The 132517-nt window shown below is 46.5% G+C and overlaps 4 protein-coding genes across 11 annotated transcripts; 3 read left to right on the forward strand and 1 right to left on the reverse strand.

Moving 5' to 3' along the window:
• The first annotated feature begins 14406 nt into the window (after positions 1-14406).
• CNBP (CCHC-type zinc finger nucleic acid binding protein) lies at positions 14407-25645 on the forward strand. Of its 4 annotated transcripts, none has more exons than XM_086697303.1 (5): positions 14407-14569; positions 22873-23010; positions 23109-23199; positions 23380-23583; positions 24648-25645. In XM_086697303.1, exons 2-5 carry the CDS (start codon positions 22887-22889, stop codon positions 24763-24765), a joined length of 537 nt encoding a protein of 178 aa, XP_086553429.1. In that variant the 5' UTR covers positions 14407-14569; positions 22873-22886; the 3' UTR covers positions 24766-25645. The 4 variants fall into 4 exon arrangements, with proteins under 4 accessions (XP_086553429.1, XP_086553430.1, XP_025778250.1 ...); XM_086697304.1 differs by having other exon boundaries at positions 22873-22989; XM_025922465.2 differs by having other exon boundaries at positions 14409-14569; positions 23109-23201; positions 23385-23583.
• A 15986-nt stretch (positions 25646-41631) lies between these two features.
• Positions 41632-66860, forward strand: ISY1 (ISY1 spliceosome associated protein). The gene is made up of 11 exons (XM_025922647.2): positions 41632-41883; positions 43970-43992; positions 44598-44649; positions 46110-46175; positions 47206-47248; positions 51862-51974; positions 57456-57573; positions 61411-61533; positions 62328-62449; positions 65697-65783; positions 66170-66860. Exons 1-11 carry the CDS (start codon positions 41881-41883, stop codon positions 66275-66277), a joined length of 858 nt encoding a protein of 285 aa, XP_025778432.1. The 5' UTR covers positions 41632-41880; the 3' UTR covers positions 66278-66860.
• A 5247-nt stretch (positions 66861-72107) lies between these two features.
• Positions 72108-105183, forward strand: RAB43 (RAB43, member RAS oncogene family). The gene is made up of 3 exons (XM_025922663.2): positions 72108-72454; positions 97604-97787; positions 101272-105183. The coding sequence occupies exons 1-3, from the start codon at positions 72251-72253 to the stop codon at positions 101520-101522; spliced, it is 639 nt and encodes a 212-aa protein (XP_025778448.1). The 5' UTR covers positions 72108-72250; the 3' UTR covers positions 101523-105183.
• Positions 105184-115692: 10509 nt separating this feature from the next.
• GP9 (glycoprotein IX platelet) lies at positions 115693-117436 on the reverse strand. Of its 5 annotated transcripts, none has more exons than XM_025922270.2 (4): positions 117284-117381; positions 116708-116832; positions 116417-116442; positions 115693-116309 (listed from the first exon to the last, which is right to left on the reverse strand). In XM_025922270.2, exon 4 carries the CDS (start codon positions 116296-116298, stop codon positions 115765-115767), a length of 534 nt encoding a protein of 177 aa, XP_025778055.1. In that variant the 5' UTR covers positions 116299-116309; positions 116417-116442; positions 116708-116832; positions 117284-117381; the 3' UTR covers positions 115693-115764. The 5 variants fall into 5 exon arrangements, with proteins under 5 accessions (XP_025778055.1, XP_025778045.1, XP_025778049.1 ...); XM_025922260.2 differs by having other exon boundaries at positions 116417-116545; positions 117284-117380; XM_025922264.2 differs by having other exon boundaries at positions 116417-116545; positions 116708-116870; positions 117284-117377.
• Between the last annotated feature and the right edge of the window lie 15081 nt (positions 117437-132517).

A 132517-nucleotide genomic window follows, 5' to 3' on the forward strand; every position in this document is an offset into this window, starting at 1 on the left:
GGTCATGATCCCAGGGTTGTGGGATCAAGCCCGGTGTCCATCTCTGCGCTGAGTGTGGAGCCTGCATACTTCTCTCTCTTCCTCTGCCCCTGTCCCCTGCTTGTGCTCTCTCTGTCGCTCAAAAATGAAAAAAAAAAAATAAAAAGGAAATAGTCCAGCTTCATTCTTTTACTTGTAGCTGTCCAATTCTTCCAGCACTGTTTATTGAAGAGATTGTTTTCTCCTCATTGTATATTCTTGCCTTCTTTGTCACAGATTAAATGACCATATAATCGTAGGTTTATTTCTGGGCTCTCTATTCTGTTCTATTGTTCTATGCATCTATTTTTTTGTGCCAGTATCATACTATTTTGATTACAGTTTTGCAGTATGTCTTGAAATCTGGAATTGTGATACCTCCAGCTTTGTTCTTCTTTCTCAAGATTGCTTTGGCTATTCAGGGTCTTTGTGGTTCTGTACGACTTTTAGTATTATTTGTTCTGGTTCTGTGAAAAATCCTGTTGGTATTTTGGTAGGGATTACATTGAATCTGTAAATTGCTTTGGGTAGTATGGACATTGTAACAATATTAATTCTTCTTTTCTTAAAAAATGTTATTTATTTTTGAGAGAGAGAGCAAGCAAGCAGGGAAGGGGAGAGAGAGAAGGAGACAGAATCCTAAGCAGGCTCCATGCTGTCAGCACAGAGTTCGATGTGCGGCTGGAACTCATGAACCATAAAATCATGAGCCAGGATCAAGAGTCGGACATTTAGCCAACCAAGCCAACCAGGCACCCCAACAATATTAATTCTTCTAATCCATGAGCATGGGATATCTTTTTATATGTTTTGTGTCATCTTCAATTTTTTCATTGATGTTTTATAGTTTTTAGCATACCAGTCACTCATCACTTTGGTTGAGTTTATTCCTAGATTCCTAGATAAATCTAGATTCCTAGATTTATTCTTTTTTTTTAAAATATTTATTCTTTTTGGTGCAATTGTAAATGGTGTTGTTTTCTTTTTTTTAATGTTTATTTCTTTTTGAGAGAGAGAGAGGGGGCAAGATGGAGCGTGAGTCGGGGAGGGGCAGAGAGAGAGGGAGACACAGAACGGGAAGCAGGCTCCAGGCTCCGAGCTGTCAGCACAGAGCCCGAAGCAGGGCTTAAACTTAAAAGCTGTGAGATCATGACCTGAGCTGAATTTGGACCGCTTGGCTGTCTGAGCCACCCAGGTGCCCCGGTATTGTTTTCTTAATTTCTTTTTTTTTTTTTAAGATTTTATTTTATTATTATTATTTTAAAAAAAAACACTTGCATCTTATTTATTTTAAAATGTTTTTATTTATTTTTGAGAGAGAGAGAGTGCAAGCAAGGGAGGGGCAGAGGGTAGGGGAGACAAGAGGATCTGAAGCTGGTTTTGTGCTGACAGCAGAGAGCCTAATGCAGGTCTCAAACTCACAAACCATGAGATCATGACCTGAGCCGAAGTCGGACACTTAACTGACTGAGCCACCTAGGCACCCTTTCAAGATTTTATTTTTAAGCAATCTCTACACCCAATGTGGGGCTCGAACCCACAACCCTTGGATCAAGGGTCGCACACTTCACTGACTGAGCCAGCCAGGTGCCCCGTTTTCTGAATTTCCAAGAGGAAACTTTTGGAAACAACATAGATGTCCATTGAGGGATGAATGGATCAAGAAAATGTATATATATACAATGGAATATTATCCAGCCATTAAAAAAGAAGGAAATCCTGCATTTTGTGACAACACGGATAGACTTTGAGGGCATTATGCTAAGTGAGATAAGTCAGACAAAGAATACAAATACTATATGATTTCACTTATATGTAGACTCTAAACAAACAAACATACATACATACATACATACACACACACAAACCAAAAGAATAAAAGCTCATAGATACAGAGAACAGGTTGGTGGTTGCTAGAGGCAGGGGGAGGGTGGTGGGTGAATTAGGCGAAGGGGTTGAAAGGTATAAACTTCCGGTAATAAATAAGTCCTGGGGATATAATGTACAGCGTGGTGACTGCAGTGAATCATACTGTATTTTATATTTGAAAGTTGCTAAGAGAGTAAATCTTAAAAGTTTTCAAAATGAGAAAAAAAAAATTGTAACTATGTACAGTGATGAGTGTTAACTAGATTTATTGTGGGATCATTTCACAATATATACAAGTGTCAAATCATTATATTGTTACACCTGAAACTAATATAATATTTTTTGTCAATTATATCTTGATTAAAAATGCCCAAGTCTGCAACTTACTCTCAGCTGCTTCAGCAATAAAATACGTGTATGTGTGTGTGTATGTGAACAAAAGAGGAAACTTGATTACACAAGTGAGAAAACAGCGTAACTTGTCTATTGCGTTATCATAATAAAATGATAATGTTCTAGATGGTTACTTGGACCTACACTCTCCTTATTAAGAAAGGTTAAATACAGTCCTAGAGGAGTTAAAGCCTGGTAAGTGCCAAAGTGAGACTTTCCCCTTGAGACAGAGGGATTACAAGAACTTGAAATGAGACTTTATTACCATATCATGTAACTTTAGCTGATGCCCTGCCATATACCACCTGGAAGCATTGCATGAGTCAGGAGGCTAATGCCTCCTATTTACATATATAGATGTTACCTAGAGAAGTTATGCTTGAATCTAGGAGGTTTCTGTAAGAACTGATAAGATAACAAAGGTGAAAATACCATGGGTAGTGTGGCACATAATAACATCTCAATGACACCAGCTGAATGTTTATGTGCAAACCATAAACTGCTATGTAAATTAACTTATTATTAACCTAGCATGTTGGTTGATAAGATGATAGTCCCAATAGAGCAGGGCAGGTCAATCTTGAAGAGAAAAGGAAGTGGCCCTGATTGACTCAGGAAATCCCGAGGAAACTAGAGGTGTATTTGAAGTGTCAAAAAGGAGGAAAACAGGAAGCCCAGGAGGGATCACGTGAAGCACCCCCATTAGTTTAGTCCTGAACTGTCTTTAATTTTTTTTTATGTTTATTTATTTATTTATTTATTTATTTTTAATTTATTTTTGGGACAGAGAGAGACAGAGCATGAACGGGGGAGGGGCAGAGAGAGAGGGAGACACAGAATCAGAAACAGGCTCCAGGCTCCGAGCCATCAGCCCAGAGCCCGACGCGGGGCTCGAACTCACGGACCGCGAGATCGTGACCTGGCTGAAGTCGGACGCTTAACCGACTGCGCCACCCAGGCGCCCCTATGTTTATTTATTTTTGAGAGAGAGGGAGAGACAGAGCGTGAGCAGAAGAGGGGCTGAGAGAGAGGGAGACACAGAATCCGAAGCACGCTCCAGGCTCCGAGCTGTCAGTACGGAGCCCGACATGGGGCTTGAACCCACAAACCGCAAGACATGACCTGAGCTGAAGTCGGACGCTCAGCCCACTGAGCCACCCAGGCGCCCCATGAGCTGTCTTTAAATTCTGTACCACCCAAGGCAAATTTCATTTTGGATAAATCTTCAGCATCCGTAAGTTTTAGAGTCAGTTTTAGTCCCCTGAGAACTTTTATTGCATCAAATGGGGAAACCAACATCTAAATAAAGGGAAAAAATTACTTCCAATCATTCTTCAAATACAATTGAAATATTATCATTGCCTATTCACATGTCCAAGACACTGTTTATGTGTTTTAAATCAGCGTACAAAAGGAATTTCATGCCTTAGATGTATCAGAAACTAATCCTAATAATATTTTACCTTGGTAAAACACTTTGGAATTAGTGAAGCATTTTCATATATTATACATTATTTAATCCTCACCACTGCCCTTTGAAAATATCCAAAGCCTCTTAACATTTCTTTGTATAGCTTAAGTATAAATTTCATGCTCCTAGAAATCCTGGTACTTGCCTTTATGTTTTGTTTTGTTTTGTTTTATTTCCCCTGTGGTTTGAGGGGAAATTATAAGAAACTTTGTGTATCAGTTTCTTCACAGGCAATCCATGAACAATTGCAATGTTCTTATAAATAAACTAGTCAAGATAATTTTGACCGGTAAATGTTTTATAAGGTAATTTATTGAAATGAGAGCTAAATTTGGAATTGTTAACTCAGCTATGCAGACTGTTTCACTGTAAGCGCCACACCCCAGCCTGGACTCTGCAGATGGGAAAGACAACTCACTGAGCTCAGAAGGACAGGACTGGCCGTGCCAGCTAGTACAATCCACAGCTTTATGGCCAGGATTGTAGAAGCGTGGCTTCCCCTTCAGTCAAAGGAGAAAGGACAGTAACTGAGCAGAAGAGAAAGTTAGAAAAGTCTCACTGTTACCTGAATTGCATTGGTTTTGGTTTGTCCGAAAGCTATTTCCCCTTTCAAAGTCACTTTGTGAGCGTTGGCCATACCAGAATGATCAGCATTCTGTGTGGCTGGCTGAAGGGTGAGTCAGGATTCTAAATTCCAGCTGCAGTGCTGGGAAAAATGGAAACACCAGTGGAGTACATCATGAGGTCAGCAATTTCCGAGGGCTATCAAAATGCTGAAAAACAAGATTTTGGGATGCAATAAATCGCATCTGAATGCCCTGCCCCAAAATGAGGCAAAGGGTTTGCTAAAAGCAAATCTAAGGACTCTTACGTGGCATTTGCTCTCAGGCAGGCAGAAGTTTTGATATGCTCTGCCTAGCATCCAACATGCCACCATTAAAGCATATTGATGGCATTTAACATATGCAAAGGAGGTGCTGCAGAGCATGGGGGCTGCAGCAGTATTCCCACACTCCTTTTTTTCCTTCGGAACTCTCGATGGGTAGCCCTGAGTGACAGTTCCTCAATGAAATCACTTTCTGTCTTCATCAATGATCTAAGTCCAAGTTCCAGGAATTCTTCATCAGTTCCTAAACTTTACATCACGTTGAGAAACAACGATCAGCAAAATGTCAACACATACAATTTCATATAACTGACAAAGGATCGGTATCCAGAACATATAAAGAATGCTTTCAGGGGCACCTGGATGGCTCAGTTGGTGAAGCGTCCGACTTTTGGTTTTGTCTCAGGTCATGATCTCAGGGTTTGTGAGTTTGAGCCCCACATCGGGCTCTGTGCTGACAGCATGGAGCCTGCTTAGGATTCTCTGTCTCCCTTTCTCTCTCTCTCTGCCCCTCCTCTGTTCACTACCTATTTCTCTCTTTCTCAAAATAAGTAAATAAACATTAAGAAAAAGAAAGAAAAAAGAACGCTTTCAAATCAGTAAGAAAAAGGCAAATGACAAAACAGACAAAATGAGTGAAATCAACCCTTCTTAAAAGAGGAAACTTGAAGAGTCTACAAATATGTGAAGAGATGTTCAGCTTCATTGGTAATGTGGGAAATGTTAATTGAAAAAAATGAAATACCGAACGAAAACGTGTTCACACACAAACCTACACAGGAATGTTCATAGCAGCTTTATTTGTAATAGCCCAAATTTAGAAATAGCACAGGAGTCCTTCCATGGGTGTTGGTTAAACTATGGTTCATTCATATTGTGGAATGTTACTCAGTAATAAAGGAACAAGCTATTTGATGCACACAGCTACTCCCATGAATCTCCAGGGAATTATGCTGAATGAAACAAAAGCCAATTCTGAAAAGTTACATACTGTACAATTCCATTTATGTAACTTTAAAAAAAATTGTATGTATAACATTTTCTAAAAGTTTGTTTATTTATTTATTTATTTATTTATTTATTTATTTATTTATTTATTTATAATCTCTACACCCAGCATGGGGCTTGAACCCATGACCCTGAGATCAAGAGTCATGTGCTACTCCAAGTGAACCAGCCAGGTGCCCCTATACATAACATTTTTGAAAGGACATTTTAGAAATGGAGGACAGGGATTAGGGAGGAGTGGAAGGGTGGGAGGGAAGTGGGTGTGGCTATAAAGGGGTCTTCTGTATCTTGAGTGCAGAGGTAGTTACATGGACCTACATTAAGATTCGATTGCATAGAATTACACACATGCACATACACACACATAGACACACAGAGTATAACTAAAATGGGGGAAATTTGAACAAAACCAGTGGGCTGTATCAATTTCTTTCTTGCTTTATTCTTTTTTTTTTTTTTTTTTTTTTTTTTTTTTGAGAGAAAAAGAGAGCTCAAGTGAGCAAGGGCAGAGAGAGAGGGAGGGAGAAAGGGAGAAAGAGAGAAGTGGGGGTTGAGCTCACTCAATGCAGGGCTCAAACTCAAGAACTGTGAGATCATGACCTGAGCGGAAGTCAGATGCTTAACAGACTGAGCCACCCAGGCACCCTGGGTTATATCAGTTTCAACATTCTGGTTGTGACATTATACTATGTATTTTTGTTAGATGTTATCATTGGGGGAAATTGAGTAAAGAGGATATACAGGATCTCTCTGTATTACTTCTTTCAACTACATGTGAATCTACAATTATCTCAGTAAAAACAAACAAAACAGAGACAACATGTCTCATCCATCAGGCTAGCAAAAAATTAAATAATTTCACAGTGTGAAGTGCTGGCAAAGATTTGAGAAACATGGCACCCTCACTCATTGCTGCTGGGAGTATAATTTGGTGTGACCACTTTGGAGAGCAATATGGCAGGCAGCCAGTGAAATTTAAAATACACACCCTTCCTTGTCCAACTGTTCTCCTTATGGGTTTCTATGCCCTGTAGACACTCTCCACATATGCCTGAGGAGACTTGTATACAAGGGCACTTTTTACAATGTTGTTTATAATAGCAAAAGAGTGGAAGTAATATAAATATCTTCCAATATGGGCACGAATACTAGTATATTTATAATACATAGCAGTAAAAATGATGAACCAGATAAGATTATATATATATAATATACGCTGTAAGTCAGAAACACAACATCAAATTTAAAAAGCAAGATACAGGGGCGCCTGGGTGGCTCAGTCAGTTGAGCGTCCGACTTCAGCTCAGGTCATGATCTCGCGGTCCGTGAGTTCGAGCCCCGCGTCGGGCTCTGGGCTGATGGCTCAGACCCTGGAGCCTGCTTCTGATTCTGTGTCTCCCTCTCTCTCTGCCCCTTCCCCGTTCATGCTCTGTCTCTCTCTGTCTCAAAAATAAATAAACGTGGGGCGCCTGGGTGGCGCAGTCGGTTACGCGTCCGACTTCAGCCAGGTCACGATCTCACAGTCCGTGAGTTCGAGCCCCGTGTCGGGCTCTGGGCTGATGGCTCAGAGCCTGGAGCCTGTTTCCGATTCTGTGTCTCCCTCTCTCTCTGCCCCTCCCCGTTCATGCTCTGTCTCTCTCTGTCCCAAAAATAAATAAACGTTGAAAAAAAAAATTAAAAAAAAATAATAATAAATAAATAAACGTTAAACAAAATTTTTTAAAAAAATAAAATAAAATAAATAAAAAGCAAGATACAGATTGATATTTATTTATTCAGCAAATATTTGAGTGCCTGCCACATATAAGGAGCTGTCCTAGGACCTGGAAGTACAGCAGAAAACAGACAAAGCCAAAGTTCTTGCCTTGTGGATTTTATGTTCTTGTAAAGGAACGCAAACAAATAAGCAAATATATATGGTAGTATTTATGTAAAATTTTTAGTTATTCATGTGTATGTACACACACATATGTATATATACATATATAGTAATTATATATACACACATATGTAATACACTTACTATAGACTATATAATTACTGTATACATATATAATTGTTATATACTATATAGATTTATTATATACTATATGCATAGTAATTTTATTATATATTATAAGAAATAGACCTGAAGGATATACCCCTATTTGTAGTATGGGGAGGAAGGAAAAGAAGTGGGACTCAGGGTAAGAAGGGATAAAGGGAGCATTAGTATCTGTAATATTTTAATTGCCTTAAAAGCCATTTTTTTGCCAAGTATAATTTCACATGTTCTGTTTTGTAGTTACAATTCATAATTGAAAGATGTTTTCCTAGTATAAAAATTTAGAGTCTAAAGTCAGTGTTTCTTGGGGCACCTGGGTGGTTCAGTCGGTTAAGCATCCAACTTCGGCTTAAGTCATGATCTCATGGTTCATGAGTTCGAGCCCCATATCAGGCTCTGTGCTGACAGCTCGGAGCCTGGAGCCTGCTTCAGATTCTGTGTCTCCCTCTCTCTCTGCCCTCCCCCTGCTCACGCTCTGTCTCTATCTGTCTCTAAAAACAAACATTGAAAAACATTTTTTTAAGTCAAAAATCTTTTTATTTAAATCCAAGTTAGTTAACATATAGTATAATAATGATTTCAGGGATAAAATTCAGTGATACATCACTTACATATAACACCCAGTGCTCATCCCTAATGCCCATTGCCCATTGAGCCCATTCCCCCCACCCAGTATCCTACCAGCAACCCTCAGTTTGTTTTCTGTATTTGAGTCACTTATGGTTTGTTCTCCCTCTTTGTTTTTTTCTTATTTTTGCTTCCCTTCCCCTATGTTCATCTGTTTTGTTTCTTATATTCCACATATGAGTGAAATCATGTGGTATTTGTCTTTCTCTGACTTATTTCTCTTAACATAATACGCTGTTCCATCCACATTGTTGCAAATGGCAAGATTTCATTCTTTTTGATCTCTGAGTAGTATTCTATCATCTATCTATCTATCTATCTATCTATCTATCTATCTATCTATCTATCTTGCATCTACTTTATCCATTCATCCGTCGATAGACATTTGGGCTCTTTCCATACTTTGACTATTGTTGATAGTGCTGCTATAAACATTGGGGTGCATGTGCCCCTTCAAATCAGCATTTTGGTATCCTTTGGATAAATACCTAATAGTGCAATTGCTGGGTCATCAGGTAGTTCTATTTTTAATTTTTTGAGGAACATCCATACTGTTTTCCAGAGTGGCTGCACCAGTTTGCATTCCCACCAGCAGTGCAAGAGGGTTCCTCTTTCTCTGCATCCCTGCCAACATCTGTTGTTGCCTGAGTTGTTAATGTTAGCCATTCTGACAGGTGTGAGGTGGTATCTCATTGTGGTTTTGATTTGCATTTCCCTGATGATGAGTGATGTTGAGCATCTTTTCATGTGTCTGTTAGCCATCTGGATGTCTTCTTTGGAAACATGTCTATTTATGTCTTCTGCCTATTTCTTCACTGGATTATTTGTGTTTCGGGTGTTGAGTTTGATAAGTTCTTTATAGATTTTGGATACTGATCCTTTATCTGATATGTCATTTGCAAATATATTCTCACATTCCATAGGTTGCCTTTTAGTTTTGCTGATTGTTTCCTTTACAGTGCAGAAGTTTTTTATCTTGATGAAGTCCCAATTGTTCATTTTTCTTTTGTTTGCATTGCCTCTAGAGATATGTCAAGTAAGAAGTTAGTGCCGCCGAGATCAAAGAGGTTGTTGCCTATTTTCTTCTCGAGGATTTTGATGGCTTCCTGTCTTATGCTTAGGTCTTTCATCCATTTTGAGTTTATTTTTGTGTATGATCTAAGAAAGTGGTCCAGTTTTCCCAACACCATTTGCTGAAGAGACTGTCTTTTTTTCCATTGGATATTCTTTCCTGCTTTGTCAAAGATAAGTTGGCCATACATTTGTGGGGCCATTTCTAGGTTCTCTATTCTGTTCCATTGATCTATGTGTCTGTTTTTGTGCCAGAATCTGTCTGGCACAATCATACTGTCTTGATGATTATGGCTTTGTAATACAGCTTGAAGTCCAGGATTATGATGCCTCCAGTTTTGGTTTTCTTTTTCAACATTGCTTTGGCTACTTGGGGTCTTTTCTGATTTCATACAAATTTTAGAATTTTTGTTCTAGCTCTGTGAACAATGCTGGTATTATTTTGATAGGGATTGCATTGAATATGTAGATTACTTTGGGTAGTATTGACATTTTAACAATATTTGTTCTTTCAATCTAGGAGCATAGAAAATATTTCCATTTTTTTGTGTCTTTTTCAATTTCTTTTATAAACTTTCTACAGTTCTCAGTATACAGAGTTTTCACCTCTTTCCTTAGGTTTATTCCTAGGTATTTTATAGGTTTTGGTGCAATTGTAAATGGGATTGATTCCTTGATTTCCCTTTCTGCTGCTTCATTATTGGTATATAGAAATGCAGCTGATTTCTGTACATTGATTTCATATCCTGTGACTTTGCTGAATTAATATATCAGTTCTAGCAGGTTTTTTTGGTGGAGTCTTTTGGGTTTTCCACATAGTACCTCATGCCATCTGCAAAGAGTGAAAGTTTGACTTCCTCCTTGCTGATTTGGATGCCTAAAGTTAATGTTTCTTATATTGAAGTCTGAGTACATTTCTCAAGATTTAGAAATTGATTGTTTATTCATCCTTGTCAAACTCATAAACGACTACTTCATAAATGAGAATGGCCATTTGTGTTAATTTCCAAAGAAAAAGGCAAGAGACACATGGTACAAGTGTACAGTATTAGATTTGGGCTCTCCTTTTCTTACTAACTGCAGTTACTTGAATTAACCAGGTCACAAGCATAGCTAACAGCTCCTTTGGGCTCTCAGTCACTCAGTTGGAAGAGTTTGCGAGACTCGTAATCCCAGGGTAATGAGTTCGGAACCCCGTTAAGGGTAGAGATTACTTAAATAAATAAACTTAAAAAAAAAAAAATGCCCTAACAGCTCCTTCCTTATGAGATGTGGGTGGCACCCTGGTTTGTTCATGTCAAAAACATCAGTTCTTTTGGGAACTTGTGGGAACCCTGAGTAACTCTATAGCCTTTTTCTCATTTAAATGAGGGGATTAAATGAAATATTCTGAGATTAGGCTAAATACTCTTCTAGATGTTAGATTCTAATTCACCCAAATATATAGTGCTTCTTTTTCAATTTAATCTTGAAAAGTCAGTTACATTATTTTTGTAGATTATGAGAGCCAAATGATCAAATTTATAATGCTCTCTCAAAAAACAACAGAAGACATTTTGTAAAGTTCTACGTGGAAAACATGCAAACACCGTTATTTTGCTATTCACTGCGTATTTCAAGATTTAACTAAATAATGAAAAGATGAAATTACTTTTTTTAAATGAATGCAACTGCTTTTCTTTTACGAAAAAAAATGGGTGGTTTCACTTTGAACCTTTAAAAATTATTTGTAAATAAAGTTCTCTTGCCAGTTATTTTGCAGAAGTAGAGAGAAGTTCAATTCAAGGTCATAGAGGAGGAAGCCAAATGATGGACTGCTCACTAAATTATTAGTTGGTGTTTCATATTTCCCTTACCAACAGTTAATATTCTCTATACTGTCACTTTAAGGAGTCAATGGAAAATTGTAGGATTAGGTTTCAATCACTACTGGGAGGCTGGAAGCTTTGTGCTTAGGCACTTAGGTTGCCTTGGTTTGAAGCCTGCACTATCATTTATTCACTCTTTGACCTTTAGCAGAATACTTCAATTCTCTGAAATTTTATTTCCTCCTGGGGATAATAAAAGTACTTATCTCATAGAGGTTTTGTGTAAACTTAAAAAGAGATTATAAACAATGACTGGCATATAATAAGCACTCAATAACAATAACAAAAATAATAGATAACACTTTAATAGTAATTATGCCAGGCCCTTCTAAAGAACTTTATATACACTATTACCTATTATTAGTATAACTGATTTCAATTTCAGGATTTAGCTTAATAAACTGTGTTTTAGTTGCAGGAGCAGACAGGAGAGGTAAAAACGATATATGCTCTTTAACCTTAGTTGCATACTTTCCAGGTCAAGTCACAGACTATTTCCCTGCAGGCAGAGAAAACAAGACATTGAAGGTTTAGAACAATATATACGATATCCTCTCCATTTAACAGCAGAATTTAAGGCATGTACTATTGCAGTTGGGCATTTTAGCGGAAATTAAAAGTTGGCAGGTGCTGCTGCTCAACTCGTACTCATTTTAAGGAATCCTGAATCATGCTGAATCATAGCATTTTAGCTGGTCCTCCCTCAGGATACTTAATACTTTCTTATGGCTTTTTTCATCTTGCAAGATCTTCAAGGGCAAGGTTTGTCTGAACTAGTCACCTTTGTAACACATTGCTGAGCATAGTAGTGTTGGTAAGACTGACTACTGGAAGGGAGGAGGGAGAGAAAATACATTTCCAGGGGAAGGAAATGTAATAGGAGACTCTTTCTTCATATATGGTTGGCAGTTTATCTTCTGAGTGGGCTGCCTTTTTCCTTTCTTATTTTCAAACATCTCTAGTGAAATAGGTGTACCCAAGGGTAACCAGACAACACAAACTACTGTAGTTAAATTTCATCATAGACCTCTGGAGAGAGAATGTCTCATGATCAGTCTGGCTTTGTTAATAATAATAGTAACTACAGAAAGCTGGATGTCGGGTGGAGAAGAGCCATTACCTGTTACTACTCCTAGAGCCTAGCAACAAAGACCATATTATGCTTCCATTCCTTCCACTTAAGTCTTTTGAAACCTACAGAAGATCATATGTTCACTATCTGTTTCACACCCACCCTCATTTTTCTTTTAACATTAGGAACATTCTGTCCCTGGGTCTATAATAAATATCAAACATTTTATGTAGCATTGTGGTTGGGATGATAAACAAAAATCAAGTCAAAAATATGAATTTATGGTTACTATGACAATTTAACTAACCTTCCTGGCATGATGCGGATGCACCCAGGGTGGACTTCCTCCATATAGCCTCTTGCATTGTACTGACTCACTGCTGGGGCTTAGGAAATCACTACTTAAGTGTCTGCAATTACCACACTAGTACTTACCTCAAGATATTATAAAGATTAATCAGGGGAAATCTATAAAGCTGTGTTAAGCTTCTTGGTAATAAAACCACAGAAGCACAAAACACTGTTTTATTATGGTAACTGGTATTAAACCTCAATACAGAAACTGCTGGGCAATTCAATCTTATTGGAAATGGGACCACCTCCTACTGAATTTTGAAATATTTTTACTTTAATCGTCTTGGTTAAAAACAGCTTAAAAATCATTGGTCCTTGAGATAGTTCATTCACTCTTTGATAATTGCTACCCTTTATTGAGCACTATGTTGCGTACAATCTGCTAAATGCGCTACAATGATCGAGTCAGCACCTAGTGATTTGAAACCAGGTTTAATGCCTGATTCTCAACACCTGTGCTCTTCACTGCTTTGCCTCCTCATAAACATGATTTCAGAAGCCATACAGCCTGGGGACCGGGAGGATTCAGTGAGATGAAACTAAGGGCAAAGAACAGTTCCAGTCTTTGTAGCTACCCACGTGTACCCACTAATGCTACACACAAGGACCATTCATCAGTTTTAACATCTCGATAGATCTGTACAGTTAATTTCAAAGAAGATGGTCATTAAAGGAAAGAAAATTTCTGGGCTATACCAGCCAACAACATGGGCTGCACACCAACCTTGAGAAGCATATTAAGCTCAGTAGGAGACTATAGTCGCTTCAGGGCTTTTAGAGCTCGAGAGGCTGGGGACGCTTGTTTTTTTCCTGTTTGTAACAGAAGCCCTTCCAAAATGGTACACAAAATTCTCTAACATTTTAGTTCATATTCAGCAATTTAAATTGTTTGCATCCTGGAAAAGTATCTGACTACATAGCCAATCTTTTTTTGGAGAAGATACCAAATCTCAACTGAAGGCCATTCCTGAACATGATAGCCCAGGCCAGATGGCTCTCCTGGCACAACGTGTTACCCCTTAAGTCGCAGGGAATGTCACTCATCAGTGTGCTGAACAGTCACTAGGTGTGTTGTGAGGCAAAGAGGTCTCGGTGCCATCCCTTCGCCATCTTCACACCCTCACCAGGTACTTTTCTGGGAGAAAGGGATGTCTGGGGGTTGGTGGTGGCGGTAGATGTTAGAGGTGAACATAGCAAGGCGTTCCAGGCTCTGCCGAGGCTCACACAAAAACCAGAACAAACCTCAGGGCCCGTGACCTTCAGCCACAGAAACTTCCGTCACTTAGCAACCAGGGCTCTTCCCAAACTGAGACGTGTGTATTAGGAAATGGGTCCTGGCTCCCAAAGCCAGAACGATCCAAAGGCCCAGCGGCAGACGCTTTTTTCTGAGCCCCAAAAGGGACCGGAATTTTCCCCGACCCCACGTTAATCACAGCCATTTCACTCAGACCCGCCCTCTGGCATCCCTCGTCGCCGGCTGCCGCGAAAGATCACCAAGGCCGGGACGGGGTCGAAAGGGGCCTGGAACCTAGCGGGAAGAGCCCGAGAACAGTCGGGGGCCGAGGTTCCAGGCGGGAAAGGCCGCGCGCGGGGCACGGCGGGAAAGGCCGCGGCGCGCCGAGGTAGAAGCCCGCCCCGCCCCGCGCCGCGCTCAAGCTGGGCGGCCCTCCTCTGGGCGACTCTGATTGGACCGCGGAGCTCCGCGCGCTGGTTGGCCGCGTGGGCGAGGCGGAGGAGAGCCGTGCGCAGCGGCGTGTGTGGGGCCGTGTGCAGACCCGCGTGTGGCGCAGGCAAGGATCCTGAAAATAAACAGCCGCTACCTTGCGAGCCGACTTCTCCGGGCCTGCGTCCGAGTCTCCGCCGCTGCGGGCCAGCTCAGACGCCGAAGGTGAGGGCCTGGAGTGGGGTCTGGGCTTGGGGGAGCCACGGTGCGGGCCCTGGCCGAGGCGGACGGAGAGGGTAGGGAGCGGTGAGGCGTAGATGGCGGCCGCACTCTGGCCTGCTCTGCTGCTGCGTCAGGCGGGAAACTCGGCTGCCACCGCTGCTTCAGGTTCAGGTTTCCGGCCTGCCGCAGTCGGACGACCCTTCCGCCCTTCCTTCCGTCTTGGGAAGCCGGGCCGCTGCGCGTCGGGGCCTCTTCTGCGGCCAAGGCCGCACCCCAGGCCGCAGCCTTAAAGCAGAGGAGGCCCAGGCCCGTGCGCCCTTGGGACTGAGGCCCTGAGACTTGAAGGGTCGTGGAATGCGGGAAGGAGGGTCGATTTGGCGGGAACTTACTGGAAGGTGGTTGTGGTGGGGAAAAGACCCTAGTGCAGATGGGGAGCGGGGGGGTTGGGTATTTATGTAGGCCATGTGCTGGGGTAGTGGGCCTGGCGGGCCATGTGCCAAGTGTTCTGATGGGCTTAGAAAAGGGTCATTGAAGACGCGCTTGCGGTTAGAGTGAGGGGATACCCTGCCAGAAGGTCTGAGAATGTTTGAAATTCTTACTCTCTATACTTGATAGCTTCCCGATCCTTGAATTTTTATCGTCGTTCAAAGGCTAAATTACTTGTCTTACATGGCAATTCGAAAAGAGGCAGCTAGGTTTCGCTTTCCATGAATCAACGAAACACACATCATTTCTTGGATTCATTAAACGAATATAATTTAATCTAAAAACGAGACGTGAAAGTTAATGAGCCAGCCCCCATCTAGATATTCCAAATGTGAAAACCTATTTTAGAACGACATAATTGCCCACACTTGGGTTTGGGTGTTGATTTTATTATGGGTAAGCATTATGCTTGTTGCCACATGTTAACCACATGGCCCCAGTCACAGGGCACTTCCAAAGGAAGTGACTGCATCTGGTATTGGGGAGCTTACTTAGAAAAAGAAAATATTGCTCAGTAGTCATTTGTGACTTGGGATAGTGTGTTTCAGTCATTCAGAAAGACAAAGTGTAAGAAGAATCTGGGTTGCTTTTTTCTTTTAAGGTAAACAGGGATTAATTTACAGCCTCCTCATACAAGTTTTTTTTTAAAAAGGCTTTCCTTCTTTCCTGTCGTTTGACTCAGTTTTTGAGAGAAACATAACCAGTTAATTTCTGCATGGAAGAGTTACCTTAAGATAGCAACTTTGTTACTCTGTTGCTCAAGCGCTGATTGCATATAAGGTTTTGAGGGTTTTTAAAAGATGCAGGAGATGAAATTCCCACCTCTTAGGCTTTTTTTCCCCCTCTGCAAAGCAGTCATTTTCAAATACTTCCTTAAAAATTGCTCTGATCATGGCTTAATCACACCTGCAAATGCCACGTACTTAGGTGTGTACTCTGTTTAGGTTGTTGAGCCTGATTCTTGTCTACAAGGAGCTCTCTTGCACTGGAATATAAAAGGAATCATTTATTAGAGTCCCAAGGGCTGAATTAAGGACTTGAAAGTTTCTCCAAATTGCAACTCTTGGCAGTGTGTTTTTTTTTTTTTTTAAAGCTATCCGTATGTTTGTGTACTTATCTGCATATGTCACATTAGAAAACTTGGATGAGTCTTAGCAACCCAAAGGTCCACATTTTCATGTTTGATAATGAGAGGTAATGATTTCAAACAAATGTGGAGTCTCTAAAATATGTTGAGCCAAATCAATGGAAGATCAAAGGGCATTTATTACACTAGCATTTGAACAACTGGAACAGGCAGAGTGATGTCTTCTTTACGGTATTATAAGTGGGTTTTGTGAATGGTTATATGTTTGGATTATTTTTACTGTTCTTTTTAAATCTAATAAAAATACCTGGTACCTACATCCTACATGGGAAGTTACCAAATTGGTGCTTGAAAGCAATGGAACCACAGTTTGACTAATTGGAACGATTGGTCTGTTGGCTAAGCACTTGACCACAAGAGAGATTTTGCTTTTTTTTTTTTTTTTTTTTTTTTTTTTTTTTTTTTTGCAGGAGTGAGAGTTTTAAAAAATTGTTGGCTTCTTTCCTCTTCCTAGCCTCCTGACAGTAAGTGGAGAGCCAGAAGACTGATGCCAAGGCATCCTGGCCTGCTATGTGGAGAATGCTCTTTCCTTACTGTCTCACTTAATAGAACTCCTATTCTGGCAGTGTCAGATGCTGCTGCAGTAAGGGCATGCTATTGAGAATTCCAGTAAACTGTGCACCATTTTTATGTTGTAAAAAACTGCTGGAATAATAAAGTGAGAGCTTGTGGCAACCAAAATGCAAGTTGTAAGTAGAATCTATTAATCAGTAGTATGAGAATGTAATACAGTGATCACCTGGACTGGCTCCATAATTACAAATGAGGGTATTAACTAGGGAAATCAGGTGGTCAGTCTTTGGATCTGTAGTGACACTTTAAGTTCTACAAAGAGGTTTGAGAAAATCTGTCTTGGCTTAAAATTCAGGAAAGCTGTGTGATGGTATGCTGTGAATAAATTTGTGTATGGTTGTGTATGGCTGTGTATTTTTAAAAAGCTATCAGTTCTAGTTTCGATTTATCTAAAGAGATAAGAATACAGAATACAAATACTTTTTGTATTAAAACTGACATGTTTTATGTGGTCTCAGTTCTTGAGCTTCCCTATCAGTAAAATGGGAACAAGAATGCATAACTTGCATAACTTGTAAGGATTGTAGATACTATGTTTGTTAACCTTTGAGCCGCAGTAGATATCTAGCTATTAAAACTTCCAAACCCTTTGTGGGTAATCAGAGCAGAAACCAGGATGAGAACCCAGAATCACTCCCACTGTTGCACTCTGGTCTCCATTATTCTGGCCGGAATGCAGGTAACTATACACAATGTAACTTCCTTCCATTCTGAGTTTTTTATTTGTCTTAAAACAGCCTGAAATGTTGCAGTACCATGTTGGAACACTGAACCACTTTATTAGAGTGTAGTGGTGAATGGGTATATTCAGGGGGACAAAAGCTCCCCTATGGTCTGGATGCAGTTAGGGTTACATGGATGAGTCAGGGATAATCCTACACTTGAGGGAAATAACTAGAGATGCCGAAAATGTGAATATATATAGGTATATTAGGAAAGCCATATAAAACAGGATAGCTAGGTCCCCATCATACCTTGTCACCCCCCCCACACACACACTTAGCTATCACTACCTATTTTAAATGTATTTATAGAGACAGGGTCTTTTATTCATTGCAACTCACATTGTTAGTCTTGAATTGTGTATTAAGATTTAAGTTATTGGGGCGCCTGGGTGGCGCAGTCGGTTAAGCGTCCGACTTCAGCCAGGTCACGATCTCGCGGTCCGTGAGTTCGAGCCCCGCGTCAGGCTCTGGGCTGATGGCTCAGAGCCTGGAGCCTGTTTCCGATTCTGTGTCTCCCTCTCTCTCTGTCCCTCCCCCGTTCATGCTCTGTCTCTCTCTGTCCCAAAAATAAATAAACGTTGAAAAAAAAAAAAAAAAAAAATTTAAAAAAAAAAAAGATTTAAGTTATTTACTGGTTTTGTTCTTATTATCAAAAATGTGGGACAATTACATTGATGAAGACAAGTTAGTATTACAGTGTTTTGGTACCAATTGTGAGATTTAAGCCTAGATGAGTGTAAAATAGACCTCTTAGTTACATATGGTCTTTCAGTGAATTTTCAGTCTTTTCAGGCGCTATCTTGACTGCATTATCCCTCCTGCTGCCTGGCATGACCTGTGCTCCTACACATCTTTAAGTGTGGTTTGTGTCATGAAAATTAGATATACAAAAATGAAAGTGTAAACACAACATTTCTGTTGTTGGGAATGTGAAGTCATTTGGCATTCACCCATTTTTCTTAGCTCTTCTCCATTCCATTGAGGAAGTAGACTTTATGAGATGGAAAACTTCATTATAAGCACAGTTTGCCCTATGCTAAGTCTGCTCTGTAGGCATTGCACTGAGTTTTAATCCACCTGTAAGCAATCTAACTTAATTGGAGGAAGAGTGGAAAGGAAGGAATAACTATGTAAACAGAGGACTTAAACCCTTAAAAGTGTTTTAAAATTGAACATCTGTTAAGCACAGGGCACCTGGTAACACTTCTCATCACTGATCAGTTTTCCCATCTTTTCCTAATACATCAAATTTCTGAGGTAACACAACAGGTGGTTAAACTGGGTTAAGTTGTTAACCCAGGCTTACCTATGGTCCCCAAATCTTTTTACTATGTGAAGATAACATAGGTGTAGAGATACCTAGCAATGAGTTTTAGCAGCAAAAGGAGGAAAATACATGCGCTCTTTCTGCCTGGCAACAGTGAAAATAAGCATTTTGTCTTTTATCTTAAATTTGTAGATACGTTCTGTAGCATTCCATAAAATATTACTGAGGTCTAGTTGATTGAATTCTTGTAGTAATAGGATTTTGTTAGGTAATCTGAAATAAGCATTCTTGAATTTAGAGTTCATCCTTAATGAGTACATAATTTAAAAATACATTGTTACTCTAATGGTGCAATAATTCCCATGATAGCAAGAATTTAGGTGTTTTATTGTTAGTACTTGGTTAGATTGGGTTGGGTCTGTACAAGAAACAGTTTGTTTCATTCAGCAAATGACTATTAGTTGCCCCCCCCCCCCCCAGCTGTTAAAATACTGAATACAACTGCTACTAAAAGAATAATTGTATGGGGTGCTGTGATGATTGAAAGGTGAAGTACTTGGTCTCTGCCCTCAAGGTAAGAGGCAATATGGTAGTGTCATCAGACAGATCCTAACAAAGTACCCTGGGTTTAACTAGGAAGGAGAGTTCCAAGCTGGGAGATGTGGTCAGATTCTTTTATAAGAGTTGGCATTTGAGCTGGCCCTTGAAGGTTGGAAAAGGTTGTGACAGGTGGAGGGAGCGGAGGCAGAACAGTGCTGCAAAATTGCAGCCAAGAGCAGTCATAGGCTGTGAGAATCACAGAGCCATAATTTTCAATTTTCTTACCTTACTGGCACTCCTTTTCATAGGGAATAGCATACAATTCTCTAAAGAACTTTTAACTCAATACATTTGCATATAAGATGGATATTAGGATGGGGACCTGCTCCTAGGATAAGTGGCGGGTCTCTAAAATGTAGTGGGAGTGGGTTGGTTTAATGTTAATGGAGAGACAAGTATATCACAGGGGACTTAGTGAAAATACAAAACAGCTAATTGACTGCAATTGGCTTGGCTGAAGGGAGAAGAGGCAGATTGCACACACAGTACCTAAGCCCACTGAGAAGACCTTTAAAAAAGCCTGTGGCCTACTGATGATGGTCTTTGGGATATTAATGAAGTTAATGTTTCTTTTACCTTTTAAGATGTAGTATTAAGCCTTAATTTATTTACTCCAGTGAACAAAATTATGTGAGACTGAAATTTGTTGATGGCAAAACAAATATTTAAAATTAGTTACATGTATAAAGTTGCATATCTGTTTTGTGGAATAGTTTAATTTCTGTCTAAATGAAGAAATACCTTTTTCCCTAAGTAATTTGTGGTTCATATAGCAATGATCACATTTTAACCAACTTTCAATTAGGAATTAGGGTAGGAGGAAGTAGAGCTTAGTGTTTAATCTTTTATTTTTTTAAATTTTTTTTTTTTTCAACGTTTATTTATTTTGGGGACAGAGAGAGACAGAGCATGAATGGGGGAGGGGTAGAGAGAGAGGGAGACATAGAATCGGAAACAGGCTCCAGGCTCTGAGCCATCAGCCCAGAGCCTGACGCGGGGCTCGAACTCACAGACTGCGAGATCGTGACCTGGCTGAAGCCGGACGCTTAACCGACTGCGCCACCCAGGCGCCCCAAATCTTTTAATGTTACTTTAACTAATTGTCTTCTTTCCAGAAGTACTTTTCCTATCATTTCTTTTTCCTTTAGGATCTGGGTACCATGAAAAGAGAGATAAGGCAAAACGGAGAAACAGTTCATGAAAAATCTACGTGTAAATTAAATCTTGAGTCGTTTTTTTAAACTGATATTTCTATACCAAAAGTAAACCTGAAATTTTTTACCTGTTGACTTTATTCCACTGATAAACACATGATGATTCATTATAATGCATTTCCTTTGTACTTTATTATGAAATAAACAAGGCCCTTTTAAAGTAGCAGTCTAAAGGGGAGATTACCTGGAACGATCATTTTTTTTTAATTAGCATTGGAAATATATAGCATGTTGAATGTATAGGATTGTCATTTTCTGTAAAAACAGTCTCCTTTAAATATTAAATGATAACCTATTAAGGACTTTTCATATTGCCTAACTTACGTTGTAAAAGAACATGATCATTTCTGTGCAAAGAATTCATCGACAGCAGTAGTTAAATGTGCTCAAATTGGTCTGGCTGTAAACTGGAGAAGATCCAAAATGAAATGGGGATGGAGAGGAGGATGAGGTACCCTAAGCAGCTCTTTTCTGTGATCTTTTTATCTTATTTTGTTCTCTCTGGAAGCCAGGACCTCACATAATATTGAAGGCTAATACCAGTATAAGAAAGCAAATGTAATCTCAGATTTTCCAGTGGCTGTTTTCTTCTGGCTAGAAATGTACATTATGCATCTGAAACCACTAATGCTTAAGTATCCCATGCAGCTCCACACCTGCCCTTCCCTTTTTCGTTAATGTGTTCATATGGCAAGTGGCAAGAATTGATAGAAAGATCCCTTTTGAAAACTTATCCTGAATCTGATTGCAGAGACTTGGGATAAGTATTGAATTCTTTTGAATATTTGACAATGGAAACTTTTGAAACTGAACTTCAGCTTAATTTTTAGTTACTATCTCTATAACTTGTGATGAACCAGTTAAAGAATGGGTGGAGGCTTTACTGTTTTGCTGTCATTTGATATTCGGTGCTGTGGTTGGTTTGGGTAATTCCACTGTCCAGTCAGTCTTGTTCCCTTGAAGCAATATGTTTTGCTAGACCATGGTCCTTAACGGTTGGCTTTGAGAGGGTGGTTAAAAAAAAACTTTTTATACCATGGCTTGACACTGGAAATAAGGGTAAAAATGTTCAGATGTGGAAATGTAAAGGTTATTACATTGTTTTGAGCTGGGTTTTTTTAAACTACTTTCTGAGGAGTTTGTCCTGAAACATTCCATTCTTTTCCATTCTATTCCAGGAATAGCCCTTGCTTATTTTTAGATTGTTACATAAGAAGTATAAAATCCATTTGCTTTAGTGGGAGTTTTTCCCTTTTTTGTAAAAAAGTAGTACCCAATAAAGGAATCTATTGTGAAATTCCAAGTAGCGTTTTTTTTGTTGTTTTTTTTTTTTTTTAACGTTTATTTATTTTTTTGGGACAGGGAGAGACAGAGCATGAACGGGGGAGGGGCAGAGAGAGAGGGAGACACAGAATCAGAAACAGGGTCCAGGCTCTGAGCCATCAGCCCAGAGCCCGACGCGGGGCTCGAACTCACGGACCGCGAGATTGTGACCTGGCTGAAGTCGGACGCTTAACCGACTGTGCCACCCAGGCGCCCCAAGTAGCGTTGTTTTAAATGTAAAACTGGGAAAACTTGGAGAGAATAGAAAAGAGAAAAAAGTGGTCCCAGTGCTTTAGGTGCTATTAGCACTTTGGTGTGCCTTTTTGTTGTTTTCCTAATATTTTTTAACATACTGTACCTTGTAGAGATAAAATTTATGTCCTGCGTTTCTTCTAACATACCTGCTCTAAAGAGTCAGCAGGCAAGTGTTGCAGCACAACTGGGTGTTAGATACTAAAGTTACAGAGAGAAATTGTTTTTCTTTACCCCTCACTTTCAATCCATACTACAGCTCCATTGGTTTGAGCTTTTCTGATTTTATGACTATTAAATAACTTCCAGTTGCCCAAAATAAAGTTTACTGGCTTGTAACCATGAAAATGTGTCCGTTAAGTTGGACCTCGCATGAGGTAGATGTTATTTCTAATAATGGATATTCATTGATATTAACTCTATAAATTCCATCGCCCCCATCAATAACTGAATTAACATTTGTATTAATATATGCATAATCCTAATGGTTTTAAAGATCAAGAATTATATCAAAATATGTTTACATTTTTTTTCACTTTTAATATATTTCATAATAGGTGTATAATGCCTAAGTGTATAGTTGTGTGGCTGTTTTTCCTAACCAATGTATATTCTGGCTTCTTCCTCCCCAGGATAATTATCCAAAAATACACTAAAAGGGCAATAAAAGTTAAAGTAATTCCAAGTGGTTTAACATTGTCGTTTTTAATGTTTTGAAGATCTAACTGCAGCCATGAGCAGCAATGAGTGTTTCAAGTGTGGACGATCTGGTCATTGGGCCCGGGAATGCCCTACTGGTGGAGGCCGTGGTCGTGGAATGAGAAGCCGTGGCAGAGGTGGTTTTACCTCGGATAGAGGTATTTTTGTCGAATAAAAAATTTTGAAGTACTTCAGTGATTCTTAGTATCAAGACTGGTCTAATTAGTCAAATTCTTTTTGTTTCTGCCCAAAATAGGTTTCCAGTTTGTTTCCTCATCTCTTCCAGACATCTGTTATCGCTGTGGTGAGTCTGGTCATCTTGCCAAGGATTGTGATCTTCAAGAGGATGGTAAGTATTTAACACTTCCTTTTCATACCCTTCTAGAACTTGGAGCGGTGAGGATGTACTACTACTGCACGTAGCATTGGAAAGGACTTGCTGCTTTTGAGATTTTGTATTGTATGGCTTAGAACAGCAGCGTTATGTAAAGGTTTTATAGTCTTGGTCTGCTTCTTTTCCTTATTGTTGAAGCCTGCTATAACTGCGGTAGAGGTGGCCACATTGCCAAGGACTGCAAGGAGCCCAAGAGAGAGCGAGAGCAGTGCTGCTACAACTGTGGCAAACCAGGCCATCTGGCTCGTGACTGTGACCATGCTGATGAGCAGAAGTGCTATTCTTGTGGAGAATTTGGACACATTCAAAAAGACTGCACCAAAGTGAAGTGCTATAGGTAAGTTGTTAGGGTGTTACTGAAGGAAAGCTCATTGTAGAGATTATTTTAGAAGTGAGCTATAAATGGAAGGACCTTGCGGACCAGTACATTCAGTGAAAGTTGGTTGTGACCAGATGATAATGGTTTTAAGCATATATAACCAGCAGCCTATCTGTACATCAGTCACTATTCTACCATGATAATTTGTGGCTTATGGCTGCTGGACAACTTACACAACTTGGGAATTTTTAATGTAAAAATTAATGTTATGCTGTAATTTGGTGTTTTCAGAGACATTGGAGAAAACTAAATTTATAATTTGCATACACAGATCTGTTTTTGTTTTGTTTTTAATGTTTATTTTTGTGGGGGTGGCGCAGAGAGAAGGGAGAGAGGAAATCCCAAGCAGGGTCCGCACTGTTCACACACAGCCCAATGGTGGACTTGAAATCCCAAACCTAGAGATCATGACCTAAGCCAAAGTTGGATGCTTAACTGACTGAGCCACTAAGGCACCCCCCCCCCCATCCACAAATCTTTTGTCCTACAACCAGAAATCTTTGTGGTTGTGACATATAATGTACGTATTTAAAGTGTAAAATTTGGTAAGTTTTGATACGTACATACCAGTGAGATCTTAGGGATTAATTTGTATAAAGGTTCAACATCTTGGGGCACCTGGATGGCTCAGTTGGTGGAGCATGCGACTCTTGATTTTGAGGTTGTGAGTTTGAGCCCCATGTTTGATGTAGAGATTACTAAAAACTTTTTTAAAAAGGTAACAGCATTTTTCCCAGTGTTATTGTTGTGTTGGTTTTGATATTGGTGGATCTCTTACAGTGAAAATTTTTAATTTTAATGTAATGGCTTAGGCTGCACGATTGAGTACTTTGTTATCTAATTCCTCCTTTCTGCTCTTAGTTTAGGGGTTAATGAGACTGTTTTGAGGGGAAAAAATATGTTCCTTCACTTGTTAACTGCTTTTTGTTCAGTTAATTATTGCTTCACTATGGTTTTGTATTTTCTGAACACATTGTGAAAATTATCTTAATTTCTTTCTCTTCTATTTATTTTTTTTGTAGGTGTGGTGAAACTGGTCATGTAGCCATCAATTGCAGCAAGACAAGTGAAGTCAACTGTTACCGCTGTGGCGAGTCAGGGCACCTTGCACGGGAATGCACGATTGAAGCCACAGCTTAATTATTTTCCTTTGTCGCCCCTCCTTTTTCTGATTGATGGTTGTATTATTTTCTCTGAATCCTCTTCACTGGCCAAAGGTTGGCAGATAGAGGCTACTCCCAGGCCAGTGAGCTTTACTTGCCGTGTAAAAGGAGGAAAGGGGTGGAAAAAAATCGACTTTCTGCATTTAACTACAAAAAAAAAGTTTATGTTTAGTTTGGTAGAGGTGTTATGTATAATGCTTTGTTAAAGAACCCCCTTTCCGCGCCACTGGTGAATAGGGATTGATGAATGGGAAGAGTTGAGTCAGACCAGTAAGCCCGTTCTGGGTTTCTTGGATATGTTCCCATGTAGGAGGTAAAAACAATTCTGGAAGTATCTATGAGCTTCCATAAATAACTTTAATTTTAGCATAATGATGGCCTTGGATTGTCTGACCTCAGTAGCTATTAAATAACATCAAGTAACATCTGTATCAGGCCCTACATAGAACATACAGTTGAGTGGGAGTAAACAAAATAAAAAGACAAACGTGTGTTAATGGCTGTGCAAGAAAGATCGAGATAAAGGCCTAAACAGGAACAACTTCATCACAGCGTTGATGCTGGATATACATAAGGTGATGACAAAGGTTTAGAACACATTTTTTTCAAAGACTAAATCTAAAACCCAGAGTAAACATCTAAGCTCAGAGTTAGCATAATTTGGAGTTATTCAGGAATTGCAGAGAAATGCATTTTCACAGAAATCAAGATGTTATTTTTGTATACTATATCACTTAGACAACTGTGTTTCATTTGCTGTAATCAGTTTTTAAAAGTCAGATGGAAAAAGCAACTGAAGTCCTAGAAAATAGAAATGTAATTTTAAACTATCCAATAAAGCTGGAGGAGGAAGGGGAGTTTGACTAAAGTTCTTTTTGTTTGTTTCACATTTTCATTAATGTATATAGTGCAAAATGCCATATTAAAGAGGGGAATGTGGAGGACTAAAAGCTGACAGTTTGGACTTTTCTTTGTGTACTAAGTCACGTCTTAGTAATGAAAAATACCTGTTATAAGGAAGCATAGGCTTTAGCTATTTAGGTGTCTGTTTGCGAAGATGTAAAAGTTTTATTTCTCTTTGTAACCCATTATATTGCTGTCCTTGAGCTCTGGTGTTCACTCTCAATAGTTTTAATGCCATTGTTGTTATGTTTTTATTTTTTATTTATTTTTATTTTTGAGAGTGAGCAAGTGGGGGAGGGGCAGAGAGACACAGAATCTGAAGCAGGCTTCAGGCTCTGAGCTGTCAGCACAGAGCCCCACTTGGGGCTTGAACCCACAAACCGTGAGATCGTGACCTGAGCCAAAGTCAGACGCTCAACCAATTGAACCACCCAGGTGCCCCCATTGTTCTGTTTTAGCATTTAACAGTTTTCCTGGGCTTCACAAGGATCTGAAATGTTAGATTGTTTTTTCTAGGATTTGATCTAGAGTTGAGGTGGACCTTAGAAATCATTTGGTTTAAGGAACTCACTTTGTACATGACTTACTGGAAACTTGGTTGAAAAATGTATGGCTATCTAGAGCCTAGAACCTAACTCCAGTATCCTTCCTGCCTTGTGTCCTCTTCTTTTTTTGTTCCCCACTCCCCATAAGCTAACTATAGTTAGTGGCTTATGCCTTCCTGACTTAGTTTATTGTTTTTCCCCTCCATGTGATTCTTTGCATTGGATGTATTGTGAATTTTCATCCTCGTGTGATATATATCATTGCACGATTAAGGTGTTGGTGCCTCAGCCATGCTATGCTAATTCCTACTTTGTCAAATTAACAGTCAAAAGCAGGCAAAAAAACGAAATCCTGTCGTGTAGGTCCGTTCACTTACGAATACAAGCTTACAAGTTCCTTTTTCATTTGATATTTTTACTGAGCAAATTGTATATCTCAGATGTTAACTAAGCAGCATCTTGATAATTTTTCTTTCTACTGCAAATAGTGTAAGGGAAGACCTGTTTTCAAGGGGATCACTGTTCAATGTAGTTAAATTCAGGTTTGGGGGTGGTGCACACGGGGCTATTTTCCTATGAGGTTTCTGGCCTCGAGTTAAAAAACCCAGCAAGTGAGATACTTAGAACTGCTTTGCTTTACACAACCGTTCTTTGTGTTGCATTTGTAGTACCTAGCAGCCTTTTGTTCCAAGCTCTTTGATAAACATAACTGAGGGCCTATTCACAGGCCACATAAGTGTTCTTTCATAAGATAGCATTTAGTTGCATTGACCTTGATGATTGAGCAAGTACAACATGAAAATTCTAGGGAAATTCACTTAGCTATGCTGGAAGCCAATGAGCTGTTTCTGTAACAATTAATGGTTTGTTATAAGAGTGGGTTTTAAGCAACTTTTTTTAGGTGTATTTATTTTGAGAGAGCATGCACATGTGGGGGAGTGGGGAGAAGAGAGAATCCCAAGCAGGCTCCAGGCTGAAGCTCAGACCCTGATGCGGGACTTGATATCCTGAACTTGGGAGGTCATGATCTGAGCCGAAATCAAGAGTCGATGCTTAAACTGACTGAGTCCCCCCTGGCGCCCTGGTTTTAAGCAACTTTTTAAAAACTTTTCTTCGGACCGTAATTAACATTCCCTTGATTGGCGAATGGTTCTTTCAAAAGTGAGGTTTGCTTGGGGATTTAGCAGCTTTCACCTTTGGTTAAGAAAACTTGAATTCTTCCTCTGGGGGATCTGGACTAGGAAGAAACCAATCCTCCGTTTCTATAATAGTGACTGAGATTCCTATCCTTGCAGGCTAGATAAAAAGGTCAAGGATTTCTCTTGTGACAAAGGGTTGAGGGGATGATGGAAAGATTAGTGAAGGTACTACAATGAGTTTTTCATTGTGTAACATAAAATTTCATCTTTGCATCCTCATGGAACTTTGCTACCTTTTTGCCTACTTCTGGAATGGCTGTTTCTCTTCAGCTTCTTGAAGCTGGTTCATCAGTGACTTAAATGAAGTGGATCAGATGGCAAGCTTTTGCCTACAAACTTATTTTGAAGAAGTTCAAAGAATAATCTGTACACTTAGGGGCGCCTGGCTGGCTCAGTCGGTAGAACCTGCAACTTTTGATCTTGAATTCAAGATCAAGCCCCACAGTGGGCTTAGAGCTTACATTAAAAAAAAAAAAAAAATACATTGAACACTTTCTACTCCCCACCTAGATTTAACAGCAAACATTTGCTGAGCCATTTGAAAATAAGTTGGTACACCTGACACTCTTATTGTGGCTTACATGTCCTAAGAACTAAGATGTTCTCTCTCAATCACAAGGATTGCAATCCATCATCATACTTAGAAAATTTGGCCTTATTTCTCTAGTACCATCTGATCCTTAATAAAATAATTCAAACAGTGCCGGTTGTACCAAAATCAACATCGCCAGGTTTTCCAAACTGGATCTAGTCAGGGTATGTAAGTTGTGTTTGGTTGATAAGTTTATTTAGACTCTTCATCTAACAGTTCCCTACCTTTCCCCCTCATAACCATGGGTTTTTGGTTTGTTTTTGAAGAGACCAGAACAGTTTTCTTGAATGTCCTGTATTTACTAATTTTTTCTTCCTGGTGTCACCTTATTTATGTCTTCTATTTTTCCTGCTGTAGAGTCCTGATTATTAGGTTCAGCTTGAACTTGTTTTGGCACGAATATTTTAAAAGTATGTAATGTTGCATTTCATTAGTTTTACTTTTGATACAGACCTTTATCGATCGTTTAAGACTACTATTTTTTCATTGCAGTGGTACATGTTTCTCTTGAAAATTTAGTTATCGGTCTCCATCCCCAGTATCTTTTCACGTAATGCTTTTAGCACGTATTATGCCTTGTTCAGATGTTACTTTGAGTTCATAGATTTGTTGTGCAATTGCTAGGGATGTAGAATGTAATCTCACTAGCTCAGCAAAGCCAGGTTATACCCAGAATGATGCCGGGTACCCCAGACCATAGGTTCTTCATAAATGTTAAGTATCTCTAAAAAAGCCACAAAAGGAAAAGTTGGTTTTCTTGATATAAATTATAGTCCCGTTTCTGTTGAAGTTGTGGAAACAAAACTTCTAAAACAAGCGTGTGTGTGTGTGTGTGTGTGTGTGTGTGTGTGTGTGTGTGTGTGTGTGTGTATACACACACACACACACAATATACGTGTGTGTATATATATATATATAAATACGATTTTTCATGTTAAATGTTACATGAAACCTGTTTTTAATAGCAATTCTAGAGTCGGGGTCAGATGCTTGGGTTTTCTAATCATAGCAGAGTATGAGACATTTTTTTCTGGGAAGTGTAGTGGTCCACCTAGCTTGAGGTAGAAAGCTTATTTAATAACCTTGAAGTTGAACATCCCATCTAACTTAGATATGCATAGCAAAGAAAACTACACTTTTAGGTACTATTTTAAAATGTTAATTTGACTGGTCTTTGCATTCTTGGTGTGACACTTTATCTTATTTTTAAATTATTAAATAAAAGTATTTTAGGGGTGGCTGGGTGGCCCTGTTGGTTAAGTGTCCCAACTTCAGCTCAGGCCATGATCTTACAGTTTGTGAGTTTGAGCCCCGTGTCAGGCTCTGTGTGTCAGGCTCTGTGCCGACAGCTCGGACCCTGGAGTCAGCTTTGGCTCTCTCTGCCCCTCCCCCATTCGTGCTCTGTCTCTCTGCTTCGAAAATAAAATTTCAAGAAAATTAAAAAAAAAATTTTTTTAATGTTTATTTTTGAGACAATGAGAGAGACAGAGTGAAAGCAGCGGAGGGGCAGACAGGGAGACAGAATCTTAAGTGGGCTCCAGGCTCTGAGCTGTCAGCCCCAGAGCCCAATGGGGGGCTTGAACTCACAAACCGTGAGATCATGACCTGAGCTGAAGTCGGATGCTTAACCGACTGAGCCACTCAGGCACCCCCAAAACGTTTTTAATACAGAGTATGCACCTGTGAACGGAAGGTGGGGGAGGAGAGGAATAGAGAATCTCAAGCAGGCTCCACGCTGAGTGTGGAGCTGAAGCAGGGCTTGATCCCGTGACCCTAGAGATCATGACCTGAGCCAAAATCAATAATTGGATGCTCAACTGACTGACCCCCCCAAATTTCCCTTCTTTTTAAAGTTTTACTTGAGTAATCTCTACACCCAACATGGGGTCAAACCCACAACCCCAAGATTGAGTCATGTGCCCATCAGACCGAGCCAGCCAGGCACCCCTTGCTTTGATACTTCCTTCCTTTTCCTATTGTAGATAAGTCCAGAATTCTCTCTACACAACCGATATGCTGGATTGCGATGATGGAGGTGATTTCGTGATGCACTGGTTACATCTGAAGCACGTCTGCTTTATTCGGAGTCTCGTGCAGCACTGTACTCCAATGTACAAAAACTTGCACGTACTGCTTTGATGAGTATCAAAGGGCATTGGGTAGTCGACTTCAGGAAACGTTTAGGTTCTGCTGTCTGGTACAGGTGCACTTGTAACCTTGTGCACTTAAAGTCCCCCAAGGTAAAACCTTGATATTTGGGGGGAGTTCAGTGTTTGGTGCATACTTTTACCATCTGTCTCTTATTTTCTGCTTTGGATGTGTTTGCTTTAATGTGCATTAGTATTTGTTGTGGCAGTCTAAGCTAATGACTTTTCAAAGTTCTCTAAAAGATTCAGAGCACGTGGTTTTCTTGTTGGATTCTGTTATGTCCTAGGAAGCATTAGACATCGTATTTCCTGTGTGTGACCTGAAGTGCCGGGGTACTGTTGTGAGTCTGGTGTGCTTGCTGTGCGGAGCGAGCGACTGTGAAGCAGTGAAGCAGGAATCTTACCAGCCTCGTGGCTGGGTGCTGGTAACCGCTAGAATTAGGCTTGCAGGCATCTAGGTCTAATTTGGGTGGGTCCCTAAGCTATTGGTGTTTTGTAAGCTTCTAGATGATTCTACGGTACCAGTGGGTTGAAAACCACTGGGGTACGTAACTGAGGTCATAGCCCCAGTGGTGCAGTTGGAATTTGAAAACTCAGTCCTGTGCTTATGCTCTTGGTTACAGGGGTTTACACATAATTACCCTTTCTTGCTTGCTTTAGAACTGAAAGAACATTCATTAAACATACCTGCTTCACATCTGTTCCATTTTCAACCCCACAACAAACCTTTTACAAGGAACGTAGCTGCAATTCTGTTGAGTAGTGTGGATGCATTTCAGTCTTGATATTTCCTGATCTTTTTTCTCCCTACTATTGTGGTTCTTGGTTTTCAGCACTGCGTTTTTCTTGGTAGTTACTTTGCAGTGTGACCCACCAACCAAGGGCCTAGAACTGGACTACTCTTGTCTCCCCAGGGAACATTGTTAAGTGACCAAGCAGAAACAGAGTTAGTTAATTCAGTGACTTCTCAGTATGAATTTTTCCACTTCAGTTGAGATGGACTTCTTTCCTAAGTGTGGCTACTTCATGGCTTTGTCTTCCCAGAGTAACCATCCTTTTCCCTTAGGTTCATTTCAGATATTCTTAGTTGCAGTTCGCTTGCCTTCTTGTGCCCCAAATAATGATAGTCATAGGAGCAACGGTATCACAATGGGACCTCCACTTAAAGTGGGTGCAAGTGGAATAGAACGAGGGACAGTTCCCTGGAAGGAGAATTGGGATCTCCAGTCATTCTGCCTGTATATTTATACTTCATGGATCAGGCCACCATGAGCAATGTGCTTGTTGCTTAGCTGATGCACCTGCCATTTGTGAGGCAGCCTTACCTGATCACTGGAGCTCTTAAGAGCCTTCTCATCAAGAATTGATTGCACCTGGTTGAATGGCTCAACGTCAGAAGATTTTTGGCTAATCTAGGTATAAGGCCACTTGGATGGGCATTCATTCAGTGCTTCCACGTGGTATTTTTAATCGGGAAGGGTCAAACTATATTTGTACACATTACATGGTGTTAACAGGTGAGGTGACACTTCTCTCCAAGCTGTGGTCACTTGTCCACTAATTTTTGGGCGATAGTTTCTACACAGTGAACGTGAACAGATGTGGCAGAGGTCAGAGCTTACAGATTTTTCTTTTTTCTAAATCGGACAAAAATTCAAGGGCAAGATTTTTGTTTTTTGAAATTTTAAACTACAGCTGAGAGCAGAAGCAAAAACTGGTCATTGGCCTAAAACCTTTGCTGATTCTCTCTTGTGAATGGAAGAGAAAGTCTATTCACTCTAGTATTTTCATGCCAGTTTGTAGAATTAGCTCACAGTCATTCTAGCTGCCAAGTTAATATCAACTTCTTACAAACGTGTTTCATTTTTTTTTTATTTTTTATTAAAAAAAAATTTTTTTTAACGTTTATTTATTTTTGAGACAGAGAGAGACAAAGCATGAACGGGGGAGGGTCAGGGAGAGGGAGACACAGAATCTGAAACAGACTCCAGGCTCTGAGCTGTCAGCACAGAGCCTGACACGGGGCTCGAACTCACGGACTGCGAGATCATGACCTGAGCCGAAGTCGGCTGCTTAACCGACTGAGCCACCCAGGCGCACCCAAACATGTTTCATTAACTAGGTTTCTGAATCAGATCAACCAAAAAAATGCCTTGGAATTGGAATATTTGTAAAGTGGTAAGTGGTAATGTATGGAGAAAACGTGAATTTCCCACTTGATTTCATTTTAATTTTTTCTAGTTGGTTTGTTGGATCAGGATCCAAATGTTCTATATACATCGCATTTGGTAATGTCTTATATTTGTAATAGTTGCCTGTCCTTATTGGAAAAACAAATTGAGGAATTCCTAATGACTTGCATTTGGCTGATTGTATTCCTGTTGTATTGTTTCATACGGTTTTATCTCCCCAAGTTTAGTAATAGATCTAGAAGCTTGATTATATTTTGATTATTTTTTTAGGCTAGATACATCATAGTGGGTGCTGCATACTTCCTTTTGCATCGTATCAGGAGGTACGTAATGTCAGATTGCCTTACTTTTGATACTAAGCTTGGTTAGTAGATTCTAGTGATTTCAGTGTTTTCTATCCATTATAAAGTCTTCCATCAACGTTGCACCAAATAGTTTTAGCAGCCATGGATGATAAACATCTACAGTGATACTTTAGTCATAAACAACAAATTAGTGAAAGGACCTTAAATTTCTTAAGGCAAGTCCAGAATAGAAGACCCCAAGAATTAATATATGTGACTTCTAAAAGCTGTGCAAGTTATCTAGGGTGACTGGGTGGCTCAGCCAGTTAAGCATCTGACTTCAGCTCAGGTTACGATCTCGCTGTCCGGTCCGTGAGTTCAAGCCCTGCGTCGGGCTCTGTGCTGATAAGCGTGGATCCTGGAGCCTGCTTTGGATTCTGTGTCTCCCTCTCTCTCCACCCCTCCCCACTTGTGCTCACTCACTCTCTCCCCAAAATAAATAAACCTTAAAAAATTTTTAAAAAGCTGTGCAAATTATCTTGCACTTTTTCCCCCAAGGTCTGTTGGTACTGCAGTATCTGTGCCTCCAAAAACCTGATTTTAGCTTCACGGCCTTGCTCATTTTTGAAACAGTGGCATCATGCAGCCAATATGGGCTGTGGTGTCAGACTTCACTGGAATCTCAGTTCTAAGTCTGTTGTTGGCTTACATTTGAAACAACAAGATTTCTAAGCTCCACTTTCCTCATCTGTAAAGTGAGAAAACCTTGTATTTATTTTGCAGGATCACTATGATGGATTACATGAGACATTGGCAAAGGGCTTAGCACTTACTGGAATAATAAATGGTACATACTATTTTTATGCAAACTTCCTACAGTGCCACCAGATTGCCGCCTGCCAACTGAGAGGAATACCTCTCAGGATGTTTGGCAGGTCTGAAAGAATACCTGGCTGAACCAGTTCAGGGACACCTTTAATGTATGCCACTAACTCCTGAGCCTTTGGAAGGCAGCAGATGGTGCTATGAATGAAGCAGGTCAGCTGGGAGATGGGGGAGGTGGTGCTGTAGAAAACTCTGGAGAAGAGCCCACATCCCTCCAGGGACAACAGCTACTTGGCTCCTCCTGATTGAGAGATTCTCTAATGATCTGGTGCAAGGAGGAGCAGTCTACTATTTTATTACTTTTTTAGTAGTCTATTTTAAACTTTGATGCATACTCTGTTAAACCGGAGCAACATTTTGAAAATCAGTTTTTCTCGGGCATTGAGGCCTTGGTTCCAATATGTCCAAAATTTAAACTTTGAATAGAAATTTAATCTGGTTTTGGGATGCCTGGGTGGCTCAATCGGTTAAACGACTGACTCTTGATTTCGGCTCAGATCGTGATCCCAGTCATGGGATCAAGCCCCATGCACCGAGCGTGGAGCCTGCTTAAGATTCTCTCCCTCCTGCCTCTTTCCCCCTTGCGTGCTTGCTCACTCACTCTCTCTCTCTCTCAAAATAAACTTAAAATTTTTTTTAAATCTGGTTTTGAAATTTTCAAGCAGAAACACTACAAATACCATGGTTTAAAGTTTTACTAAGAACTTTACATTTTTTCTGCCTTTGTGATGTTCCAGTCATACACCTTCCTAAGGATCTTAATAATTCTACCATATTCCATTTTTTCAAAAAAAAATGTTTATTTTGAGACAGGGAGAGAAAATTGCAAGCAGGCTCCATGCTATCAGCACAGCTGACAGCACAGAGTCCAATGTGGGGCTGATCTCACTAACTGTGAGATTATGACTTGAGCCAAAATCAAGAGTTGGTGGCTTAACTAAGCCACCCAGGTGTCCCTACCATATTCCTTTTTTAATGCTTTTTCTTGAGTATAAACAATCAGATGCAAGAGAAAGTGGATGTCCTCTCATCTCAGGTTGTCAGTGGGAGTTTCTGGTATTTGGGGCTGGTTAGCCCTAGGTTAGGACAGAATATCAAAGGTGATTAAAATCAGATTCTGGAAGTGAGGTTGAATCCTCTTTTTTTTTTTTTTAATTTTTTTTTTTAACATTTATTTATTTTTGAGAGCTGGAGACAGAGCACAAGTGGGGGAGGGGCAGAGAGAGAGGGAGACACAGAATCTGAAGCAGGTTCCAGGCTCAGGGCTGCCTGCACAGAGCCTGACGCGGGGCTTGAACTCACGGACCATGAGATCATGACTTGGACCAAAGTCGGATGCTTAACCAACCAAGCCACCCAGGTGCCCCAAATCCTCTTTCATAACAGTTTTTCTTAATATGGTCGTACACAACAGGTCTCCTAGCCCCTATCTTTCAAACACATTAAAACAATTTTTTAAATATTTATTTTTGAAAGAGAGCACGAGTTGGGGAGGGGCAGAGAGAGGGAGACACAGACTCTGAAGCAGGCTCCAGGCTCTGAGCTGCAGCACAGAGCCCAATGTGGGGTTCAAACTGAGACCGCACAATGAGGACCTGAGCCGAAGTTGGACGCTTAACTGACTGAGCCACCCAGGCGCCCCCTTTCAAGCACATTTAAAGTGTTTGGACCCTTTTTTCTAGAAACAAAGTGGTCTTGCAATATTTTTTTAATATTAGACCACAGGTGTTGATCAGACCTTTTTGTTCTTTGTGTAGTTTATACATTTTCTGGATTGTTTAGCTGATTTGGGACATTTTGATTCAGTTCACGGGCGAAAAGTACACATGTATATAATTATAAGTTCCTTTAAAAGAACTTCATGTTCATATCTTTGTAACTAGTTTTCATACACTTTTTAAATTTTTTTTAAACATTTATTTATTTTTGAGAGACAGAGCACAAGCGGGGGGGGGGGGGAGGTGGGGGGGGGATGGGCAGAGAGAGGAGACAGAATCCGAAGCAGGCTCCATGCTCTGAGCTGTCAGCACAGAGGCCGACGCGGGCTTGAACTCACAAACCGTGAGATCGTGACCTGAGCCGAAGTTGGATGCTCAACCGACTGAGCCACCCAGGCGCCCCTCATATGCTTTTTTTCTTAAGCTCACTTATTTATTTTGAGAAAGAGCGTGCAGGGGAGGGGCAGAGAGAGGATTGCAAGCTGGCTCTGCCTTGTCAGCACAGAGCCCAACATGGGGCTCGAACTCCAGAAATGTGAAATCATGATGTGAGCTGAAATCAAGAGTCTGACGCTTAACCGACTGAGCCACCCAGATGCCCCTGTATATTTTAACGTAGCAAAATTGTGAACCCGTGGACTTTTACAAATTACTTTTTATTATTTTATGCTCATATTGTCACATCCTTATTTTCTGCTAAGGACAGCATTCTACAAGATCCATTCTGGGTTGTTTTTTTTTCTGCCCCAAGTGAAGGAATCAATCACTGTATTAGTTTCCTGTTAATGATGTAACTTAATCACACCCCCAAAGTCCTTTGGCCATGTAAGGTAACTCCCAGGTTTTGGGGATTAGGACATGTACATCTCTGACAGGGCATTACTCTTTCTACCTCAGTCTGGCTTCTGGCCCCTGAAGATTCACAGTCATCTCACATGCAAAATGCATTCATTTCTTCCCAGCATCCCCCAACGTGTCAACCCATTATACACCAAAGAAAAAAACCTCCCAACTCTCAGCTCCAAAGTCCAAGTCTCATTGTCTAAATCAGGTCTAGGTAAGAGCTGAGCATGATCTATCGTGGGGCAAAATCCCTCTCCATCTGTGGTTTTATAACAGGTTTTTAAGTGATCTGCTCCCCAAATGTCAATGGTAAGATAGGTATTGGACATCAGTAATAGACATGGTCCTTCGAAATGGGAAGAAATGAAAGGGAAAAAGGAGTCACTGGTCTCAACCAATTTAAAAATCTAGCTGGGCAAACAGTGTCCAGTTTAAGGCCTGAGGGTATTCTCCGGGCTCAAGCTGCCTTCCTGAGTCCTCCCTTCTTTTTCATGAAAGGTAGTGCTTGTTCATAGCTGAGTAGTTTTGTCAGCTTGTTTCCTGCTTACAGAATTTCGGGAATTTAACAGACTTCTTTAATTTGATCCTTTCTCCATCCCTCCGAGTCCAGGCTGGCAGTGTTTCGGCTGGTATAAAAATTCTCAACCTTGATCTTCTGTGGATGTCACGGAAATTCACTTCATTGGACAAGAGGTGCCTCCACAGAACTTTCCTGGGTAATCCCATCTCCATTCCTGGGTTCTGCTGAGATGGTTGAGAGTATTCATGAGTCACACGCCTAATCTCCTAACCTATCTGTGTGGACAAATATGACCTTTTGGTCATTCTGAGGCAGTAGAAAAAGGGGGCTCAACCACACCTTGGCTTTTTCTCCAGAGCACACTTCCCTGTGAGTCTCCTAATTTTAGCATCTTTTGCAGTGTGGATAGGCTGAGATTTCTGCATTAAGTTCAGGTTCTGTTTTAACCGTTCTTCCCTAGATTTATCTCTGCTCTTGCATTTTACTATAAGCATCAAAAAGAAATGAAAAAAATCCCTTCAGCTAAATATCCAAGTTTGTTATGTGCAAGTTCTGCCTTCCACATAACTGTTGGGTACAACTCAGCTATGTTTCTACCATATAAGGATTCCCCTTTCTTCCAGTTTCCGATAACATTACCCAATTCCTTCTGAGCCCTCACCAGCTGTGCTTTTAGTGTATTTCTATTCACAGTCTGTTTATGTATTCTCTAAGACTACAGATTTTCTATTAGGCTCTTCACTTCCTTCTGAGTCCTCACTGACAGAATTGTTAACATTCATGTTTATAGTTAACAATCCGTGGAAAGCATTCTATCATACCCATAATTCTTCCAGCCTGTGTCCATTTTTCAGTTCCAAAACCACTTCTACATCTTAAGGTATTTGTTACGGTAGCACTCCACTTCCAGGTACCAAAATCTGTTTTAGTTTCTATACTGCTGTTGTAACAAATTACCACAAATTTAGTGACTTCAAACACTTTGAATTATTACACTTCTGGAAGGCAAAAGTTGGAAATGGGTTTTACAGGACTAAACGGAAAAAACAGGGCTGCTTTCCTTCTGGAAGCTCTAAGGGAGAATCCTTCCTTGCCTTTTCAAGCTTCTAGAGGATGTCTGCATTCCTTGACTAGTGGCCACTCACTCCAACCTCTGCTTCTGTAGTCATGCTTTCTTGGACTCTGATCCTTGGTCTCCTTATAAAGATCCTTGTGGATGATACTGGGGCCATCGAGTAATCCAGGATAACCTTCCCCTATCCCAAGATCCTTAACTTAGTTACAGCTGCAAAGTCCCATTTGCCATGTAAGGTGATATGTTCACAAGTTTTGGGGATTGGAATGTGGGCATCTTTGGCCAGGGGTGGGGGAGGGGGTGCTTGCCTGCCACACCTGCTCTCCAATGCAGTATTGAGGTCCTTAAATGGGTGCTAGGGGACACATGAATGAGTGTTGCTAGGTGAAACTACTGCCTCTGTTGCTTGTTGGGTCAGACAGAACTGGAAAATGTCTTTTTAATGTAAAGAGGGTTTTTTTCCCCTACCCAATTAAATGTATTGCATTAAATGTATTACATGCTCACAACATGGACTGATTTAATATTAAGGTTTTTCACTTGTATTGACAATTACTGTGCAGGCATGTGGGTTCAGTGTTGCCTCATATCAGGATTTCTGTGTGAGATTTTCTAGTTCTTATAACATGATACAGGGCAAAGCAACGCTGTAGGCCAAATTCAGCCTGCTGGCCAGTTTACAGCTGTGGTCTTATGGATTAGTGATGTGATCTAATGATAGATCGTTGATTGTGGATGCATAGGTAGATAAGATATATATGACTGATACTGGGATATGAGTACAGAAAGTCTTAGCACTACAAATATGCTGTTCAAATTTACAGGGTGGCTAAGAAACACAGCATTAAGTTGAGGCTGTTGGCACAAAAATAAGGCAGTTTAGGGTCACTGTCTTTGCTCCTTTATTTGTTTAGCCATGATATCTCACATGCCAGACCTATAGGGTGGAGATAAAAAAAAAAGATAGGATTCCAGTAGGGCAAGACCTGTAAATCTTAAGTCTGGTGATTTAAAGACTAACAAAGCTAGGGGCGCCCAGCTGGTTCAGTCAGAAGAGCGTACGACTCTTGATCTCAGGGTTGTATATTTATATAAGTAAGTAAGTAAATAAATAAATATATGTATATATAAATAAATAAAAGGCTAACAGAGCTCTTACAAAGCCCCTGAGCCTCCCAGCTGTACATGGAGTTGGGTAAGGCCACGTAATAGATTTGACTGCCGATCATGGGGTTTTGAGTTTTGAAATAGTTACTGAGAAGTTTACATAGATCTGTTCTGAGCACCTTATATGCTGTTCCCTCTTTTTAATAACAGGTCTGTAAGGCAAGTGTCCCAATTTCATGAGTGATGAAAAATGAGAACAGAAGGGTAAATACTACTATGTCAATTTCACAATAGAAATGAAACAGGTTGTGTAAGTCACCTAAGGCCACAGAACTACTAAGTGGTGGAACTATGATAGATCCAGGATGTCTAAATTGTCTCAGATGATAAGTAGGCATAAACAGGGAATATTTGCAGAGTGGAGGCAGGGTGCTGCAGGCAAAAGGAACACTATGGGCAAAGACAGGATCATTGTGCACGCAGCAAGGACATTAGCAGACTGTGGCAAGATAAATGGTATCATCAGGATGCTCTTAGTTTTAAGTACTGGTAGGTCTGACTTTTACTTGTTTCAACACTAAAGAGAGTTTATTGGTCTATATAACTGAAGACTGAGCGGTGGGTGTGAGTTGCTGACAGCAGCTTCTGGTATTACATTTGCTCTGCGTCTAGCAGGATGTATTCTACCCAGCATTGCAAGCCAAGTCCTGAGACTCAACTTTGGGTCAGCTTGGGTTTGTTTTGTTTTGTTTATTTGTTTTGATAGAGCATGGGAGGGGCAGAGAGGGAGGGAGAGAGAATCCCAAGCAGGCTTCACCCTGTCAGTGCACAGCCTGATGTGGGCTCAATCTCACAGTTGGTGAGACCTAAGCTGAAATCAAGAGTCAGATGCTTAACCAACTGCTTGGGTTTTCAGTCCACCAATCAATATTCATAGGGAGATAGTATGGATTGTTTAGCTTAACCTAGCTCTTTCATTCTGCTCTTAAAGCTGGGCATACAGTTCCCTTCCCCTGAACCGTAAGATCCCCAAATGTAATTCAGGTAAGCGGGTAGGGAGAATGGATGCTGGAAGGACAATCAATACAGGTAATGCCTCTTGAATCCTGTTATATATGATCTCTGTATCCTAGAGTCGGGGATTTAATGGACAAAGATACAGAAACGTGAGAAACTTCTGTCTCACAAATACTCAACTTGAGTGAGAAATGACCTTGCTTGTTTGGGAACAGATGTTATTTATGGTAAAGGTTAACAAAGGTAATAAAAGACTCCCAAATGCAGCAGCTTACACAAGACTAGGTTTGTTTCTTGGGGCACCTGGGTGGCACATTCGGTTGACTGTCCGACTCTTGATTTCAGCTCAGGTCATGATCTCGTTTCAGCACAGGGCTCTGTGCTGACAGCGCGGAGCCTGCTTGGGATTCTCCTTCTCTCTCACTCTCAATCAACATAAACATTAAAAAAAATAAAGTTTGAGAAGCAAAACTATTCCTCTCAACGCTTATATTAAAAAAAAAAAAAAAAAAAAGACCATGTTTATCTCTCTCATTTCACAGGGCTAGATGTTCCAGAGCTGGGAGTGTAGCATCCTCACAATTCAGTTCTTCCATTTCTGAACTTGAGGTGGCTGTTGGCCATAGTCACCTCTCAGCCGTGAAGGGAAAAGGGCAAGGGAAAGGCGTGTCCATACTTTTCATGGCATTGCCTATGTGGCATTTATTCCCTCCATTCAATTCCCATTGGCGGTTATATAATCATAAACCCACAATTAGCTGTCAGAAGTGGGAAGATGGGAATCTAGTTGGGTGGCCATATGCCCAGCTGAAATTTTAAGAACTTGTCCTTATCACCGCTCAGACATGAGATCCTGGTGTCTATTCTGAGTACATGTCTGTCCTGTCTGATCCTGAACCACATGTCAGCTGCTTTCCCCAGATGGCTTGTGCCTCCTGGGTGAAGCTGAAGTGCCCATCATTGGTTACGTCCTCTGGTAGAGAAGACACCATGGCCGAAGCTGTAACTGGCTTAATTTGCTACTGTCCTTTACCTGAATTCCACACAGCTCTGGACACCATATGGGGATAGCCACCAGAACCGTACGTATCAAGTGGCCTCTCCCGTGTCCCTGGGTCCTTGTCTGACGATCTCCTGATCCCAGCAACGTGCCCATCACACACTGATTAACCGCATCTCTCTGGGTAATGACCCAAACCACCTCTCTAGGCTTTTCTTCCCTGGGCCTTAAATTTCTTATCTTAAAAGAGGGTGACTTAAAACACTGGTCCAGCTCTGATTGAGCCTGGCGATTCCAGAAGAGCTCAGAAAAAGTTAAGTCCCCACGTAAATGACAGGGAAACGCGGAGGAATTTACGAAGCCCCGCCAGCTCGAACTCCTGGAGAACACTCGCTCTGACCTGACCAAAACGGCGTTTCAGCGCCTACTACCTGGGGCCTGCGGCTTCCACTTCTTGAGCTGCCTAACCTCTTACGAAGGCTGGGTTCAGCGAGCCCAGTCCGCTGTGAGGACTCAGTTCGTTCAGAGGCATGAGGACGAGCAACTTCCGAAAGGGCATGTTTGCTCTCACCAAAAGAAATAAAAAGGGGGCCGGTGGGATGCGATCCAGAACGGCAACCATAACCCCAAGCAGCTTACATTGAACCGCACCCGGTGTCCTCCGCTTCCGCAGTAGCAATAGTTAACGCAAGAAAATTTGCACTCGTTATCGCGAGAGCGAAACCAGCCGTCTGGAGCGGAGTCTAAGACACGTCAGTCTCACTACGCAGGCGCAATTTGCCAACGCCCCCAGTCTTCGTACGCGCGTGTCAGTGCGACGCCCGAACGCCTAGGGAAGGCAGTCCTACAAGAGCGCTTTTGCGTTTCCTCTTCCTCCTCTTGTCGAGTCCCATTTTCGCTTCCGGCCCCCAACTTCCGGTCCATCCCGTTTGTCCTTCCGACAGAAAAATCGGTGGTGCGGTCAGCTAGAGTGTTTCAGTTCCCGCCGGGGTCGGCCTCGCCCGAGTCAGTGAAGCTCCCGGGGCTGGGGCCGCGTGGCCCGAGGGCGGCGCCCTCACTGCCACCATGGTGAGTTGGGTGGGTGCGTGGTGGAGGGGGCGAGCGGGCGCGCAGTGAGGTCTCCCAGCCCCATTCGGTCGCTCGTGGTGGAGGGGTGCAGCCGGGCATCACTGCAGGCTTCAGGCTCCTTGTCTACCTGTAACTTGGGTTCTCTTCCTCTTCTCTTCAGCTGTCAGAATTTGGGGTGGGAAATGGGAACCTCGGAGAGCGGAGTTACCGTCTCCAGCACTGTTGTAATCTCGATGAAGCGCCTTATCTTACCGCCCGGGAAAACTAAGAGAGGTGCAAGGACCGGCAGCGAGTCACGGTGCCTGGCGTGGGCCCACTTGTTTGTCCCCAGGTCCCATACGGGGGATGAGCAGCGGGGGTGACAGTATGTTTCTGGGTTATTTGATTTATGTCTCTTCTCTTCATCTCCCCCACAAGATGTAAACTTCACGGGGGTCGGTCTTTTCAACATTGCTTTCTTAGTGTCTAATAGTGGCTTTCTTAGGGGTGTGACACGTTGTAGGTGTTCAGTAACGATTGAATGGATGGCGTAGTGTTACTGCCTGAGGGTATGATCTCTGTGGTCTGGAGTGGTTTGTTGGCTTCTCCATTGGTTCAGGAAGCACTCCCGACATGTCAGTGTGAGAATGCACCTAGCGCTGGTACAAAGAAGATGTTCATACATGTTAGTTACCATAATATTTTCATTAAGCGAAGCCCGCATAAGAAGCACAAGACACAGTAATGAGGTTATAGAAGATGTATTGCATGCTCTTGTAGATTAATGAGCCCAAGATCCCAAGAAGGGAAGAAACCTTCTTGGGTTGGAATCAGACCTTTCTGTGGGAGACTATATCCCAAATTACTGCTTCATACTGCCCTGCTCAGCCTTGAGGCTCGTCATTTCTGAACTCTAACAAACATAGGGAATCCTTCTGCCTATTCCCTAGCAGGGGAGAAGAATCCCTGGGCCTGGATATTTTTGGGTACAGGAGTTGTTGGGTATTTTATATCCCTGTCACCATCGCACATTCATATATGAGTGGGCTTACGTTACCCTGGGTACGTGCCCATATCACACTGATTCATTGTTTGGTGGGGAAGTTCCAAGGAGCACCTACCGCGGTGTTTTAAGCATGCAGTAAACATTGAGAAACACTAAATTAAATATCTAGAATCTCTAGGATTTAGTAAAATAGGTAGGACACTGCCTCAGCCTTCAAGATGATGGCTTCCCCTGGGAGAGCTGCTTTGTTTTATCCTTAGTTGGTAATGTGTTCACGTATCCGCCAAGCTTTTGCCAAGTTTGTTGCTGTGTCCATTGTAGCGGAAGGCCAGGAAGGAGACTTACGTTGAACTTAACTTTTGCTGAGGCTCTAGAAGCTGCATACCTGATGTTTTTATGTGTTTATCTCTTAAGTCTTCATGACATCTCTAGGAGATAAGAGGTATGATCCCTGTTGTAAAGATGGGGAACCTGAGAGACTACTTCTCCGGGATGGTGAGTGGAAGAGTTGAGAGTAAAGTTCAAGTCCCTGACTTAGCGAGTACTCTTTCTACTTAAACTACAACCCAGAAAACATGTTCTGTGCTTGACAGTGTTTCAGGGACAGTGGACTTGACACTTGTGTGACAGTAGTTACATAAAACTCCTTTTGGAAAAGCCAGTCTTTTCTTCCTCAAGTTCTGCTGGCTGGAAACAGACAGTTGGGATGCTGAGTGGAAAGGATCATGGTAGTTACAAACCCACACAAAAGGTAGCAGCCCAGTTGGGAAGAAGGGGCCACAGACGAACTTTCTGGGATGGCGATGACACAGGTGATACATTTTGAAGGATGGATAAGAGTTAGTCAGATCCAAAGGGTGGGGAGGGACAGTGAAGGAGTGAAGATTTTAGGTGGAGGGAGCAGCGAGGGTAAAGTCACAGGATTTGGATGTCTTTTGATTTTTTTTTTCTTTTGGTTTTCTTTTCTTTCTCTTTTTTCTTTTGGGATGCTAGTTCAAACATTATGCTTGTGACTGTCCTTTTGATACTTTTCTCTAAAAGTATGTGAAAAAAAGGGTATTTTAAACATGGGCATTTTTCTCCCCTTCTGTCTCCTTTTAGGCCCGAAATGCAGAAAAGGCCATGTAAGTATCAATTCAGTTTTGTCTGTAAATTTTAAGGGACTTAATTATCACCATGGAGCTCTTTTTGTGTTTGGTTCTTTTCGTATTTTTCTTTCTCTACGTGTGTTAAAATAGTATGCCCGTGTTCGATGTTTGTTTTCCCTACTAGTGTTTTCTGACAACTCCCCAGAACTTATACTGGATAAACATTAGTTTAGTTGGGGATGGTACAGGGGCCATGAGAGTGACAGCTAGGCACCCCATGATGCTAGCCTTTTAGCATCCGGATGTGTTGCTCACCAAGTGGTCTGATCAGGAGAGTTTCCCATGGTCTTTACACACAGTGTAAGTAAAATAGATATTTGGGTGTTCAGGAACACCCATGGCTTTTTAAGTTCCACGGTCGGGACACGGAAACCCATAACTTCTCTTTGGTGTCTTAATCTCTTGTGCATGCTCATGTATGCTCTCTGTTTATGAAGAATAATTATTGTAATCTATTTATGAATAATATTCATGAATGGCTGATGTTAAATATGGTCATGAGCAGATCTATGTCATCTAGGAACTTGAGCGATAAGAAGTCTGTGAGCGGTATCTAATGGATTCTTCTCTCTTTCTGATAGGACGGCCTTAGCAAGATTTCGCCAAGCTCAACTGGAAGAGGGAAAAGTGAAGGTTGGTGTAAATCTTCATGAATTGTAAATCGTTAAGAATAAATGTGGTAAAACTCTCTCCTGAGCAGACGAGACTTCCAATTTCTTGTCTATAGCCGCTGGCACTCTTAGGAGGCTATACATTTTAATTCTAGGTGTCTCTCTCTGTAGCTGGGGCAGTGTGATTGATCTAGATCTAGCTGCTTCCATTTCCTCTGTATTATGATAATTGGCTTTCCATATTATCCCAGCTCTGTCTAATAGTGAATAATAGAAAACGGAATGTGCTATGGGGAGGAGCTCTAAGCTGATACCAGTGAATGATCTCAACTCATGGAGACTCAACCAGGTCAGGGATAATAGGCAGCATTCTTTCAATATTTTTGTTTTATTTTATAGAAATTAAACACACAGGGGCGCCTGGGTGGCTCAGTCGGTTAAGTGTCCGACTTCGGCTCAGGTCATGATCTCACAGTCTGTGAGTTTGAGCCCCGCGTCGGGCTCTGCGCTGACTGCTCAGAGCCTGGAGTCTACTTCCGATTCTGTGTCTCCCTTCTCTCTGCCCCTCCCCCACTCATGCTCTCTCTCCCTCTCTCAAAAATAAATAAACGTTAAAAAAAATTAAAAAAAAAAATTAAACACACATGCTCATACACACATGCGTGTGTACACATACACGTTTATGTATGTTCTGAATATTGTAGATATTTCTTTTTTTTTAAGTTTCTTTATTTTGAGAGAGAGAGAGAGCAAGTAGGGGAGGGACAGAGAGAGAAGGAGAGAGAGAGAGAGGAGAGAGAGAGACAGGGAGGGAGAGAGAGAATGAATCCCAAGCAGCCTCCACACCATTAGTGCAGAGCCTGATAGAGGGCTTGAAATCATGAACCATGAGATCATGACCTTAGCTTAACTGACTGAACCACCCAGGTGTCCGATAGACATTATTTCTTAAGATAATATGAATATTCCATGAAGTGAATATAACCTAGCTTACTTAGTCATCTCTCTATTATTGAACTTTTAAGTTGTTTCCAGTGGTTCACTGTACCAGATACAGTGCAATGTATGTATGTTTTTGCATGTATAGTTGTTTCCTTTTTTAAAAAAAAGTTATTTATTTATTTTGAGAGAGAGACAGTGCATGCGCAAGTGGGGCAGGGGGAGAGGGAGAATCCCAAGCAGGCTCCACCCTCTTAGCACAGGGCCCATTGCAGGGCTCCATCCCATGAACCGTGAGATCATGACCTGACCTGAAATCAAGAGTCAGATGCTCAATTGACTGAGCCACCCGGGCACCCCTCGTATAGTTGTTTCCAAGTGGAGACTGTAGTGTGAGATATAAGGCTTGGAGATCATTTGGAACTGAAACTTCAAATGTGTTTAGACCACTAGACATTTAGTCTTAAGGGCTGAATCAGTTGTGAATGCTGCACAGAGCTTGTAACTAGTACAGTGGCAACATGTGTATTTTCTTCTTCATAGGAAAGAAGACCCTTCCTTGCCTCAGAATGTACTGAGCTGCCCAAAGCTGAGAAGTGGAGACGACAAGTATGTTCTGGGTGAATCTGGTCTTAGTAGAAGTAACAAGTCTCTGATTGTTTCTTTTTTTTATTGAAGTACAGTTGACACAGAATGTTACATTAGTTTCAGGTATACAACATGGTGATCCCACAAGTGTAGCTACTATCTGTTACCATAAATGCTATTATAATACCATTGACTATATTTCCTATGCTGAACTCCACTGCACCACCACCACCCCCCCCCCCACCCCCCCCCCCCCCCCCCCACCACTGTGACTTATCAGTCCATAACTGGAAGACTGTATCTCCCACTCCCCTTCACGCATTATTATGCCCATCCCCCACCTCCTTCCCCTTTGGCAGTCATCAGTTTGTTCTCTGTCTTTATGGGTCTGTTTCTGCTTTTTTGTTTGTTAATTGATTTGATTTGCTTTTTAGAGTCCATATGTAAGTGAAATCTGTCTGGCTCATTTCACTTAGCATAATACCCTCTAGGTCCATCCATGTTGTTGAAAATGGCAAGATCTCATTCTTTTTTATGGCTGAGTAGTGTTCCGTTGTATATGTATAACACATCTTTCTTATCCATTCAACTGTCCAAGGACACTTGGGTTGCTTACATATCTTGGGTATTGTAAATAATACTGCAGTTAACATGTATGTTTCAAATTAGTGTTTTCATTTTCTCTGGGTAAATACCCAGGAGTGGAATTATTGGATCATATAGCATTTCTATTTTTCATTTTTTTTGGAACCTCCATGTTTTCCATGGTGGCTGTACCAATTTACATTCCTACCTACAGTGCACGAGGGTTCTCTTTTTTCTACATTCTCACCAACACTTATTTCTTGTCTTTTTAATTTTAGCCATTCTGACAGGTGTAAGATGATACCTCATTGTGGTTTTGATTTGTATTCTGATTGTTTCTTATTCTCTCAGTGATTCTTTACCAGAATTCTAAGTATTTTTAATTACTAATCTTGAATTATATGTTTTCTGTGCTTTCAGACATAATCAAAAGTCATGAGAATATTACCTTTTCTTTTTTTCACAGATCATTGGAGAGATCTCTAAAAAAGTGGCTCAAATTCAGAATGGTAAGCTAATTTGTCTTTTACAGTGGTTTTTTTTTTTTAAGTTTTACTTATTTTGAGAGAGAGTGCATGCATGCACGAGAGGGGTAGGGGCAGAGAGAGAGGGAGAGAGAGAATCCCAAGCAGGCTCCATGCTGACAGCATGGAGCTTGACCCCACAGAACCATGAGATCATGACCTGGGCCAAAGCCAAGAGTTGGACACTCAACCACTTGAGCCACCCAGGTACCCCTGCAGTGTTGATTCTCAAATCCACCATTAGACTTGGGGATTTCAACACTTCTCTTTCAATAATCAGTAGAACAAGTAGATAGAAGATCATTAAGGACATAGAAGAACTGAATAATAGTATGAGTCAATTTGACACTTCTAGAACATTCCACCTAACAAAAAAACCATTTTTTAAAAGTTTTATTATTTTTTATTTTATTTTATTTTTTTGAGAGAGAGAGAGAGAGAGCCAGATGGGAGGAGCAGAGAGAGAGGGAGAGAGAATCCCAAGCAGGCTCCGCACTATCAGTCTGGAGACCAAAGTGGGGCTCAAACTTACCAACGGTGAGATCGTGGCCTGAGCCGAAATCAAGAGTCGGACGCTTAACCGACTAAGCCACCCAGGCATCCCAGAATGCTTTCTTTTTTTAAGAGCATCTAGAATATTCACGAAAATAGAACATATTCTGGGTTATAAAACAAATGTTAGCAAATTTAAAATAATTGAAATCTTACAAAGTATGTTCTCTGATTATAACAGAATTAATGTAGAAATCCGTAACAGAAAGATACCTAGAAAATTCCTAAATATTTGGAAATTAAGCAGCATGTATCTAAGCAACCCATGTGTCTAAGAGCAAACTGCAAGGATATTCGAAAATATTTTGAAGTAAATGAAAATGAAAACATAATGTCAGAATTTAAGGGACAAAAACAATTTTGGGGGGGATGTTCTTTTTTTGTATTAAAATAATAGAAAATAAGAAAGGTCTCAAATCAATGATTTAAACTTCTACGCTAAGAAAGTAGAAAAGAAGAGTAAACCAAACCCTAAGTAAGCAGAAGGAAGAAAATAATAAAGGTAAGTGCAGATATCGATGAAACTGAAAATCGAAGATGAAGAGAGAAAAGTCAAAAGCTGGTTCTTTTTTTTTTTTTTTAAGCCTCACCAAGGCTTTACTCTTTTATTTTTTATTAAAAACATTTTTTTAATGTTTATTTATTCTTAAGAGAGAGAGAGAGCACGTGAGTAGGGGAGGTACAAAGAGAGAGGGAGACACAGAATCTGAAGCAGGCTCCAGGCTCTGAGCTGTTAGCACAGCTAACTGTGAGATCATGACCTAAGCCAGAGTCGTTAAACCCAACGCCCCTAAAACCTGGTTCTTTAAAAATATCAGTAAGTGATGCCTGGGTGACTCAGTCGGTTAAGTGTCTGATTCTTGGTTTTGGCTCAGGTCATGAGGTCACAGTTCATGAACTTGAGCCCCACATTGAACTATCAGTGCAGCAGAGCCTGCTTGGGACTCTCTGTCTCTGTCTCTGTCTCTCTCTCTCTCTCTCTCTCTCTCTCTGTCCCACCCCTCCCCTGCTCACTCTTTCTGTCTCTCAAAATAAATAAACTTAAAAAAAAAAAAGAAAAATAAATAAAAAGGTCAATAAAATTAATAGACTTCTAGTCAGACTGACCAAGAAAAAAAGAAGATACAAATTAGGAACATCTAGGGGTGTCTGGTTTGCTCAGTCAGTAGAGCACCTGACTCTTGAGCTCAGGGTCATGAGTTTGAGCCCCATGTTGGGTATAGAGATTACATAAATAAACAACTCAACAAACAAGCAAACTTAAAGAAATTACAAGCACGAGGAATGACACTGGGAATATTACTACAGACTCTCCAGACATTAGAAGGTTAATAAGGGAATGTTACAGACAATGTTATGCCTGTAATTCATCAACTCAGATGAAACCGACCAGTCCTTGAAAGACAGAAACTTAAAGAGAATTAGTTCTTACCCAGGGGCAGTTTTGCCCCGCCAGGGGACATTTGTCAGTATCTGGAGAAACTTTGATTTTTATAACTTGGGGTGCTACTGGCATCTAGTGGTTAAAGCCAGGGAAGCCACTAAGCATCTTACAGTGTATCCTACAAAGAATTATTTGACTCAAAATGTCAGTAGTGCCACTGTTTAGAAACATTGTTCAAGATGAAATTGAAACCTGAGCATTCCTATGTCTATTAAAGAAATCAAGAATTTTTTTTTTTTTAAGTAAACTCCATGCCCAGCATGGGGCTCAAACCCATGACCCCAAGATCAAGAGTTGCATGCTCTACTGACCGAGGCAGTCAGATGCCCCTGTATCTGTTAAAGAAATTGAATTCATAGTTAAAGACTTCCAGCAAAGAAAACTCCAGACCCAGATGGCTTCGCAGGTAAGTTCTACCTAACATTTAAGGAAGAAAAAATACCAATTCAACACAGTTTCTTCCAGAAAATTGAAGGGGAAGGAACACTTCCTCCTTCATTGTAGAAGTTTGACTATGAGCATTACCATGATACTATAATCGGAAAAAGACATTACATGAATAGAAAAAAATTCCAACTAATATTCCTCATGAGTGTAGAAATCTTCAATAGAATATTAGCAAACCAAATCCAGTAATTTATAAAAAGGATAACACATCACAAGCAAGTGGGATTTATCCTTGGTGTACATGTCTGATTCAGTATTCAGAAATGAATATAATTCACTGTATCATCATTCTAAAGTGGAGAAGCCTCTCTAGATGATCTTTAGTAGAGATCATCTCAGTAGATAACGGAAAAAATTTTTGGCAAAATTTAACATCCACTCATGGTAAAAACTCTCTGCTAACTGGGAATAAGAGGGAATTTTTTTCACCCAGATAAAACACTTCTCCCAAAATACCTATAGCCAGCATCGTACTTAATGGCAAAAGGTTGAATGCTTTCCTCCTAAGAGCAAGGACGAGGCAGAAATTCTTACCGCTTGTATTCAAGGTCGTACTGGAATTCCTAGTCTGTGCAGTAAAGCAAGGAAAGGAAATAAAAGGCACACAGATTGGAAAGGAAGAAATACAATTCTCTTCTCAAACTATGTCATTTTCCGTGTAGAAGATCCCAAGAAATCTTATGGGAAGCTTTCTAAAGTGAATAAGTGAGGTTAGCAAAGTTACAGAGTAGAAAGAAGGACAATACACAAAAATCAATTCTATTGTTGTAAACCAGCACTGAAAATTGGTAATAGAACATTTGCAAAAAGGGCTATTTACAAAAGCACCAAAACAGAAGAGATACTTAGGCATACATCTAACAAAATGTATGTGTGGTCTGTTTGCTTAAAACTAAAACATTGATGAAGGAAATCAGAGAAGACCCAAGTACGTGGAGAGGTACACGGCATTCGTGGATGGCAAGACCCAAACCTAGTAATGATGTCAGTTCTTGGTCTTTTCAAATACTACCACAATCAAAATCCCAATGGGATTTTTTTTTTAAATAGGTTGCCAGATTTTTTTCTACATTTTAAATGGAAAGTCAAAGGAACTAGGATAGCCAAAATAATTTTGAAAAAGAACAAGATTGTAGCATTCATACCACCTAACTTTAAGATTTTATATAAAGCTACTGTATTCCAGATAATGGGGTGGGTAGTGGTGAAAGGTAGACCAATGGAAGAGAGTAAGAAATAGAGCCACACATGTGGTCACTTGACTTTTGACAGTGGTACAAAAACCATTCAGTGGAGAAGGGGGAGGGAGGTTACTCCCTTGCAACAGCCACGTGATACTTTGTTTCAACATATCAAGGTTCATTAGCCATTTCCCTTCCTTTGCGGTGGGATGCCCCCAGCTGCTCTTGGCCTGGGAGACAACACCTCTGCAAACTCTCTTGTGCATATTCCTTTAAATGAGTCCCTTAGGGTTCATTCTCAGAGTATAGTCTTTGCCAAAACATGTTCCCATATAACAAAACATTGCTTTCCTGAAAGGGTGAAACCAACACAGAATTCTCCCAGTCCCGGTGCTTATGTCAGCCTCGCTGCATATTTGCTGGCGTTGGATGCCAGGTGCCCCCACCACCAAAGTATTTTAATAGTTGTATAAATGGGGGGCGCCTGGGTGGCGCAGTCGGTTAAGTGTCCGACTTCAGCCAGGTCACGATCTCGCGGTCCGTGGGTTCGAGCCCCGCGTCAGGCTCTGGGCTGATGGCTCAGAGCCTGGAGCCTGTTTCCGATTCTGTGTCTCCCTCTCTCTCTGCCCCTCCCCCGTTCATGCTCTGTCTCTCTCTGTCCCAAAAATAAATAAACGTTAAAAAAAAAATAAAAAAAAAATAGTTGTATAAATGGAACAGTAGGATTGCTTCAGTTTATATTTCTTCAGTTGCTAATGATGATGAAAGTTTTCCTCAAGAATTTTTTTCCCCTATGCTGGTGGGGACTCGGTTCATAATCCTTGCCATTTCCTTTATTTGGGTGTGATGGTTTTTCTTATAAATTTAAATGAGTGTTTTTGTCCCGCATACCTTCCTAGGTTTTGACATTTATTTTTAGGGTATAACATTGAGTGCTATTTTGAAGAAACAATGTTAATGTTTTTGTTTTCCAGCTGGTTTAGGTGAATTCCGAATTCGGGACCTGAATGATGAAATTAACAAACTGCTAAGAGAGAAAGGACACTGGGAAGTCCGGATAAAGGAGCTGGGTGGTCCTGATTATGGAGTAAGTAAGCCACTGTGCCAGCGGATCTTGGGGGTAAGCGTTTTGGCAGGCTGGGTAACTTTGCATCCGCTGCAGCTCCCAGCCCATGCTGGCCACGGAGTAGGTACTTGAGGAATGAAAGAAGCTTTGAAGAATGCCTGTTAAATGTGGACAGGAAACATGGGAAAGGTAGGGAGGATAATTTTTTTTTTTTTTACCTTTTTAATGTTTATTTTTTTTAATTTTTTTATTTTTATTAAAAAAAATTTTTTTAATGTTTATTTTTGAGACAGAGAGAGACACAGCATGAACAGGGAAGGGGCAGAGAGAGAGGGAGACACAGAATGTGAAGCAGGCTCCAGGCTCTGAGCTGTCTGCACAGAGTCCGACACGGGGCTCGAACTCACGAACTGTGAGATCATGACCTGAGCCGAAGTCGGATGCTTAACCGACTGAGCCACCCAGGTGCCCCTTAATGTTTATTTTTGAGAGAGAGAGACAGAGAGCGAGCAGGGGAGGGGCAGAGAGAGAGGGAGACACAGAATCTGAAGCAGGCTCCAGGCTCCACACAGCCAGCATAGAGCCTGACGTGGGGCTTGAACTCACAAACTGTGAGATCATGACCTTGGCCGAAGTTGGACGCTTAACCGACTGAGCCACCCAGGCGCCCCATGGTAGGATAATTCTTAAACACCCCATAGCACAGCGATCAGAGCAGATAGGGCCCCTCAGTTTACTGTCCAGATGTTCTTGAGTAAGCCACTTAATCTCTCTGGGCCTCTTGTTTGTTCGTTTATTTATTTTTAAATGTTTATTAATTTTTGAGAGAGAGTGTGAATAGGGGAGGGGCAGAGAGAAAGGGAGACAGCGTTTTGGAAGCAGGCTCTGCTCTGACAGCAGAGAGCACAATGTGGGGCTCAAACTCACAAATCGTGAGATTGTGACCTGAGCCGAAGTCTTAGGCTCAACCAATGGAGCCAGCCAGGCGCCCCTGGCCTCTTGTTTAAAATGGCCATGGTCCTGGGGCACCTGGCTGGCTCAGTCAGAGGAACATGCCACTCTTGATCTTGGGGTTGTGAGTTTGAGCCCCACGTTGGGTGTAGAGATTATTTAAAAGAATAAAAATATTTTAGAAATGTGTATTATTTATTTTGAGAGAGAGAGAGTGGGGGAGGGGCAGAGAGAGAAGGATGGAGAGAATCCTAAGCAGGCTCTGTGCTGTCAGTGCAAAGCCTGACATGGGGCTTGATCTCACATACTGTGAGATCATGACCTGAGCCGAAATCAAGAGTCAGATGATTAACCAACTGAGCCACCCACGTTCCCCAATCTCACTCTTTTTATGGCTGAGTGTCCATTATACACACACACACACACACCCACCCCATATATTTTTTTTTTTTTTAATTTTTCTTACTAACATTATTTTTTGAGAGTCAGAGAGAGACAGAGCACAAGCAGGGGAGGTGCAGAGAGAGGGAGACACAGAATCTGAAGCAGGCTCCAGGCTCTGAGCTGTCAGCACAGAGCCCGACATGGGGCTCAAACCCACGAACTGTGAGATCATGACCCGAGCTGAGGTTGGTCGCTTAACCGACTGAGCCACCCAGGCGCCCCACACACTACATCTTCTTTATCCATTCATCAATCCATGAACAGTTGAGTTGCTTCCATATCTTGGTTATTGTGAATAGTGCTACAGTATTAGGAGTGCATTTTATCTTTTAGAATCAGTGTTTTTCATTTTTCTTTAGGCAAATACCCAGTAGTGGAATTATTGGATCATGTGATAATTCTGTTTTTAATTTTGAGGAACCTCCATACTGTTTTCCACAGTGGCTGTACCAGTTTGCATTCCCACCAACAGTGCGTGAGGTTCCTTTTATTCCACATCCTTGCCATGCCAACACTTGTTGTTTCTTGTGTTTTTGATACTAAGCCATTCTGACAGGATATCTCGTAGTTTTGATTTGCATTTTCCTAATGATGAGTGATGTAGAGCATCTTTTCAATGTGTCTGTTGGCCATCTTTGCCTTTGGAAAAATGTTCATGTCATCTGCCCATTTTTTAATTGGATTATTTCTTGGTATTGAGTTGTAGAAGTTCTTTTATATTTTGGATATTAATCTCTTATTGGATATATCCTTTGTAAATATATTCTCCTAATTAATAGGTTGTCTTTTTGTTTTATTGATTATTTCCTTTGTTCTGTAGAAGCTATTTATTTTGATGTAGTCACAATAGTTTATTTTTGCTTTTGTTTCCCTTGCCTTAGGAGACATATCTAGAAAAGTGTTGGTATGGCCGACGTCAGAGAATTTAGTGCCTGTGCTCTCTTCTAGTATATTTATGGTTTCAAGTGTCACGTTTAGGTCTTTAATCCATTTGGAGTTTCTTTTTGGGTATGGTTTTTAGAAAGTAGTCCAGTTTCATTCTTCTGCATGTAGCTCTCCAGTTTTCCCAGCACTGTTTTTGAGGAGACTGTCTTCCCATTGCATATTCTTGCTTCCTTTGTCGTGCATTAATTGGCCATATAATCCTAGGTTTATTTCTGGGCTCTGTGTTGTGTTCCGTTGACCTGTGTGTCTGTGTTTGTGTCACTGCCATACTATTTGGATTATTACAGTTTTGTAGTATATCTTGAAATCTGGAATTCAGCTTTGTTTTTCTTTCTCAAGATTGCTTTGGCTGTTTGGGGTCTTTGTTGTTCTATACAAGTTTTAGCATTATGTGTTCTAGTTTTTTGGAAAGTGCTGCTGGTATTTTGATAGGGATTGCATTAAATCTGCAGATTGCATTAGGTAATATGGACATCTTAACAATATTAAGTCTCCCAGTACATGAGCATGGAAGAGCTTTCCATTTCATTTGTCATCTTCAATTTTTTTCATCAGTGTTTTACAGTTTTCAGAGTACAGGTCTTTCACCTTCTTGGTCAAGTTTATTTTATAAATTTTTGGTGCAATTCACATTAATCTTTCAATATTTTTCTTTCTTGAATTTTTTTTTAATGCTCAACAGTTTTATTTCCATTTTCTATGTGTAAAAGTAATACATTTAAAATTTTAGTTTCACAAGATGAGACGAGTTCTGCAGATTAATGGTGGTGAGGGTTATATAATATTATGAATGTATTTAGTATCACTGAACTGTCCACCAAAAATGGTTAAGATGGATGGTGCCTGGGTGGCTCAGTTGGTTGAGTACCTGACTCTGGATTTTGGCTCGGGTCATGATCTCATGGTTTGTGGGTTCGAGCCCTGCGTCGGGCTCTTCGCTGGTACTGCAGAACTGCTTGGAATTCTGTCTCCCTCTCTCTGCTCCTCCCCCACTTGTGCACGCACGCTGCACACTCTCTCTCTCTCCCTCTCTCAAAATAAGCAAATAAACTTTTAAAAAAAGGTTAAGATGCTGGGGCGCCTGGGTGGCTCAGTCAGTTAAGCATCCGACTTAGGCTCAGATCATGATCTCGCAGTTTGTGAGTTCAAACCCTGTGTCGGGCTCTGTGCTGAGAGCTCAGAGCCTGGAGCCTGCTTTAGATTCTGTGTCTCCCTCTGTCTCTGCCCCACCCCCACTCATGCTGTCTGTCTCTCTCTCTCTCTCTCTCTCTCTGTCTCATAAATTAATAAACTTAAAAAAAAAAAAAAGGTTAAGATGGTAAATTTTGTTATGTGTATTTTGCCACATTAAAAAAGAAAAGTAGTACATTTATCAAGTTCAGAAAAGTATAAAGAAGCAGGATAGCATTCAGTCAGGATGGCATTACCTGGATGAAACTACTTGAATAGTTCCTTCTGTTGTTTTTCTGTGAGTGCCACGATTGAGATCACACTCACTGTATATACAACTTTGGTTGTAGGATTTGTTTCTTTCCAAAATAGTAACATTGTCTGTGTAGATACTACAGAGTTTTATGCAAAAAAAAAAAAGAAAAAAAAAGGAAGAAAATATAAAATAAAAAATCATAAAAATTGTAAAATATTAAAAAATTTGTTATATTCTATGAATGATACAGAATGTTATATAGTTTTCTACTACACAGAAATAACTACTACTGACATTTTCTATTTAAACTTTCTAGCATTTTTTTCTATGTATATATATGTTTATTTTTACGGAAATTGTTTCTTATTGTAACTATATGCTTTGTTCACTTAACAGTGTTTCAGGAGCATACTTTCATTTCAATAGTCATTTATATCATCATTTTATTTTTATTTTTATTTCTTTATTTTTAAGTAGGCTCTATGCCCAATGTGGAGTTTGAACTCATGACCCTGAGATGAAGAGCCACATGCTCTGTTGACTGAACCAGCCAGATGCCCCTCATCATTTTAAAAAGCATTTTTGAGGGGTGCCTGGGTGGCTCATTCGGTTTAGTGTCCAACTCCGTACTTGGCTCAGGTCATGATCTCGCGATTTGTTTCAAGCCCTGCGTTGGGATTCTCTGTCTTACCTTCTCTGCCCCTTTCCCACTCGCTCTCTCTCTCTCTCTCTCTCTCTCAAAAACAAATAAACATTAAAAAAAAAAAAGCAAATTTTTGAGAAAGTTGCAAAATTAGTACAGAGAATTCTTATATACCCTTCATACACATTTACCAGATTTTGGCTTTTTTCCTGTGACTTTGTCATTTTCTGTGTGTACCTTAACACATTATGCTTCTTTTTCCCTTAATACTTAGTATCTCTTGTGTATATTTTCTCTCTTTCTTATTTTTGTTATTTTCTTATTAGAGAGAGAGAATGCGAACGGGGGAGAGGGGCAGAGGGTGAGAGAGAGAGAGAGAGAGAGAAAATCTCAAGCAGGATCCATGTTCCATGCAGAGCCCATCATGGGGCTTTATCCCATGACCCTGCAATCATGACTTGAGCTGAAATCAAGAGTTGAGCGCTCAACTGACTGAGCCACCGAGGCGCCCCTGTGTGTATTTTCCAAGAGGAAGAATGTTCTCTTACGTAACCGTGGTAGAATTATCAAGTGTAAGACACTTTGGTACAGTCATTTTATGCAAAGTACTTGCCTGTTTCATAGATTTTCCCAACAATATCCTTTTATAGTCCTATAGACCTGGCTCAGGGTCACCATACTACATGTAGTTGTTGACATCATCATTTTTAATGGGTAGAATTCCGTCTTCAGCATGTATTTCATTTGTCTTCTACTGCTCGTCATTTAGGTTGTTTGCAATTGTGTTTTGAGCTTTTGTCACTTACCTCATGTTATAAGTGTTTTCCCAAGGCAGTATAGGAGTTTCATAAGAGTCATTATCTTTAAGTTATAGAGTATATTCCATCCATGACAATGCTATAATTTACATAAATCATCCTCTTACTGTTAGGTATTTAGGTTGATTTTAATTTACAAAAAAAGTGCCCAAATGTTTTTCCGTGTACATCAGTATTTTCCCACAATTATTGTTATTATCTTAAAATATATTTGCAAACATGGAAATAGTGGGTTAAAGGATCAGATTCATTTTCTCTTTTTCCTTCCCAATAAGAAAGTTGGACCTAAAATGCTGGATCATGAAGGGAAAGAAGTCCCCGGAAATCGAGGTTACAAGTACTTTGGAGCAGCCAAAGATTTGCCTGGTGTTAGAGAGCTATTTGAAAAAGAACGTAAGTGACTGCTAATGTTTGTGAAGGTCTTAGCCTCTAATTGTTGGTAGTCATCCTAACAGATCTGTATGCTAGGTGCTCCTCCTGTATTGTTTCAGGAGTCAGTAATTCAGTGTCAGAATTACTGTTCCCCCATTTTAAATGAGAAACTTTAAATACCAGGAGTTGAAGTCACAGGCCCAAGGCACGCAGTCGGGGTTGGGAGGCGAATCCAGAATTGACTGGCGCCAAATTCTCACATGCCAGTCTCTCAGTCTGAATGACATGTTTCTGGTTTGAAGTTTCCTCGAACTATCAGGGCAGGCTCTGATGTTCATTGAAATGGGCTCGTGTTTCAGTTACTTGTTAGCTGAAAAAACCCTAGCCGAAGAACAAGTAAAAGCTTGGACCGAACCCCAGTAGGTATAAACGGAGTAATAGGGAACTGCTCTGTGCGAATTCAGGGCTGGTCCCCTCACCTGTCCTGCCTTTTCCCTCCGTGGCCGTGGGGAGCTTCAGCCAAACCTTGGCCTTCCAAAATGCAATTGGAAACCACTAGCCTGGAGTGTTTGTGGATTTTAATTTTGCCTTTTAAGAAAGTAGTCTAAATATTATAGAAAAAAATGTGAATAGCAGAGAAGAATGACAGCAATATTCTCACCACTGTTGGTGTTCTTCTCTATTTCCTTCCAGTCAGTTTTTCTTTTAAAAATATAATTCTAGGGGCGCCTGGTAGCGCAGTCGGTTTGAACGTCCCACTTCGGCTCAGGTCATGATCTCACGGTTGGTGGGCTCCAGGCTCTGTGCTGACAGCCTAGAACCAGCCTCAGATTCTGTGTCTCCCTCTCGCTCTGCTCCTCCCCCAACTCATGCTCTGTTTCTCTCTGTCTCAAAAATAAATAAACATAAAAAAAAGATTTAGAAAAAATATATATATAACTCTAGGGGCGCCTGGGTGGCTCAGTCGGTTAAGCATCCGACTTCTGCTCAGGTCATGATCTCATGGTTTGTGAGTTCGAGCCCCACGTTGGGCTCTATGGTGACAGCTCAGAGCCTGGAGCCTGCTTCAGATTCTGTGTCTCCCTAATCTCTCTGCCCCTCCCCCACTTGTGCTCTGTCTCTTTCTCTCAAAAATAAGTAAATGTTAAAAATATATTTATAATTCTATCTGTATTCAGCCCTGCTTTTTTTTTTTTTTTTTTAAGTTTGTTTATTTATTTTGAGAGACAGAGAACCAGCAGGGCAAGGGCAGAGAGAGGAGGGTGCAGAGGTTCCAAAGCAGGCTCTGCGCTAACAGTAGAGAGCCCAATGCGGGGCTCGAACCCACAGACCATGAGATTATGACTTGAGCCAAAATCAGACACTTAACCGACTGAGCCACCCAAGTGCCCCAAGCCCTGCTTAATTTTAAATTAATTATGCCCAAACTGGTTTTGCGTGCGTTATTAACACCACTTAAAATTAATTCAAGGGGTACCTGGCTGGCTCAGTTGGTGGAGCATGTAACTCTTGATCTTGAGGTTGTGAGTTCAAACTCCATGTTGAGTGTAGAGATTACTTAAATATAAAATTGTAAAAAAAAAAAAAAAAAAATCTTAAAAAAATTTTAAAAAATAATTCAAAGTGTAAGTATCATGCTGTTCATTGTGAAAATAATATAGTTTTATTACAGAGAAGTGGTAAAATACAGAAAATCAGAAAAACAACTGCCCATATTTTCCCATCTGTAGATGACAATTGTTGACCTATTGGGACATAGTTCCATCTAGTTTTTAAAGGGAAATGACAACCCAACAGATTGGTCAAAGAATCAAAGCTGATAATTTAAGAAGAAAAAATTCATATGTTGGGGGGGGGCACCTATATCAAGGTCAATATTTTTAGAAAAATAATTTTTCTAAATTTATTATTTATTCCAGTTGTAGATTTTTTTTTTTTTTAATGAGAAGGTATATAAGTCAATCTTCATGAGTATATTCAAAAGCACTCTCCCCTGGGTACCCCCCCCTTCCCCGTGCCCCTGGATAACTGGTAATCATTATTATCTGTTTGTTACGTTCCCTTCCAGGCCTTTTTTAATGCACTTACGTGCTTATTTCATAAGCTGAATTTCATCAGTATGAGTGACACCTGGCTTAACCCCAATTCAGTTTAGGCAGGAGAGTGAATTTATTGGCTCTCATAACTGAGAAGCCCACAGTGGTTTGCTTTCAGGAATGGCTGATTCCAGGCCACATTTCCTCCATGTTGCAGTTTTGACTTCCACTGCGTGAACTTTTTCTCTGTTTAGTTCTCTGCTTGTGGCAGCAAGTGGTTTATCACCAACTTACATTTTGTCCTCTTCAGCAAGAGATTTTTTTTTCTCCCAAGCAGTTTAAGCAAAACCCCCAGAATTGAATCTGGTTGGCTTTGACCAGACCATAGTTCTACCCTTAAACCACTCCCTTTGACTGGGAGGAACGCAGCGTTCTGAGCCCGAGGGGTTTTAGCCCTGAACCCTGTCCTGGGTGCAGCCAGCATGGTCACGGGTCAGGGACCAAGAGTAGTGGAGCAGTGAATAGTGAGATCGTGACCTGAGCCAAAATCAGAGGTCAGGACTGAACCACCCAGGCATCATGCTAAATGAAATTTTTATACATGTGAGCTTTTTCTGCTGAAATGATCAGCTTTTACTCTTTCACCTATCTGTTGGGTTGCCATTTCCCTTTTGATTTTTTTTTAAAGATTTTTAATTTTTAAGTAATCTCTACACCTAGTATGGGGTTCAAACTCACGACCCTGAGATCAAGAGTTGCATACTCTACTGACTGAGCCAGCCAGATGCCCTCCTTTTGATTTTTAAGAATTACTTAGGTATCCTGAATAGTAACCCTTAGTCTGAAAAAAAAATTTTGTTTAAATTTTTTTTAATGTTTGTTTATTTCTGAGCCAGAGCGAGACAGAGCATGAACAGGGGAGGGGCAGAGAGAGGGAGACACAGAATCCGAAACAGGCTCCAGGCACTGAGCTGTCAGCACAGAGCCTGACGCAGGGCTCGAACTCACAAACCATGAGATCATGACCTGAGCTGAAGTCGGTCGCTCAACCAACTGAGCCACCCAGGTGCCCCTGAAAATATTTTCTTTAGGACTTTCTCATTTATCTTTTTTGTTTTTTTATAGTTTCTTTTGTCTTATCTATATACTTATATTTTCCTATCTTGTTTTTTTCATTTAACATGTCATTTCCTATATTATCAAAGCATCTTGTGCAAGAGCAGTACAGGGGCCATCAGATACCCCATTTTACACACATCCTACAGCTTACATAGAGCCTTAGGTTATTCCAGGCTTTCACGACCCTGTGAATAATGTATATCTCTGTCCATTAGGCTTTGCCAGCTTTTGTTTTTGTGTTTTTAATTAGTATAAATTTTTTCTTTTTTAAAAAAATTTTTTTTTTTTAACGTTTATTTATTTTTTTGGGACAGAGAGAGACAGAGCATGAACGGGGGAGGGGCAGAGAGAGAGGGAGACACAGAATCAGAAACAGGCTCCAGGCTCTGAGCCATCAGCCCAGAGCCCGACGCGGGGCTCAAACTCACGGACCGCGAGATCGTGACCTGGCTGAAGTCGGACGCTTAACCGACTGTGCCACCCAGGCGCCCCAGTATAAATTTTTTCTAAATAGACTAATTGGGTGAAAGTTTTAAAAAGGGTTGTACCACTTAATGTAAATCTCTGGCTAGTACAGAGAGGTGCCTACATCATGGTATTATCTTGAGCACGCACACTCCATGGCCACATAACATTGTCCAGGATGAAGGCTTGGGTGTGACTGTGGTGGGTTATTTCGCTGAGCTGGTGCTGTTTCTTTCAGCTCTTCCCCCTCCAAGAAAGACACGCGCTGAGCTCATGAAAGCAATCGATTTTGAATACTACGGTTACCTTGATGAAGATGATGGTGTCATCGTGCCTTTGGAACAGGAATATGAAAAGAAATGTAGGTCTCTGAGCATTTCGTTTCGTTATAGATGGCATCTGGTTTCTGTTCTGTCCTTTGAAAATGTCCTTTACACCAGAAGTGGGTTGGTTTTATTGCTGATGGTCTTCTGAGGAAATGGTCTGCTCGGTATCTATGATGCAGTCAGGGCTGTGTTGGGCCAGAAGCAGCAGGTTGGGGAAGCCCAAGAGTGACATCTGACCTGCCCCCATCCACCCAGAATGCATTGTCTAGATTCCTTCCCACATTGGTTTTCTTGAAATCGGGAAGTGGTGCCCATTTAAGTAGCTTTCAGATATGCTTTAAGCACAGCTAATAGGTTATCAGTATAGAGCAAGGTGGGTGTCTCTTTCTGAGTGCTTCTTCCATGCCAAGCCTTGTGCTAAGCATTTTATGGACATTGTCCTGAAGCCTCATGACAGCCCTATGAGGAAGAAGTTAGTGCTGAGACTCCTGGTGTGTCAGCTAAGGCTTTGGGTACAGGTGGTCAGGAGTCTGAGCCCTTTTCCGGCATGCTGTACCACTGTGTCTCCTCTTTCATGTAGGCATGTCAGGAAGTCACTTAGGTCGTTGAACTGGGGATGATCTGGGGTTGTCCCCTGCCAGGCTGCCTTGTTGTGACTGGGAGCTAGAGCTGTGGTGTAACCAGACTACCTCTCACACTCCACTCCTGCCTGCCAGGGCAGAATGGAGGGTTCCCCTCTTCCGAGGGGACATGTGGGCCTCACCCTGCATTGCACATAAAGCTGATTTCGAGGCCTGACTAAGCAGCACCTGCTCTCCTGTTTCTCCAGTCAGGGCCGGATTGGTGGAAAAGTGGAAAGCTGAGAGAGAGGCCCGGCTGGCAAGAGGAGAAAAGGAGGAGGAGGAGGAAGAGGAGGAAGAGATCAACATCTATGCTGTCACCGAGGAAGAGGTACTGTGGGCAGTGGGGGGCCCGGTGCTCACTGCCTCTGCTCTGAGCCACGAAGGCTGGGCCTTGGGAGAATGGGTGGGATGGTAGGAAGCCTCGGCCCATTGGCGAGGGGTCGGGACCAAAGCCCAGCCCTGAGAATTCAGCTTCCTCAGCTGGAAGATGGATGTGAGGATCACCGCTCAGCATCCCAGGGAGGGTTCTAGAAGGGAATGGCTGTTAGAGCACTTGGTAAACTGTACTTTATACCCAGCATTACTTACCTGCTTTGTAGAGATAGGCCCTTCTGAATACACTGCTGTCGGACTTATAAACACATTTGATGCCATGAGTTCTAGCCCGTGTCCCCATTGTTTCTTTTTATTTATTTATTCACTTCTTTATTATTACCACGTTTTCAGGTTTAATTATGTATCTATTGTATTACTTGCTTATACATTACAAGGTACCACAGATTGGGCGGCTTAAACACCAGAAATGGATGTTTCTAGCCTCAGAGTTCTAGAGGCTAGAAGTCTAATATCAGGGTGTCAGCAGGGTAGGCCTCATCATTTATTTTTATTTTTTTATGTTTTTATTAAAAGTTTTTTTTGAAATGTTTGTTTATTTTTGAGAGAGAGCACGTGGGCCGGGGAGGGGCAGAGAGAGAGAGGGACAAAGGATCTGAAGCAGGCTCTTTGCTGACAACAGAGAACCCGATGCAGGGTCGAACTCATGAACCGTGAAATCACGACCTGAGCTGAAGTTGGACACTGACTGAGCCACCCAGGGGCCCCTCATCATTTCCTTTTAAGTGGCAGTGCCAAAAGGTCTTGTTTAGTCTTAACAACCCCATTTTAGAGATAGAAACCAGCCCAGAGCAGAGAGGGCCTTATTCAGAGGGTGGTGGTTGAGGGTGGAGCTATGATCCTGCCTCTCAGGCAGAGCCTGCTAGCTCTGGACTCTTCTGAAGAGCCTGCCATGCAGCCCTTGCTCCCTGGACACATCGAGAAGGGATGAAATGGATTTGCTGGACTGAGAAGGGGAGGGGAATTACCCGTGTGTGGGCGATAGGTCAGGTCCCGGGTGAGGAACTTGCCTCGACATCGGTGGCAAGGAAGCAGGCTCGGAGAAGTTTAGTGACTTGGTCATTATCACACAGGGTACGGCGGACCTGAGGTTAGGTTCATATGCAGGTCTGGCTGCTCAGCAGTGGGGACAGTGAAACATTTGAAGCCCTAGGAAGGTCTTCTTCAGCTGCAAATAATTCATTTGCTCTTTCAGCAGGTGTTTGTTTAATTAGTGGCTACTGTGAACCAGGCCTGTGCCAGGGGCACAGCAGGAGACAAGCTCTGCTTGTAGCTTAGAGTCAGTGGGGAGACAGTCCGGTGAGTAGAGACAGTGGGAACCAGTGGCTGTGACAGCGGTCTGCGATAGTGATGTGGTGCGGGGAGAGCCCATGAAGGCTCTTCCTGGGAGCTGACCCTTCAGCCGAGGTCTGGAAGATCAGGACAAGTTAATAACCAAGGGAGAGGCAGTGAGGGAAGAGTGTTCCAGCAGCGGGGGAAACACATGTACTGAAAGACACCATGGGAGTGTGAGGGACAGAGGACGGGCCGGTGTGGCTGGAGCACAGTTAGGGGCTGCTGGGGTGGGGGCAAGGCAGAACAGGCCGGCGCCCCTGCTCCACGGTGAGGAGGGTTTGCTTTCATCCGAAGAGCAATGGAGAGCCACCAAAGGTGGGTTTTTTTCCTTGTAGTTTTGAAATAATTTACAGGAAGTTGTAAAGGTGGTACAGAAGGTCCTGTGTATCCTTCACCCAGTTTGCCCCAACGGTTACATCTTCCAGAGTTACAGGACGGTGTCAACGCTAGGAAACAGAGATGGCGTAATGAATGTATAGCGTTGTGTGTCTTTTATCACACGTGTGGATTTGTACAACCACCATTTCGGTCAAGATACAGAGCCGTTCCCTTCGCGTGTTGCACCCTGACAGTCAGGCCTCCTTCCTTCCCCCATCCCGTGGCCAACTCCAGTCGGTTCCCTGTCTCTATAATTCTGTCCTCTTGAGGATGTTTCACAAGTGGAATCGTACCGTATGCCACCTTTGAGGATGGTCTTTATACTCAACACAGTGCCCTTGAGCTCCATCCGAGGTGTTGAATCCAAGAGTTCATTCCTCTGTATTGCTAGGTAGTAGTCAGCGGGTGTGGGCAGAGGCTGGTGCAGGGCGTCTGGCACCGACACTGGCAAACAGCGGACCCCACCACCTCACAGGAGCCCTCTCTCCTCAGATTTCCAAGGCCACATTATTTCCTGAAGTTATTGGCAATCTCTTTTGACTCGTGGGCAGACCCTGAATTATCTTTTTTCTATATTTGGTACATTTCCCATATTGGGTACATTTGGTAATTAAATTTTTTAAATTTTAATTAAAGAAATAGATAACATTCACAAGGTTCAAAAACCAAAGAATGTGTAAAGACCAACAAAGATTCCCTAGTTCTCTCGGTGCAAAGATGCACCCGGTTCTCACGGCTGTCACTAGATTCTCTTCTAATTCTCTTTCCTCATTCAAAAGGTAGCATCATTTGCACAGTGTTTTGTGGCTTTTTTAAATAGTTAGTGGGTGTCTCCATGTCTTTCTGTGTGAGCACTGAACTTCCCCATTCCTTTTGTTTTTTTCCTTTTATTTTTTATTTTTTTATTTTTATTTGTTTATTTTAATGTTTTATGTATTTTTGAGACAGAGAGAGACAGAGCATGAGCAGGGGAGGGGCAGAGAGAGAGCGAGACACAGACTCCGAAGCAGGCTCCAGGCTCTGAGCTGTCAGCACAGAGCCCGACACGGGGCTCAAACTCACAAGCTGAGATCATGACCTGAGCCGAAGTCGGACGCTCCACCAACAGAGCCACCCAGGCACACCTGGCATTTATTTTTTAAGCTTATTTTGTGAGTGAGATTTTATTTATTTATTTAGTTAGTTACTTATTTATTATCTCGCATACACAAGAGAGACCAGGGGAGGAGCAGAGAGAGAGAATCCCAAGCAGGTTCCATTGCTGTCAGCAAGGAGCTCGAGTGAGGCTGGATCCTACAAACAGATCATTACCTGAGCCAAAATCAGGTTGGATGCTTAACTGACCAAGCCACCCAGGCACCCTATTTTTTCCTCTTAAATAGCTTGCCAAATTGTGTGTTTTGTAGCAGTTCCAACATGTGTCTAACGGGCTCCGGCTCACTGCCTTTTGGTTGTTCTCTGTTTTGTAGTCTGACGAGGAAGGCAGCCAGGAGAAAGGAGGTGAAGACGGGCAGCAGAAGTTCATCGCCCATGTCCCAGTGCCGTCACAGCAAGAGGTAGGACAGAGGCTGAGAGCTGCTTCCCTTGCAGGTGGGGCTTCCCCAGTGCCAGGGGACTCGGGGAAAAGGAGCCTGCACAGAGTGTGTTCGTGGGTTTTCTTCGCCCTTCCTATCCGTTAGGGCAGCTCTGACTCCGACCACTTGGCACTGGTCACTATGCTTCCGGTAGGTAAGGTGCAGCATGCAGCGGGGGGCTGGGTCCCGTCCGCTTTAGGGGATCCTGACAAACAGGGTTGTTCCTCCGCTTCCAGTGGGAGCTGGCTCTGGGGTTTGGCTCCTCGATGGCCTCTGTCTGGGGATCTCCCTCCTGGCTGAGCTCCAGCAGGGCACGGAGGGCCTTGTGGAGGAGTCCAGCATGAGCCCTTCACTCTTGCTGTCCACAGATCGAGGAGGCCCTTGTGCGAAGGAAGAAGATGGAACTCCTCCAGAAGTACGCCAGTGAGACCCTGCAGGCCCAGAGTGAAGAGGCCAAAAGACTTCTGGGGTATTAGGTCTGAGCCGGGACCTGTGCAGGGTCTGGAAATCTGTCAGGGGACCATCATCCCCTGCTGGCCCTTGCCACAGGGCTCTGCTGTCCTGGGACTGCACACGGGCAGGCTGGCGCTGAGAGTCCTGGGGCTCCTTCTCCCACCTTCTCTTACCCTGGACCCTGTCCCTCCCTGGCAGGCTGTGGGCTTCAGCTGTCACTTTTGTACACATGTTTTGCTATTGTAGGAACCCACTTATTTTTATCTTGAGTGTGTAAAACAGGCTGCTAGCTGGGTGCTTGCGTTTTATTTAGCTTTCTCCTGTCACTCGCGGTGGGGAGGTCAATTTATGACTACCGTTAAAAAGATATACTGCTACCTCCTCTTGAAAAATGAGACTGTGTCAACTCGGCCCACAGTCCCATGTGTCAGCCACCAGCTAGAGCTGTTCCTTTTGGGTCGGCTACTGCTCGCGGTTCTCTGTGGCCTGTCCAGCCTGCCTCATTCCCTCCTGCCCGGGTGGCAGGACTTTCAGTTTGGTACTTCCGTTTTATGACAGGTTCTGAAGAGAGCTATTTTTATTAAAGATTTTTATATGGAAGGGCAACCCCCACGTCTGCGGCTGGCTCCCTGGGAACCGTACTGAGGCGATGGCTGCAGCAGGACGCGAGGCTCAGAATCGCTGCAGGGGACAGAGTCCCGAAGCACACAGCCCACGTGGGGGAGGGCTGGGACGGTCCGGGCTCCGTCCAGGGCCCGAGGTGGGCAGGCAGAGCCATTCTCGCCACACCCCCGGCCTGGCCCGAGTGAAGGCACACCACGGATGTCCAGGAGGCGCCAGTGGGAGCCCAGCCTGCCATCCGGGCTGGATCTTTTCTTTCCGGGGCGGGGAACCGACGGCAGCAACAGGGGACAGCCGTCTCTGAGACTGTGTGTGTGGGAGGGGGTTCCCCATGCTCCGGAGGGCTCCTAGGAGTAGCTGGGAGTGAGTGTCAGGACCAAGCAAGGGGGAGACCCGGTCGGTCAGTGCGTGGCCTGCTTTAGGAAGGTGTGTGGAGCTGGGTGTGGAGACGGGAGGCAGGAGCCAGGCCAGGCAGAGGCTGGGCAGAGACTGGCTGGGGTGGGGAGGGGCCGTGTGGGGAAAGGGACAGAGGACGAGGAGAGGGGATGTGACTCGGGTGAGGGCACCCTGCGTCCTGGCTTCCCCAAAGGAAAGGTGGCGCGGTCCCTCCTCAGCTGAGCCCCTGGCTGAATGTGTGGTCGGGGTTGGGGTTTTGGGGCCTCCGGTGGGGGGCAGCCGGGACCAGACTCCGCTCTGGGACCTAGGACCCAGCCCCAGCCTGGTCCGGGACAGGGGCTCAGGAGCCAACTTACTGGGGACTTTGAGTGAGTCCCTCTAGGCCCCTGGCCTCACTCTCCCTGTTTTCAAGCCCAAGACGTTGTCCCAGGGTCTGGCAGTCCCATGGTGCGGGCAGAGTCAAGAGAGGGCCCTCAGCACAGCCTCTGGGGGCCACGTGGTGGCCCGGCTCAGACCACCCAGTTAGGGGTTTTTCTTCCAAGGGCCACATGCGGGCTTGGGGCCGCCCTGCATTCAAGGACACGAGGGAATTCAAACAACAGGTATCTCTCACTGGAAAAGGTCACAGAAGAGACTGCGGTGTGGCCCCTCTGGAACGCCCAGGGCTCCAGGCCCACCTCCATCATTCAGTCCGTGGAATTCACAGGTTTCGAACCTCTGGGACAGAGTCAGAAACAGGTGTCGCTGTTCCTGTCCTTCAGTTTCCAAAGTCCCTCCCAGCTGGGATGTCCTGGTGGCTTCCCAGGATGCAGGCAGGACAGGAATTCATGTCCCACGTCTGAGGAAACTGAGGCTGGGTAGAGAAGCACGTAGCACAGGTGTTACTGGCTGAGACGGACCCAACCCCAGATTTCTTCCTATCCTGAAGGCTCTGGCTACTTGTCTGCCAGGGGGCCCAAGGGGGAAGATCTGTGCATGTCTCCCACTCTAGGCCTGTAACAGCAGAGGAACTGGCTTGGCATGTGTGACCAATGGTGGGGATGTGATTCCCTTGGCCCAGTTCATTGCTCAGAGGCAAAGGAACCAGTCTCAGGAACCTTGATTTTGTTGACAAAATCTGTTTCATGGTTTGGCTTTGGCTCTGCCCAACATTTCCAGAGAGGCGATTTTGCATGGGTACATTTCCATAGACCTCCTTCCCCTTTGCTTATTCCTGGTTTTCCTGAGCAAAATGTCAATATTCCTCTTGTTTTGCTTTAAGATTCGACACACCAGCCCCACCCAGGCCTCAGACCGCCCTCCTTTTCCTGCATCACCCCCCCACCTCCCTGCACTCTGCCCCCTGACCCTTGTGCTCCTGCTCTTGAGCAATTTATAAACAAGGAGGAGATTAAAATCTTTCTCCTCTGGCCCTGGATACCTTGGGCTGCTATGAGAGGGCCAGGCCTGTCACAGAGAAGCAAAGGTGCTGGTTTTGATGCTGCACAGACTGCCCTGTTCCCACCCCCACCCCATCCTCTACTACTGTCCTCCTCCCAAAGCCCCAAGAGAGGATGGAGTAGGGGTGTGTCATCCTCTGCTCACAGGAACTGCGAAGTGGTGACAGCGGGAACCCATCTGGGTACATCAGACCTTCCCTCACTTCCCTCACTGGGCAGGCACCACTTAACTAATGAGCAGAGACAGGCCCCCTGGGAGATTTGTGGCAGCAGCCTGCCCCTTCAGCCATTTTCACATCACGTCCGTCTCCTTCATTTCTCCCCACCTCCCCCTGAAAATAAAAATGTGGCGGGAAGGTCTCCTGCAGGACTGAGCAGGGCAGAGTTCCTGCACAGGGTATTTTTTGCAAGCTTCAGAGCCTGGGTTTCCGCCTAAGCATGGTGAGGAGTGGTGAGCTCAAGGCTGATCCCACCAGTCCTTCCAGCAGGACCCTGGAGGATTCTGTGAAAACTGGAAGGTTGGAGGGTCTGGGAAACAGGGGAGGGGCTTCCTGGCAGGGGAACAGATGATTATGGAGGGGTGGACCTTGAAGGTGTGGGTGTTCCAGAGGGTCTGGGCTCATCACTGACGTTTGAGCAGGGGAAGTGACCTCATAAGAGCCCTTCCAGCAAGCCCATTTGGTGGTGGGGGACTGTGGGGACTAGAAGCTGGCAGGGGAGAAAGCCAGGGCAGTGCTGGGTGGGGCACTGAGCCGGGTGTGGGGGTAGCAGAGGGGGTGGGAGGGCAGCATGGAGTTGGTAGAGGTTGGCATAGGGGTGCTGAGAGCCAATTGCTCCCTTATTTCTAGGCAAAGCCTCAAGCGTGAAATGGGTACCATCAACGGAAGCAAGGGAGGCCTGGGGGTCATTTGACCAGTGTTTATAACGTTTTGGGGTTTGGGGAGGGGGGGAAAGAGTGGGATGGCTGCCATTTTTTTGGCCACCAGGTGGGTTGAGGGCTGCCCCTGCGAGGGAGCCTTCCCAGTCCTTGCTGCTCCGTTATATTCTAATAATGTGCACCAAGCACTCTTTACTAACGCAGGGTATCACGGTTGGTGTCTGGTCTTCTTTGTGGTGTTTTCTCGCCTTCGTCTATGTTGGGGACACATTTTTAGCACTAGCCTGGGCACTGACAAGTAAAACTCAAGATGGTGTTGTTAGAGGCTGTATATTTTACCAAAGGTGACAGTGGAAAGAAAGATAAAGATGAAAAAGGAACGGAGGGAGGAACTAAGGAAGAGGGAAGATGGCATTTGTCTCTCTAACCACTGGGAGGAGTTCTGATCCACGCTGTGTGGGGGTTACAGTGCATGCTTCAGCATGTCAGCCAGGCTGGTGCCCCCCATGTGGCAACGGCATAGTTAAAACTCAGCATTCCCCCTGCCCCCCCACCCCAGCTGTAAGAATGTTAAATTCTTGACCTATTTTTTAAAATTTGGGATGTGCATCATTTCACATTTGGGGCATTAAGTGAGACATCATAAAACATTTCTAAATTTGAATTGCTCTGCTCTGCTTCAAATGTGCATAATTCAACTTCAGATAAAATGGCACCGGGCTACTTAGAAACTTCCCACCAAAAAAGAGGAAATGCGGATATTTTTTAAACAGCTTTATTGAGGTGTAACTTAACACACCATCTTCCCCACCCATGGTAAGTGTAGTTTAAGGACTTTAATACATTTCCTGAGTCATGCAGCCCTCATCGCAACAGTCTAGTTTTAGAACCTTTCCATCACCCCACCAAAGCAAGTGGTGGCTGGGCCTTCTGGCAAAATCCATAGCAAGACCAACATGCCCCCACCCCACCCCAAACCAATTCCAGGCAAGGCAAATGAAAAGGCCAGTTCAGTTCATCGGCCACTCGTCCACCCCACCCTGCAACTGTTGACATTCTTCCTTCCTCTCCCGGTGCTTCCAGCAGCTAAGCCTTGGCTCAATCCAGCTCCTGGGCTCACCTTTCCCTTCCCTGTCTCCACCAGTGGCTGTGAGTAGCCACTCTGGGCTGGAGCAGATGTTATTTTCTAGAGTTCTAAGCTTTGACATGCCCCAGTTTCCCAGAGCCAACCCCAGCATGTGGAAGCCCTCCATCCCATATCCTTCTGTCTCCTTCCACCTCAGGATGGAGGCTATTTCCTGCCACTCCAGTCTGATGTAATAAAGCTGGGCTCCCAGAATTGCTTTTCCATGGCACTTTGGGGGTTCCTGTCTGGCACTGTTGGGTATTTACCATGGGAGTAGAGTTCACACTGTTCCAGAACAAATTGCTCCTCCACCATCTCCATGGGTCTGCCTTTGCCTCCTCATCCAGTCTCTTCCCCACTTGGACAGTAAAGCTGGTCAGGGATCCTCAAGGTACTGGCCCTGGTGGACTTGCCCTCTGTGGTCTCCTTAAGCCATGGAAAAGCCCTCTTTCCTTTTCTACTGGGGAGGGTATGGATTTTTGTCTGCTTTGTGCACTGATAGGAACAAAGGCCCTAGAACAGTACCTGAACCATGGTAGGCATTAACCAAATTTATTGAACTAAGTACAATTGGAGGGCAAGAGTGTTCTCAGTTCCCTCCCATCTTGGTGGTCGGGAAGCCCTTTGGGGGGATAGGTCCCATTTGATCTATTTTAAGCTTCTTATGGACATTTGGGTTCCATTTCTCCAAGGACCCCTGGTTTATGGACCATCTTGACAGGAGCTGATCTGCCCTTCCATAGAGCTCCCCACAAACCTCCTCTGCTCAGGCCAAGTGTTTGGTTCTTTTTGGCTGGGTCAGGCCCAAAGATCCTACCGTGGCCTGGAGCCTGTTCCTGACTGCTTATGCGAGCGGGCTGACCAGCGGGACGGCAGGGGGCGTGGCGAGTGCTGGGGGCGGTGCTGCGGGCGGAGTGAGGTTGTGGGAAGGCTTAGGGGCGGTGCTGAGGGGGGTTCGTCCACCCGCCTAGGGCCGCGGCGAGCGCGCAGTCGGGTTGGGGGCGGGGCCGACAGCGATGCTGGGGACGGAGTCTGGCTGGGGGCGCGGCCAAGAACGGCGCTGCGGGCGGAGTCTGGCCGGGGCGGGGCTGAGAGCGGAGTCTAATCGGGGGTGTGGCTGAGGGCGGAGTCTCTCCTGCAAAGTGCTGAGGTTGGAGTGGGGAGGGGGGGGCCCGATGTGCTGAGGCTAGAGTCGGGCCGGGGCCGTGCGGGGGGCGGAGCCTGGCCGCGGCAGGGCTGAGGCCGGACCTGAGGGCCGGACTGGCCGGGAGCTAGCAGAGGGCCGGCCGCGAGCTTTGCGGAGGAGGGACCGGGCGAGTCCCGGGCGGAGCCTAGGCCGGTGGGCTCCGGCCCGGCCGGGGGCGGGGCGGAAGGGCGGAGGGGCGGGGCCGGGGCGGGCCCGGGTTGGGGCCGGCAGTCGGCGGCGCCCCTTCTTCAGGTGTTGCGGTGGTTCCACGTCGCCTGGCGGTCGGTAGCTTCCGTGAGCCCGGGCTGCCCCCAGCGTCCGGAGCGCCGGCCCTTCGGCTCCCGCGCGGCCATGGCGGGGCCGGGCCCGGGCCAGGGGGACCCGGACGAGCAGTACGATTTCCTGTTCAAGCTGGTGCTGGTGGGCGACGCGAGCGTGGGCAAGACGTGCGTGGTGCAGCGCTTCAAGACGGGCGCCTTCTCCGAGCGTCAAGGCAGCACCATCGGCGTCGACTTCACCATGAAGACGCTGGAGGTCCAGGGCAAGCGGGTCAAGGTGGGAGGCCCGGCCTGGGGTCGCCGCGCGGGGGGTGGTTTGGCCTTCTCTGACTGCGGCGCGGCCGGGGCAACGACGGGCACTGGGGGTCGACCAGGGACCCCGGAAGGCGCGCTCCCCCAGCGGGGGCAGGGGCTGGTTCAACCCCAGACCGCAGCGAGCGCCCCGGATTGTTCTGAGGTTCTGACAAACCCCTTTCATTTCCCCTTACCCTTCCTCCTGTAGTAGCAGGCCTGGGCCTTAGGGTCTAGGTCAGGTTCAGTCCTCAGAGCGCCGGCCTTGGGGTGTGTGTGTGCGGGTGTGGGTGTGTGTGTTTGGGGATAGTGTGGGGGAGGAGTCCCTGCCCTCCCGAGCTCACACCCTGGGGGCACTTTGCTCCAAAATAACTTCGCCGGTGGAAGGCAGCAGAGCGCCTCGGAGTGCGGGGTATAGAAGGGCCCATGGTTGGCCTGACCCTTCCCCACCGCGATCGAAGGCCCTAGCTCGGCCCCGGGCTGGGAGAACCCGGCCAGAAAACTACCCCTTCCCCCCTCCCTCCACGACTAGAAAGGATCAGGAAGTAGTTGCTTCTAGGACCGGAGGGCCAAAACTTTTTGTCAGAATTTCCGGCCTGGCCACGCCTCCCTGCAGTCTCTTTGTGGACCTGGTGGTGGAACTTTACTCGACTAGGGCCAGCACTGGGTCCCCTCCCCCATCTGGAGTTTGATAGAAACTGAAAAGTTCACAGATACCGGAAGGTGGGGGAGAGGACCAAACTTTGGCAATGGCTCTAAATAGAAACAGCAGGATGTAGTTGCCACAATGTCCTGGCGGTGGTTTGATAAATAATATTTGTGATTAATGAATCAGAGTTTTCTTAACCTGGGTGCCAGCTCTCCCTAATAGAGTTAGGAGATCGTGGCCAGGACAGAGCATTGTTTTTGCCCAGTAACTTTACTTAACTGAGCTGTGCAGAAATCTTTTCCATTCTTTCATGGTTTTGAATTCACATGATCTCCAGGACGGCTCTTAAGAGCACCGGGCAGGGGCGGCACAGGGCAAGTGTTTTCTCCTGTTATCTCTGTGTTTTCTAGAAGATGAGCCAGAGTACTGAAGTCCCTTGAGGCCTGATGCTCTGGTGCTTTGCGTCCCTGGGCTGCTGGAGCCCTGCTCATGTTTGCCTTTTGCCAGGGTACTTCGCTCTTTGTTTCTGCAGAATTGGGATAATTTGTGGGTGTTGCCTACCTCCTGTCTCTCCGTGGAGAAAAAGTAAGCCAACAAACTTTACATGACCGCAGTGCCCCTAGAATGGATGTGCCAGAGGAAGCAGAAACTCCCTACCTGAAGCGTTTGTTGTTTGTTTGTGTGTGGTTGTTGTTTTTAAACAGTCTTTTCGGTTTCTGTGTGTTTTGGTTTCTTTCGGAGAGCAGAAAAAAGGAGCAGCGTGTGCAGGCAGCTTTGAGTCATTATTTGGGACCACCCCTTTGGAGCAGATGGTGAGGGAAAGGGCTGTAGGATGGGTGGGGTGTGTCTCTGGATGAGTCTGTGCCCTGTGATGATGCCAGCAGCCACAGGGAAAGCGGAGTGCCTAAAATATAGGCATAAATAGCCGTGGTGTTCCTGTGAGCTGTCGGCCTTCTCCTGCACCCAAGTGTTTGTGGTGACTGGGTGCTGACGGTGGTCAAGGAGGGGGCAGGGTGTTCCTGTTTACCTGGTGTGATAACAGCCTGTGCCCCGGTGGAGCCCAGGGTGTACTGTGTACCCGGGCACAGGTTATGCAATGCAGCGCGGGCAGTTTGTGATTTCTTTTCCTTATGGTCACCTCCGCATTCAGAACAGTATGGGGATGGTAAAACCCCTCGGTAGTTACGACGGCTGCCCTTCTTGAGAGTCTGTTGTGTGCCAGCTGTTTTACAGCTGTGTGTGTGTGTGTGTTTAATGTTTATTTATTTTGAGAGGGGGAGGGGGCAGCGAGAGAGGGAGAGAGAATCTCAAGCAGGCTTTGCGCTGTTAACGCAGAGCCTGACGTGGGGTTCCATCTCACGGCTGTGATATCCTGACCTGAGCCAAAATCAAGAGTCAGATGCTTGACTGCCTGAGCCACCCAGGCACCCCTACAGATGTGTCCTTATTAACCCTGTCTGGCATAGGACAGGCTTGCCCCAGGGCACACAGCAGGTAATGGTAGCAGTGGGAATTTTCTTGCACTGTTTCGGTCTCCACAGCACTGAGGTCTTTCCCCTTACACCAGACTGCTTCTTAGAATCTGATTGTTGGGAGTGGGAAAGTCTTTGGCAATTATTTATCTCTTCATTTTGTAGTCAGAGAAACCTGAGGCCCAGGATGCTAAAGAGGCTTTGAATTAAAACCGAGCAAAAAAAACACAAAAAACTGTGAGCAGCAGTGGGTGGGGGACTTTTGGGGTTCCACTGACTCAGAAGGAGCAAGTCACTTTTGCTTTCTGAGTCTGTTTCCTCATCCATAAAACACGTCAGAGGTGTCTTCCCCCCCCCCCTCAAAAAACCCACCAGGTTTATTAAAGTTTAATTTATGCTCCTTAAACATTTCCCATTTTAGGTGTGCTGTTCTGTGAATTTTGACAAACGTATACAGTCCCATAATCACCCCCACAATCACAAAATAGAATACTTCCAGCGACCCAGAAAGTTCCCTTGTGTCCCTTTGTGTCAGTGTCCTCCCTTCACCCCAGCCCCTGGCAATCACCGATCTGTTTTCTGTCCCTATAGTTTCAGCAGTGTGATTTTAACTGGAACCTTTGGTGAGCCAGATTTTATTGTTATTGTTCCTGCAGAAAGTGTGTCCGTATCAGGGATTTAGTTTAAAACCTTTCCAGGGGCTGTTGGGGTTCCAACAAGCATCCAACATGATCTCCCAAACCTCCTCTCCATGTGCCACAGGCTTTTGTTTACCTGGTGTGAGCTCCAACAACCCAGAGATAGATCACCGGTGTTTTTCCAGCCCCTCTGAACACCAGTGCTAGGCAGGGCGGGTGGGGTGGGGTACTGCTGCAGGGGTGAAGGGGGAAGGCCGAGGGGCTTCTCGCTGGCTTCTCACCCAGCCAGAGTAATAGTCCTTTTATCCACTTCTGTATTGAGGGTCCACTTGTTTCTATTTGACGGAAAAGTTCTGCTAAAAACTGTTTGAAATGTCACAGATCTAATCAAACTTCCTTATTTCTATAGTCACTTCCTGTTGCAACCACAATAACATCCAGACTCCTTACCTGAGGAGGTGGGCCCCCGTCTACCTGGGCTGATTTCATGTCCCTCCCTCTGTCCCTCACTTGCTGCTGTCTAGCCTCGCTAGCCCTTTCTGCCTTGGGGTCTTTGTATCTGTCCCCCTGCCTATCACACCGTGTTCCTATATCCCCCTGCTGCTTCATTATTTGGCTCCCACTGCAAATGCCTTCTCTTCAGAGAGAGGCCTTCCCTGACCTTCTAGACCCTCTCTCCCATTACAGTATAAGTTCATAGCACTTATTAGGACTTGAAATTACCTCGTTTGTTGGTCCCCTCCTGTACGATGTGTATCAGCTCCTTGAAAGCGCAGGGATCTAGTCTGCCTTATGGGCCTATGAGTCCCTAGCACATTGTTAAGACACATGATGTGCAGTACATGTTTGTGCATTGATTTTTATTAATAGAGGGGAAGCTGAGGCCAAAATAAATGAAGTGACCAGCGTGTCCAAGGCTACACACAAGTCGGTGGCAAAACCAGGACTTGAGCCCAGGGTCTGCCTGGGTCCCAAGCCTAGTGCTTGTTTTCATACTCAACACCTCCCTGCCTCCCCCGCCCGCCCCCCATCTGAGTCCCTCTGAGTTCATAATAATGACCCTCAGAGTCTGCAAGTTAATGAATCTAGTAAAAATGCAGTTGCAGCCACCGCACTTTGAGACAAGAATGTGGACTTGGGCATTTCATAGATTTTTCAGGAATAAGGGTTGAAGCCTCAGTGAGTTCCAGCATGTTTGTCCACTAACAGAACATCTAGCCAGGCTTGAACAGCCCACATAGCCTGCTGTGCTGGTTAGGAAGGCACCTTATGGGGTGACAGGTTCCTGTGTCCAACCTCATGGGGATTCCTGAGGCTCTGGGTATGCAGGTTGAACTTCAAGAGTGAACCTGGGGGGCGCCATCTTGCACACCGTGCAGTCTCTGAAAGAGAGCACTGGCTTAGGAGTCTGAAGGTCTGAATCTTCCATCCAGCTCTGGCACAACCGTGGCGAATTCCTTTTCCCTTCTTGGAGCCCATGGCTTGCTTCCTCATTTTTGAGTTGGGACTAATGATCTTTGCCTGCTTCTTAGGGCTGTTGGAAAACTATGGACGTACTTAAAATAGTGTAAAAATTCCCCTTACATATTTTTGAATGGATGATCCATCCACGTGGTCCAGAATTTCAAAATTTTGAAGACATAAAAGGGCATACAGTTAAAAAAAAAAAAATCTCCCTTTGACCCCCAACTCCGCGGTGCCCTCTGAGAAGAGACAACCAGTGTTACTCATTTCTGGTCTATCCTGAAAGTGGCGTTGCGGATAAAATCAAGGAATTGCAAATATAAGGACTTACATTATTATTGCTGTTGTTACCATTTTTCCTCCTCAGAGCAGACAGGTGATTTCTTAACTCGCCCCTCCTCCACCCCTCACTCCCCGCCCCGCCCACCTCACTGTCCCCCAGGAAATCTCAGCCGGTTCTAAATCCTTAAAACATTCTGACCGCTCCTCTACTCTCTCTTATCTGGGACAATACAAAGGCCTGTTATGTAAACTCGTTTTGCAGATCGCTGGGGACACAGGCCTCAAGTCCACACACAGAGGTTAGCCTTGTCGAATTGTACCCCCTTTATTCAGCTCTCTGTCGGGTTCACTCTCCCCTTGTTGGGGAGGTTGCCAGATCTCTCCTTCACAGAGGTAAAGTTTATGCCCTTGGGCCTGGGCCTCCAGATTTCAGGACCTTGGGCCTTGGCTCTCAAGCTTCCCCGGGCCCTACAAGTAATCTTTGTTTTTGTAGCCTGGCACTTTCAAAAGAGGGGGCAGGGGCAGGGAAATAGGCATTGCCTTCTTTTAAAGTTTGCATCCTCGGTCCTTCCAATCGGGATTTTGTGGTTCAGATCAGGTGCTTTTCCTACTTGGATCATATTGGTTGGACTTTTTCAGTTTTGATCAGAAATAGCAAAAGGACTGTTAGATAAGAAAGAAGTACTGGGTCGTGCTGGTTGTCCGAGGAAATCTGTTCTTGATGCCAATGACAGCTATCCCTGTTGCAAAATAAACCTTGCCTCCTGAGGTTTCTGACCCTCCTGAGGCAGCACGTGTAGCGGAAAGACCGTGGAACGAGCTCCAGGAGCAGACCCACGCTGCTCCCTAAGATTTACCACCTTAAAATCTTGGCTTTGCCACGTAGCCCTTTAGGCGTGTGATGTCACCTCCTCTTACCAGCTTCACCCTCAAACCCTGCAAACCCCTTCGCTTTAGGGACCTGGCCCACTGCAGATCATCAGTAAATGGGTGCTGATGTTGGTATGGAAATCACCTGGGAGAGAGAGAGAGAGCGAGTGATGTGGCGAGTCAGGAAGCTTGGGTGCGCAGCGGACCTTACACAAGTCATTTCACTGATCTGTTACCCTGTCAGTGAATGCAGGAAGGATCCTTGTCTTACCTACCCATATGGGGTTTCCCCGTGGCCACCCTGTGAGAGAGACCCTCATCTTACAGAGCAGGACATGGAGGCCTGCGGGTGACAGATCTGAACAGAACTGAGCCTTCTGGCTCCTGGTGCTTCTGCTCACTGTTGGCCATGCCCTCCCCTGCCCCCCGCCCGGTAGTATCCGCACCAACACCACACACACGCAGAAAGGTTGGGGAGGAATGAGTTCAATATCTGGGCTGTCATATATCACTTGCATTTCACACTCTTTGTGTGTTTTGATTAGCAGTACCAAAGCAGCATCCTGATGCCAGGTGCTTGTTACACAAATCCTTGTTAATTCAGATGAATTGGGTGAAGTGGTGCATTTGGCTGGTACGAACAAAAGAAAAAGCCCATCTTCTAGAATGGCTTACAAAATGCTGTCCTGTTGAACACATAGCGACAGAACCCAAGCAAGGACTGTGAGAGGATCCCTCCAGCCCGCTGGGAGGGATTAGTAAGTGAAGACCATTTCTCATTAGCAGCTCCTGTATATACACCACGACACACATGAACTTCTCTGATCTGACTTGCTCTACTGTGCCTCGTAAGCCTCTGTTTCCCAGATTGGAAAGAGGCGAATTTAACCCGAGATGAGGTGTGTGAGCATCGGCGGTTCTTAGAAGTTTTCTCACCTATTCGTCAACGTTTGAGGTGACACCATCCCAAATTTGGAGCGTGACTAAGGAGCGATGTGCCTGATTTGTAAAAAATAGCAACCCCAGAACCTGATGTGTCCACGGGTGCTGCGCCTTTCAAAAGAGTCTCCTTGAAAAATTGTACACGTATTTCCCAGATGTTTAACCAGCTGCGATGATCCTTATTCAAATTCTTCAGAATGTACAGATCTTTTTTTTTTTAAGTTTATTTATTTATTTTGAGAGAGAGAGAGAGAGAGAGAGAGAATCCCAGGCTCCTCACTGCCAGCACAGAGCCTGATGTGGGGCTCAAACTCATGAACCATGAGATCATGGCCTGAGCCAAAATCAAAGAGTGGGACGCTTAACCGACTGAGCCACCCAGGCACCCTGCAGCTCTTACTTTTGGCAGGACTTTCAGGGATGTATTTGAACACCTGCCATAGTGTTAAGCAGTTCTTCGGTCCAAAACGAGGTCTGACTATAAAATCGCAAATCTGGTGTACTGCAGGCCAGGGGGCTTGCCCAAGTGCCCTGATGGCAACTGCAGTGTGTGTTGGGCAGTGACAGGTCATTGGAGTGTGTCCCGTCTTGAGGCAACTGCTTTTTGAAGGGATGCCATTCATCCTTTTTTTTTTTTAAGTTTATTTATTTTGAGAGAGAGCACGTGCACATGAGCGGGGGAGAGGCAGAGAGAGAGAATCCCGAGCCCGATGTAGGGCTCTATCCCACAAATTGTGGGATCTTGAGCGGAGTCGAAATCAAGAATCAGACGCTTAGCCAACTGAGCCACCCAGGTGCCCCGGGGATGCTGTGCATCTTGATGTGAGAGGCACACAGCTGATGGTTAGTGGGTTACAGTAGCTGATGGTGAGGATGTTGGACCATTTCACTGAAAAAAATTTTTCTTATAATTTCAAGCCAGGTAATCCCCACTCCTGCCATTTTCATGTCTGAGAAGGGTAAAAATCCAATAGTTTTTAAAATTAAAAATATTCCGTTTACATTTTCTAATGAAAAACTTTGATTTTTTAAAATTTATTTAACTTGTTTTTTTATTCTTGGGTTTTAACTCTCTAATGGATACACAAACAGTAGGTGATTTCGTGATGAAAAAGTGGATCAAAGCCGTCAGTATAAACTTCAGTTCGCTAGCTCTGAATTGTGCATATCTGCCATGTTTACGGGATAGATGAATTACATAGAAAAAGATCAATTTTATAAAATACATGAACATTCTTTGAAATACATAGAAAAGAGTCTATTTTATTATTGAAAACACAAGGTAAATTAAATACCTCTGTGTGCACTCTGACTCTAGGGTTTTCTTTGGGTTATTTTCCCCAGAATAAGCCCTTGATATGTGCTGACTGAATGAACAAGCAAGTAGTGAGAGGGAGGGAAGGGTAGAGAAGGAGGGGGAAGGGAGAGCCTTCTAAGCGGGAAAGGGTGACGGTGGGGCTCTGCTTGAAGAGTGGGGTTCATGCATCAGCTGAAGGGCTCCTGGCCAGGGAGGCGAGTTAAATGGCTGATGGGAGCAGGAGACCTTACGGGGAACTCCATGTTTTGTTTTGTTTGATTTTATGACTTTTGAGAAATAGTACCGCCACAGCACAAGTTGATGGGGAAAGTTTTATAGACTAGTTTGCTAAAAGGCCTGATCTCTTGGGATACCTTGGTGGCTCAGTCGGTTAAGTGTCCGACTTCGGCTCAGGTCATGATCTCGCAGTTCGTGAGTTCAAGTCCTGCATCGGGCTCTGTGCTGACAGTACGGAGCCTGGAGCCTGCTTCAGATTCTGTGTCTCCCTCCCTCCCTCCCTCTCTCTCTCTCTCTCTCTCTCTCTCTCCCCCCACCCCCCACTTGTACTCTGTCTCTCTCTCAAAAATAAATAAACACTAAAAAAAGTTAAAAAAACAAAAAACAAAGCCTGATCTCTTAAAATTTAATTGGCAAAGTTGGGCTAATTTGATGCAAAATGGTCACACAGTTGGTACTTTCAAGCCTAACATGAAAAACTCATTGAGTATTAAAAGGACTCCAAGCTGTAGAATTCCCACTAGATTCTTCTTTTTACCAGTCAGGGTTTCCCCTGCCTCTGAGCAGGAGCGTGGTAGTGGATGAAAGGCCGTGGCTATTAAGATGCTTTGGGGGCAGTTTGCTCTGCGTGTGTGCACATGTGTGTAAACATCAACAGATTGTTATTTTGCTTTACATGAGTTGGCCTTACTGGGCTAGCTTGTCTAAAGTAGCGTTCTACCAAGTTCCTTTAAAAAAAGAATCTTTATTGGGGTGCCTGGGTGGCTCTGTCAGTTCAGCCTCTGACTCTTGATTTCAGCTCAGGTATTGATCTCAGGGTCGTGAGTTCAAGCCCTGCGTTGGCCTCCACCCTGGGTGTGGAGTCTACTTAAAAAAAAAAAAAAAAATTCTTGGGGGGAACCTGGGTGGCTCAGTCGGTTAAGCGTCTGACTTCGGCTCAGGTCATGATCTCACGGTTCCTGAGTTTGAGCCCCACAGCTGTGCTGACAGCTCAGAGCCTGGAGCCTGATTCTGTGTCTCCTTCTCTCTCCACACCTCCCCTGCTTACACTCTGTCTCTCTTTCTCTCAAAAATAAATAAACATTAAAAAAAAATCTTGGGGTGCCTGGGTGGCTCAGTTGGTTAAGCGTCTGACTCTCTGGTTCAGCTCAGGTCACGATCTCACGGTTTCATGAGTTCGAGCCCTGCATCGGGCTCTTTGCTGACAGTGCAGAGCCTGCTTGAGATTCTCTTTCTCCCTTTCTCTCTCTGCCCCTCCTCTGCTCACATTGTCTCTGTCTCTCTCAAAATAAATAAATAAACTTAAAAAAAAAATTGAAAAAAGTCTTTACTGAGATACAATCCATATCCCGTAGAACTCCCGCATTGAAAGTGTTCAGTTCAGGGTGGTGATGGCGTGTACTCACAGAGTTGTATAACTGTCAGCACACTTAATTGCCAGGTTTTTTCATCGCCCCAAGAGACATCTTCTACCTGTTAGCAGTCGCTCTTGTTGCTGCCTCCCCATGCCCCTGGCAACCACCTGTCTACTTTCTGCCTCTATAGATTGCCTGTTCTGGACGTTCTGTGTAAGTGGAACTCACAATGTGGCGGGTATTCCTGCATCTAGCTTCTTTCGCTGAGCATAACGTTTTCGCGGTCTGTGTTCCTTTAAATCCTTTACTTGCCTTACTTTTTTTTTCTTCCTACCACTTACCACCACCCCACATCACACGCTTTCTTGTTCGTTCCCAGGCCCGGGAGGGAATGTGAGCTCTGCTGTGTCTCTATTCCACTGCCCCCTCTCTGTTGTTGAACGAACTGGATGAAGCCTTCTGCCCTCACTGTTCAGTGACTGCCTTTTTCCACGTCACAGAGTACGTCTTTGCCTTTGGCGGATCCAATATTTGTCTGTCTCCCATGCTACCCTCTAGTAATTGGGAAATCCATATACCCTATTTCTACTTATCTTGTTAAATGTTAAATGCGTATTCAAACTTATATTTTTCTACCTACGGTCTAGAATCAGCATTTATTTCTTTGACCCCAAGAGTACAAGAACCTGGCACATTCTCCCTATGTGTTTATTGCCTCCTCATCCCCAATTTCCACGTTGAAATCATCTAAAACTTGCGTGTCAGATCATTGTTGATTTTTTTTTTTTGGCATTATGCATTAGATAGAAACAGTATGAAAATTCCTATATTTCTGAAGGCCTAAGGAATTTTTTAAAATGTGTCTCATAAGCTCCTTCTTGTCATTTTCCCTGTACTCTCCTCCAGAGCTTGCATGGGACAGGAGCTGGAACTTAGGGTCTCTTCTCCACATCGCTTGCCTTCTCCTCCACCTTAACTGCGTTGTGTTCTGTTGTGCTGTATTCTGGACAAAACCTGGGCTCCACCTTCTGGCACAACGATTTCCTTTTGAACTGTATCTGTTCTGATCATTCATCTCTCGGTTTCTTTATTTTGACAAATACGATTTTCGTTCCCAAGATCTCTAGCTGGTTTTTTTCATATCCGTAATACCTTCATTCTGAGGTTGTTATTAATACTCTCATTTTCCCTGACTTTTTACTGTGACAACTTTCAAGCATAACAGAAAGGGTGAAAGAACACAGTAAACCGCGAAACTGTCCTCCGCCTGGATTCAGCCACTGTTCGTATTTTGCTGTGTGCCTTATCTTTCTGTATATGTAATATAATTTTTTTTTTTTAGTTTATTTATCTATTTGGAGAGAGGGCGAGCGCACCAGCAGGGGGAGGGGCAGAGACAAAGAGAGGGAGAGAGAATCCCAAGCAGGCTCCACACTGTCACCACAGAGCCCAATGTGAGGCTTGAACTCACGAACTGTGAGATCATGACCTGAGTCGAAATCAAGAGTTGGGTGCTTAACCTACTGAGCCACCCAGGCATCCCTCTTCCTAATGACTTTCTTTTTATTTATTTATTTATTTATTTATTTATTTATTTATTTATTTATTTATTTATGTTTGTTTGTTTGTTTAAATTTACATCCAAATTAGTTAACATTTAGTGCAACAATGATTTCAGGAATAGATTCCTTAGTGACCCTTACCCACTTAGCCCATCCCCCCACCCCCTCCCACAACTCCTCCAGTAACCCTCAGTTTGTTCTCCATATTCATGAGTCTCTTCTGTTTTGTCCCCCTCCCTGGTTTTATATTATTTTTGTTTCCCTTCTCTTATGTTGATCTGTTTTGTCTCTAAAGTCCTCATAGGAGTGAAGTCATAGGATATTTGTCTTTCTCTGACTGACTAATTTCACTTAGCATAATACCCTCTAGTTCCATCCACGTAGTTGCAAATGGCAAGATTTCATTCTTTTTGATTGCCGAGTGATACTCCATTGTAGATATATACCACATCTTCTTTATCCATTCATCCGTCAATGGACATTTGGGCTCTTTCCATACTTTGGCTATTGTTGATCGTGCTGCTATAAACATGGGGGTGCATGTGTCCCTTCGAAACAGCACACCTGTATCCCTTGGATAAATACCTAGTGCAATCGTAGGGATTATGGCTTTCTTAATAACATTGCTTTCTCTAGCTTATTTTATTGTAAGAATATAATATGTAGTACATATAACATATAAAACGCATGCTAATTGACTGTTTATGTTATCTACAAGTCTTCCAGTCAACAGTTAAGCTATTAGTAGATACATTTTTGAGAGTCCAAAGTTGCCCCCAGATTTTCAACTGCCCAGTGGGTTGGCGCATCTAACCCCCACATTGTTCAAGGGTCAATTGTATTTCTATAATAGCATCTACTGTCTAGCCGATTTTTAAACTTTTCCAACTTTTCTCCCAAATGTCTTTTATAGTGTGTTTCCTCTTTGAACCAGAGTCTAGTACAGGCTTGGTCCAGAACAACACCTTGCTACCTTTTTTTTTTTTAATGACTTTTTTTTTTTTTTCAATGATACTGATTTTTTTTTTTCTTTTTTAAGATTTACTCCCCGGATTTGTCTTGTGGTTTCCTTGGGGTTTGGACTTGTCCCTTTGTCTCCTGTATTTCCTGTAAACTGGAGACTGGGTTAGAGGCTCACTTTGGCTCGGGTGGGATGGTTTGGGCAAGAATGAATCATAGGTAATGTTGTGTGCTGCCCATTTGCACCACGGCAGGCAGTACCGGGTGCCAGGTTATCCCCTGGTACTGATGCCTTCTTTGATCACTTGGTGAGGGGAGTGTCTGCCAGATTTCTCTGTTCACGTTTATTGTTAAAAGATTCCTTTTTGCTCTTAGCTTGTTTCTTGGGGGATCACTTCAGAGCCATGGCCTTGACCTGGCCTTTTCTGCCTGGAGCAGCAGACAGGATGAAATGGGATTGAAAGGGAAAAATGCCTAACCTTTAGAAGGTACTCTGCCCGGCTTAATTACAGTTGTTGGTAGAATTTACCGTCTGACACCCTGAGACACCAACTGCATATCGGGGAGATCATTAAATGGAGACTCATTCATGGGTTATCCATCCATTCTGTAACTACCTCCTCTTTCCCCAGGCACCGTTCTAAGCTCTGAAGAGAAAAAAAGGGGAATAAGAGACAGTTACCGTTCTTTAGGAGCTCACATCTGGTTGGGGCAACAGATATGTAAACATAGCTAGCGTGCAGTGCTGTGAATGTTGCTGCCCAGTTTCTGAACCCAGAATTGGAGCATATGGCCTGACAAGTAAGCATGTGTTTATTTATTGTGGCCACAAGATCGAATATGGAAAATTAGGACCGGGACGCCTGGGTGGTCCAGTCGGTTGAGCCTCTGACTTCAGCTCAGGTCATGGTCCCCCGGTTCGTGAGTTCGAGCCCCTGTCGCTGCTGTCAGCGCAGAGCCCTCTTCAGATCCTCTGTCCCCCTCTCTCTGACCCTCCCCTGCTAGCGCTCCCCCCAAAATAAATACATATTTAAAAAAAGAAGAAGAAGAAAAGAAAATTAGGACTGTTCCCACAAAGCAGGGCCCTGTGGTTGCCATGGCTGTCCTAGGGGTGTTGGCTGAGTGCCATAGGGCCACAGAGGAGGCAGCAGTCTGCTCTCCCCAGGGTTGCAGAGGCAGGGAGTTTCGAGCTTAGGTAGGCCCTGGAAGATAAGTCAGTGTCCCATTGAGGAAAGAGAGAAGGGGCTTTGCTACCAGAGCCACATATGCACAAAGCCATGGAGGTGTGGGAGAGGAAGTGTGGGTGTTCATCCAAGTCCAAAGTGGCTGGAGTGTGTTGGGGTGGGGGCAGGGATGAGCATAAGGAGGGGGCTCAAGACCAGACTTCTGAACATAGAAGGCACGTCAATGGTGTCCTGAGGGCCGTGGGAAGCGTTCTCTGGAAGACCCACTGTTTGTCCCTCAGGGTTGATGCGGGCGGGAGGCACGATCAGCTGTGGCTGAGTGGAGGGGCGCCCAAGGGGTCAAGGCCGAGCAGGTATCCCTGCTTGGTGCACTCTCCATTAACCCTAGTGGCAGGGCACTGGAGGGACACCGTGAGGGAAGGCAGAGCTCAGTTTGGGACGTATGGCATACGACCCTTCTGTGGGCTGGGTCCTTACTGCTGAGGAAGTTTGGAAAGAGAAGCCGGTGGGCTTAAGGGAATTACTGTCGAGGCAGTGAGGGCTCTACCAGACCGTTTACCCAGAGAGTCTGAGCTTGTGGCCGTGGCTTTAGGAATGCTGCCATTGCTTGTTCTCGGCCTTTCCTGGGAGGCATGGGTTGTTGCCACAAGGAGCCAGCAGCCCACCCTGTTTGTTATGGGCTCTTCCTGGCCTAGCGGGGGACTGCCTGATCACTGAATCAGGTGGGGGGGCCTCCTGGCGCCCTGCTTGGGTCAGGTCCCTCTCTGTTTCCCCGCAGCACCTCAAAGGGCCTGTGAGTGCAGTTTGGTGGCAGCAGGGAAGGGGGACGGCTGGGGGGAAGGGCTTGGGTTGTGCTGGATGGTCTCCGCTTCCCTGTGAGAAGGAGGAGGGGCGTCCCTGGGGAGCCAGTGGCCCTTTGCTAGCGACCGAGGCAGGACTCATTGGTCAGAGGCTCTGGTCTTTTTCCCACGTCGTGCCTTTTCCCCATGCAGACTGTTCAGGAAGGGGTTTGACTGATTCCTGCAGGAGGTATGAATCATCAGTGAGGTTTCTTGGAAGAAAGAAAACAAAACAAAACCAAACAAAGCATTTAAGGTTTGTGGAGGAGCCATACACAGTAAAGGTCATGGGGTTTTAGAATCAGACTAGGCTCTTCTGCCAACGGCTTCCCTGTGACCCTTCGACCCCTGGTGTAGAAAGTCATAAACCTTCTAGAGCTGTCGTGAGGATGAGATGGACTGGCAGATGTGAGCAGTAACACTGGTGGTGCCTGATGTTCTCGAAGCACGTTAGAACCCCTCCTGCGCCCCGTGCCCCCCGCAGCCCTGCAGAGCGGGGCTGGTCGCTGCTCCTCCCAAGATCCTGGTGAGGAAATACCGACTCCAGGAAGCTACTGAACCATCCTTGGCCCCTCGGCGGATGGAGAACGGGAACCCGAGAGTCCTGATGGCTCTTTGACCTCAGACTGTGGGTAACCTGCCGAGGAGGGCTGCGTTGTAACAGGGGATGAGAAATCTGTGACGCTGGGACCTGGAGCGGCTGTGCTTAGGGGGCAGGAGGGATCTAGACTCAGGAGTCCGTCCCCAGCGCTCACTGCCTGCCACAGAGGAGCCGTCTGTGTTCAGGGCCACGTTGCTTGCCCTTCCCTGTCTCGCCCTTGTCTCCCTCACTCGGTGTCTGCCCTCCTGCTGCCTGTCTTCAGCTAGCATACTGGACGTTTGGCAGCACGTCACTGTCGCTCCTGATGGCACACCCGTGTCTCGATCGTGGCTGGTTGGCAAGCCCCAGGCCACCCTCCTCCCTGGAGGATTGGGGCAGAAGTGACAGCAGCTGGCTGGAGGAGTGGCCTGCAGACTCCACCTCCCGGTTCGACTCCCCACATCCCAAGACATGACGAAAAATAACTCAGGAACTCGTATTTGGGTCAGTCTGACCAGTTTTCAGAGTTTTGTCCTGAGAACTCATTTTCCCAGGGTCCTTTTCTACTATGAAGTAGCAAGGAACTTTCCGTTGTCTGTTCCGTCATGCAGGAGAAAGACTGTTCAAATAAAATCTTCTCTTTCCACTGGAGGAGACAGTGCTAGACATAGGTTTTGGGAACTCAATCACTAGCAGTGCTTTTAACCTAATGAGCAGAACTGATTTTCCACTGGGGCACATGTGAACTCACTCCTTGGGGACAGCCGGCACAGATCCCTGGAAAGCAGCTTTAGCCCCACTGGGCCTGTTGTCCGCCTCTTGTCCCCTCTCACTGGCCCAACTACCAGGACTTGTCTTCAGAAAGCTTCCTTTATTGTTGAGTACCTGGGTCTGTGCCAGGTTGCTGGTAACACAAAGAATAGATGGGGTCTCTCCCCTCAAGAGCCCATTCTTTTTTTTTTTTCTAAGTTTATTTATTTTAAGAGAGCAAGAGCAAGCATTTATTTTGAGAGAGCAAGAGCAAGCAGGGGAGGGGCAGAGAGAGAGAGAGAGAGAGAGAAAGAATCTCAGGTAGGCCCTGAACTTTCAGCATGGAGCCCAATGCAGGGCTTGAACCCACAACCCATTGAGATCGTGACCTGAGCTGAAATCAAGAGTTGGACACTGAAATGACTGAGCCACCTACGCTCCCCTAGAGCCTATTCTTGATGGCAACAGACAGACTTACAAACCTAGAGCCCCAGACAGACAGCCCTAGGCCAGTTCCCACTAAGAAACCTGTTTTTTTGTGTGTGTGTGCCTACAGAATGGTCATTTGTTAGTTTTTTTTTTTGTTTTTTTTTTTTTTTTGGATTTGCTTTAGGCAGGATTTCCTTTTTTGTTGTCTTGCTACTTTTTTTTTTTTTTTTTTTTTTTTAGTTCTTTATTTTGAGAGACAGAGATGGTGAATGGTGGAGGCATAGAGAGAGAGGGAGACAGAGGATCCCAAGCAGGCTCTGCGCTGTGAGCGCGGAGCCCAACACAGGGCTCCACCTCTTGAAACCCTGAGATCATGACCTGAGCCAAAACCAAGAGTCAGACGCTTCACTGACTGACTCATCCAGGCGCCTCAGTCTTGCTGCATTTTATGTTCCTTGCCTGGCCCCCAGGGCACCTTCGTTTGGGACATTTGAATGAAATGTTGAACACAGTCTGCTGTGGGTGCTGTTACAGAAGCAAGAACCAGGATGCTAGGGAGCCAGGAAGGAAAGAAGAATGAATTCCCCTCTGGGCTGGGGCCTAGGCCTGTGTGTCAGGGAGAGCTCTACTAATCAGATGACTTCTGATCTGGGGTCTTGCAGGTTAGGTAGGAGTTCACCAAAAGGTCAAGATGAATGCCATCTATCCTAGAAAAGGAAGATAAAGGTGTCATCCCTAGTGACTCAGAGGGACAGTGTAAACTAGGACTCATTACACATGGAGCTTAGGAGAGAAAATAAGCGTCTTCCCTCATCCTGAGACTGCTTCCCCCCACTGAGGCCGTGGTCAGTGTGCCCGAGCCCTCCTGTCACCAGGGTGGAAGAAGGACCTGATGAAACCCAGGACTCTTGCAGCCTTGGAATCCCTACCCCTTGCCCATTTGAAACTTACCTGACTGACCCCTGCTGAGTGGGAGTGGGGGCAGCCTCCCTCTTCTGAATGTACATGCTTTGGGAGCCCTTCTCCATCCTAACTGGGCCGCCCCCCTGCCCTCTGTGCCTAGCAGATGCTTCTGAATGTCACTCCAGATGTCAGCAGCCCCGAAAGTTTCCCCTGAAGTTGAGTGTAAGATGTGGAGGCCTGGCTGGGGAAGGAAGGAGAGGCTGGCAGTGTGCCAGGTGGGAGGTGGGAGAGTGAGGGAGGGCAGGCTGAGACCTAACCCACAGGACAAAGTCCCTATCTGTCAAGTGAGCGTGCGTGCAGAGGACTTCCGGTGAGTGGGGTAGTAGTTTCAACTTGGCAGATGTTCTCTTGGCTTCAGGCTGATTATGGACTTGGGGTAGGGTTCCAAGCTAACTCCATGGTTAGCTTTCCTAAGCCAGGCCCTGGAGCCCAATCTGCTAGATGGAGACCTGGCAGGGCAGGGTGACAAGGCTTTAAGGGCAGACAGGGTGCTCATCCGCCCAGCATGTATTAATCGAGGACCTTCTTCATCCCAGAAGGCTCAGCCGGTTAAGAGTCTGACTCTTGGTTTCAGGTCAGGACATGATCTCACAGTTCATGAGTTTGAGCCTTGCATTGAGCTCTGCACTGACAGCTTGGGATTCTTTCTCTCTCTCTCTCTCTCTCTCTCTCTCTCTCTCTCTCTCTCTCTCTCTGTCTCTCTGCCCCTCTCCTGGCTTTCTCTCTCTCCTTTTCAAAATAAATAAACTTAAAAATAGATAAAAAGATCTGCGGAGGAAAAGTAAATTGGGGTGAGGGGACAGGACGGACTGCTCTTTTAAGAAAGGGTGGTTGTGAAAGAGCTGTGAGTGGAGTTGATACTTGAAAGCAGGCTGGAAATGAAGGGTGGTGCCAATCGTGCACCAGTCTGGGAGAAGAACACTTCAGGAAGGGGAACATCAAGGGCCAGGGGCTTGGTATAGAGACCTCGGAGTGCTCAGGGATCAGCCAGGAGCAAATACGGCCCCAACGGAAGTTCTGTGGAGGCGAGTAAGGTCCATGCTGCAGGACCTTTAGGCCTTTCCGGGGAGGAGAACGGAGGAGCGACGAGATTCTTAATACTGTTTTAGTGGCTCCACGTTGGCTGTGGGGTAGAGAATGGACCGCGGTGCAGGAGGAAGCCTGGGGCGGGTTTGAGGCCATCCGCAGTGGCCCCGTGTAAGGCTTGGTGACAACAGGTGTGGAGGGCACGGAGCAACGAAGGACTCCGTGTCCATGATTCCTGCTCACCCAGGCCCCTGCTGAGGGTGGAGAGCAAGGAGGTAAGCGGACAGACAGCCAGACAGACAGACTGGCGTGGGCCCAGCACGATGCTCACATGCCTCAGCCAATCACGGGGCTGTCAGAGCCTGCCTTTCTGCTCTGTGCCTTGGGCTGGTAGTCTCTGCCTGCAGGCTCTGTTGGGGACCCGGTGAGGTGGCCTGCACGCCTGCCCCAGGACCCCACAGCATCCATGCAGTGGATTCTGCTGTCACTTCTGAGAAGTAGAGCCTGCATCATCCTCTCCGATGGAAGGTTCAGGATGGTGCTGGCGTGCTTGCCTGCCTCGTCACCTTCCTGTCTCTTGAGGAGCTGAGGTGGCTAATCACGCTCATTAAACTTTTCACCCAGACCCCCTCGGGGCGCTGCCTAATGGCAAACCTGGGGCTCTGGCAGAGTAGCTTCACTTGGCTGCTGGGAAAGCAGGGCCTCCTCTGGTTTGGCTTCTCGCACCTCTTCTGGAACACAGAGGGCATTTGGGCCAAGAGACTGAGCCTCCTCAACTAAAACCTCCTCTGCGATCCCACGGCAGGACCGCACCGCGCTCAGCAGCCCAGATGTACTTCACAGACATCAGTCAAGAGTGCTTCTTTCTCGTCTTAGCCTGGGCTCCCTCTGGAAAACGGCCGGAGACAAGGGCTTGTTCGCAGCTCGTTTGTTTTGGCAACTGGAGAGGGGGAAACAGAGGAGGAAGGACATGTTACAAGGCCGCATCCTCAAGTTGGTCGCTGCCATGGGCAGATAGGGCTTGATCTGGCCGAACATCCCTTGCTCCCCATTGGCCAAGGGTTGATCCATAGGGTTGGTGAGGCCTTCTCACATGTGTGTCACGAAGGCATGAAGGCTTGGTGGTTTGTACAGCACCGCCCCACCCCCGCCCCTGGCTAGAATCGGAGAGACTCCCAGGTGGGATGGAAGAGATGTCTAATGGATATTTCCCTGCTGCAGACCATCTCCAGTGGCTTCCCATCGCGATAAAAATAAAACCTGCACTTGATGTTGGCCCGTAAGATCCCACACGTTCTGGCTTCAGTCTGCCTCTGACCGCGTCTCCTTCCATGTCCCTTTTCACTGCCGTCTGGCCACACTGCCCTTTCTGTATCTCCCAACACGGAGAGCTTTGTCCTTCTGGACACTGTTGCGCTGTTCCCTCTGCCCGAACACTGTCTCCATGATTGGCTTCTCATCATCAGGCCTCAGCTCGAGTGCCCCCTTCTGTGACCACCCGAGGAGGCCCCTGTCCCAGGGAGTCTCTCCTATTACCTGTATCCTTTTCAGAGTGCTCGTTACCCTTCTCTGCAAGGATCCTGTCTGCATTCCTGTCTCTCCTTTTGCTGCGATGTGAACCCTGTGTTTGTTTCGTTCCCTGCAGTATCTCCAGTTCCTAAAGCAAGGGCTGGCACACGGCAGAAACTCAGCACACGTTAGATGAACAAGTGGTTGGCCCATGCCCACAGCCCAGTAGGTTTTCCTTTGGGCATTTCATGTATCCTACCTTTTGCATTAAATCTCCTTTGTGTATATTAAAAACACTAGCCAAAAATTGTAAATAGCTACGCAAATGTTGTTAAATGGCTGCATTTATCCAGCACCTTCTCTGTGTTAGGCATTGTGCACACTGAATCTGTCATGTGGTCCTTACTGGACCTTTTTTTTTTTCTTTTTTCTTTCTTTCTTTTTTTTTTTTTTGGAACAGATGAGAAACTGAATTCAGTTGTAGCCCAGAGATAACCGTGCTGGAAGGTGACGGAGTCGGGTCGGTCGGACCCCAAGAGCGCTGACACTGCTCTTTTCCTTCCCTTCCTCTAAAGTGGGAGAGGATGAGAATATTGCCAGTCATGGGAAGGACCTACTTTCCAGAAATACCTCCTCCATTGCCACCCAAGTTTCACCAATTGGTTGACCCAGATACCTTGACCTGTAGCTATTTTGTTGGTTTTTAATTTAGTTTTTATTTTTATCAGAGTTGTACTTGTGTATGGTTGAAAGAGTCATCTGGTTCAACAAGGCGCGGTACAAAAAGGTCTCCTGATACGGCCACCCGCAGCCCCTGGGGGTAACCCCTTCGAGCTCTTTTCAGTTGATGGGGTTTTTCTATTTATTTTGCTTACATTGCCACCTGCCTCCGCCTCCCCCAGTTACACACGTAGTCTGTTGACTTCTGACTTAAGAAGGTGAGAGTTAACTAACTCTCAGTGCCTCCCCAGCCCCCATCACACACGTACACACTCCGCATCCTCCCAGTAGAGTGGTGTGGCGACATTGATTAGATCAGCAGTATGTTCCTTTCTCCCCACCTTTGCTGTGGTAACCACAGGGTGCTCACCACCCTGGTCCAACCGCTGTCTTTCACCTGGATGATGGCCCTTGCCTCCTAACTAGTCTCCCCATTTCTGTCCTGGATCTCATTTGATCTCTTCTCCGGGCAGCAGTCAGAGCGATCCTATTAGAAAGTAAATCTGATTGGCTCTAAACTCCCACGGCTTCCCACCTTCACTCAGAGTGAAGGCCAAAGGTTCTTGCTGTGGTCTGGAAGCCACTGTGTGATCTGGTCCCCCCTCCCCACCCCGGTCTTCCCTGACAACTCTCCCTTTGTATTCTGTGCCAAACACACCCATCATCTTGCTTGCTTTGTCTCTGCTTCAGGGCCTTTGCACTTGTTCTCTCTCCCCGAAATACTTCTCTCCCAGACATCTGCACTGGTAGCTAACTTTCTCCAGATCTTTACGAACAATTAGGTCTTGTGTGGTTGTCCTATCTAAATCTCCATTCCTCACCTTGCCTCATAATTTCTTTTCCTGCTCATTTTTTCCCATCTGATCACTAGCTACCATACTTACTATTTTTATTATTTACTTTATAATTGATAGTATTTATATTATAGATATTTATGTATAAATAAATATATTTTATAATAATTATAAACCCTTATTACTTATGATCTTACTTAGCATTTGTCTCCTGCACCAAACTGTAAGCTTGAGGACAGCAAATCACATCTGTTTGGTTGGCCCCAGTATCTCTAGTATTTTCTTGTTGAAATGGTTGAAGGGGGGCGCCTGGGTGGCTCGGTCGGTTGAGCGTCCGACTTCAACTCAGGTCATGATCTCACGGTTTGTGAGTTCGAGCTCCGTGTCAGGCTCTGGGCCAACAGCTTGGAGCCTGGAGCCTGCTTCAAGTTCTGTGTCTCCCCCCTCTCTCTGCCCCTCCCTGCTCCTGCTCACACTCTGCTTTCTCTCTCTCTCAAAAATAAATAAACATTAAAAAAAATTTTTTTTAAAGAAATTGTTGAAGGAATTGTTCAACTAAGGGTGATGATTATATTACTAAGAGTTGTTCACTGATCTTTCATTGGCCACGTCCCACCAGTTCTTCCTGGAAGGACTATCATCTTGGTTTTGCTTACGTGTCTGTGTTTTTACCATTAATTCATCTCTGCAAGTAGGGGAGATCCTAACTGGGATAGCTGTCCTCCCCATCTGTCCAACATACCGTAAACCCTGCCTCTCAGTATATGACCTTCCCTCAGTTCTGTCTTCTTGAAGAAATCTCTCTCAGAGCTTTCTTGATTTCTATTTTAGGTTTTTGTTTGTTTGTTTGTTTTTGTGGTGAGAGTACTACTCTATAAGAATTCCATTTTTGAAATTTCCTGAGACTTACTTGAGGCCCAGTGTATGTATATGGTTTATCTTGGTGAATATGCTGGGTCCACTTGAAAAAAAAAGGGGCAGTTCTGCCGTGTTGCGTGTGGTGTTCTGGAAATACCAATTTGATCGATAGTGTGGTTTAGATGTTCTTTACCCAACACTGATTTTTTTTTTTTCTGTTTATTCTATCAATTCCTGAGAGAGAGGTATTAAATCTCCAACGATAGTTGTGGATTTGTTTCTCCCTTTTAACTTCATGGGATTTAAAACTCTGTAATTATGTAGATACATATGTAGTATCATTATTTTGAGAGGGGGTTGGGGAGTAAGTCTGAGTAGGAGAGGCACAGAGGGGTCGGGGGGAGAGAGAATCCCAAGCAGGCTTTACACTCTGTGCGGAGCCCAACATGGGGCTCGGTCCCACATTGTGAGATCATGACCTGAGCCGATACCAAGAGATGCTTAACTGATTGAGCCACCCACGTGCCCCAAAGTGTCTCTTTATCTCTTGCAATTCTTGGTCTGGAAGCCTTTGATATTACTATAACTATATATATAACTATATATATATATATAGTTATATATATATATATATAGTTACTATAACTATATATATAACTATATATATAACTATAACTATAACTATTACTATAACTGTCATTCATATACTTTCTTACCCTCACTTCTTAAATGTATTTTATTATATGTTTCGGTTTTTTATAGGCTACCTATTTGTGTCTTTATATTTAAGGTGCCTCTCGTTGGGCTCTATGCTGACAGCACAGAGCCTGCTTGGGATTCTCTCTCTCCCTCTCTCTCTGCCCCTCCCCTGCTTGCACACCTCCCTCTCTCTCTCAAAATAAATTAAAAAAAAAAAATTTTTTTTTTTTTTAAATACCAGGTTATTTCCTCTACTGACTTGCTGTTTCTGTTACTAGTTGATATAGGGCCAATGATAAGTTAGGGCATCCTTAACTTATAAAGTCTCTTTATAGTTTTGTATCACTTCATGTTACAACTGGCACTGAACCCTTCTCATTTTTCACTTCACATCTGACACCACACAAGTGTAGTCACCTTACAACAGGATGATTTCATGTATCTGCTTTCCTTTTTTGTGTCTGCTATTATTGTCCTACTTTTTTATTTCTTACACATTAGAAATCCCACTTTACAGTCCTTATTTATCGTTTTCTGGTCAGTTGTCTTATAAGGAAATTACAAGAAACAATAATTTTTTTACTGTTTATTTATTTTTGAGAGAGACAGAGATAGAGCGTGAACAGGGAGGGGCAGAGAGAGAGGGAGACGCAGAATCCGAGGCAGGCTCCAGGCTCCGAGCCGTCAGCACAGAGCCTGACGTGGGGCTTGAACCCGTGAACCATGAGATCATGACCTGAGCTGAAGTCAGACGCTTAACGGACTAAGCCACCCTGGCGCCCCTAGGCATTTTTCATTGGATATCTAATGCCATGTGGACTTTTATGAAACTTTAACCTTAATACCTGTTTTCTTTTCTTTTTTTTTTTCTTTCTGGAAGCTTTTAGCACTTTCCCCTACCCCATTGTGGAATTCCCACACAGTGTGTTGGTGGGGAGGGGTCTGTTTTCTTCCATTGTGTGTTATGTTCAGTGGGCCCTTTGAACTCTCAGAGGGAGTTTTCTTAAAGTCTTTCTTTGATTTCCTCCCCTTGGTTTTACTGTTCTTTTTCTTTTTTTTTTTCAGTCTTTTTTTTTTTTTTAATTTTTTAACGTTTATTTTTGAGAGAGAGACCGAGCATGAGCAGGGGAGGAGCAGAGAGAGAAGGAGACACAGAATCCGAAGCAGGCTCCAGGCTCTGAGCGCTTAGCACAGAGCCCGACACGGGGCTCAAACTCACAAACCATGAGATCGTGACCTGTCCAATGCTCAACGGACTGAGCCACCAGGCGCCCCACTGTTCTTTTCCTTCTGAAATGCATACTATCCCGATATTAGACCTCTTAGGCTGGCTCTACAGTTTTTTCCCTCTTACTCTTCTTATTTCTTCTTATTTCTTTGTATTTCTTTATTTTGGAGGGATTTCTTCAACTTTATCTTCCAGCCCTTAGGGTGTATTTTTCATTGATATATTTTTAATAGTCAAAAGCTCTTTTTTTTCCCTGAATACTCCCACAACTTAAAAAAAATAGTATTCTATTATTGTTTTGTGGATCTTTTCCTATCTCTGAAAATACCGATGTTTGTTTTTGATAAACAAAAATTTGCTTCTGCCTAGCTTTTGTTTCGTCCAGGTCACTTTTTTTTTCCTGTTTGTCCTTTGTCTTTTGTGTCATGCGCTCTCTCTGGGGTATGGGGATGAGTTTCTTGGTCAACTGGATTCCACATTTGTGTATTGCCAGACTTCATGCCTTTCGCTTCGCACCACCCCCCCCCCCCCCCCATCATGCGTAAGCAAGCAGATACCTGATTTCCTTGGAACCTTTCATAGTTGAGTAAATAGGAGGTCTTGGGACAGGAGGGTCTCATTTGGCATGTTGTGGCTGAGTTTGTTAACTCTTAAACTTCTCTCTATGGGGCCGAGGGAAGAGGTGCTCACCTCCATGGTACCAGGGCCTGAAGCCCTGCCCTCAGGAACAGTCTGAGGCCTCTGGGGTTTTTCCCTACCCCGGATGGACTAGGGGGCCTCCCAATACCTTGAGAACTAGATAAAGAGGCCCCCAGAATGCTTGTGCCAGCAAAGGAAAATGGATGGACCCAGAGCTTGGTGGAGACCCAAGGCTCGTGTTCATCTTCAGAGAGCCCCAAGAACCTGTGATCTGTAGAGCAGAGAAGGCAAGTCCTGAGCCCCCAAGAGCCCTGCCATCTGCCTCCTCAGATGCCTGCCTGCAGTCCATCTCTCCCAGTTGCAGAGCTGGTGACCTCCACCCAGAGTGCGCAGCCTCCCAGCCCCGGCACAGTGAAGGTCCAAGGTCTGCCCCGGGTTCAGGCCTTCCCCCTGCCCTATCTGGGAATGCCAGACTATTGCTTCTCCAGATACTAGGGAAGCTCCCGCTACACAGGCACCTCTCGTCCATGGCCAGGGTGCAGGAAGGCTTGGCAGTGGGCACTGATGGGTGTTAGTTAAGTGAAAACATGGGCAAGGAAAGACCCCAAGTTCCTTGCCTTTTGCCAAGCTGGGCCAGCAGGTGATAAAGGCCCCGCCAGAGGACTCCATCCACTGCTTCCCCCAGGCCGGCACTGCCACCAGGCATCACCGAGGCAGAAGTAGAGAACCCTAATGCTGGAGGAGTTTTCCACGTGGCTGGGTGTAGTAGTGTGTTTACGGGCCCAGAGAGGGGAAGGCACAGGACATGCACACACACCCAGCATCATAGCATACCAGAACCAGCTCGCCGGACCGTGAGCTGCTGGAGCTCTTCTGGTTCAGTGTCCCAACAGCAGAGAGCCCAGCCTTAGGGGAGCCCTGGGCACTCTAGAGAGCAGAGATGAGGGCTCCCCACCTTCCTTTGCATCCTCCTGCCCCCCTCACAGCTGGGCCACTGAGTTGTCTTGTAAGGGATCAGGGGTCTTCTCTGTCCACCTTCTAGCCCCTCTTGCATGATTCCTGCCAAGGCATGGGCTGGTGGCCTGCCCAGTGTAACCAGCGCTTTGGGCATGGGTCTGTGGGATTGCCCTCCCTATCCCCCGTGCTTGGCCACACCACCAGGTTCACGGGAGGCCCCCTATTTCTTTAGCTGCAGATCTGGGACACAGCTGGCCAGGAGCGATTCCGCACCATCACCCAGAGCTATTACCGCAGTGCCAACGGGGCCATCCTGGCTTACGACATCACCAAGAGGAGCACCTTTCTGTCCGTGCCTCACTGGATCGAGGACGTGAGGAAGTACGCGGGCTCCAACATTGTGCAGCTGCTGATCGGTGAGCTGAGGGGAACAGGGCCAGGGCCAGTAGGGTTTCTCGGGGCCACGGTTCTGTCTCTCCGTCTTAGTGTCTTTCTCCTTTAAAAAAAAATTGTTTTTAATGTTTATTTTTGAGAGAGAGAGAAACAGAGCACGAACGGGGGAGGGGCAGAAAGAGAGGGAGACACAGAATCCGAAGCAGGCTCCAGGCTCCGAGCTGTCAGCACAGAGCCCGACACGGGGCTCGAACCCACGGACTGTGAGATCATGACCTGAGCTGAAGTTGGACGCTTAACCAACTGAGCCACCCAGGGACCCCTCATCTTTCTCCTTTTTAAACAAAGGGCAGGTGGAGCATAGAGAGAGGCTGAGCTTGAACGGTGATCTTGCAAATTCTGATCCTGCCAATCACTTACAAAGTCATATTCAAAACTGGAATTGGAGGGAGGGAGAAAGGAGCGAACATTTGCTTTTTACTTCCCGCATATCCCCACCGTGGTCAGCCCTGGTTAAACCTTCACGTGTGTCTCTGGATTCAGTTCCCATAACCTTGGCTACTGGCTCCTCCTGGTTTGGCAGGGCTAGAGCCGAAGCTCAGGAAAGTGGAGTAACTTGTCCCAGTTTGCGCACCCTGTGAGCCTATAAATCCGAAACTGGGGTCCTGCTGGTGGTGCCTTGGTGACATGCTGTCCCCCCACACTGCAGAGCAGCGCTTCTCAAACCTTTGCGCTCCGAAGGTTTGTTAAAGCACAGATGCCAGGCGTCGTGTCTGACTCAGGAAGGCTGGGTGGGGCCCATGAATGTGCATTTCTCACAAGTTCCCAGGTGACGCAGGTGACGTCCATGTTGGCGGCCCAGAGAGCCCCCACTGAGAACCACTGTTGCAGAGAGAGGCTCTTACTTCCATTTTCCCTTTTCCTCCTACATAAACTCCCCAGACCTGGGCTCAAGCGCTTTGGACCATTTCTGTGGTCCCCAGGGTCCTCATTCCAACAGTCAGGCAGATTCTTCTTCCTTTTTTTTTCTTTTTTTTTTTTTTTTTGAGAGAGAGAGAGAGAGTGAGAGAGCACACGCACATGCACACAACCGGGGAGGGGCAGAGGGAGAGAGAGAATCTTAATTTTTTTTAAGTTTATCTACTTATTTATTTAGAGAGAGAGAATCTTAAATTTTATTTTGAGAGAGAGAGAGAGCACACCTGCACGCACAAGTGGAGGAGGGGCAGAGAGAAAGGGAGAGAGTGAGAATTGCCAGCAGGCTCCGCACTGTCAGCAAAGAGCCCGATGCGGGGTTTGAACCCACAAACCATGAGATCATGACCTGAGCCGAAGTCAAGAGCTGGACGCTTAACCGACTGAGCCACCCAGGCGCCCCAATTTTGTTCTCGTTTTTTAGAGGCAGATTCTTCTAAGATGAGATTGTACAGATGGGGCTCCTGGGGAAAGGGCGGTGCTTGGTTCCCTGTCTGGCCTGGGATATGGGAGCGCTCAGTGGAGCTGGGCTCCCCCACCAGGAATGGGGTTCTCCTTACCCGGCCTGACACTTCCCTTTTATCCAGAACATTCAAAATAAAACATTCTGGGGCTCCTGGGGGGCTTGGTTGGTTAAGCATCCAACTTTGGCTCAGGTCATGATCTCACAGTTCGAGGGTTCAAGCGCCGCCTAGGGCTCTGTGCTGATGGCTCAGAGCCTGGAGCCTGCTTGGGAGTCTGTGTCTCCTTCTCTCTCTGCCCTTCCCCCACTCACATTCTGTGTCTCTGTCTCTCCAAAATGAATAAACGTTAAAAAAAAATAAAAAATAAAATAAAACATTCTATCATAGAGCATTTTATACAAGTATAAAAATAGAATAGTGCACTGAACCCCACATACCCAGTACCCAGCTTCAGCAATGAGCCATTCATGGCCAGTTTCCTCTCTACCCTCATCCCTTCCCCTCCCTTGTCTTACTTTGGAACAAATCCCAACACCAAACTATTTCATTTATCAATATTCCAGCATAAATCTATAAAAGGTACAAACACTTTAATAAAAAGTACATAACAATACCATTTTCACATCCACAAAATATTGATATTTTCTTCTTCTTATTATTTAGTTTATTTATTTTTTGAGAGAGAGAGCAGGGGAGGGGCAGAGAGAGAGGGAGAGAGAGAGAAGCCCAAAAAGGCTCTGCACTGTCAGCCCAGAGCCCAATGCAGGATTCGAACTCCCGAACCACAAGATCATGACCTGAGCCAAAATCAAGAGTCAGATGCTTAATCGACTGAGCCACCTAGGCAACCCCCCATATTGATATTTTCTTAATATAATCAAATGGCTGATGAGTGCTCAGATTTATAATTGCTAATAAATATCACACGTACTTGTTTTTCTTCTTTTTGTTGAAATCAGGATCCAAACGAGTTCCACACATTGAAATTAGTTGCTGTAGCATTTAAGGTTACTAAAGACAGTCTTGATTTTTATAGGTGGTTATCTATTTTTTTTTAATGTTCATTCATTTTTGAGAGAGAGAGCATGAGTGGGGGAGGAGCAGAGAGAGAGGGAGACACAGAACCCAAAGCAGGCTCCAGGCCCTGAGCTGTCAGCACAGAGCCCGACGCGGGGCTCAAACCCACGGACTGTGAGATCATGACCTGAGCCGAAGTTGGACGTTCAACCAACTGAGCCACCCAGGGGCCCCGCGGTTATCTTTTTTTTGTGTCGTCCCTATAACCACATTACAAAAGTCAACCGCTTAGAGACTTCAAAAAAAATTCTTCTAGCAATTGGGTCAAGGAGCAGTTGACCAGATTATTTAGAACGTAATGACACAGCTGACACCTTGTAGGAGCAACCAGAGGTGCGCTCTCAGGTCAGGCGGTAGGCTGTGCTCTTACTATCAGCAAAGCAAAATAATCAAAGTCCCCGTCTTCCAGGCAAGGAAAGAATTCCAGATGAGAACAGGAGAGCCTAAATAATAAGCATAACGAAATTGTAGCCAAGGAAACAATTGGCATTGCGAGACTTCCTTGTTGGCGTCCCGTCGTAGGGAGCGTCTGCCAAGTGCCCGTTGCTTTCAGGTTCACTGTATCATCTGATCCCTCCTGTGCTGAAGGTGGCATCACAGACGGGGAAACCGAGACCCAGGGATGAAGTGACTTCCCCAAGGGTCACGCAGCAGGCGAAAGAGAGCTGAAGTTTCCTGCAGCTCTAAGGTTCTTTTCACCAAAGTTGAGTGCTCCGATGTGTCAGGAAGAAGCCATAAAAGACACCAGCCTCTGGCAAAGATAAAAAAGAGAAACAAAAGGAGGGACTAAAGGCTGGACTAAGAGCCTTAAAATAAAAGAAGGTCTTTTTTCTTCCCCCAAAAAGATGGAGGGCCACACCAGAAGGTATTCGTTGGTGGCTGGCCGAGCGCGGTGGGCGGCTTGACGTGTTTCAGCTTGGCCCCGCCGGGTGGGACAGGGCGGGCTGGCACCCATGGGCCTCACCAAGCTGCACCTGGCCTTTCCCTACAGGGAACAAGTCGGACCTCGGCGAGCTCCGGGAGGTCCCGCTGGCCGAGGCACAGAGCCTGGCAGAGCACTATGACATCCTGTGTGCCATCGAGACGTCGGCCAAGGACTCGAGCAACGTGGAGGAGGCCTTCGTGAGGGTGGCCACGGAGCTGGTCATGCGGCACGGCGGCCCTCTGCTCAGTGAGAAGGGCACCGACCACATCCAGCTGGATAGCAAGGACGTCGGAGAGAGCTGGGGCTGCGGCTGCTGACCGGGGTGCAGGGCAGGCAGGCAGGGGCCTCCCCACCTCCTCTCTCTGGCCTGCCAGGCCCACCCCTCCAGAGCTGGCCCTCCATGGTGCCAGCGATCCTAGAGCAGCTGGATAAAGCCCTGGAATTCTCCATTCCGTGGCCTGGGTGCTTGATGGGAAAGCTACCCTCGATGAAGGAAGCAGCGGGGTACCTTCTGAGGGAGACCTGTTGGCCTGTGGGGCGTGGGGCCCCACCTGCCAGCCAGTGGCCGTCCCCTCTGTGTTCTTCACAGTCCAGGACTGGCCCAGGCCTGCCGGTGTGGATCCCAGCAGGAGAGGGGCCGGGATGTGCCTCCCTTGCTGCACATGTACTGGGTCTGACCATTTCACACCTTGAGTCTTGCTGCAGCTGAGGCGGCAGGGGTGTGGCTGGTGCCTTGGGTTCTTTCAGGTCACTCCAGGGCCTCTGTACCGAGTGAGAGCAACCCACCCAGCAGACTCCAGGGAAGCCCCAGCTCCTTCCAGGCCGGGAACTTCCTTCCTTTCTTCACTGCCAGCTCGAAGCTCACAGACAGCTTGGGGCTTGGCCTGCTGCCTTAGCAAGACCTCTCAAGTTTTCTGGTTTTCCGTGTAGCTTCTTGTTTTCGTCGGCACAAGTATGGGGTCATGGCCCACAGCCCAGCGGGGACCGTCTGCTGGCCTGGGGCCCAAAGTGTGGCCACTCAGGTTGCAAAACCAGCTGATTCCTTCAGCACCGACTCTCAGAACTTGGGGGTTGGGGGAATGAGGTGGGAATGTGGACACTTAAGGGAAAAGTAAACGCTTGCATCCCTGAGGCTACGGTCTGAGAGGGACCCTCAGGGCACTTAGTCTTAGCTGTGCAGAAGCCCTTCCTGCCACGTTCAGAGCCACAGCTCCCTAACTGCTTCCAGTCTAGCTTCTGGTTTCTCAAACCAAAAAGGCGATGCCCTGGCAGTCCTGGGTCCGGCTGTTTTATCCTGGGCCTTACCAGCCTCAGCGTGTGCAGGGTGCTGAGGTTAGAAGGCGGGTGGGGGCTGGGATCACTGGGGCTGCACTCGGCAGGTAGCTCAGAGGGTCACAGGGATTGAGCTGGGGGGGGTGGGTGATCTCCCCGTACTACCCGGACCCCCCATGTCAGCCCAGTCTAGCCCCTTAGGCCCCCTCAGTGGAGGGCCCCGGGAAATAAACTGCTGTCAGAGCCGTGGCCAAGGTCACATCGTGGAGGTGCAGCCCAGAGCCTTGCGGGGCCCAGGCGGTGCTCCAGCCGACTTCCCTTGCCTTCCACTTCCTGCACTTTGGTCTGCACCGTCCCACCCCTTCTCGTAGGCAGGCCTGACCGCAGAGTGAGAAGCCAGACCCACGGCATTCTGTGGGCTTGGGCATGGAAGGCTTCCCTGGCTGAGACCGAGACCAGCAGGGCTGAGGACTCCGTTTCAGGCAGGCATGTCTGAGCCCGGTTCTGGAAGGGAAGGATGTTGGCCTGGTTGGGCCAAGAGCTGCTGAGCGGGGTCCTGTGCTGAGGGCAGCCGGCCCACTGGTGGCCGTGGTGGGGTGGGAGCTGGGAGCAAGAAGGCCACTTGGCTTCCTTCCTCAGTGGCCTTGTCCGTGAGATGGGGTGAGTGGGGCCTGGGGCCCAGCTGCTGGCAGGGAGAGCTGGTGTCTGCCAGGCCCCTCCATTGCAGTGCCTGGGCTCTTCCTCCAAAGTAGAAAGTGCCTGTCACTGAGACACATTCAGACCATGGCCTCTAAGGGCTGATCTTGCGGCAGAGCTAAGCTGTCTACCAGGGCCCAAGCTGGAAGAGCGATCTCATGAAGCCTGACCTTCCAGAGGCCTGCTGCTTTGGGGGGTGGTGGCAGGAACGCGGGGGATCTTGGAGCACGGGTCTGGGCCTGCACCCCCATCGTTGACTTGCAGCCACAGTTCCAGCTGAGCATAGGTGCGGGCCCTTGCCGTTGTTACCTGCTGCCCCTCCTCTGCCTCAGGGCTGGGATGGCTTTGGCAAGGTGGGGAGACCTTTCATTTCCTCTCTATGAGCCATCTCCCTCCTCCTCCAGGCCCCTGGGATGGAGACCTGAAACTTTGCAAGGGCCTGGCTGAGAGGGGGCAGGGAGCAGCTGGCCCAGCCTGGACCGGGGCGGTTTCCTCACTGGCAGCCTCTTGGCTCACCCAGCAACACCCCCCAACACGATTCTCTTCTCCCTTCAGAGTCCCAAGGTGTCTGAAACATGGGCTGATTGGTCTCTGGCCATCCCTCCTTCGGGCACCACAGCCAATAAGGTCTAGCCGGGACCCTCCCTCTCCCCTCCCCACCACAGTGCTGGGATCCCGCCTCCATACCCCCCCCCCCCCCGCCCCTGCTCTGGATGGGCCCCAGGATCCCCTGGACATCTCATGGACCTCTTTGGCCCCTGGGCCTCTAGCCTGTGCAGCCCAAGCCGCCCTCGTGCCGCAGTCAGAGTGGCATTTGTAGAAGGTCACAACTGATGCTGCTGCCCCCTCCCCATTCCAGGGTGCCTGGGGCCCTTGGGATATGGCCCATACTCAATCTAGGTGTCCAAGGCCTCCACAGCTGTGCCCTGGCTTCTCCCAGCACCTTGTCCCCCAGGAGCACCCTTTATGCAGGCCGCGCCCTTCCTGCCCTCCCCCACCCCCACTTACCCAGCCTTTTTATCCGTGTCATTCAGAGTCCCACAAACGACCCAGCTGGACACCTCTGAGCACTGGCCCCACCCCAAGCTAGTCCTTTGCCCATAGTACCCTCTGGCGAGATTGAATTCCTTCTCCCCCTCCTCCTGGGCAGAAGCCATTTCCTGCAGCCTCGAACAGAGACCATTTCCGGGTTTCAGTCACAGGCACGAATGCTAGTGCTCAGGGCCCCACGCTGGTGGGCTGCCTGTAGTGAGGCATCAGGCAGGAGCCTCATTACCTCCTGGGCCTCAGTCTTCTGTCACGTGGGGACCCGGATTTGGGTAAGAGAAAACGGGGAAGTTGTGTGAGACAGAACACAACCCACCTTTGTTTCCTCCTGCAACAGCCCAGGCCTTCTGGGGCTGAAGGGAAACAGCTTTATCTCTCCCTCTGTTTATAAATTATCCAGTAGCAGGAGCCAGTGAGGTCAGAGGCCAGGGTTTAGGAGAGGAGGCAGGGATCAGAGGGCCAGGAAGTGTTCTGGCCGCTACCAGGTCCCCGGGGACAGGGCGGTCTGTGGCCTGGGTGGGGCTAATGGGACGTGGGCTGAAGAAGGAGAAGGCTGGTGTTTTCTATTCCCGGGAGGAGGAGCGGGGCCGCCCAGAGGGTCCCTGTCCTTCCAGAAAAGGGCTTTAAGGACACAGACCCCAGCAGGCAGCCATGGAGCTAGAGGAAGCTCCTAATTCATATTGAATTCAGTTACTCTTCCCCAGGAGGGCTGCCACGGGTGGGGGCCTCAAGGACCTTCTGAGCCCTGCTGGACTGGACTGTTGGGGCTGCAGGGAGGGCCTCAGCATTGCAATAAGGCAATGCCATTTTGCATTTGGGAATTTTTCATGTTACCTATTTATGATACATAAATCTTTATAGCAAATCTATTTTTTAAAACATGGGAAAGTTGCCTTTATGGAAACTTAGCAGAGCCAGAGTCTACACATTCCTAAACCATTAAACAGATTTCTGCAAAGAGTCCATGGCGCCCAAGACTGCTTCTCTCACCTTTGAGCCCAGAGCTGGCCCAGGTGACCACATCTCTACAGATGGTCCCACCTGCCCAGCTGGTTTCCCCGACTAGTCTCCAGGCCCAGAGTGGACGGGTGGATCTGCACTTCTTACCGCCCATCTGTTGCCTGGAGCCCTGTTAAGACTTCTCTGCCCCAGGCCAATGTGGGATCCTTTGGCAGAGGAGCAGTCAGTGCCCAAGGGGCAGGAAAGAGCTTGGGTTGGGTCCTCACTCGGCCCGGGAGACCATGGGCAAGTCACTGAACGACTTCAGCTGGATTTGAGTGGGGGGGGGGCAGGTTGAGGAGTACGGTTGGGCGATGCCTGGGGAAACCAGGCCTCTCCCACACCTACAACCCTGTGGGGGAGGTGTTACCATCCCCGTGCTGTGCAGATAAGCCAGTGGACTCAGTGGTTGGGAGTGTCTTGCCCGAGCCTTGCAGCCATAACAAGTTAGACCTTGTATTCCAAGTCAGGAGAGGCCCTACAAGGGCCAGGACTGGTCTTGCTCACTGCTGCTATGTTCCCAGGGCAGAGAATGGTTCTGGGCACATAGTAGGTGCTCAGAAAACTGCCAAGTGCCTGAATGGGGCCCCTGCCACCAGGAACCATAGCCCACTGAGACCATCTGGGATCTGTCCCCGGTCATTCTCAGAAGGGGGCCTATGCTGACACAGGGGCCAGATGACGATAGCGTGACTGCACGGTGGCCAGGTAGTAACTGTACCCGGTCTGGCTCTGAGACATGCTGACAACATGGGGGTCAGACCAACCTCCATTCCAATCCCAGGTCCACTATGACTAGTGTGACCTTAGGCAAGTCATTTCTCCACCCAGCCTCAGCTTCCTCAGACGTGGGACACGAATTCCTGCCCTGCCTGCATCCTGGGAAGCCACCAGGACATCCCAGCTGGGAGGGACTTTGGAAACTGAAGGACAGGAACAGCGACGCCTGTTTCTGACTCTGTCCCAGAGGTTCGAAACCTGTGAATTCCACTAACTGAATGACGGAGGCGGGCCTGGAGCCCTGGGCGTTCCAGAGGGGCCACACCGCAGTCTCTTCTGTGACCTTTTCCAGTGAGAGATACCTGTTGTTTGAATTCCCTCGTGTCCTTGAATGCAGGGCGGCCCCAAGCCCGCATGTGGCCCTTGGAAGAAAAACCCCTAACTGGGTGGTCTGAGCCGGGCCACCACGTGGCCCCCAGAGGCTGTGCTGAGGGCCCTCTCTTGACTCTGCCCGCACCATGGGACTGCCAGACCCTGGGACAACGTCCTGGGCTTGGAAACGGAGAGTGAGGCCAGGGGCCTAGAGGGACTCACTCAAAGTCCCCAGTAAGTTGGCTCCTGAGCCCCTGTCCCGGACCAGGCTGGGGCTGGGTCCTAGGTCCCAGAGTGGAGTCTGGTCCCGGCCGCCCCCCCCCCCCCGGGGGCCCCCAAAGCCCCAACCCCGACCACACATTCAGCCAGGGGCTCAGCTGAGGAGGGACCGTGCCACCTTTCCTTTGGGGAAGCCAGGACGCAGGGTGCCCTCACCCGAGTCACATCCCCTCTCCTCGTCCTCTGTCCCTTTCCCCACACAGCCCCTCCCCACCCCAGCCAGTCTCTGCCCAGCCTCTGCCTGGCCTGGCTCCTGCCTCCCGTCTCCACACCCAGCTCCACACACCTTCCTAAAGCAGGCCACGCACTGACCGACCAGGTCTCCCCCTTGCTTGGTCCTGACGCTCACTCCCAGCTACTCCTAGGAGCCCTCCGGAGCGTGGGGAACCCCCCCCACACACACAGCCTCGGAGACGGCTGTGCCCCGTCGCTGCTGTCGGTTCCCCCCACTCCCCAGAAAGAAAAGACCCAGCCCGGATGGCAGGCTGGGCTCCCACTCCAGCCTCCTGGACATCTGTGGTGTGCCTTCACGTGGGCCAGCCCGGGGGTGTGGCGAGGACGGCTTTGCCCTCCCACCTGGCTCGGGGACGGAGCCCGGACTGTCCCAGCCCTCCCCGACGTGGGCTGTGTGCTTCAGGACTCTGTCCCCTGCAGCGATTCTGAACCTCACGTCCTGCTGCAGCCATCGCCTCAGTACAGTTCCCGGGGAGCCAGCCGCAGACGTGGGGGTTGCCGGTTCAAAGCTGCTTCCTCACCAGCACAGTGATGACGGTGTCCACCAGGGAGCTGGAGGCCCCTTGTGCAGGGTTGAGGGGTCATCAGGAGGCGCGGACTCAGCGAAGGAGGCCAGGAGACAGAGAGGGTGGTCAGGGGGCTGGTGAGTTAGCTCCCGGCCAACATGCTCCAACCTTCTGTCCAACGTGTGGTCCACGGGCCGCCAGCCCGGCGTCATCCGGGAGCCGGTTAGAAACACGGGATCTCAGCGTCCACAGCAGAGCTCCTGAGTCAGAACCTAGATTGCAGTAAGTTCCCCAAGGGATCTGCATGCAAATTACAGTTTGAGGAAGCCTGGTCTGCACAGCCTGCCCACCCCACTCATGTGGCCCCTGGGCAGGTCTTCGTGCCTCAGAAGTTTTTAGTTTCTTCCTAAAAAAGAAGAGCCGAAGCTTCTTTCCCGTTTACCCCTGAAGAGTGTTTTCCGTCCTCGGCACGGAGGCAAAGGACATCAGAGGCAAAGGGCTGGTGGCAGGCTCTGATTCTGATGGCCAGATCACCTAACACCCGACACTCTTCCATCATACTCCAACCCCCTCTGGCAACATTTGAGCTCATGCCTGATGCGGGTTCTGGGTCTTGTCTGGATCTGTGACCCCTTTAAGCTGTAGACCTTCCAGTTGGAAAACATATGGATTCACAAGAGAATTCACATAGAATTTGAGGCCTTGCCTCAAATGCACATCCAGTGAACAGCAGAGATGAGATGTGAGGCGTGGATGGGGTGCCTTGACCCCCCTGAAATCCTGGGGGGACCCCTTGGGTTTCGTCGGGTGGGACTGTGGCTGCAGTGACAGTGCTGTGTACTCAGGTTTAGATTCGACGAAAGGGACTCAATTCTAAGTGGACAGGTCTGAAAAGAACGGAAAACTTACAGGGATCTATCTCAAGGAACACATCTTTTTCTTTTTTAAGTTTACTTATTTATTTTGAGAGCGAGAGAGAGAGAGTTTGTGCGCATGTAAGCAGGGGAGGGGCAGACAGAGAGAATCCCAAGAAGGCTCCGTGCTGTCGGCACAGAACCCGATGTGGGACTCGATCTCATGAACCATGAGATCATGACCTGAGCCAAAATCAAGAGTCAGATGCTTAACTGAGCCACCTGGGTACCCCTCGAGGAATGATTCTTAAAAACAATAAAACCTCTATGCACAGGAATATCCATGATAGCCTTATTCCCATACGAGGGGGATCCAGGAGGTAGCCATCCCTCGCTGCAGAATATTTTAGACAGTATGTTGGAATGCTGAAAATGTAGGACCATCTCTCAGTGAAGGGCTGGGGAGCTTGGGTCTTCCTTCTGCCTTTCTACACTCTCCAGTCTTCCATAATCAATTTCTACTATCTTTGTAATAGAAAGGCATAATATATATACTTCAGAAGAGTCAGGAAAACGATGTAACGTTCAAAAATATGATGCAATAGTCAGCAAACGATTCAGAGTACCCAAGTAAAGAAGTGTTCCGACTGATGTAAACAAGAAAGTCTGGACATGAAAATGTTAACAGCGATTGTGTTAGAATAGAGCTATGAAGAACTTCTTCTTTTCTTTCTTTTATAAATCTTTAAAAATGGAACTATCATATATATATATATATATATATATATATATATATATATATATATAAAACGTATTTTATATGTATCCTATTGATACATAAGTGTGTGTAACTATATACCTATATCTAGCTATAGACACAGGTACATATGGGTACATGCTCATATGGGAAATAAGTAATAAATCTGATGAGAGGGGTGCCTGGGTGGCTCAGTCGGTTGAGCATCCGACTTCAGCTCAGGTCATGATCTCCCGGTTCGTGGGTTCAAGCCCCACATTGGGCTCTGTGCTGACAGCTCAGAGCCTGGAGCTTGCTTGGGATTCTGTGTCTCCCTCTCTCTCTGCCCCTCCCCTGCTCACACTCCATCTCTCTCTCTCTCTCCTTCTCAAAAGTAAAGAAACATTAAATTTTTTTTTAAATTCTTTTGTTTCATTTCTGAATAAGAGTCACATCACAATTGCAACAGGGGAGCATGGAGCCTCCTGAGGGTTCAGTGGGGCGACGCCACGGCCCCTCCTCGGTGGTCCCAGTGCAGGCCATGGGGGGAGCCTCCTGTCACCTGCTGAGGCAGTGGCAACTCCTCTGTCCACTGTCCATCTTACAGAAGCTTGTGGGCATCACTTTCCTACTGTTGTCTCCTCTATTAACCCATCCTTGGAAACTTACCTTTTTTTTTTTTTTACATTTTTTTTCAATATATGAAATTTATTGTCAAATTGGTTTCCATACAACACCCAGTGCTCATCCCAAAAGGTGCCCTCCTCAATACCCATCACCCACCCTCCCACCCCCCATCAACCCTCAGTTTGTTCTCAGTTTTTAAGAGTCTCTTATGCTTTGGCTCTCTCCCACTCTAAACTCTTTTTTTTTTTTTTTCCCCTTCCCCTCCCCCATGGGTTTCTGTTAAGTTTCTCAGGATCCACATAAAAGTGAACACATGTGGTATCTGTCTTTCTCTGTATGGCTTATTTCACTTAGCATCACACTCTCCAGTTCCGTCCACTTAGCTACAAAGGGCTATATTTCATTGTTTCTCATTGCCATGTAGTACTCCATTGTGTCTATAAACCACAATTTCTTTATCCATTCATCAGTTGATGGACATTTAGGCTCTTTCCATAATTTGGCTATTGTTGAGAGTGCTGCTGTAAACATTGGGGTACAAGTGCCCCTATGCATCAGTACTCCCGTATCCCTTGAACTTACCCTTTTTTTAACAATCATCTAGTAACTTCCGTGGGTCTTCAGGCAGGGAGAGCTGTCTGTCCCATGTGGTCAGCGTGCTCAGTGTAAGCAGTCTGGGGAAGGTTCTGTCCGCCTCACCCACGCCCCTCTAAGCTGCCGCTCTGGCTTTATCTGACTTTCTGCTTAAACCTCTCACGAGGATTGATAAGGAGGTTCCGGTGGCGCTGGTCTCATCCCTTATTTGTCAAGTTCTATAGCAAAAATTTTGATTGGGATGACATTGAATTTAGAGACTAATCTGGGAGGACTGAGTGTTGTGGTTCTTGAACGGGTACCTCTTTCCATTTCCAGACCATGTGTCCTCAGAGATAGTTTGCTGTACTTGTTTTGTTTTTAATTTTTTAAAATGTTTATTTACTTTTTGAGAGAGAGAGAGACAGAGTGTGAGCGGGGGAGGGCCAGAGAGGGAGGGAGACGCAGCATGTGAAGCAGGCTCCAGGCCCTGAGCCATCAGCGCAGAGCCAGACGTGGGGCTCGAACCCACAGCTGTGAGATCATGACCTGAGCCGAAGTCAGCGGCTTAACTGACTGAACCACCCGGGCGCCCCTGTACTTGTTTTTTTTTTTAAACCAAGTTTTAATACCCCACTAAAACTCTAGACCTGTGTTTCACAAATGGGCTTTTGGAAGAGTCTTGAAGCCTGTCAGTAGCCCACAAAAGGCAGGGATGGGGAAGGAGGGAAGGACGCCAGTTAGGCCCCCATCCAACCAGATGGAGACACTTTATTTCATATACCAGGTACTGCCTAGGGGTTCGTTGGTAGAAAGGTCTTACTGCTAAAAGGTTTGAAAACCATCACTCTAGACTTCTTTTTAAAAAAAATTTTTTTTTAATGTTTTTATTTATTTTTGAGACAGAGAGAGACAGAGCATGAGCAGGGGAGGGGCAGAGAGAGAGGGAGACACAGAATCTGAAGCAGGCTCCAGGCTCTGAGCTTTCAGCACAGAGCCTGATGCGGGGCTCGAACTCACGGACCGCGAGATCATGACCTGAGCCGAAGTCGTCTGCTCAACCATCTGAGCCACCCAGGCACCCCTCTAGACTTCTTTTAAAAAGTTGTGATAGCACATGCATAGCATAAAATTTACCATCTTAAGCTTTTTTAAGTGTCTAGTTCCGGAGTGTTAAGTATATTCACGTGGGTGTGCGACCATTGCCACCATCCACCTCCAGAGCTTCTTCGTCTTAGTTCTTGCAAAACAAAACTCTACACGCCTTCAACAGCTCCCCAAACTCCCCACCCCTGAGTCTCCGCTGTCGACTTTTTAAAGGCTTCAGTTACAGAATACAATTATCCGTGTTTGTTGAAAGATACTGCATAAATATACAAAGATTTTCTGTATGGTAATTCAAACTTTCTGAACTCAGAGGAAGGAACAGTCATTCAGCTTGCGATGCAGGTGTGCGGAGTTCTTTTAGACTCTGAAACATCAAATGCATGTATTCATGCTTTTGTTTTCACTAACAAGTCAGCACCCTGAAGCATCAGATAAAGAACCCAGCAGGTTGGATGAACCTCAGAGCCCGACCTCTCTTTTCATGATATTGTTGTAAACCTCATATTTGTTTTCTACTTAATAGGGGTACACAGATCTAAAAGAAAGGAATAGGACTAAATCTATGTCCCTCTAACAGTCTGAACACAAACAGGACAGGATCAATAGGGCTGATCCGGGGCTCCATCTGGCTCCTTCTGTATTGTTGCCCTGACAACCCCGAGGTTTTTTTGTTTTGTTTTGTGTGTGTGTGTGTGTGTGTGTGTGTGTGTGTGTGTGTTTATTAAGAAAGTAATATAGTTTTGGGGCACCTGGGTGGCTCAGTTGGTTAAGCGTCTGACTTCAGCTCAGGTCATGATCTCACGGTTCGTGGGTTCAAGCCCCGCATTGGGCTCTGTGCTGACACCTTGGAGCCTGGGGCCTGCTTCAGATTCTGTCTCCCTCTCTCTCTGCCCCTCCCCCACTCATTCTCTCTCTCTCTCTCTCTCTCTCTCTCTCTCTCTCTCTCTCTCTCTCCCAAGAATAAATAAACATTAAAAAAGAAAATAGAGGTGCCTGGGTGGCTCAGCCAGTTAAGCGTCCGACTTCAGCTCAGGTCATGATCTCACAGTTCGTGGGTTCAAGCCCCTCGTTGGGCTCTGTGTTGACAGCTCAGAGCCTGGAACCTGCTTTGGATTCTGTGTCTCCCCCTGTCTCCTCCTCCTCCCCTGCTCACACTCTGTCTCTCTCTCTCAAAAATAAATAAACACACACAAAAAAAAAGAAAGAAAATATTACAGTTTTGCTTTCCTCTCTGAATTTAACCCACTTGGTTAGAGATCTATCTACAGACACAAAACTTCCCCAAGATTTTAAGACATATTGCCTGTAGTGATTTAAAATGAGGATTCTGGCCCCAGAGCCATTTAGAAAGCTGACATTCAGAGGCCAGGGGTGTCTGTCAAGTCAGATGCTGTTCTTAGAAGATTCCTCAGGCCCCTGACTCAGCATCCCCCTTTGGAGTGGAGCTTGGGGAGGGCAGAGCCTTCCACCTTCTCTCTGCCATCTCAGCTACACGCACAGGGGCTGGCTCAGGCCGCTTTCAAGAAATGGAGTGCATCCTTTGCCCGACAAGGAATTCACTCTCATCAGGTTTGACGTGTCAACCCCAGGGGCTGGAGACGGTGAGGGTCCTGGCTGGGCCATGGAGTCTTAGGAGACTCTGTGCACACATGCACTTACAGGAGGTGTGGTTAAGTGTGTATGCAAAACACATGAGATGGGCACTGTGTTAGGGGCTGGGTCTGGCTGTGGCTCAGGGCCAAGACTCGGCGTGTGCCCCCGAGACCGCCCAGGCTTCACAGATTCCCTCTCTACAGTGTGCTTGCCTTCTGATCAAGTGCCATTACCTTTGCGTAGACCGGGTGGGGCCGGCAGTGGCCAGATGCCCGCCTGCTGCTGCGGTTGGGCACACAGGGGGAGCAGTTCCAGGCCTCCCTTGTGGTTAGGGCGGGGCCGGTGGCCGGTTCCAGACAACAGCTGCTTGCAAAGGCCCTCCCTACCTCTTCCAGGCCCGGCCACGAACATCCGCGCTTTCCTCTTTGGTCTCTCCGCTCACCCACTGGCCAGAGGATTGCAGAGGACCAGCAGAGGGCTCTGAGCAGGCCCTAGAAGCCGGGCGGAGCAGGAGCCTGGAGCAGGGGCAGAAGGCAGAGGTGGCAAGGGGGTCAGCAGCTGGTGAAAGTCACCTTAGCAAATTCTCCACGTGCCGCTTGATTTTGAAAACGCTCATGAGGGAGATGGTCATGAGGATGACGTCAGGGTGACCGTGATGGGGCCAAGGTCCCTGGTTGTTTGGTGCTAGAGGTGACAGAAGCTGTAGGGGGCCGGCGGGGCAGGGGGTGGGCGGTGTCGCCTGATGTCTGTGGCTGTGGCCGACCCGTAGGAGACAGTGGTGGCCGGCGGATGGTCGGCCGTGGTGATGGGATCTGTGGATGCTGGGTTGGTGGCTGTGGAGTGGGTGGGGACTATGCGCGTGGTGCTGTGGTGGCCACCTTGCTGGCCTGGGACAAAGACCATGGGGACAACAGAGGTGGCCAATTGAGTTTCCCAGCGCACCTGTTTCCCTGGGGATTCTCGTGTGAATCCGCCATCCACCTCGGGAGATCCCTACCCTCCCCACCTCCCGCGGGGACGTCACCCTCTGCATTGACGATGCTGTGCTGTCTGGGCTCCTGGCAGTGTCTCATGGGACCAGCTGCTTGGCCAGTAGGATCAAGGCTTATGATCACTACTGTGCCAGAGCCGTGGCTGCATGTGTGGGCCTCAGGAAGGGGCAGTAGCAGGATTTAGGGGCACCCTACATGGGGGGGCCTGGGGTTGCTGAAGGGCCTTAGTTTGAGGAAGCTGTCAAGGGGGCACTTTTCAGGTACGAAAGGGGACCTGTCTGAGATCACGCCTGTGAAGAGTGTCGTGGGCCCTGGGGCTGTGTCCTCCATCCGGTGTGGGGGAGCAGTGCCTTCCTCACAGGGCATACAAGAAGGCCCCATGGCGGGTGGTTCACGCAGGGCTGCACACCTACTAAGTGCCCTGTGGGGAGATGCCAGCTTTTCCTGCTCCCCAAGGCCGCCCCGTTCCAGCTGATCCCGACTGTACAATTCACAGACTCTCAGCCTACGGACTCCATCCAGTCAATCAATGTATTTTATGTGTCCTGTTGATGTATACGTATTTTTTTCCGGATTCACTTGCCAACACTGAGGTTGGGATTTCACATACAGATGTACATTTCCGATCTCCCCGGACGAATGGGAAGACAGGGTTCACATCTGCACAGGGCAGCACAGATGGAACACGGGCTGTCGGATTTGCCATAGTCTCCACCTCTCCCTATAGATCACCCCCACCCCCGAGTTCGGGCCTCCTGCTCCAGCCTCAGCTCTGTGGCTCAGTGCCCTCCCATGGTGCTCTGTGCCTACCTGACCTTCCTTATGGTACCCTCTGAGCCCCAGGCCCACCACATGCAGGATCTCCTCGAGGGAAGGACCTTGGGGTGATTATATTTGGATTCAGATTGGCCGTAACAGACCTGGAAACACTCTCATACGGTGGAGAAATGTCTTATTAGTTTAACTGCTGGCACCAGAATCCTCTGAGGGAGAGAAGAGTCTTGTTTGAAGAATTTGGTGACCATTGCTGGGGGTACAAGTGGGACTCCGGAGTTTGAGGTGTCTGATGTCGGCACCTGGAGTTGTTTCCATGAGAAAGGGAAGAATTTCTTTTGTTTCTTTTTAAAAAATGTCTTAGATGTTTATTTATATTGGGGGGGGGGAGGGGCAGAGAGAGGGAGACACAGAATCCGAAGCAGGCTCCAGGCTCCGGGCTGTCAGCACAGAGCCTGACGTGGGGCTCGAACTCACAAGCCGTGAGGTCATGACCTGAGCCAGAGTTGGGCGCTGAGCCGACTGAGCCACCCAGGAGCCCCACTTTTGTTTCTGAAGAAAGAGGGATAGAGAGAGGAGGAAAGGAGAGAAGCCCTGCAGGGGAAGATGAGAAAGGATGGGGCCGGAAAAGCAGGTGTCTTCGTGGCCAGGACACAAAAGGCTGTTTTGTAAACGGTGGTGTTGCCTTTCAAGGTATGTCCGTCACAGAGATGGAAACTCCTCCCACCTGCCCGGGGTCTTCTGCGCCTCCCGCTTTGCTCACTGCTGTGTCGTGAGAGCCAGCTTTCTGCAGAATTTGGACGGGAGCCACGTGTTGATGTGAAATTCGCCTGGGCCCTCCAGAGTGTTCCATGTGGGCGCTGGGACAGAGGAGAGCGTGCGGACCGGAGTCCTGGGACCTGTCAGGCACCGAAGAAGGGCTCGGGATGTCCACAGATGGTGGAATTGGGGGTGGCTGGCGTGGGGGAGGTGGAACAGCCCGTTTTACTAGGAACCTGGGGGACAGAGAAGCCCCAGTTGATATCAGGTTATAACAAAACAGACCCAGGTTTCCAGAAGGAGCCAGACTTGGTACCGAGAGGAAACACAATTTTTCTGAGCTTGGATACAATGGTTGAGCAGTTTATTTTGGGTTACTGGGGGCTCAGGCTGGGGGGAGTGACCCTAGGGTCCTGGGCTCAGTCCAGGGTCTCTGTGGCGGTGCACAGCAGGCCAGCCAGGAGAGCCAGGCCCAGCGTGGCCACGACCACCAGCGCCACGTCCCACCAGAAGCCCGGGTAGGCCCAGGATGCCTGCAGGTGCCAGCCGCAGCTGCCCAGCTCATAGCCCGTGAGCTGGCCCAAGGGGTGGGCCGTGGCGAGCTTGGGGCTGGCACAGCGGACGTGCAGCAGGGCCTCGGGCGTGTGGTCCTCCAGCCAGAGACGCAGGTAGGTGAGACTGCAGTCGCAGTGCCAGGGGTTCTGCGTCACGTCGAGGACCTGTAGCTGGGGCAGGTGGTCGAAGGCACCCGGAGGCACGGAGCTAAGGCTGTTATTGGCCAGCAGGAGGTGGCGGGTCTGGGTGGGCAGGGTGGGCAGGGCCGTGAGCCCCCGCCCCCTGCAGTCCACCGACAGCCCCATGGTTTCCAGGGCCTGGCAGGTGCACTCCGCCGGGCAGTCCTTGGTGGCCTCTGCGGCAGCCCAGAGCAGCAACAGGGCCCCCCAGGCAGGCATTGGCAGGCTGGCTGTGGGGAGAGTGGCCGTGAGGTGAGGGAGGGTGAGGGAGGGCCCGGCAGCCTCCACCCCATGCCAAGGGCTAGGGGGATCGAACCTGAGACAAGGGACCACTCACCTCCGTTCTCAGGCCTCAACTTTCTCCTGTGTTGAAATGGGGTGGTGAAGACAGAAGCAAGTGTAATGAGTCCCACCCAGGCCTCGCTGAGCCTCACTGGACACTCAGAAGGCAGGATGGTGAGCGTGGCTGTGATGGGGGACGGGAGGGAGGGTAAGAAGGCTCTTGGGAAGGGACCTCCTGGCCCCTAACAGAGACCCCAGCCCCAGTTCATGGGTGAGGGGCGCTCATGCCTGCTACATGATTCCCAGTTCCGACCCCTGGCCCCCAGGCTCCTCCCCGCCCCCCTACCTCTAAGCCTGGGGTCAGGCAGCCAGTGTGGATTTCACAGACCACACCTCCTCCCAACCATGCCAAACAGCTCGCCCCGAGGCCGAGTGAACTCTTAGGTGAAAGCCAATGCCGAAAACTGGATGCTGAGGCGCAGACAGGGAAGGAGAACAGAAGAGGTTCCCTGTGGGAAGCCATGCATCTAGGCTAATGCTCAGAGTTGGGGAAATTGAGGCCCAGGGACGGAGCGTGACTTGTGCAGGGTCACCCAGCGGTCTGTGTCAGAGAACAGACTCAAACTCAGGCCTCATGAGCTCCGGGTGACTTCCCTACGAGCGTTTCCCCTTCCTAAGACAGGCCCTCCCCACCAGGGCCTGGCCCGCACAGGCTTCCTGTGAATTTGGGTTGAATAAACCAAGGAGCCCGTGTCTCAGAGCGAGTGCCCCCCGCCCAGCCCCATCTGGAGCAGAGAGCTGAAGGTGGGACACAGGCAGGCCTCGGTGGCTGGCCTCCCCTGCCAGGCCCTGTCCCGTTGTCCCAGCTGGGAGCGGGGGTGTGTGTGGGAGGGGGCGATGGGTAATAAGGAGGGCCACTTACTTGTGAGGCCTGCAGTCGGCACCCTCTTCTGTGGCTTGAACTGTCCTGGTGGAGGCTGAGTTGGCAGCTGGATGTGAGGCAGCAGATGGTGGGCGATGCTTGAGTGGGAGGAAGGAAGTGATGAAAATAGCCTGGCTTATCCCCCGAATGCAGCCGCCGGGGGGCCCTATCTGCGGGGGCAGCAGGCACTCAGGGATCCAGCGGGCTCGGGCCCAGAACGGTAAGTCGACCCCAGTTTACGGAAGGGGGTCCCGCAAGTTACGCTATGTGCCACCAGCGCCTCACTGGGCCTCAGTTCAGGGTCTGTGGGAGGACCAAGGAGGCCCCTCCCCAGGTCCCCGGCGGTGGGGAAGGTTTCCAGGAGGAAGAGGCCTTGGAGCTGAGCGACTTTGCTGGCTGTTCCTCCAAATCTCAGATTTCCTCATCTGTAAAATGGGAGCGATGATGTCTGTCCTGCTTGTATACACGGGGTGTGGGCTGGGCAGCTCCCATGGGCTGAGAACCCCACAGGGGGAGAACGACGTGGGTTTTCATTTTCTTCGGTTCTTCGGAATAGGTCAGGGAGAAAGTCGCTTTTTGGTTCCCCCGTGTCTTTAGCGCCTTCTAACGCTTTGCTGAACCCTGTTTTTCACAGGACACTGCAGTCTGGGGCTCAGTTTCCATCAAACACTGGTCTCTAGCTGGAGACCATTTTTAATTTGCATTATATTTAGACCCTGCCTCAGTCTGACTTCCGCTCAGGCCATGATCTCGCTGTTCATGAGTTCGAGGCCCGCGTCGGGCTCTGTGCTGACGGCTCAGATCCTGGAGCCTGCTTCGGATTCTGTGTTTCCCTCTCTTTCTGCCCTCCCCCATTCACGCTCTGTCTCTCTCTCTCTCAAAAATAAATAAACATTAAAAAAAAAAAAAACCAACATTAAACACCCCGTTTACACACTACCCTAGACCCATAGCAGCATTCCTGTGTTCACACAGAATGTGGGTGTTTTATTTTTTTAGCACCTGGCAACTCCCAGCCCGCTTCGAGGCATGGCATTGCTCCCATTCTTGTGTGTATCTGTCATCTGCCTTTTCCTCAACTGCACAGGGGTCCCTGAGGGCGGGAACCGTCTCCGCGGTCCAGTGACAGTGCCCAGGTCAGTGCCTGCAGGTTGCGGGTCCTCACTTAGTTTGTGCCGGGTGATCGCGGGAGGGAGCCAGTGCTTTGACTCTGACCGATCCCATCCGCAGGGGGGACCCTGGTCCTCTTCTAACCTGACCCTCATTGTGTGGATGCCGGATGCTGGCAGGCAGCTCAGAGGGGAGCCCTGGCTCACCGAGAGCCTCACCTGTCACGGTGGCCCCGGGCTTCTGAGCAGACTTCTGGTCCTAGGACACCTGGGATTGGGTTTGTTTTTGTTTTTAAATACCCAAAGCAGTGTTGTTAATGGTAGCAAACAGCCAGAAGCAACAGGAATAGGTACTGGTGCATTCACACCCCGGGATATGATACCGACGTTACATTAAGTGACATAAAACTGCATGAATTGTGTTGAAGGAATTTCCGTTGTATTGAGTGTAAAGTAATACCTCGTTTCGGTAAAACAAACTGCGACAAACTATCCAAACTATCCTTGCCCGGGGCGGGCGGGGGATGGGGAGAGGGGGGCTTGAGAATGGGGGCCTTCTTGTTTAGTTTACTTATTTACTTTTATATTTGTTGTTTTTTAAGGTTTATTTATTTTGAGAGAGAAAGCGGGCATGTGAGGGGGGAGGGGCAGAGAGAGGAGGAGAGAGACTCTCAAGCAGGTTCCGCGAGGTCAGCGAAGAGCCCCACTCAGGGCTCGATCCCATGAACTGTGAGATCACGACCTGAGCCAAAATCAACTGTCGGGCGCTCAACGGACTGAACCACCCAGACGCCCCAAGGCCTTCTTATTTCTTATCATGCACCTCCCAAAGGGCCAGCCTCCCCAACCTTCTGATGCCTGGCCCAGAGCAGGGTGGGAAAGGTGTCATTCGGGCCCCTGGAGTCATGCTTGCTGTGGAGATTGCTTGTTCCAGGTGGGGTCCCCTGGCAGGTACTTGGTGAACATTCTCAGTAGAGCCTGGACCACAGACGGGAACCTCGGCCTCCATGGACCCTCCCTTGGAGGTCCACTTGTGAACGCCTGGCCTTGTCCCATCTCTGTCTGCCTGCATGAGTTTACAGCAGTTGGGGAAGGAGTCCCGGTGAGTGGGGGTCCCACAGCCCCCAGGCTGTGTTCCCTGACCTGACCTGACCTAGTTGGACCCACGCTCTTTCTTCTTCTTGGCCCTCTGAGATCGCCTTATTTTTAGCATGTACAACTAAAAAAAAACAAAAAAGGGGACAAATGAGAACTCATTTTTGTTGTGGAAAAATTGAGCGTTCAGATGAGCAGGAAAGAGACAATAAAATGTTCTCTCAATTCTAATACCAAGCAGGCTTGCCTTTTAGTTTTTCCCTGTGTGTATTTTTTTTCTTACCCAAATCAGGTCACTTGGGGCCCACGCTCTTCTGGAACCTTCTCTTCCCACCTGTGAAACACCCACATATGTCACCAGCATTTGCCATGACTCCATTGTATGGATGTGGCACCTTTTATTTAAGGACTCTTTGGGCATAAGGAACATGCCTTGCTCTCCTTATCTCGGTCAGACAGGCCTTTGTGGGGGCTGAGGGTGGGAGGGGGGACAGCTCTTGGGGCTTCCTGAGGTGGGGAGACTCCTCCTTCCAGGCCAACCCAAGTTGGCTGGCCTGGTTTATTACACCATTTTCCCTGTGGGGAAACTGAGGCATTCTCCATTCCTGCCCCTTCAGGCTCCTTACCAGGTCACCCCCCACTCTCTATATGTGGAGGCCTCTTCTGTCTGGCCCCTTCCTTCTTCTCAATTCCTATACATGCTTATGACCTCTTATATTCTGGAAAGATCTTGTGCGTGTGTGTATGTGTGTGTGCATGTTTTGAACACCACAGCATGCATGCTCCCTGCCCATTCCCCTCATCCCCTTGGGATGACGACTATCCCAGATACAGTCGCTACGTCCCACAGGCACCAAGTCCTACCTCAGTCCTGTGTGTTCTCTCTTAGCTTGCAGTCCAGCGGCACTGCTTGCCTACCCATCTCCGATGCCAGCCCAGACCTGGGTATCCTGTAACTCCTGGACAAACCCTCTGAGTGTCCTACAGGGTGATCACACCCACCATGGCCTAAACCTGGTCGTTTTTCCCCAACGCCAGCCCCTCTCAGTGTTCTCCACCTTAGGGAGGGCCAGCTTCGTCCACCCCGTCACCCAACCAGAAACCTGGGATACCATTAGGGATGTCCTCTCTTCCCCACTCTCATATCCCATTGGCCTCCAAGCTGGCCAAATGCCTCCCACATATCTGTAGACTTCGTCTCCTTTTGGGTGGCTCTCTGCTCACTCTATGTCCCCCTCCTCTGGCCTTGCTTTCCACCTCTCTCAAGCAACCCTCACCACTCCCCTTTCTCCTCTCACATCCTTCTCCACTTCTAGAATGGAAACCCAGCTCTTCCCTAGGACCCTGTCCTCTTGCTCCTTCTTGATGCTTGTTGTGTACCAGGCCACCTGCTCCTGCCAGCAGCTCCCCATCCCGGTCACTCCTCTTCTGGGTGACCCCACTTCGGGTACATGGCTTCCTGTCCACCATGAACACTGCCCTCCCTCTCTGTAATTCTAGCATCCACGTGGATGACCCTTGGTCCCCCTGGCCTCACAGTCCGTTGGCCTCTCCCTGCACTGTACTCCTGCCCTCTGCCCCACCCTAGCCACTCAACCTCACAATCCTACCCCAGACTGGCCATCACCAGCAACCGCTCCTCCTCCAACCCTTGATTCAAGTGCCCTACCCCTTGACTACACCTCTCCATTCCAGCACAAATTTTTGAGCATACCTGCTCTGGTCCTTCTCTGACCTCATCAAGATCTCCAGGCCAGTGGCCTTATCATGGGTCCTTTTATACTCTCAATGTCATGGCCTCACAGGCTGACTCCGGGATGACCACTGTCCTTCAGTGTCCACTCTTCCTTTCTCTCACACAAATAGAATTTTAGCTGGACATGTGGCCGTCAAGCTAAAGACTATATTTCCCAGCCTCCTTTGCCTTTCAGTGTAGTCATGTGACCAAGTGTAGGCCAATGGGGAAAGAGGAAGAAGTGATCAGTTCTGCTTCCCACTGGCTGCAGAGGGCAGGGAAAGCCATCTTGGTCCATGAGGAATAGCCCTGACTTGATGATACCAGAGCAAAAAGAAGGAGCCCGGGTTCTTGATGGTTCTGGAACTGCCATCAGGCTCAGGCACGTGCCTCAGCAGCCTATGTGCCTCTGAGGGCAAACCCCGCCGGTCTGCCCGTAGGTGTGCCCTCACACATTCTGCCATGCCACCTGCTACAGTGCAAGGAGGCCCTGCGGTTCTGGGGCACCTGGGTGGCCCAGTTGGTGAAGCATCTGACTTTAGCTCAGTCCATATTGGGCTTTCTGCTGTCAGCACAGAGCCCACTTCGGATCCTCTGTCTCCCTCTCTCTCTGCCCCTCCCTGCTCTCTCTCGCTCTCTCAAAAAGAAAAAAAAAAAAAAAAAAAAAAGAAGGTCCTGCTGTTATAAGGCTGGGTGGGCAATTCCTAGGAATGCCTCCCTAACTCCAAGATCCCACACCTGAATCCCCAGAATTGGTGAATCTGATGAGACATCACTGCCATGGTGGTGCTGTGTTTTATGGTACAGTTGACCGTACAAAGGGAGGCATTCCAGGAGGGCCTGATCCACACATGTGGGCTCTTAAATGCAGAGAACTTTCTGTGGCTGCTGGCAGAAGAGGAAGTGAGAGAGATGTGGCAGAAAGGGAAGCTGGAGAGATCCGGAATGTAAGAATGGAATCGCTCTAGAAATGTCAAGGTGGATAGAAATTAAGGTGGACACACTAATTCTTCAGGAAGGGGGACTTGAAACTGAACAAATGTTTCTCTTCCTCACTTTTTTTTTTTTTTTTGAGAGAGTGTGTGCACAAGTGGGGGAGGGGCGGGGTGGGGGAGAGAGAGAGAGAGAGAGAGAGAGAGAGAGAGAGAGAGAGAGAATCCCAAGCAGTCTCCATGCTCAGCGTGGAGCTGGATGCGGGGCTCAATCTCACGACCGTGAGATCAGGACCTGAGCCTAAATCAAGAGTTGGACGCTTAACCTACTGAGCCACCCAGGTGACCCCTTCTTCCTCATTCTTGAGGCCTCCCCCCTCCCCTTCACTTGTTTTTCTGTAGAATCCTTTGTTCTGGAACTTGGTATGGATACTTAATAATGAGGCTTGGATGGCCCGTGCCAGTGCCAGTTATAAGACCATCTCGAAGACATGACACACGTGACTGAAGCGTACCAGATTCTTATCAAAACTGCCCAGATCCTGTATTTCCCTATAAAACCCCTCAGCCTTTTACCCTGGGCAGGTCTAAAGCATTAGAAGGCATTTGAAGGCATTCAAAATTTGAAGGCATTAAGCCTGCTGCAGCCTCCTTTTGCCTGGCAAACTAATACAATTGTTCCTCTTTATCCCCAAACTCTGTCCTCCTGTTATATTTCAGCTCCAGAGCACAGAGGTCGGTTTTTGACCACGAGGACTTGATGTGAGACTTCCGATTTGAAGACAAAGCAAGAGCTGAATGTTGCCAATAGCGGGAATGAGCCAGCATAGTGGATTCTAACCCAGAGCATCTGGGAAGGGACACAGGCAGCCCTGCCCACACTTGATTTCAGCCTTGTGAGACCTTAAGCACAGAACCAAGAGCCACACTGGGCCTACACCTCTGCCCCTTGAAAAATGTGAGATAAGAAACGAGTGTTGCTGTAAGCCTTACTACAAGTCTGTAGTAATTTCTCACAGCAGCAAGAGAAAACCAACGCCAAGGGCAGGCTCCGCTCAGGTGCTCTGCATTCTATCCCCTTTGGGAAAAGTCATGAAAGGAAATCTTGTTCAGAATGGAGCGGGGAGGCGGGCAGGGGGAGCGCTCACGCCCTACCACCCATGGTCAATTATAGACCCAGTAGGAAGAGAGGGACCTGGCACTTGAATGCTACTTTACTATCTAGCAGGTGGAAGGAAGGTTTCTCTTGCCCCGCCTTCGCAACAGCCCAGCCAATGAGAGGCTGTCGCAACGCAGCCAATGAGAAGTCACTACACTTTGAGCTCCTAGTTTACACCAATGGGCTTTTTGTTTAATTAAGACAGCCCCTCCCAGCTCCTCCCTTTCCTCTATAAAAGAGCCTTCTCTTTTATTCTGCGGATTTGCCTACGGTTTTGCAGTAGTTCCTTTGTCTCCAGTTGCAATTCTCTGGTGTTCCCGAATAAGCCCGTTTTTTCGCTGGCAAGGTAACTGATAGTTTTATTTTTAAGGTCATCATCTTTCACCTTCTCAAGCACATTGCTCCCACAGCTAGCCCCTCTCCCGCATCATCAAATTTATCCTCTACAGTACCATTCCCATTAGGTTGCAAATGGTCTATAATATCGTCCTTTTATAAAACCCTCCCTAATGCCACACTTTAATCCCGTCTCCTCCACTTCTCCTGCCTCTCTCCATCACGAAATTCCTCCAAAGATTTGGTTTCACCTGCTATCCAACCCATCAGTAATTCCTGTTGTCTCAGCCCCCAAATATACAGAATTTACCCACTGGACTGCCACTGCCCTGGTCTTCTGTAAACTTTCTCAGCTTCCTATTGCAACTAGAATAAACTCCATTTTCCGTGTTTTATGAGGTCCTTTGTGGCTTGACCCCCACCCAGTTCTTGACCTTTGCTCCCTAATCTAAGCCACGCTGACCTTTTTTTCTGTTCCTCAAACACTCCAGTATCTTCCTGCCTCAGGGCCTTTGCACTCCCAGATCTCTCTGCTTGGAGCACCCTTCCCCCAGACCCTGCCATGGCTTCCTCCTGACTGTCATTCATGTCTCAATTGAAGTGACCTCCTTCTCAAAGGCCCTCCCCCCACCTGCTAAGGCAGCTCTCCATTATTCTGCCCCATAGTATTCCATTCAATTCCTTTAGAGTGGTGGGGTCCAGAGCTGATGGCCAAGAAAGAATTCTTGAGATATCTTTGGTGCAAAAAGGGGGTTTATTAAGGCACCGTGACAGTGCCCGTGGGCAGAAAGAGCTGCCCTGGGTCATATACTATGACTGGTCATATACTATGGAGTTGGCGGAGGTCAAGTCAAAAGGGAGGCCTCCAGGAGGACTTTCACATGCTAAAGAGGACTCAGAAGATGCCAGGGGCCTTGCTATTGTCAAGCTAAGAGTGTTTTCCCTCTGGTAAGGCATTAACATGAAGACAGAAGGGAGTTCCTGGAGAAATGTTCTACTCTGTATTTGCCTCAAGTATTTGTCAATGAGCTGCAGGCTATAAGGAAATTTAATTTTACCTGCCTTTTCCTTCTTGTCTTTGTTTCCCACATCACTACGGCTGGGAGGGTGATGTTGGGGTTCCAGGAAACTGAGTCTCTAGGTTTCTGGAGATCCAGCTATTGATAAGATGGCCTTTTTCTTGTAATTAACTAAGATTTGTTAACTCAAGTCCTGTAGGACTGTGCTATCGGTTAACCATTTGTTTTCTTTCCTTTCCTTTGTTCTGGGGCAGCCAGGAGTGCCTGGGGAATGTCACACACATCCCACCTGGGGCGGGGGTGGGGGGGCGGTGCTTGAAGGGTGTCAGCTTGCCTTATGCTTCTTCATCAATAGCACTTGATGGGACCTAAGATTATCTTATTTTATTTTTTATTTTTTTAATGTTTATTTTTGAGAGAGAGAGCATGCATGAGCAGGGGAGGGCCAGAGGGAGAGGGAGACAGGATCTGAGGCAAGCTCTGTGCCCACAGCATAGAAGCCCAATGCAGGGCTTGAACTCACGAACCTTGAGATCATGACCTGAGCCGAAGTTGGAGGCTCAACTGACTGAGCCATATAGGCGCCCCTTCTGTGTACATTTTTGTGCATTTCTTAAATGTCTGTGCCCCTGACGTTGAACTTCAGGAGGACAGGGACTCTGTTAACTACTGTTTATAACCACACCTATGCCTGGCACATAGTATGTGCCTAATACATATTTGTCAGTTTTGCTGACCAGCTCTCCTCCGATGCTGGCTAGTCCATATCTTTCCAGGACTTTTGTCTCCTGGATGCCAGTCTCTGCCTCTGGCTACAGAGGTTTGACCTTGACACTCAGCTGCTCAACATCTTTTCATGGCTCCTTGGTTATCTTCAGGATGAAGTCCAACTCCTCCACAGAGTTCTCCTCGGCCATCCACTCCAGGCTCCCCTGTCATCTCTTCCTGACCAGAAGCCTCAGGGTAGGTCATCTCTGACGCTACTCCCCACCCACATGTTGGTCTCCCTCTCTGTGCCTCTCTCTTTCTGGAGTCTGCTCCCCTCCCCAGCTGGCTTTCCTGTCACACTCCTCCCTTTAAGATTCGCCTAGGATTAGGGGTGCCTGGGTGGCTCAGTCGGTTAAGCACCTGACTTTGGCTCAGGTCACAATCTCATGGATCGTGGGTTCGAACCCTGCATTGGGCTCTGTGCTGACAGCTCAGAACCTGGAGCCTACTTCAGATTCTGTGTCTCCCCCCCTCTCTCCCCCTCCCCTGCTCACGCTCTGTGTCTGTCTCTCAATAATAAATAAATGTAAAAAATATATACATATATTCACCTAGGACGTGACCTCTTTCCAGAAGTCCTCCCAGACCTGCTTCCCCAGCTGAGTTAGTGGCCCTGCTGTTTGCCTGTCTGTCTGCCCATAAGCCCAGCTCCTTGGGGACTCCAGGCACCCACAGAGGTATAATGGATGAGCTTCACAGAGTGAGGAATGACTCAAAGCTGTTTGAATTTCTCAGGTGATCTCAGCAGATACACATGCCTTTGACATACATACTGAGACACAGGAGGGACAGTCACTCCTCTCCCATCCCTTGACCCAAAGGTGATGTCGGAGCATAAGGCAAGCTGAGGTCAAAGCCCAAGCTAGCAAGCCCCTCCCCCCCAACCCCAGGTGGGACATGTGTGACATTCCTCAGTCACTCCTGGCTGCCCTAAAGCTAAAGCAGAGGGGAAAACAAATGGTGAACTGATAGAGATCACAGTCATGAGCTTCCATCGGTTTCCAAATATCTTAGTAAATTACAAGAAAAAGGCAATCTTATCAATAGCCTGATCTCCAGAAACCTATGACCCAGTTTCCTGGAGCCCACCCTCACCCTCCCCTCCATAGTGATGTGGGGAACAAAGAAGGAAATGGCAGGTAAAATTAAATTTCCTTATAACCTGCCTAGGCAGAGTAGAACATTTCTCCAGGAACTCCCTACTGTTGTAATGTTAATGCCTTACTAGAGGGAAAACACCGTTAGCTTGACAATAGCAAGGCCTCAGGTATCTTAGGAATAGTCTAGTCTTTAGCATATGAAAGCCCTTTTGGAAACCACCCATTTGGCTTTACCTCCCCCAACTCCCCAGTATATCATCAGTCACTCTTCACAGCCCCGGTGCAGCTCTTTCTGCCCACCGGTCCTGTCCCGAGCTTTAATACACTCACCTTTTTGCACCAAAGATGTCTCAAGAATTCTTTCTTGGCCATCAGCTCCAGACCCCACCACCACTCCAAAACTGCAGAGAGCCTTGGTCTCTTATTGTATAAGGGAAGCTGCTTAGAAACCTTTTATTTGGGGGCCCCAGGATCCTTCACTATCCTCCTGAAATAATTTTTTCTTCTCATGGGAAGCAGAGGAGAATAAGACGTGATTACTGTTACCTAGCATTTCATTTTTAATTGTGGGTTTTTTAAAAAAACTTTATCTACTTTGAGAGAGAGAGAGAGTGAGCTGGGAGGGGCAGAGAGAGAGAGGGAGAGAGAGAATCCTAACCAGGCTCCACACTGCCAACGCGGAGCCCCAGATGGGGCTTGAACTCACAAACCGTGAGATCATGACCTTGATAAGGGAGCGCAAGGCAAACAGGGCAATGCACAGCTAGCACGCCCCAGGTGGGATGTGTGTGACATTCCCCAGGCTCTCCTGGGAAAGGAAAGGAAACAAATGGTTAACTGATAGAGATCACAGTCCTTCAGGACACCGGATCTCGATCAGTTTACAAATCTTAGTTAATTGCAAGAAAAAGGCCATCTTATCAATAGCCGGATCTCCAGAAACCTAGAGACTCAGTTTCCTGGAGCCCCAACATCACCCTCCCAGCTGTAGTGATGTGGGGGACAGGAAGGAAATGGCAGGTAAAATTAAATTTCCTTATAGCCTGCAGCTCATTGACAAATACTTGAGGCAAATACAGAGTAGAACATTTCTCCAGGAACTCCCTTCTGTCTTCATGTTAATGCCTTACTAGAGGGAAAACACTCTTAGCTTGACAATAGCAAGGCCCCTGGCATCTTCTGAGTCCTCTTTAGCATGTGAAAGTCCTCCTGGAGGCCTCCCTTTTGACTTGACCTCAGCCAACTCCATAGTATAGGGCCAGTCACTCATCACAACCCCAGGACAGCTCTTTCTGCCCACAGGCACTGTCACGGTGCTTTAATAAACCCCCCTTTTTGCACCAACGGTGTCTCAAGAATTCTTTCTTGGCCATCAGCTCGGGACCCCACCACTCCGAAACCCCATTAACCTGAACGGAAATCTAGAGTCAGACACTAAACTGACTGAACCACCCAGGTGCCCCACTACTCCTTAGCATTTTTAGCCGGTGTGCAACCAGGCAGTGAAAGGATCACCCTTACCCCAGCTGCTCGGGCCCCTTTGACCAGAAATTCTGCTGGCTGGTTCTTTGCGGATACACATCTCTGTCAATAAAGCTGTTTGGGACCAGGCTGTAGAGCAGCGTGCGTGGCTCCAAACCCACCTGTTGCTAACTTTCCTAGCTCCGTGATCTGGGGCAACAGTCTCAGCTTCTCCCTGACTCAGTTTCCTCATCTGTAAAATGGAGGAATAAAAGAAGCTGCCTCTCTGGGGACCCATGAGGGCCGCGTGAGTCAGGCACTTGAAGCGCGTTGCTTGGAGCCTGGTACAGTCCGAGCTGGGCCAGCCAGCCACAGGCAAGGCACTGTCTGCTATCAGGGCATAAAAGGTGGGCCTGACACCCTTTGATCTGTCTGTGGTGTCAGAGGATTCTTGTCTCTTTGGTTGTGATGTGGTTTTGAGTGAGGGTGGGGGTCCGGAGCTGACGGCTGAGAAAGAATTCTTGAGGCGTCTTTGGTGCAAAAAGGTGATTTTATTAAAAGCATGGGGACAGGACCCGTGGGCACAACTGGGGTTGTGTTGGGTGACTGATTATATACCTTCAGGTTGGGAGGGGGTTAGGGATAGTGTAAATCTCTAAGGAATTTGGAAGCAAGGTTTCCAGGACCTTGGGGGCTAGCTTCTGTTAGGAGAAGTCATTTAGTACTGTTCAGTAAAACCTCGGTCATGAGACCTTCAGATGTGTATCAGGGGGCCATTAAACTTGGAGTATGATTGCCAACATATATTTTGGCGGGGGAGTGGGTGGTAATAGATAAAAGACGTTTCCGAAGGAATTTTTACATGTTAAAGTAGACTCATAGGATCCTGGAGGGTTGGGCTAAGATTGCCTTTTGCCTTAAGCAAAGTGTCATCATCTGGCAGCTGAGCTCGTAGAGGAAGGTCACTCTGCCTGTCTCAAGGACTTGTCAGTGGGGTGTAAATTGTAAGAATATTTAATTTTTCATTTGTCTTTGCGTCCCACATCAGTTGTGTGAAAGGATCAGACAGTCTAGCTTGGCACCCCTGAGCACTGGGGCTTTGCCCCTTGCTTGTCTCTTCAGGCTCGGCAAATGCATCTGGTCAGAAGCTACAAGTCATATTTTCTGTGAACTTCCTGTTACATTACCCTCTCGGTTCGGCAGGCGGGACTTCTTTCTCAATTAAATTAGAGCACAACAACTTTTCGTCCTAAAGCCATTTGCATAAGTTTAAAAAGGGGGCTGATTCTAAGAAAACTATCGAGTTGGTAATAGCACAAGTAGTGCAAAGATACGGCAAATATCTAAGGAGGGGCATCCGAATGCGTTCAATCCCAGACTCCCAGACCTCATGCTTAAGGCGATTTTGAACCCTGTTCGTTCCTCTATTCAGTGAGTGCGCTCGCCACCTAGTGGCAAGAGTGTGAAATTACAGGATGTTTGGAGAAACGGGAGCAATTTCAGGTCGACACAATTTTGTCACCAGAAGCTGAGAAAGTGTGTTAGTTAGAAATTCCCTGGTAAAACATTTTCCCCCCAGAAAAACATTTTTAACTAGTTGCAGGCCATTTGAACAATCCCAAAGAATTCTCTCTAGAAAAAAGGCAAGAGAAGAGTGATAGATGTGGAGGCTATTCACAAATACTCAATTCTCCTCTTCTCCCGGAAACACGGTAGGATTACTAGCCCACTCCCCACCTCCTCCTTGCTTTTCGCCCTACCCAGCGCCAGCTTCAGGACATGTATCCAGTGTAGTTGCAAGGGCTCCCCACTCAGAAAGGCCCTACGATTGGGGTTTAATGCTCTGTGGCTTCTGTCTTGAAATTCATAATTGTCTTAACTTTGAATTTGTTTTGTAAGCGAAGTCTAACAGGACAATGGTGCAGGCACTGGGGACTTGGAGCCTGGCTAACACATACTGTTGCATCCACACGACTCCTGAAACAGAAGGCTGCGGGCACCAGTGACAGTCACAACCAAGTTTATTGCAATGAGAGGCAAGGCAAACCGATCCATCAGGACCGACACTCCTGACCCGAGTGCGGTCTCGAACAGCAGGGGTACAGAGTTTTTACAGCCGACCACATCGTCTTATTACCTGGGAACAGAACAAAGGAATAGTTCCTGGATGGGCGTGGAAACAGTTCAGACGTGCCCTTGCCCCAATCGAATCAAACACTAATCCGGTTGATTTTCCTTAAACTTTTGTTCCCTTGATGGACAGGATAAGGCTGTTAGCTCTTAACCTACAGTGTTAAAACAAAGCTGTTATTTCTTAAGGCTACAAGTTAGCCCTACGCTACAATTTAACCCTGTCACCTCCCTGATTCTTGGTTGCCTACTCCCTCCCGTGCAGCACTGGTCCCCTGGACTCCTATGCTGCCCTCCTACCAGGGTGTATTATGTTAGTCAGCCGGCTCTGTGCCTGGGGGGGACCCTTGTCCTCCTTCCAACGTGCCAGTGATTATTGTCAGGCCTCCAATGGTTACTAATATACTAATATACCTAAACACCCACCACAGACACATCCAAATTATCCTGTGTTCTGTTTAAAAATTTTTTTAAATTTAAAAAAAAATTTTTTTTTAACATTTTTATTTATTTTTGAGACAGAGAGACAGAGCATGAATGGGGGAGGGGCAGAGAGAGAAGGAGACACAGAATCGGAAGCAGGCTCCAGGCTCTGAGCCATCAGCCCAGAGCCGGACACGGGGCTCGAACTCACGGACCGTGAGATCGTGACCTGAGCTGAAGTCGGACGCTCAACCGACTGAGCCACCCAGGCGCCCCAAAATTTTTTTTAATTTTTAAAAATCTTTATTTATTTTGAAGGAGCTAGAGAGCACACAAGCAGGGGAGGGACAGAGAGAGAGAGAGAGAGAGAGAATCCCAGGCTCCCCAAGCCTTTTTTTTTTTTTTTTTTAAATTAGGAAATGTATCTGTTATCTCCAGCTGCATAACAAATCGTCCCCCATACTGGCAGCTGGTAGCAATACCATGTGTTCGTTTATGATCTCGCCATTTCGTGGCTTGAGAGCTTGGGAGTGGCTTGGATATTCCGTTTGGAATCTCAGCCAGGGCTACATTCTCTGGAAGACTTGATTAGGGCTAGAGGATCTGCTTCTTGAGCGTGAGCCATGGCTGTTGGTCTGAGATCTCGGTTCCTCGCAGGCTACTGACAGGAGACCCAGATCCCGGTCACACGACCTCTTTCATGGGGTGCTTGGGTGCCCTCATGACACAGGGAGCAAGGAGGGAGCACAGGGCCTCTCATGACCACGTAGGAGAAGTCACACCACCCATTCTGCCACACTGGCTTTGTTAAGACTGAGTTGCTGGGGCGCCTGGGTGGCTCAGTCGCTGAAGCGTCAGACTCTTGGTTTTCGGCTCAGGTCATGATCTCTCGGTTCGTGGGATCGAGCCCCACACTGGGCTCTGCACTGCCAGCGTGGAGCCTGCTTGGGATTGTCTCTCTTCCTCTCTTTCTCTGCCCCTCGCGCCTGTGCATGTGCTCTCCTTCTCTGTCTCAAAATAAATAAACATTAAGAAAAGAAGACTGAATTGCTAAGTCTAGCTCATGCTCACGGGGAAGGGAGTTCGGCCTTACAGGTTGAAGGAAGAGTATTGAAGACTGTGGACACTTTAACACAGTTGTAAGGTTGCTCTCAAGGAAACGCTAAAGCTTTATTGAGAGGCATCTACCCAGGGATTAATTAGTTAATGGTAGCTCCCAGGAGGCTCAGCTGTCAGGAAACTTCTGGGTCAGAGTTGGGATTGATCCTCAGGCCCAAATATCAGGGGAGGCCCCTTTTCCAGGGAGGGCTTCTCAGGAGCTGAACACTTTGCTTCTGACTGGAGGAAACCCCAAGTTTCCCGTGATGGCAGCTCCCTGGGCTCCACGATTTCTCCCCCGGGAGACATCACCCCAGCCTTCGGCTCAGCAAAGGTGTGCCCCATCTTTTGGTGAAATTGTGCCCTCTGACCTTCTTTTCTGTCAGCCACCTCAGGCTTTGGTGCTCGGTACAAGCGCTGCCTGCTTATCACAGCGACAGACTGGGGCCTGAATCCTGGCTCTGCTATTGAGCCGTGTGGCAGTGGACGAGGGCCGCCATTAGTCAGAGGTGGAGGTGAGAGGAAACCCTGCCCACCCCCACCCTGCCTGGCTTCTGTTGGTCCCTGATTTGGGCCTTTTTCCAGGGAAGTCCCTAAGTCCCTTGGTCTTCTCAGGATGTCACGCCTGGAGGCAGCATGGGGCCAGATTCCCTGGGCCAAGTTCCATGGGGCGGGGGCAGCAGGCCGACCTTGACCCAGAACAGAGCATCAGGCAGATGCTTAGGTCACACCCACGTTCAGGGTCTTGAAGTTGAGGAGGTCCCAGGCTCTCCCCACTGGGCAAGAGGAAGGCCGCCCAGGGGCAAGTCAGCAATGCTGAGGGGCCAGGAAGCACTTGACCCCGGGGCTGACTGCCAAGGTGGCCGAGA

The sequence above is a fragment of the Puma concolor genome, chromosome A2 (assembly GCF_028749965.1).
Source record: "Puma concolor isolate L17-30 chromosome A2, mPumCon1.1.hap2, whole genome shotgun sequence".
Lineage (NCBI taxonomy): Eukaryota > Metazoa > Chordata > Mammalia > Carnivora > Felidae > Puma > Puma concolor.

What these genes read in the sequence shown, in the direction of transcription:
- CNBP (XM_086697303.1), top strand. Translation starts at nt 22,887, where the DNA reads ATGAGCAGCAATGAGTGTTTCAAGTGTGGACGATCTGGTCATTGGGCC. An exon ending in TGGTTTTACCTCGGATAGAG is followed by an intron (nt 23,011 to 23,108) that starts GTATTTTTGTCG and finishes TGCCCAAAATAG; the next exon opens with GTTTCCAGTTTGTTTCCTCA. An exon ending in GATTGTGATCTTCAAGAGGA is followed by an intron (nt 23,200 to 23,379) that starts TGGTAAGTATTT and finishes TTTCCTTATTGT; the next exon opens with TGAAGCCTGCTATAACTGCG.
- ISY1 (XM_025922647.2), top strand. An exon ending in CGAAATGCAGAAAAGGCCAT is followed by an intron (nt 43,993 to 44,597) that starts GTAAGTATCAAT and finishes TCTTTCTGATAG; the next exon opens with GACGGCCTTAGCAAGATTTC. An exon ending in CTGAGAAGTGGAGACGACAA is followed by an intron (nt 46,176 to 47,205) that starts GTATGTTCTGGG and finishes TTTTTTTCACAG; the next exon opens with ATCATTGGAGAGATCTCTAA.
- RAB43 (XM_025922663.2), top strand. Translation starts at nt 72,251, where the DNA reads ATGGCGGGGCCGGGCCCGGGCCAGGGGGACCCGGACGAGCAGTACGAT. An exon ending in TCCAGGGCAAGCGGGTCAAG is followed by an intron (nt 72,455 to 97,603) that starts GTGGGAGGCCCG and finishes CTATTTCTTTAG; the next exon opens with CTGCAGATCTGGGACACAGC. An exon ending in CATTGTGCAGCTGCTGATCG is followed by an intron (nt 97,788 to 101,271) that starts GTGAGCTGAGGG and finishes CTTTCCCTACAG; the next exon opens with GGAACAAGTCGGACCTCGGC.
- GP9 (XM_025922252.2), bottom strand. Translation starts at nt 116,298, where the DNA reads ATGCCTGCCTGGGGGGCCCTGTTGCTGCTCTGGGCTGCCGCAGAGGCC.